We start from the raw sequence: 144,179 nt of genomic DNA, 5'->3' as shown, positions 1-144,179 counted from the left end.
ATAAGCTCTTAACATCTCCACTTGTGCTGCTTTACTCTGCCCAATGATCTATCTTTTGTTCTTTGTAGACTGTCTTTAATTGGAAAATTGTTTAATAAATCCTCACATTTTATCTCATCAAAGACAGACATAGCGTGTGTAAATATTCATTACCACTTCATGTTTAAAACCACTTTGATAAATTAACTTCATAACCTTTAGAGAACAGGAAGAGACAGGAAGCCTGGATGTAACTGAGATGGTGCATAAAAAAATGGAATAAAAAAAAGTAACTCAACACAGTCATTTGCAAATGTGTTTAGAAAGATTTTGATTGTGTCTATTAGTCAAAAGGAGATTCAAAATGAGCTCTCTTAGAGCAGAAGATGAATTATCTTCTTGAGCTGCCAATCTCACTCTCCTGTCTGTATATGTAGTTTCAGCCAGTCTTAATATAACTTAAAGGTCACTGTGAATCTAAATCTTGTGGATACTTAATAACTACAAACAATGTAATACTGTAGGATGTCTTAGTCCAAATTTTACAACAGTCTGGTCTCATGTAAAATGATGTTACAACAATTTTTTAAACTTCTTTCTTCAATCCTTTAAAGTATTTGTCCTTTTTCTGTATCTTTTCCCACATTTTTTATGTAGGGGCTGAACTGCTTGTTTTCACGATTTCTCCAGACCCTGCCTCCACCCTTCATATCCCCCTATTCACACCTGAGTCTTCACTATTCACTTCTTGTATCTTCAGCCACCTCTGAACTTTCTCTCCCCCTGCTCTTCATCCTGGGGAAAAGTTTCCTGTTACTATGTACACAACTACTTTATCGTATTTTTTCATTCCCTGCTTAAAACCCTCTTCTTTGGGGCCATAAATATTAGTGAGCAGCTGACAGCAATTATGATGTGCATGTACTTTGACCCCTATCAAGATGAGTGACCAATATCCTCTAATATTTTTCCCTTGTATTCCCCCATATGTCTGTATCTCTTGCCTCTTACCATACTTTAGGTACATCTCCATAATATTTATGGAACTAGCTGCAGAATAGAGAGAAAATATCTGAAATATCTTTAAATGAAATTATTTTATCATGTGCAGTAGTCTCCTGTACAGTATAGACATATCCTTAAATTGTAATCTTGCTGAAGCAGAGCCTGCTTTTTTGGCAGGAGTAGCATAATTTCAGCTTGTAAATAGATCTCATAAGTACCAAGGCAATGCAAATAATTACTAATAATGCCAACGAAAAACCATCCTGTAACCAGACAAGCTGATTATCAGATGAAGCAAAAGTAGAGGTCCTGTCTGCATGAAGTGTTGAGAAACAAGCGAATAAAATATCCTATATCACTTTGTACCAGCCCTCTTCAAGGTTTGCTTGTGCTAATACTTAACAGTATATGCACATCATGCAATTTCTTCTGCTTTAATTAGAGATCTGTGAGGAGTGAATTCTCTAGAGATAAAATTTCTGCTTATCCTATCCACTAATTATCTGCTTTTTCTTTGAAAAAAATATTTGATATTAGAATCTACTATTCTTGAGTAGGGAAAAAAGTTACTCTGACCTTTGATGTGACATAATGCATAGTAAATGAATATAGAGAATATGATGAAATGTAGTTAGATCGGTCTTTGGAGGAGTTAATATACAGCACATAAAAATAATTATATGAGGAATCTTGAGAGATTGCTGCCTTTTTTGCTAGCTTATTTTTTTTAAGTAGTAGTATCAATTTAATTACAAAACACTAGATTCTGTTATTCTGTTTATTGCTGAAAAAAATTGCCAACTGTTTTACAGTAGAGCAGGGCATTGTGCTTCCTTTCTATTTCAATATTGTACAAGAAATATTTCAGATGCTGATGTATCTTAAAAGAACTCTTACATAAGTTAAGAAGGTTGAAGGGCAAAAATAATTTTGGCAAAAGTAAAAAGAATGGTCAATATTAGAAAGAAGATGGTACTGGCACATTAACAATTATTAACAGCAGTTAGGTGTTACTGTTCAGATGGTATCTGTCAGTTTTGGAGATGTTAATATTTCCACATTTTTCTCTGCAATGCTACTGGGCGAATCAGGTTTGACTGTTGCTAAAGAAAATATATTTACAGGCGTTCTTGCTGGAGTAGGACAGTTGGGCAGTGGTGTTGTAGTATAAATTCTCCTTGTGAGGAAGGCAAAACAAGTTGGCAGTGCAAATCATGGCCAGCCACCACCCGCTAGCCACAGCCAGACCTCAGTGTTCAGTGCTGGCCCCAGAAGATGCGATGGCTTTGCCGCCAGCCGCACGCTGCTCAGGGGGGCAGGAGGAAGGAGACACCCCTTGGGCTCGGTGGCTGGAGCAGCTCCTGGAGCTGCTAATTTGATGCCCCCTCAGGCTGAAGAGAGCACGGTCCCCCTTCACTCTCCTCAGGGAGTGCCTCTAACCGCCAAGCTATTACATGTGGCTCCTCCTTTGGATTTGTTTTTGAAATAAAACAATGAGTTCTGCACAAAGAGCAATTGGTAAAGCTTCCTTCAGGAGAGCATTGGGGACTGAGGGTCCCAAGTGGAAAAGGAGTATCTGTCTGCTCACAGCTCAGATCAGAGAATCAAAATTCCAGAGGAAAGAGAAGGGATTGCAGACATGATTGGCATTTCCTATTAGCTAGACATAGGAGATTCCCAGCTCCTTAGGAAGCTTCCCTTCACTATATGATTTTGTTAAGGATATGTTTTAGTGGTGCCTAATTTGTCATGTAAATGGCTCTGAGAGGTTAGGTATCTAGCTCAGTTCTTGGGACTCCAGGTGAGGGGTTAGAGATGCCTGGCATGAGCAATAGTGGGAATAGTTGCAAGAGACTCATGCCTTGGGTCATACTCTCCATCTTCATTTTGATTTATTAATTACCTTGGATCTGATAAATTATGGCTCTTTCAAAGGGCTCAGGAAGAGGACATTAGGATACAGAGAAATTGTAGCTTTATTATCAGACAGTGTCAGGTTGCTCTCGCCCTGGTGACTGAACTCTTCATATGGCAGTCACTGACTTCATAAATTTTTGACCTCTCCTTAATGCACAGCACTTTTGTAAACCAGGAAGAGGACCACAACTGTAATTTCATATGTAAGAAATCTCCAGCCAGAAGCCTTGCACCAGTTTTAGGTCAGTTTGACTTCCTGAACTTCTGAAGTGTTACTCCTAATTAATACTGATCAGATGATGTCTAAACCAGCCCCACAATATTGCAGATTTTTCAGTGTACTACCCTCACCTCTTTGTATTCCAGTCCTTAAAATAATGTTATTGTATTTAAAAGAAAGACAGAAAAAATAATGTAAAAGTGCTGGATAATGATTTTTTTCCTTTAGATAAAGTATATACATATAAAACAAAACAAACGTGGTCACTTGAATAAATTTCACAATGCTTTCACAGAAGTCGGTGGATTTACTACAAAATTCCAGTGGATTTTCAATCCTCACTCTTTCTATATAAATGATTGTGCCCTTGGAAGTTAGATTTGCTTTTGCCTGTGCTGGGAACCAGGCAGGTTTTTAGAAGCACCCAGAGGCCAAACATTTTTCAGGGATGCTAGTATGCATCATTGGCACATACAGAAATCCTAGCTCCCAATGAATGGGAGGAGTTAATGACATTTGTACAGACAAGGCCACTTTGTCTGATAAAACATAGATACTTCAATTCAAAAGAAGGAGTCAGAGAGTCTACTTTCCATCACTGCCTAACTCTGATGGCCAGAATCAAAACAGATAAGTGGGACAGCAAATCCTTAGCTTATTGATTAAGGACTTTGGCACGGCGTATGTGAGATCTGGATTTTGATCTGTGTTCACTGGCCTATTTATGCCTTGTTACATTAAATGGTTTGGGTGAATAACAAACAAACAGAAAAAGGAGACCAGACTGTGAGAAAAAGCCCTTAACTTCTGCTCAGATAGGCACCATTGGAGACCACCAAGGGCCACCACTGCCTAGCAGAGCCAGACTGCAGCTATGGAAAGGCTGCCTGCCCCCAGCAACGCAGCACAGCTGCCCAGGTGTCTTCTGTGCTGCATGGAGTCTTGCTTCTGGAGATGAAAAACCTCTCAAAGACTGCTGAGGGAACTGAAACACAATTTCACTGACTTATAGGTGTGACTGTTAGAAAAAAGATAGGCTGTGCTATGACAAAGGAATAGACTTTTCAGTAATTTTGCCAGATAGGCGATTCTGAGGCCTGCTGTAACTCAGTTTGTTGTATAAGTAACCCAAACTTATAAACACATCTGCCTTTCTTCAGAAATGATACAGGGAGCTGGGCATCATAGAATCATAAAATGGTTTGGGTTGGAAGGAACTTTAAAGATCATCTAGTTCCAACCCCACTACCATGGGTAGGGACACCTTCCACCGGATCAGGTTGCTTAGAGGCCCATCCAACTTGACCTTGAACATTTCCAGGAATGGGACGTCAACAACTTCTCTGCACAGCCTATTCTGGTGCCTCACTACTCCCACAGAAAAGAATTTCTTCTTGATATCCAATCTTAATCTACTCTCAGTGCAGAGGATGCATGTGTGCTCTGGCTTACTCTCCTGGGGTGAGTGGAATATCTTCTTAGCCAATGAGATGCCTTATTTATCATTGTGGTTTTGAGTATCACTTGTTCAGCCTGAGAGTACCTCCACATTTCAGGTGGAGTCTAGAAAGCTAAGCTGTGCAATAACATTTTGTCATGCTGCTGGAAGAGGTATAGCCCACAACAGGTTTAGGTGAACTTATCTTCTCTAGTTTACCTGCTGTTTGAGCCAGATTGCCTTCAGGTGTATAAAGATATGTCTATATCTGTCAGATGTGTTTGCCACACAATGTGCTTAATTGTGGAATACTCCACAGATTTAACTAAGTCATACAGGGCAGATAAGATGAATCTTGAATGACTATTTTTGTAATAACATTTCTGATCAAAAAATTCAAATTTCACATTACCCTTTTTGATGCTACTCTTCATAAAAAAAACTTTGAAAGAGAATTAGAACTTTCAGAAGCAGAAAAATGTAAGAAAAGCATGACAGACAAAAAATGCTGAATCTTTGATATACTTGATTATAAATCCCGTAATTTAGAAAATTAACTCTACTACAGCCAAAACCAGCACAGGCATCTTGTTAGTTATCACATTCCTGGCAGCAATCACTGGGAATACATTTAAATATCTTTTTTTTTTTTTCTCTCAGACACTGTCATTCTTGGGTGTCTGTTCATGCATAATGTGATAGCCCTGGGGTGTATCTACAGAACTTAGTATGACAATGTCATGTGCTTAACTGAAGGTTGTATGATATTACCTTTAATGAGAAAAAAAAAGGAAATTAGCCAGGGACGCAAATGTATTAATTAACTTAATAATTTACTAATGAAGTTGGCTATGTTTTCTGATAATGCATTCTACTATTCTGTCACTATCCTAGCTGTTTTAAATCTTTGGACGACTGCCATGCAGGAAGGATGTCCAGTTCTGGGGAAGGATGGAGGGTAGATAATTCTCACAGAAAACTAAGCATGTTCACTGTTATGCTGCTTAACATAAGAAGTTGGTTTACGTTTCTTAAAAAGATGTGCAAGAGATATGGTATAATGTAGTTTAATACATGAAGTAGTAATAACAGCTGCCTGTGAAAACAAAGAAAACCCCTTTATCATTGCTAAAATTTCAAATTTTACTCTCTCAGCTTAAAAATGGTTTTATTATCTTTCTTTCGGTCACCAATGGCAGCAGAAAAGGTCTGATTCATTCAATCCAGAGGTTCTTTGCAAAACAGAAAAGTAAAATCACAAACAGAAAACTGATGCAAGGATGAATCTGTCTTTCTAGTTATGGAGAGTGTACAGTGGTCACGGCCATCTTTGAGAATCGTCCTTCCCAACGCAGAAGCTTCAGGTTCCTTGTTGCTATCCTGTAAAATAAGTTCTGTTGCACAATGTCCTTCTAGGTATGAGGTCTGCCTTTCTAGTAGTTTTCAAAATGTTTTACAAAAGGGTATTTAATATATTACTATTACTCTTTTCACTTCAGCAAGATGTTTTCCTCCGCAATCTTGTTGAGGGCACTAAAGAGAGACTGTCAGAACTTCTCACATTTTTCTAGGCTCAGGAAGTAACAGGAAGGTCCAGCCATACGAATTTATCTTCCTCTATTTTTCTTTCTCAAGACACAGGAGGAAACAGAGGTGGGTTACTTACAGTCCCAAGAAGACATGGTAGGACTTATCATCTCTTGTTCTTTTGGTTTATTGTAAGTAAAAAACCAATTATTTACAAGGGCATGGAAAGATATTAAAGAAAAGAGAAGAAAACAACTCAAGCTTTGTATTGAACTAGTGCAGATATTGTTAAAAATATAATTGAAATGAAAATTTTATTTATTTAAAAATTAATTAAGATTCAGTCATCTTTTGAAAGACTATGAACAAGTCATTGATATGAGACAAAGTAGTGGTACCTCTAACTCTACTTTTACTTCTTATTTTGAAATGATGAAACAATTATTGCACGGTTAGCGCTACTAAAGCTGTAATGGCCAGATGGAGCTCTTCACTTGTGTAAAATCTGAAATACAAAGACTTAAGTAAATAATATAGTAAAAGATTTTTAGTTTTCATTCTGTTAATCTACCCATCACATAACTAACACAGAAAAAGAATTCTCTTCTCAGCTTCTCAAGGAAGGATTTGATGTTTTAGTGTTACACTATGGTTTGAATCATTTGTTTTTTTAGTTAGTGATTTTGTTAGTTTTATGAGACCATTTACCATGGGTTAGCATTCTACTTATTATATGATGGTAGACAATATATTAATATTTTACTGTATCAAATTATATTACTATATATGGTTGGAAATTATATGTATGTTTATATATGTAATATTATTATAAACAATAGTTGTAGTTGGAATGCTAATTATTTTTTGATGTAATTGCTTCTTGGGTTTTAATATAATTAGTTCCCTGTCATTGAATGCAGGCATAATGTACTTAGAAACTTCTTTTCCTTCCCTATGAATCCCTATGCAGCTTTTATTAATCAAGTTGTTAGACCATAGAGATGAATAAGTATAGGTGTTAATGGTGACTAGTTTCTCTGCTTTCTTTTTTTCCTTCTTATGAGAAATATGGGAGGCCACTTAGGAACTGTGTTCCTATTGCTCTAAGCAGACACAGTAGGATGAGTAGCAGATGTAGGTAGCCAGCTGGATAAGAGCCAGCTGTGTGTCCAGGTAGCCAAGAAGGCCAGTGGCATCTTGGCCTGTATCAAAAATAGTGTGGCCAGCCGGACCAGGGCAGGGGTTGTCCTTCTGTTCTTGGCACTGGTGAGAGTGCATCTCAAATTCCCTTATCAGTTTTGGGTCTCTCACTTCAGAAAGAACAGTGAGTGTGTCCAGAGAAGAGCAATGGAGCTTGTGAAGGGTCCAGAAAGCCTCTCCTGTGAGGAGCGGCTGAAGGAGCTGCAGTTGTTTAGTCTGGAGAAAATGAGGCTTGGGGGGACCTCGTCGTTCTCTACAACTCTGTGAAAGAAGGTTGTAACCAGGTGGGGGTCGGTGTCTTCTGCCATGTCTCAAGGGAAAGGATGAGAGGAAATGTTGCACCAGGGGAAGTACAGATCAGTTTTTAGAAAAAAATTCTCTGAAAGAGTGATTAGACATTGGAACAGGTTGCCCAGGGAGGTGGTGGAGTCATTATGTCTGGAAGACTTCAAGTGTCTGGATGGGGCACTCAGAGATATTGTTTAGGGCTGATTATAGTGGTGCTGGGTTGAAGGTTAGACTAAATGACCTTTAGGATATCTTCCAAACCTTGATGGTTCTGTGATTCTGAGCCCTATCTAGCTATTATTGGTAACTTGAGGATATAGGGGAAATTTTCAAAATTAAAATGGAAACAACTTAGGTAATCTACTGAACCCTCATGGGTAGCTTTGGAAATTGTGCCATCAAAGTTTGGTAGTTTTTTGGTGATACAAGGACAACTGATTTACCTATATAAGATGTAGTTGGTGTACTGTTATAAAACTAATTATTATTGGCTTTAATCCAGGATATACTTCTTCCCATTCTAAAATATTTTGATAATTTTTATTAACAGAGCTTCCTCCAGGGGATAGATTCAAAGAGTTCAAATATTGGAAGTGGACTTGAGTCCTTTTGCATTTATTTGATTTTAGCTGATGATGTTAATGATTATTTTTAATAATTCAAATAATTTCAAGTGACATAAAATCTGAAATATAATTCTGGCTCTTCCATGTCAATTGCTCACTAAATCATTATAGTCAGTCTCTCTTTTTCTCAAGAATGACTAGTAGGGTAGTGAAAAAGTTTCATAATTATTCTTCCTGATGGCATCATAAAGCTAATTTTAAAATATCATACAGTGATTATACATTAGGTAAGAAATAGGTGGTTTTGTTCACTGTCCAGAAAAAGAAAACCTCTTCAATATGTCTACTTAAAATTGATGACAACAGGAGTATCTATTTAGTTTGGACTAAACTGTCTACATTTCCAATAAGAGTGATATTTGGAAGCACAAACAGAATATTCAGTGACATAGGGAAGAAATTTGATGAATTGCAGTGCATCTTGTGATGTAGTTCCAAATGCATAAGGCCAAAGAATATCAATAAATCTGAGTGGTCATCATCTCTCTAGAGAACCAGATGCTCCTGGCTTGCTCTTCCTTTGCTGGAGAAGCCATTGACAGACAATGGCAGTCTTATTTCCTACCACAGTTTACAGTAAAAGAGGTTGTGACAAGACAATTCAGTCTAAATGCCTGAGCCTCCACACTACTTGGGAAGAATTCCTACAATTTAGGTAGAAGATAGTGAAGAAAGCATGCCTACTGTTATCATGTTTACTGTGATCTAAATGTGATTGAAAAAAGGGGCTTGAACAAGTCCATTCTGTTATGTCAGCAAGGTGCTTTTTTTGTCATTACTGAATCAAAATTAGACCCCATCGGTTCCAGGATGGGAAAGGCCCTTCAAGGGCTCCATATGCAAATTTCATGCCAAATACTGTAGTGCTCTTAGGGATCTATTGAGCTCAAATTATATGCTGGCTTCTATGGATCTGGCTTTTGTACCTAGATGAGCCATTCATCAGGGGTACCAAATAGGGCAAAAATACATCTTTGTTGAAACAAGAAGGTGTCTCCCTGGCTGGGCTATCTGTGTGCATGTACACATACATGCATTCTGCCTTCTATCAGTGATCCAGCAACCAGAGAACTGCAGCAGAAATGCTTCTCCCAAATAACTATAGAGAACGTGACTTAATTTTGAAAAAATGAATCTTCTCCTTCAGCTAGTTTAATGATGGTATATTCCTTTAACCATTGGCACAGAAGCTCAGCACAGACACTCTCATTCCCACATACTTGGATGAGAGTCTGACCTATTGTACTCAAACGTGATGCACATACTGATTCTCAGCATGCCAACACTCATGACCATCTGCTAGGGTGGCAGTGTGCCCACCACAAAGGTGGGACACCATTCTCAAGAGGCCTAGGTGCCAATGGCCTATAGATTGAAAAGGATAGTTTAGACAATTCAAAAAGTGGCACTTTCTTTGTGGGTGTTCTTCCTGATGCCACAAACTAGCTCAAATATTGTTTGCCTGCGTCAGGCAAAATTTTGCTAATTCTGCCTGATAGCATGTATCACCACAAATATGGTCTTTGAAAAGATTCACAGACAAAATTCCAGACAGAAAAAAAATCTTTTAAATGTTGCTAGGCAGAGTCAGAAACCATGAGATAGAAACTCTTCTAAAGTTGTGCTGAAAGCACAGAAGCTAAGCAACAAGCATCTGGAGGAGTGGGGGGGACCTGACACACCCACTGCTGGGACATGGAGCTTCATACAGCTGTGTCTCTCCCTTCTCAGCGCTCCTTGCTTTATTTTGGAAAATGCAGTTTCTTTCAAATCAAAGTGGTTGCACACAAAGCTCAATATGCAATCAGTCAGATTTTCAAAAAGATTCTGTGTGTACCAAAACAAATGTCATATTCCTCTCCAGGGGAAATGAAAAAGAACAGGGATGGGGGAGGAATAAGATTCTCAGATCCTTTAAGCTTGTTTCACCTTTTTCTTTTGGCTTAGTCAGCTTTTAAGGACAGGAAATTTCAGTTTACTAAAATTTTTGGACATTGAAAGTCCTCTGAATCTTTCTAGAAGCAAACTCTATGCTCTGATACTGATGTCTGGATATTGATAAGTCTGCATCAGAACTACTTTTCTGCAGAAAACAAGGGAGTGATGGTAGTGGAAAATGATACAGGTTAAGGCCCTTCTGGAGGTATCACAACTGAACATGTTAAGGGTCACCAGAGAAGAAAAATCAGGGAAGTCAGCACTAGTAAAAGTGAGAGGAGGAAGAGTTAGATGAATCTTATTGCTGAGCTTGATCTATTTAACAACTCCTCCATTCTTCAAGTCACCATTCAGATCATTGCCTTATCCATTTCGGTGCTATTGGATTTAAGTCCCCAAAGCACGTCAGGTGTATTTGACTTCTCAGTCTGTCACATCTGAGAAAAGAGTGACATCCCACAGAGGGCCAGTGATTTTGAAGGGGTATTCCACTTCTTTGCAATGAATTTTTGTCAAATGTGTATGCTAAACTTTATGAAAGCAAGAAATGTTGTGATTCTTCATGGCTGAGCATTTTAAGTTAGGATTCAGTTTTCACATAGACACATACATGTCTGTACATATTTATTTTACAGTAGGCAACAAAAGGCAAAAAAAGAGCTTGTTTCTATGATATGGCTTTTAGAATAAGTGCTAAAAATCTTTGCACTGCATATTAACAGAACAATATCCTTAAAGCTTCTGTACCTTAAACTTTCACTCAAACCTATGCCAGGATGTGAAAGCAGAACCCCAAATGGCTGGTCTGTTAAGCTATACTGGCTACAACCTCAGTAAAGATGCGGAGGGTTCCCTTATTTCCATATAAAAGTCTTTCATTCATGCCGTACAAGAAGAGAGTACGTCTCACACATCTACACTAGCAGGGAAAAATGATTAAAATATTTTGTATCTTGCTGGGAACGTAAATCTGTTTAGAAAGTTTCTGGAAAAAGTCTAGATTTCGTTCCACTCTGTGTTGTATGCTTTCCATTTTGTGCCTTTGAAAATTATTAGATGTTTATGGAATGGTTGCCATGATCAGACATTAGCTCACTGTTGAATTTGATACAGATTTAACAGGGTGAATTGGCTTGTGTTTTACAAAGGTTGTACTAATATTCCCTTCTGGCCAACAAACTTTATGAATCTGATTTTCTCTGAAAGATTTTTGTCTCCTCAGAAGGTTATAAAATAAAATTACTGAAATCAGAAGCAAGATTGAAAAGAAACTGCTTACATCTCATTTCTGTTTCTGCAGTGTATCTTGGCCATAGCACGATCAAGATATGGAAAATAATCTGCACATTAAGCATGTATGCTTAGCTAATTTTACAAATAGCTTTGGGGTTATATTTGTTATGTCTGGCATACATCTAATGAATGGATTTATTTTCCTCTCTTTCTTCCTCTTTGTTTTCCTGCGAAGCAGAACCTGCGCAACTGGCCTACAACCCCAATCAATGGTGTCTGCACAATTAACTACTAGAAAAGAGCCAAGCCCACTAGGTAGCTGACAGCTGCTTGAATTTAGGCTGACACCTTTAAACAGGAATAGAGATAGCAAACGTAGCTGATGCTGGGTTGCATCCATGGGGAATACAGCAGATTAGCTAACTCAGGATGTAGCTTCTGTTGCATAAATACTAACTACTGAGCATTTTATGGGCCTGATCCTTTGAAGCACCAGGCTGGCAGCATCTCCAGATCGTACTGAATGTTCAGGCAAAGTGAAGATAGCTGTGTTATACATAAAATTTCCTTACCATTTTGTGGGTCAGGTCAATTATCTCTTAAGTCCATTCTAGGGAGCTAATAGAAGAGTCTTCGGCATGTTTAATTACACAGAGAAAGGAAGAAAAACAGACAATGGACAGAAAGAGCATAAGAATTGATTCATCATCTGACCACAGTGAAGTAGAATTGCAGGACCAAACTGAAGAGCAATTCTTCAGGACTGGATGAACTCCAGAAAGTACTCAGACAGCATGAAATAATTTAACTTTCAATAGGGCCTCCTCCCTTCCTTTCTTTCTTTACTCTCCTTAGTTGAGGAAAGAGTTCTAGAACTGAAACTTTAGGTATAAATGAAGATGGTGCTAGATGTATTTTTCATGTTAAAGATCTTTTCAGCACTTACTAAGAGATGTAGTTACAGACATTAAAGACAACACATTTCCATCTAAAAGGACTAGCCCAAGTCACTGTGTTGTCATTTTAACCTTTCTCATAATCCATTCAAATTAATCTTCTCAGGAGTTAACTACAATTTCCCAGTTTATGAATGTTGAGTTAGGAACCGAAACATGATTATTTATCTTACAACTGTGTATAACATATCCTACCAAAGATACAATGATTTGATACCGGAGAAGCAGTCTTTGCTGTAAGGGCTTTATACTCTCAAGGAACATGATAGTCAAAGTAAGAGAGAAAAAGAAGTATCAGCATCCCTGTCTGAGAGAATGAAGGAGATTTTCAGCATTCAGCACATGCAAAAGCAGGTGGCAGCTGTAGGATTTAACCTGGATCTCCTGACTTTCCATCCTATCCATTTCTATAATTATTCATTTAATCTGAAAAATATGCCAGCAGAAAAGTCTTGTGCTGCATCTGGTAGTAGACAGGATATAGAACTTTATACAAGAAGGTTTGCTATCTCTACTGGCATGCAACATTATTTCAGCAGAGCTGTGTTCTGAATTTTCTTTAAAATTCTTTTAAAGTGAAAGAATGGCATCCATTACTTACTGAAAATAATTTTTCACTGCCTCAGGATTCAAAGGCTGAATACATCAACCTTTCAATCCTTGTTTGCAGTAGGGGTTGTTTGGCTTGCCTTTTTTTTTCCTATGGTAAGAGTGCATAGGAGAATAACTCGAAAAAAATTGGTGATCAAGGGCATACCAAAAACATATATTATTGTCATCCTAGATGTTCTTGGCCTTGACCAACTTTGTTAGTCCTCATACATTTTGACACAAAATGGTCTTGAACTGATACTGATTAGACTGCCCTGGTTTTGGGCACACAAAACAAAGGGGTTTGTAATCAGTATTAAAAAATATTGTTCTAACCAGAACAGCTGCTCCAAATAATTTATTCTTTATTTAACCAATATGCATAATTTTTTCGGGTAGCTTACTCTTCTAAAATCTTTAATACGCGTATTTAAATTAAACCATCCTTTCTCCACAGTGTGAGGTTGCACCTGTACTTCGTAGGATATTTAGTTTAGAACAAATGATCACTCTGATGCCTATTGTGCTCTAAACCAGCTCCACTTTTGCTTTAAGTGAAATCTTCCAATCAACCAAATCAACTTCCAATGCTCTATATTTGTGTGGAAAGCAAGAGAATATTTTTAGAAGATGCCATTTTTTATAAACCAAAAAATATGTAGCAGAAAAAGCTGTGAAAGGATAAAAATATCTATGGAAAAAACCTGATTATTAAAATCATAATATATAGTTCTTTAAAGCAGTAAACCTGAAGATGCTGATAAAACAATAAAGATTAGTGAACAGGAAGACTCCATGGGAACCAGTGATGAGGAAATTAGCCTAGGACTCAGGAAAGCTGTGCTCAGATTCCTGCTCTGCTACTGACAGTTGGCATTGTGCTGGGCAAATTCATTGCCTTTCTGCCATCAGTATAGTATCATGATACAGGGCAACAGCACTTCCCAGCCTCACAGGAGCATTGTTTGGGTAAATTAATGAAAGATTGAGAAATTCAGGTGTCATGGTAATGGGGAAAGAAGAGAAGGAGGGAGAGGGTGTGAAAGAGAAAATCCTGGTGGCCATATATTCCAAACAAGCAACAGAAAAGCTCTTTTTCCCCCACTTCTTGAATACATTATCCCAGAGACACTACCACCATTGGTGATGGGCTCAGCCTTTGCCAATACTGGGTCTGTCTTGGAACCAGGTGGCTCAGTAGGACACGAGGGAAGCTTCTGTGGCTTGTCATAGAAGCCACTCCCTGTAGCCTCCCAACTGTCAAAACTTTGCCAGGCAAACCTATTACATGTGCAGATCCATTCCTGCAGCTGTGGCTTGGGATGGTATGGCAGGAAATACAGGGTGAATAATGTTGGCAGGGGACTGGGGGACAAGCTCCAGGCACTGTGGCATTGGGTGGGAGGGTGCAAAAATTGATAGGAATGGGGTTGAAAATGGGATTTGGAGAGATACTCAGACCATGTTTCTCCTTATTTGTTCTTACTGCAAAATTCAGGACCACATTTCAATTTTTGCTTTGGGAATGATTGTGGCTGGCTCTCAGATAATTACCAAAGTGAAAATAATAATTCTTATAATTGCCATCTTTTGTCAAGAAGAAAGTAATTTCCCTTTTATGCCCTCACGCCCATTAATTTCAACCTTAGCAGAGATGTCTTGCAGAGGTAGTAGTGGTGAGAAGTGCACTGCAGCTCTTTTCTAGAAGCTCTTTCTGAGACCTCAAGCAGTTTTCTGGGCTGTTGAACACTGCTTCTTCCCTGTCACCCTGTGAGGCTGGTTGTGGTTGCAGGGCACTTAGCCCCTGCATGGCTTGTGCACAGTGTGCTCTCCTGACCTAAATTGTTTGCTGAAGGACCAGCCACGTTTACTGGCGCCGTGCTGAGAAAAGCACAGGAAATGCTTCATCTCCATTCTCAGCACCAGTAAAAGGGAGGGCAGACCGGTAGTGGAGGAGGAGAGGAGCAGTGGTAGCCAAAGGGGACAAGGGTCTTGTCCCTCCATCCATGAATTGGTTTGTGTTGGAGCTGTAGATCAGTAGGGGTATAGCAGATTTGAAGGCTGCACGGGAAATTCTGCCTCTGTAGCCATGTGGAGACACTTGAATTAATTTTTAGATGAAGGAAACAGAGCATAGGGTATTAAAAGGCCATGGTTCTCCAGGTCAGATTTCTAAAGGTTTACATCCAAATCTGTTCTAAGTAAAGCAAGGAGAACTGTTACACCCTGAGTCACTGTTTTGTGCAAAAATTATGGTAGAAACACATGCCTTAAAATATCACAGGGAATAAATTTCCCTGTTAAGATATGTATGATAGGGGAAAAAAAAGCCCATGCTTTCCTTCTAGCATATATTTACAAAACAGAGATTTCTATCTTTTTGGTATTTAAGAGTCTTTAAAAATTTATATATCAAACCAAAACCATAGAAAACCTGCTTTTTGGATGTTTGAAAATAGTCATAATACCTAAATATAAAATTGCATGATGATTTCCATTGAAGAGCATATTCTATACTTTATGCCTCTTACGAATGCTGGAAGTGCATCTATATTTATCTTTCAAAACAGTAGTTAGGTGAACGAGGGAAAACCACTTTTTGGATAATTTTGTATTTTTGTCTGAATTCAGTTTTATGCTCCAAACTTTCCATGATGAATTTGAACCTTGTACTTACCGAAAGAGAACTGAACTTTTTCTTTGGTAACTGCAAGAAGATCTTCATAACCCTTTTGTTTTGTGTCTGAAACTAACTAAAAGATTTTGCACTGTCTTTTTGTCAGACTTTCCCAGTTTTCTATCTAAACTGATCTGTGCATTCACAGTAAAGCTTCATTAAAGATCAGGCCAAGCAGTCTTTAAAAAGTACAGGGCTTCAATGATAGACAGATGGTGGCTTTCATGATGTCAGGAAGTGTCAAATATTATGGTTGGCTGCAGAATGATGGCTACTTTCCAAACAGATTGAGAAACAGACAGAAAGAGCAAGAACACCATTTGTTGTATTTAGATACATTGTGAACAGAAGGAAGCAAGACAGAGCATACTTTTACACATCTTTTTTCCACTCCTTGTGAAAACAGTTTAGGATTTGTTACGTTATATTAGCCCTATCATTATGCAAAAACATGTGAAAGCCAGAAATGCTGAGACAGATAGATAGAGATATATATAGATTGATAGATAGATATGGATCTATAGATATAGATGTGTTGATATATATTGATATATATATATATATGTTTCCATTGTGACTTTCTGTGTCTTTATTTGCAGTTCTGTGGATATTTTTTTTTAATATTATAGGCAGATTTCATTTAATGTATTTATTTATTTATTGACTTATTTTAGGAACAAAGCTGTCCTATTTAGATAACTTGCAAAAATATTGCATTTTTTATTATTATTATTGTTATTAACCTATATGTTATTCTGAACCCCTGTTTGGGATAGTGCTCATTAAGGTACTTACATTTAGATAATTGCTTTGGTGTTGCATAGGGGTGAGGTTTTTTCAGTATTTGTGTTGGTGCTTCGGGAGCTGGGATAGTTTTGGTTCTTCAGAATGGGACAGTTTTGAAATATAATATGTGCCAACAGCTAAGTAGCAACTTTTTAATAAATATCCAGAAAGACAAAGGCCATGAAATGGTCTCTGTCTGGATGAGTGGCTTAAGCTGCACAGAGCCTGAGTGACATCAACAAGTCAAAGATTGTTAATGTCTGAGGGATGGGACAGATTTTGTGCCTGAGAACTAATTAAGAACTATAATTTTTTACTTGAATATTTTTTTGGCCAATGGAATTCAGAGTGAAGGGTGCTGAAATGCCTACCTTTATTGCATACCATTATATCACGGGTGTCTACATCAGGTCAGCATTTTGGTAGAGCAAGCTGACTGTTCCTGATGACTGTAATTTTGAAAAGTATATTCTACATGGGTTTTATGTGCCTGGCACAGTTACTGGAGAGTCTGTCTACCCTCATGGCTGTAAGGGAGAGGTGTCAGGTTTGCCTTTGCTTATTTAAGAACTTGTTTAGACTCCCCTGTCAGATGGCTAAGCAATGGCTGCTTTAAAGGTAAAGGAAGGAGCTGACCTTGGTCAGGAGGAGGAAAGAGGGAGAGAAAGCCTGTAGGAAAGAGATATCTGAGAAGCTGGGAACTAGGACAGCTGCCCTGTGTGTGTTCCTGCTTATTTTACTTATTTATGAGCTTTTCCATGATGTCATTCACTATCTGTGTATAATCACTCCTTTCCTCCCCAGTTCTCTCCCAGAAAATCTATCTGTTTCTCTAAAATATCAAAATACTTAGAGAGAAAATACATGCTTATATTTATGATAATTAAATCCCCGTAAAAATAAATGACCACATTTTGGAATATTCTTTTATTTTTTTTGCTTGTTCTCCATTCAACAGTGGACTAGCTGAATCCATGGTACCATCATGTGACAATAATTTTACACTTCCAAATTATACCAACATTTGCAAACAGCATAGCAATTATCGTCCACAAGGAACCTCCTTAACCAGAATCCTGTTGCTCTGTGGAAAGAAAACAAAAACTGTAGATTGGAGCTTATTCATGGCTTATTAAAGTGTGTTTTTTGATTAATGATGCAAAATTGAGTGATGGATTTTCCTGTTTCTCTGCTTTTGCCAAATTTGCTGTATGATTCAGCATTCCCCTCTTTGAATACTGGAAATATTTTTTTTAATATTTTTTGTTATTTTGGTATTTTTCTGTCTTTTGTAAGGATGTTTTAAGGACTGAAGGCCTTTTTTATCTAATTCATTCTTTGTAAATAAACAAACATGTCATGAATAATACAAAAAAAAAAATCCACAATTAATCATTACAATTCTTAAATTAATTCTCTTTACCCATAGTCAAACAGAATCCATTCGAATTTGCTTTTTGGTGAAAGAACAATCAACTGAGATTTAGGTTTAGCAGAAAGGTGTATAAAAAGAAATAATGCGAATTTTGTTTCCCACGAGCATTTATGGAAGTCTGATTTTGAGGAGGAACACACAACTCTGTGCACAGGAAGTAGTGTTCCTCACACTACTTCAGTTGGAGAGAACAAACAGTGTGACCTGATTTACCAATCCTAAATAAATGATGCAGCTTGAATTTCAAATATTTGCAATCTGTTTGCAGGGAAAAATTCAGACTTATTTGTTGAGTACGTTTAAATGAGAAAATCATGATCTGCTGATGGATATTCCATGAGAAGAAAAAGAGGCTAATTTAGTCGAAGAAATTACAGGCAGAGAATTACTCACTCAGCGCTACTGGCAAATAGTAAACGAGTGGCACCAAGGTTTCAATTCAAACACTTAACAAAGAAAGCAACTAATAGCGTCTTCCTTTTTCATCTGAAGTACTATAAAGAAGAGGGCTAGCCCTTCTGCCAAATTGCTTTTGCAGAAATGTGACTTCCGCCTTCGTTATTTTTACTCAAATTGCCTTAATTAAGAAACTAACTCTGCAGCCCTGACTTTGATCTTGTTTTCAGACTGGATGTGTCCAGGTTCATCTTTATGGACTTGCTGATTTTCTGCTGGATTCAGGTCAGAAGTCACAGTCTGCTGCAGAATATTCCTCCAAATGATACATGTCTAGGGGGAAAAATCCTTTTGATTTAATGCTTTTCTCAATATTTTAAGAAATTGAGAAGTTATGAAACAACCCCCCAGGTTGGGAGATACTGTTCATCCCAAGTTTTTTTCCCATTATACTGTAGAATTACACTACATTGGGCTAAATAACAATTTTAAAATATTGTATTCTTTTTCTTTGTTTTGGTGAGTCATGGTGGTGGTTTGGGTTTTTTTGGGCAGTTGTTTTTTTGTTTGTTTGTGTTTTGTTTTTTTCAATCTTCCATACCTGGGAGGTCTTGCATAGAGCTCTTCTTCTGGAGCCCAAAACTCCTTCTTAGGCAGAATTCTACTATGAACTGATCTACTATGAACTTTAGATCCTTTGCATAGTGACATTTCAGGTTCTTACCTTGGTTTCAAAGGGTTAGTAATGGAATGATTTGCATATGGCATCAATTCCAGATAAATACAGTACCACGATAATTGATAATACAAGTAGATTATTGTTGCCTGGGGAAGCACCATGATGTTTGGTTTAGGAAGGATTAAAAGGATGGTTTTAGCTCCAGCTGAGGTGCGTCTAGGCACTGTCAGAATATGGAAATTCCTGTGGGTATTCTATTAGCTTGCTTGAGTTTTGTTCCTTTCTGGGGCATATGGATTCTCATAGGGCCTCTCTTATTCTGTCTTCATTGTATTCCATGCCCAGAATAGTCTCTTTTCCTTGGGCAGGAAAAGGGAATGAAAGATGTTCTATATCTAGAAGTTTTTGCTAGCTGTACATTCAGTCCCCATCCTATTGCTTGGCTGGGTGATGTGTGCCTCCATCCATCTCCTGGGAGACATGGAGCAGGCTGTATGCATAAACATGGGATAGCCTCTCGTTACATAACCTGTCCCAGTTACTCACTTTCAAGACAAAGTGAGGTTCAGGGTGTAAAAAAAATCTTCATTTTATGAGCAGAAAGCCTATGGATCCTAATTGCTTATGACCAGAGGGCTACTGGGAGTAGGTTCTGGAAGCATGTTGATATCTAAAAAAATTACCTTTCTTTTGGACCTTTTGTGTTCTCCTGTATATCAGCAAGGTCCTCTAACCCTATAGCATCCAAAATGGCTGTACATAGCATAACATTACGGAACAGACTTAGGTACACTTGGAATCTCCTGCTTGGAGATTTCCCTAGACACTGAGTTCAGTCCTTCTGTGAAAGGTGCTCCATGGACCAGAGAAAAGCACTCCCACCTTAGGCCTCTTCCAGTCCTGTTGTCACGCAGAAAAAATTGTATCACTTTAAGGCAGAAGAAATATATAAGAAAAAAAAAGGGTGAAATTGCCTTGTAAAATAGGCAGGAATGGGAAGGGGCAGAAAAGAGAGTTACAATAAATAAGTGAATGTTGAGATTCCATAGGATATTTAATTTTCAATTGCTATTTTTATAATTCCTATATTTCTCTTTGTGGTAATTGGCTACACAAATAGAGCATAGCAGTAGATAACTTTCATGAGGTTTTTTGACACCGTTTTTTATATTATTTAGACAAGATATCATAATTTATTTAATTAACACAGAACAGTTGTAAAACTGAGTGATAAATACACTGAGAGAGTAGTTGTCAGATTTGGTGAAGGTATGTAAAGAATTGGTTCCTCAAAGGTCTATTTTGGTTATGAATGTGTTCGGTGTTTTCATTAATAGCCTGGATAAAAGACCAGAGCATACAGTTGATCTTTGCTCATAGCATCATGATGTGTAGCAGTGAGTTTACTGGGGTACAGTGTTACAAACCAAAGCAACCTTGACAAATGGAGAAGCAGCTTGGAAAAGAAAAATGTAAGAAATTAATCAAAACTAACTGCAAAATATTGCCCTTGGGCAAAAATAATCAACTGTGCAAACAAATGATGAGGAACTTGTTCAGCAACATTTCCAAAAAAGATCTGGGAGCAACACACTCAGCATTAATCAACAGTATCCTTCTTTTGAAAAAGGAAAAGAACACACCAGGCGGTATGTTGAGTTGTCTCTGGTATGCAGAATATGAGAAGTGAACTGTCCGCCATGGCTGGAATTGACAGAACTTCAGCTTTACCCATGCGCAGTAGGATTCAAATTGATAGGGGGTCCAAACAAGTCCAGACAATCTGGTTAGAAGATGAAAAATAAAACAGTGAAAAAGTTGAGTTTTTTGGTCTAAGAAAGCCTGGAGAGAAGGAGACGTTGGCAAAAATTTTCAAAATGATCCAGGGAAGAAAATAGTTTATCCTTAGGGAAGAAAATTTATCCTTAGGGACATTTGGACAAGAAGTAGGTTTGAACTTCAACAAGAAATGCTTAGTTTGAACAGGTTTTTCTAAGTGTCCAGTAAGGATGATAAATCCACACATGTTTCCTGGGGATGTGGTGGTAGCGGGTTAATCCTCACTCTTTGTGAATGTTGAAGGTACAAGTGCTTTCTGTCCAAGGAAGTGGGGTACAGTTTATGATCTCCTGAGATCCACTCAGACCCTACTTATTGCTGAGTTGTGATTACTGTCTTGATCCAGCTCAAACATACCAAAATATAACTGAATGTTGCAAAGTTTTGTTAAAAGGGACTATCTGCATAATAGATATTCAAGGTTGCTCATTTTCATGTTACCTAATTACGAAGAAAATACATTGATTAAACAAATTCTCAGGCTTTCAGTATATCAGCTGCTCTTTCTGAGAGCTTATTTCCTTGAAGCTATCAAGTTTGTACAAAATAGAAATAAAATATAAATGAATGGTTCTCCATGAAGATGGTGCCATTCTTTATGGAGCTGCATCAGTGATAGGTCAAATTTATATTGCTCTGCAGTATGATTTTAATATCATTCTGGCCTGGTTTAGGCATAATCAAGTCTTCTGTTGAAAGAGCTCTTGTAAGGAGCAATTAAACATTAGTACTTTAGCTAGACCCATATTAAATTATGCCTTGGAATTTAAGTATCTGGGAATCATCTTAAATCTCAGCTTGAATTTTAGGTTGTATTGTATCTGCAATTTATATTGAGGTATAAGACAATCTGTTTCCATCTTGATTTAGTATTTATAGCTTAAAATGTTATTTCATTATTAAGTGTTCTGTGCAACTGTTAGTAAGACCACTAATAGATTAAGGTACTATTATTTATGATTACAGCTTCTGCTTTTCAACAAGAAGAGAAGCTGAACATTCAGCAAGTGAATTTTAACATGCTTTTTGAAAGCCTTGTAATAAATCAAAGCTAGCTGGGTACCCTTCAGCAGCCATGAGTGGCAATTCCAGCCCTTGCAGTGAATACTTACAACACAGTGGAAGCAAAGGACTTTGAACTGCTGTAACACCAAGGGCTCAACAGAACACCTCTGTAGGGCAGGCGCAGGAGAATAGTATCTGGAAAAGATTTAATTTCACTTATCTCACTTTCTCTTTGCTGTGGACTGACAGGACTAGCACTCAGCATTCTCATGGACAAGCTGATATGTGACTCTGAGCCCTTTGAACCAGATTGTGACAGTATGAACAGTAATTGGGAGTTCCACTCACTCCAAAAGAGTCCTTGCCATAGGAAGTCATCAAGTATGTACAGTTTAGATTGACACATGGATGAAAGAGCAACAAATGGTACCTTGTATCTTGATCAAGGCAGATCACCATTCAACATTGTATTTGAAATCTTTGAAGCGTAGGAATAGCTTTAAGTATGTCACAGTAAGCTTGTCACATTAAATACATACATTTAATGGAAATTAAATATGTTCATTGTTTTAAATATATGTTCAGTTTATGTCAGTATTTTGATCACTGATGGTAGCTTACAGTTTAGTTCCCCTGTCAGCACAGAGATTTCTTAATGCATTAGGGAAATAAATGCTTCAAATCCAAAGGACTAAAGAAAAATAATTAATTTCATTTACATCATAAGAAAGACAGGTTCTCTGCATAAACCTTGTATTGAATACGTTCTTTATTTGGGCCAGAGTAGATGAGTATGAGCTGCATAATTTCCTTTTCACTCTCCATGTAAGACATAGTGTAATGGCTTGACAAAGAAAAAGCCGAGTTACACTTGCTGTACTATACAACTCCTTTGTTAACATAACCAGTAAAGAGAGATTATATAACATAATATTGCCTGAAGATCAGTTCTCTGGTTTAAAGAGCTAATTTCTTCATGCTGCCAGTCTGTTCTGCAAACTCTTTTGTGTTTTAAGATGGGAGACTTTCCCTTCTCCCAGTTCTGAGGAAGAAACAGAAATAGGGAAAATAAACTTGTTTCTATGTGTTGCTACATTACACAAACACTGATCCCCTAATATCTAGTTACATTTTTGACAATTTTGCAACTAGGTTGCAAATAAAAACTATTCACTTCTACTTCAGCAAGCTGTGTGAGAGCTATTGGTGGCTTGAAGACTTGCCTGAAGACAGCCACATTGCAGCCTGAGAAGTCTGTCCGACATACCTAAAGTTAGTTTTTAGGAGACTGAATGGAAACCATAGCCTTCATTTTTCTATGCACCTTACGCTTGCAAGTAAAACTCCTTGTTGTGTAATCAATGGACCTAAAGATCAAGCACAATAGTTATCAGATGACATCCTAAACATATGTATTAAGACTTTCTGATTTGGCAATATTTAATATCAGCTTTCCAGTAATTTGAAAGTTTATGTTAACATCTAATAAAACTTTGTCAAAAAATCAAGTGTTAACTACTTGATTTTGAAAAGTAGTGCAACCAAGCCTGTGACTAGAATATCATTCAAGGACAGGCTCAGAAGTCAATTCAACACAGGCATCAGTATTCAAGTTTGGAGTAGGAAAGACTGTCTGTCTTGCCTTTATATATTCAGTATATTTCTAGTATTTGAGCTATGTTATGTCACAACAATTGTTCTAGCGGCTATTCTAATTCTGTTATTTGGAATAATTTTTCTCCCATTCTATATATTCTTCTTCAGCTTTTCTTTCTGTCATCCTATTTCTCTTAAATCTATTAATTCTGATCTTTTACATTTTCAGTTAAGATACACCAACATTCTATTTATCTGGGGGCATGGGATTGAGAACAAGGTGGGAAAAAGTACATCTTCCTGGTGAATTTACTATTAGAAGAGCAGGAGAGAAACATAACTACTGCAGTCCCATCCAAGCTTAGCATTGCCACAAAACACCAATGTTGGCATTCATCTGAAATGCTCCTCTGTAGAGTTTCTTTGCTTTACTTTAATTCATAGCTGAGAGCTTAGCCTATAGCAACCTGAGCCATAGTTAATGAAAATTGAAAAGTTACATTATATATTGTCCTTCAGGGTAAAAATATTAAAACATCAACTTTATCTACAAAGACGGTTTCATTCCAGCTACTACATTTAGGGAGAGAAATGTACGCAAGGCATATACATTATCCAAATGTCTCTGTCCCCAAAGGGTGGATGAAAGAATGTTTTCTGGGCATGAGTCTCTAGGTTTTTTAGAAGTGTTACGATAATTTTTTTGTTTATAATAGACTACACCATAAGGAAGGTTTTACATGCAGTGTACAGACTGAGTGAGGAAGTCATTCACAAACTCTACTAGAAAGGCATAGATGGATGAAGTCTATTATTGAAGCAGTGCCTTATTTGAGTAAAATAAAAAAGGACAGTGTAACAGCAAACAATTTTACTGCCTGTGGGAGCCATCCCTGTCTTTTTTCAAGCAATAAGTTACCATGACTCTGGTTCCTCACTACATCTGATGTAGCAGATGCATCAGTAAACAGGGGTCCAGGAGTGAACTGTAACTTTCCGAAGCACTTCCATTTACAGAACAATCCTGCGTGGTTGGTCACCGGTCAGCTACTCTCTGTGCCATGAAGATAAATTCCTACATACTAAAGGAAGACAATATTTAGCTGAGCTACTCCAATATGAGTTTTTCTCTACTTGCTCTCCTCTTCAACAAACATTCCGTCCACAGTGTTGTGAATACAAAGTGGCAGCAGTAGCATTTGTTAAGTACCTCTTCCATAAGGTGCATGCAAAAGACCCGTTGTAGTCTGTGTGCAGCTCCTGGGAGTTCTCCTTAACCACCAAAACTCCCCAATGTCCCAGCCATAATTCCTACCAGGAAATCTCAGGCTTAAGTGCATGGTCTCAGGTGCACATATAAAGCAATGAGAGGGAGTTTAATGACCTGGAAAATAAAGTACATGAAGGTTTTTTATCATTTTTAGTATTATTGTATATCGCAGATCAGTTTTTCTTTGCTATGTGAAATGTGGCAGTTATGCCAGGGCTCCAAGGGTTGCTTTGCTGGCACCTCAGTTCAGCAGGAAGGACTCTGGCCTGTAGCGTACAGTAGATTTCCAGAGCCGGATGCTTGCAACATAGTATTTATACTATGATGCTTTTTAGTATGTCTTTTTTCTCCAATACACCTTCAAAGACTAGCAAGCAATTCCCTGGGAACAATCCCTACTGTGTTTCATGTTCTCCTGGATATCTTGATCAAAGTACAATTTACCTTGAACAGCAAGTAAACATTTCCTTATAAATCTTAAAGTCTTTTAGCATGAGCTTCAGAAAACACAACATTGTAAGAAAACAAATTTTAAAATGCTAGTAGATCAGACCTTTATACATCCCTAAGAATCCCTAAGTCAGAAGCTGACCACCAGATGGGGAGATCTGGTGTTCACATCAGTGAACTATCCTTCATATATTTTTATTGGTACAGCATATCTCCTTCTTCACCTTTCCCAGAGTGCTTTATCCTGTATCAGCTATATGCCTGTGGAACTGAGTTTTAGACTATATTTACAGATTGGTGTATACTAAGTGAAAATGTATGTTAATCAATATTGAGCCAGGTGTTTGTAGAAGAGGGGATATCCCATTTTTGGTTCACATACACAAATAAGCTGTACATGTTGTATGAAACTGTTCTTGACTGTTTTTCTCTGCATCTTCCATATCTAAAGACTATTTTGCCTGTAGGAGAACAGCTCTAAAAAATGTTACTGCTGGAACCACAAGAAATATATTGAATTCCAGACGTGCACTGTGAACACATTTCAAGAAATTGACGATACCTGCTATATTGCCAGCTGTAGGAACCCAGCATTACACATTATTAACAAAGAAGACAGGCCCAATTATGAATTATTCTATATGAATTATACTGCTGGGGTAAGAGCAATCTTTTCATCTTCTCATTTTTAGGGATTTGTGTGTCCTACCTTGTTTCTGCTCTCTTTTCATACTTCAGCCAAGATATCTTCCCATAAAAATAAGATGCATTTAGGATTTATTCCCTTGCAGTCCAATTTCTAAAACAAAACAAAAATCAGCAAATATGGAGACATAAGACATACTCAATTCCCATTAACATTTATCACATATAGTCAAGGTGTTCTTATGATTAAGGAAATGACCTGGTACTTGAGAGACCGAGATTTAAATTCTGTCGATAATTCTCTATTTATTTCTGCTGAAGAAAAACACTTAAACATGTGCTACAAATTAAGGACAAGCTTAAGTGGTTTTTGAGTCCCAGACTATAGACCTTGGGCAAACCACTTTGTCTCTTGGAGTCAGAATGTGAAATCTTTTATTCAGCTTGGTGAGCAGTTTCATGCACAACTAATGTCATTGATTTTAATATGGTTAGTCATGATTGTAACCACTTGCCAACCTCAGACTGGTACCTCAGCTCTTATTCTGTAGGAGGGGGTAAGTAAATTTCCATGCCTCCCAGAAATATTAGTGTATTACACACTAGGTAATTTAGGTAAATTTAAAAATCCCACTCTTTGGAACTGCTTGAAGTCTTTTCACCAAGATTCTGCATGCATGCTTTTGCTCAGATACAACATTTCTTTGTCTTTCATTTTCTTCACAGAAAAGTTGTGCAACAAGGAGCGTATTAGCATCCTTAAGAAAACTGAAGTGATATGATAAATTATTATATAAATAATTTCAGGGGAATATACTCATTGTCTTTACTATGACATTTTCAGAGAAAATATTCCCTGCCTGTCATCTTAATACTACCAAGACAATATGCTTTATATGCAATTTATATCAGAGCAAAGTTTGGAGGAAGCTTAAATGAAAATGAAATAGCCCACATTACTGCAATATTTGGGGTTTTGCCTTGTATCTCTTTTATCTATTATGATTTTTTAAAATAGCTACCGGTAGTGCTGAACCCACTGTGATATGCAAGATAAGCTACTCCGAGATCCTTCATGTTCCATAAACCAGGGTATGTTCTTGATTAGGCAATCACTGAAAGAGGAAACTCACAGGGCAATTGCACTTACATGTCAAAAGAATATTTATTAAGAGAAGAAAAGGAAATGTTGGAATCTGAATCAAAAGAGTTTAACATCACTTGGCCTAACCTTTTATATCTCAGTAGAAATCAATGGAAAAAGAAAATAATTAGCAAAGAAGCATGGATTTATATAGAGAGATATAGACATACATATGTATACATACATACATGCACTCACACACATATATATATCATATTTGAGTTTCATCTTCCACTATTTTAATCTCAAAACCAAAGGAGAATGTTTGATTGGAGATTTTCCTTTCAAATCCACCACAAATTCCTTCAGTACATTCAAAATAAAGGCTTTTTTTCTCCCCCTACTATTTCTGGTGGCCCACAGAAAGCAATTTTTGAATGTTGAAACTGTAGGAATAGAGTCAGTCATTAGTCTATCTAATTAGATGCTTTGGTCAAACACAGTAAGCACTTGAGTAAACCTGGACAATTATGTCATAGCAAGGCCGGAACTTTAGAGGACAGAAATACTCTGATTGCATAAAAAGTGTCAATTGTCATGGATATGTTTTTGTAGTAACCAAGTTACTTGTGAACTTGACCTATTCCACTAAGCTTTTAAAACTGTTGATCGTGAGGCTTATAATGAAATTTGTTCCACTGTGTGCAATCATGTGCAGTCCTTCAGCTCGAGTCAGCCAGGCTAGTAAGCTCCTTTGTCAGGCTGAGCTCCTCCTCTCTATTAACCTCCCAAACAGTGCCTAGCTCAACTTTACAGATCTTAATTCTATTTGTTCCACTTTGTGCAATTAGGCTTACTTCATGCACCCAGTCCACCAGCTCTCACGTGGGACTCCAGAATGTTTCAAGTCATGGATATTTACAAGAAAGGTATGAAAATCATGGAATCCCAAACTGCCCTGACAAACAGGGAGACAATGCCAGACCTCAATAACACAGTACTTAGCTCCACAGCATTCAGCAGTGAGGGATTTCGAGTGCAGAGAGAGAACAAAATAACTGAGGATATATGTATGTGTAGAGAGGAGGCTGTGAGAAAAGGTAATAGGAGTCATGGCTACTACCCCCATGTGTCACTATTCCTCTTTTACATTGGTTGTGTGGAGAACGAAAAATGTTACTTTTTTTTTATGCCAGCCATATGTACCAGCTTCATTAGACTCAGCTGACCTTTGCAAACACTTCTTATTATGTGCCCTGCCTCCTCTTATTTGAGATAAGTAAGAGACAGTTTGCATATTTCTTTATCTACAACATTCAGTACAGAAGTTGCTTTTGGAGATCAAGAAAGAAGTTTATTTTCTAACCATGTTGATATGGGATCTAATAAATTTCCAAGGATATGGTGCTAAGGAAAGATGAGATATGAAGCTACCTTGTCTCTGTGTATCTGCCTGTGGTTGTTCTCCCTCTGTCTTTAAAATTAATTTAATTTTAGTATAGTAGTATAGATCTCAACCCTGGTCAAAATCCTTTTCTTTTTTCAGGAAAGGAGAGGAGATAGAATCTAAGACTTGTCTAGGCAAAATCACAGCTGAATTAATCCTGAAAAAAAAAAAGTATAAAGAAATTTAAAATTAGTCATTAACCTGTTACTACTAGGAAGCTTCCAGGAAACTGCATTTCCACAGAAAATTTCTCTGTAAATGTAAATGTTATGTCATGAAAACTTTCCAGGCAAAACTCATTCAAGCTCTCCAGTGTCTTGAGTCTAGTTGTATCTGTTTACACCATGGATGATTTTGCCATATTCTATTTGTTGAAATTTTGCCTAATGAAGAACATAAAATATAAAATAGTAGGTATTCATCTAAAATGCAGGCAATACCTGTGAAAATGATAAGTAATATAGGCACTTGGTATTGCTCTTTCTTCATTTCAATGATTAAAACACCATTACTCAGATCCCCTTTCAGTTTAACAAGAATTTAGTGCATTCAGAGGGAATAAGGCAATATTTTTCTACATATTATCGGCTCCTTTGAACAACAGATTGTGAAAGCCAGAGTTCTTGTGCCGTTAGTTGAAATGGCAAAGCAACAGTCAAACCTCTGAGATGACACTCAGTGGTCATTTCTCCATGTTCATTCATCTGACAGAAGACTTTGGCTCTGTCATCTTTTTATCCATCCTTCATGCCACCAAAGAAGTGGCTGCAAAATATCTGTTTTTAAATAGCTTCTGAAAAGTAAGAATTTGCTAGAGTTTTTTTCCTAATCACTGAGAAAACATGTGAAACTCAGACCTTACAAGTCAACATGAAATGCCACTGAACAAAATATAAAGTATTTACTTATGATCCCATTTTTGTTGTGACAATATTCCCTATGGCAACAAATTAGATTTCAGTACAGCAGCACTGGCAGAAGTAATGACCTGTCACCAAAGCATATACTTTTAGTATTAAAAATAGTAAGTCTTGTGGGGGCTAACTCATAAGCTTGTCTGGTGTACCCTAGAGAATGAACCTCTGTGCATGCATCATCATTCTGTTGCCAGACAACTTTCACAGCCAGTGACATGACACGTCTGAAGTCTACGCCAGAAAGAAAGCTTAGAACATTTTTTTCAGGTTTATCTCCAGTACTTAATGGTGCAAGCTGTAACCACACAAATCTATTTTCTAAACTAAACTAAACTAAACTAAGAAATTATGAGCTGCATTAAAACTGCAGAGGGAAATCACGAGTCTGTATTCATGGCAGCATAACAAGACGAGGCACATTACCATGCTTTGTAGGTAAGGCAGTCATAAACCATTATTTTCTTTGGGTAAAAATCTTGGTTCCATCTTTTTCCTTTTAAAGAACAATTCAAAAGTCAATAGTTCTCAAAAACTTGTGATGACATTAATTTTTGCAATAAAATGACTTTCTGGATATATTTAAGTCTTTTAGGTAATGCATAGGAAATATCCAGGAGGCTGAAATTTAAAACTTCACAGTAACTCCACTGTATTCAGGGGCCTCAGATACACATCTTATCAACTGTTAGAATAATTTCAGTTTGAATCCCTTCCAGAGTCTGAAAATTTTGCTATTCTTGGATTTATCTGTGGTGCTAGTGCTATATCTGTGCCTAACTTTTTTTCTGAGTGCCGTGGGAACCTGTCCCACTCAACTGAAAGGAAATGTGATGAGTGCAACCCTTCAGACACCCACTCATGCCTATAGATGAGGCAGTTGGAAGTGCGGTAACTTTTCCTAGATGAGAACAAAGAAATGTAGTCTGAACTGATGGGAAATAGTCAGCATAGTAATAAGGTTTTCAAACTTCTCACCTGAAAGCCAATAACTCTCCCTCCACATGCTCATACTCTGCACTCACTGTTGGCAAGATCTACTCTCATGTTTTAGGACAGATGCACTGATGGATGGAAGTCTCTTCTTGAGGCCTTTTTTATTGTCTCTCAAACAGAGCTTTCCTTCTCATGTTCCTTCTCTGTTTCTCTTGTGCCAACTTTAAATTGGGATACCAATTTCTAAACCCCCATTTTTAGTAATTCCATTTCTTGCCACTTTTGGTGCTTATGCCCACAGATGTCTGCTGTGCTGATGACAGCTGTCTGTCATTAGTTTCATTCTTCTTACACCTTAAAACAAGGGTTCTTACCTTATATTCTCTGTGAATTCTGGTCTTTATTTACTGCTGTTCTGTGTCTGTACTTGCACTGTGTGCAGTTTTGCCTTAAGTATTTTAGGCAAAAATTTACCACATAATTTAGTCATCCAGTATGAAATATAAAATGAGCCAAATTAGATCATAAACATTCCTGAGAGTTATTTTAATGACTGCATATCAAGATAGAGTGTTTGATGGAAATGGTCTGGAAAGTAGTGACCTATTGAGAAGAGCTGGAGGACAGTATTACCTGCATTGGTGAATGAGCAAAACATTGTTGGACAGAAAAATCTGGGTAAGAATAATGAAATGCCTCACTGTCTGAGGACACCTTATATTCCTTCCTGCCAGTATGAGTGGAGAGACAGAGGAATGTTGCCGGACAAGACTACTCTAAGAAGTGAAGGCTGTATATCAGATTTTTAAATTATTTTTATTTTACAGCTGCTGCCAGGTGATGCTGCTCATATGTTATTCCATAGTGAATAAATAACACATATGCTATTTTCAAATATGTATATAAATATAATATAATATTCTGATGTTTAGGAATCAACTGTAGTAATAAGTACATCATCTTCAATATGTCTTTCTGTTACCATGTCAATAATTTATGTGGAGTAAACAAAAGCATCAGTTCTCCCTCAAGATTTCAATGAGAATTTTTCCAGTACTTAAAGTGTCTTTTGGTTCTTTGCAACCAATTTTAGCACTGTTGCCCTTAGGCATCAATATAAGCTTAAGCATGTAAGTATTTGTATAGGTAGTAATGGAGGAAAATAAGCCCTTTCAGAAGCAAATTTGCCTAAATTATTTCAGGCTAAAATTTCAGAAAAGATTGAAACTGCCTAAATGTATCATTATGAGAGGAAGTCCTGCCTTGTTTTCAGTTTTCTACCATCCTCTCTTTCATGTTGCTGCACGTAACTGTGGATAATATCAGGGAATTGATCTGGATAGATATAAGAAATATAAGAATATAAGAAATTTCATTCACTTTTTCTAGCAAATTTTGCATTGTGGTAACTGATTATTATCTGAGAGTTCCTCATCCTGTAGTACTTATCTTTCATTTAGAAATTAAGTATATTTCTAGACCTCATAATTGCACAGAAAAACCTGAAAAAGTGTTCTGAGTTCATTTGAGCTTATCAGATTCCTGAAATTCCTGAAAAGGAAGAAAGAAGACTTTAATTAAAGTTTTTTTGAATTTCAAAAGGTTCTTTACAAGTTAAGATTTATTATACTGAAGTGAGTATTACTTTTGGTTTTTAACCTTTAGAATATCAAAATCTTAATGCAGTAGTAGCCAAGGGCATTTTTTAAGGCTGAAGGAACACAGAAGGAGAATCACAGGATCATCTAAAAATTTAGGTTATAGGGAGATTTTGGAGGCCATCTGGTCCAGCCTTCTGCTTGGATCAGGGTTAATCTCAAACTGGATCATGTCACCCAGGGACCTGTCCAACGAAGTTTTGAAAAATCTCCAAGGACAGTTTCCCACAGTTCTTGAACAACCTGTTCCAGGGCTTTTTCATTCCCTTTGTGCATTGTTTTTTTCCTTAAGTCCAGTTGTAATTTTCTTTCTGTAAATTGTGACTGCGACTTCTTTCCTTTCACTGTGCACCCATGTGAAGCATCTGTTTGTGTTTTCTGTACTCCCCTTGAGGCAAACAGATACCTTCTCAGCCTTCAGACCCAGTTTCCTCAGCTTTAACCTGCATGTCAAGTACTCCAACTCCCTCCAAATCAGGGTTTCCATTCTCTGGACTCTGCAGCTTCTAAGTGTCTCTTTTGTGACAGTAAGCCCAAAACGGGACTGTGGACAAGCCTGCACTAGGACTGAGCAGGGAGGGATAATCACCTTCCTGGAGCTGCTGGCCATGCTCTGGTTCCTGCAGCTGTCTGCACTGAGCCTTCCTCACGGCATGGAGCTTGGCTGGCTCATAGTGTGTTGTTGGCCACAACCCACAGGGCTGCTAGGGTTAAAGTCACAGACAGACCAGAGGAAACCTTGGAACAACAGGTGAACAGCACTTCTACCTATGCATGATTAAATTAATTTAACTCAAAAAGCATTGAACTTTGATTGTTTATAGCTTTTTAGGACAAATATTGTAACCTGATAAAAAGAGATCCCTATTTGTTTTGGCTAAGGTGGTAAAATGCTTCTGATACCAGAGCAGCTATGCCAGGTCAGAATCTGACATGATATGCTGAATAACAAAGAGGCAAAAAAAAAGGTAATACATTATATATTAGAAAACATATACTGGAAACCATTATTCTATGCTTGGAAAGCTTTGGGCATTTTTTAAAACGATGAATATCTCTGCTGGTTTCAAAGATGATTTAAACCAAAGTTTAGTTGCAAGCTGTAACTTGAGACTGTTGTGAGTTATACCACTGTTTTATTATTCTTAATAGCATCAAGTCAATCCAGAGATATTTCATCCTGCAATTTTCTTCTGATATGAAAATGCATAATGTTAATCTTTGTAATACTTTATAAACTGACTATAAACCAATGTTTATGGTCAGTTAATCATTGTATTACTTTGCTTTAGGTAATTTAGTACATTACCATAATGTAACAATCTACTTAATATAAATTTTAAAGTGAGCACAGCACAAGTTTCAGGGCATTAATATATTACATTTTCTAACCAGAAATTCAGAACACAGCTGAAGTTTAGATGCAGATCAGATATTTTCTGCTTCAAGTGACTTAGTGTTTTGCCTAAGGAATATTCTGATTTTGTGAAAATCACTACTTTTTTTTTTATTATTATTATTATAGTGTGCCTTGCAGTCCATTTAGAAGTCCAAACAGGATTGGAGCAACCATTAAAATAATCATAACACAAGAACATCATATGAGGAAGTGTCCTAGAGCATCAGTTCAAGTGGATACATTGTAGGGTACTGTTTCCACCAACACTGAGGCATGTCAAATCCCACTGAATCCTGAGATTTAAAAGCTGTCATTAGTGGGAGTTCAAATGAAAGGCATTAATGCTAACACATGATTACATTATCGATTGTATGAAAAAATAATACAGTGAGTGGAGGATGATGCAAAAGTAATAACTACCTGTGATTTTGGAATTTAATTAATTTAATTAATGATTTTTTAAACATTCTGTATATTGTTAGATGGTGAGATTTCATTAAATATAATGAAAATTGGTGGGTCTCACCACTAGTAACTTGCATAGACTTGTAAGAGACAGCTCCTCAAAGGACAGCTGAAACTAAGGTAGATTCCAGACAAACCAAGAGACCTTCCACAGTCCAAAAAGGAAAGTAAGTCCTCCTAACATCACTTAAGAACTTCAGTAGTAGGAACAGTTATTTTTCATTGGGTATTGCACGATTAAAGCTCTGTGTACACACAGAGACTAATGTCTCCCTCCCTGAGAGAAGAAAAATATTGTCAGAAGAACACAGAGAACCTGGACAAGAGAAAAAGTAAAGTAATAAGATTAAGAATTTAATGAACTAAGTGATCTGGGTCAGATTACTACTATGATTAGGGATTGGGTAAGATTGTTTTTTCGCCATTTTCAACTCTTAGGCACCAAATTTTAGCTAAGTGCTCTCCTTTAAAGAAAGGACTGTATTATATATCTCAAGAATGCTCTTCCTCCTTTATGTAGCCAATTGAAACTAGTATTTTTTTGTTGTTGTTAATTGCTTCTATAACTTGCTCTATACATAATCTGATACATAGTGTGCTCACAAGTCTATGTTTTGGCTTGAGGTACCTTCATCACATTTCATGGTGACAGAAGTAATTTGCTCATCTGCAAAGCTAAGACTCTGCTGAAGGTTGAACTGTTTGCAATGAAAGAGAAAGACATGGCAGGAAACAGATCCAATCTCTGACTGCTGCATGGAAGGGAAAGACCTTTATGTATTGGGCTTAATTGATGAAGGCATGACACAACCAAAAGAATCATACTTAATTATGAAGGATAACACAATGGTATTAACTTAGTTGTTCAAAGAAATACCAATACTACACATAGAAATCAACCACTTTTCACAGAAATAATTACTGCAGGGTCCTGACTACTCTTGAGCCCTGAACAAAGCCAAGCATATTTTTGCATTGCCTTAAAGTAAACAGAGAGGCAAATTGTGGCTCAAAGAGACAATGAGTCTCCTGGCTTCCCCTTTCAGTGCCTGAGTTCTTACATGCTGGTGCAACTAGGTCATACAGTGCAAGATTCCCTATTGTGGTTATTCTTTTCATTCGCCTCTTACAGCTCCCCTGGGTATTAGCAATAAAGGAGTGTTTTATTCCTTTATTCTCCCTCCTATCCTGCATAGCCATGCAAACTGGGTCACAATTTGGACCATAATTTGTAAGACATCTGTGGATCCCTGCAACACTTTATAATCTACATATGTTCAACCTGCCCAGAACTGTATAAACTTTGCAAGCCTTTTATTTGGGAGTAGGGAGGGAGCAGTGCAAAGTGAATAGATAGTCCTTTTTTTCAATCCTGTAAGAGAACAAAAACCATAAATGGTTTCATTATAATCATATTTACTGCATTTGTGTCACTGCATAACAACATCAACAGGGCTGAGATAATCAGTATGATTTCATATTTTATTGTAATGAGATTACATTGAAGTTTAACCTCTGCTCTTATTTCCCAGATTTGTTATATTTTATCCTCTGTTATTTACATTATTTTGTAATGCATTTTTCCATGAGTTACTATATGTCTCCAGAATTTTAAGTTTAATTTAGTGTAGTTTTTCTTCAGAAACTTTTCCTGATTTGATTTTATTAATATGAAATAACATAGCTCTCTTGACTGTTTACAATGACAGTTTTGTCAGACATTTAATTGTACATATATCGTAGTCTCTAAAACAGTTATTTAAATTAGATTAAGAAAAAGAAAAAGTATGTTAAAAAATTAAATGCTTACATGGAAAATGTGTATTGTAGGCTAGGCACTGTTTTACATTTCTTATTTTTACTTTACAATGATCCATTTCTTCCTCCTCTGACCCTGGTTAGGCATATTAATAAATGACATAAAAGGAAAGACTTTGTGAGACTACTAAACAGAAGTGCAATTGGAATGGGACATAAGCCCTAACTTGGAATATGATTTTACATAGAGTCCAGTCATTCTAAGAGTGGCAGTAGAAATAGTTCTAATATATCACATGATCCATGTCAACGAGGATGGCTTCAAAACCCTGGACAAAAAGACTATGGTAAATGCACTTGATCATTCTTTTGCCTCTTCCTCTCACACATTCATGTCAACATAACTGAAGACATTGTCAGTCTTTAGCCGACTGCACTTGTACCAATAGGACTTTTTTTTCAGGAGGATCTGAATCCCTTTCTAGATTAACTGACCCATTTTACTGCTGCTTCTGAGCTGCTGGGCTTCCCTGTAGTGGCTACGGAGCCACTGCTTACTTATCTTTAACCCCTGGTGTGATGCTTCGGGGTCTACACATAGCAGAACTTACTGAGAGCTAAGAGAGGACTTGCCTGATATGCTTTGGGAAGACTGAAAATTTATCCCACCGACTCATGGTAACAAATCTGCTATTGATCAGGGCCAAATAAAATCCCACATGCCTGTGTAACTAGAGAGCATGGAAATGGAATTGGTTGAAAAAATATTTTGAAATTAAACAGATATAATTTGTACTATTAGAAATAGTACAGTTCCTCATGGGAAATGGAGATTTAATTCTTGGTTTAAAAAGAAATCCCCAAGTTTTCCAGCAAAAGAACAGTTTAGACAAAGTGCTGGAGACTAAACACCACAATGAACCAGGTTTAACCCAGTTCTCTGAGGAATTATTTGTGGTATGCTACAAAATACTACAAAATATTTGCATTACTCTTGAGAAGGTTGTGAAAGGCATTCTTGGAGACTAAGAATAAGTCTCCATTCAGAGAAAGTGGCTTAATCCTGCCATCTCCAGAACTTAAAAAAGGGCAAACGTTCCCCTACTTCCTGCACTTGCTGCTGCACTCTAGAAACAAAGCTGGCCTAATTCTGAGTTCAAGACAGTCAGATGACACGCATTTTTACGTACAATTACTGGCAATTAAAAAGAAACACTTCTACTGCAAAAGGAAACTCAAGACAGGTGACCTGGTCTGTCTGCTACATGCAGCTCATTAAATAGTTACATAAAAAATTTCATGAGAATTTGGTAGAACACTGTATATTGGCTTCAGATTCATTGTTAAAAAGATTAAATAATCAGGAGTCTTGTAAAGTAGAAGATACATTAAATAATAAATACAGGTTCTTTTCTCTGGAACATCCTATATTTACGAGATAAGAATTTTTTCATCCCTTTTTATATATATTTTTATTGATACAGGATTCTCCACACCATCCTGCCCCCACAAAAACTCTATCTATCTATCTATCTATCTATCTATCTATCTATCTATCCATCTGTCTATCCATTTCTGCTCTTTAAACATTTGATAAAACAAACCATATTCCTTTTCCAAAACATACTGGAGGAGCTGCAGTTGTTCCCTAGGAAGACTTGCCCAATGAGAGCACTGACTGTGGGGTAGTAGTCTCTTTTTCCATTTCTGATACCTCTCCCACTTCGACTGTCTTGTATAGCCTTATATTCGACACTGAGCCATGCCACATGTGCTTTGTGCTTGGTGATATATGTTTCTTTTTGTATTTGTTCCAAGTGTTTCAACTGAGCTTTCTGCTCTTGGTATTCTGTTTGTGGATAAAAATTTCAGCTGTAATAGTAATGCCTTTTCCAAAGCCAAGGTTTACAGAAACAAGGGTGAATTGTTCAAAACATGCAGATAAAAATTTAACATCAACCCATCTTGGAAAAGGCACTTAAAATTTCTGAGGAGTTGCAAAGGGCTGAGTGTTTTGTCAGCCACAGAGAATTTTTGTCCCAATGCATTGAAGTGTGAAACCAGAAAAAAAAAAAGTTTGTAGATGCTCAGTAGCAATTTGCTAGAGTTTGGCAGCAAAATTATCCTAATTTTCCAGTCACACTGATCCTCCCAACTTTTGTGTGGCAGACAGCTTGCACACCATCACAAAGCTGAGGCATTTTGTTACTGTCTTGGGGTGACAGTTACCCTAAAATGTATTACTTATTTTAAAACATTATCCCTAGAGACACGTGACATTTTACAAGACAAGGAAATGAGAACAACAGCAGCAAAATTAAGATAATTCTTTTTTTTTCCCCCCTCTTCTTCTAGCACATCTCTTAATGAAAATGATCAAATCCATGGTGCAATCCAACTATGCTCAACTGCATAAATGTATGGAACTGCATTTTTGGGTCCTGGGAGTAGGATGAACAGAATGAAACAAGCAATGTACTTCCAAATAAAAGCAGCAGCTCTATTGGAAGAATATCTCTCTAGTTCACTTGGCAAGATAAACCTTCCCACTTTAATACAGTAAGGCCTAAGTCCACTTTCTATATAATGCAATGAAAATAGACACAATTTAGTAAAAAGAGAATTTGTCTTAACTGTATTTCATAACTGCTACATATGTGTCTGTGTGTTTGTAAATACAATTTCTCAGTGTCCAAGAATTAAATCCTTGCCTCATAATGATAGTAATAATAATAATAATAGTGGTGTCCTTACATTCCATGGAAAATAAAGATGCTCTATTACTTTCATTAGGCACTGGTAAGGGAGTGTGCACAGGTCACAGTATGCAAGCTATTAAGATTGAAGGCATCTGCACAAACAGCCTTGACTGCTTTTTAAAGGCTAAGCTGCACAATTTGTCTTTCATTAAGAGCTGTTGTGCAGTTTTGTGATTTGTAGCCAGCTCAACTGAGCTTCCAGAGTGTGTACTTCTATTTTGAGATCTTGTCAATAAACAAATAAGACATATGCTTCAGTGAGTCATCTGAGCAGAGCAGACTATCGCAAGAATCAGTTGACCTGTACTTCCTTCCTGCTACTGAATCTTTCTCTACCTTTTCTTGTTAACACAAAGTGTGTCCCTGTACGCATCACAAAACAGAGAAGCCAGGGATGGGAAGACAAGGTCTCTTTCATCCATATGGGTTTATTTGTGTTCTGCTGGCACCGTTATAGTCATACAGTAACCAACATAAATTTTTAGTTTTATTATCACCTCTAAAAAGAGACAGAAATGTGAAAATTGAAGCCAGAAGGTTTGTATCACAGGATTAATTAGGCAGGGCCAAGTGGAGTCACACTTCTCCTGGCAGTGAGTGCCTCAAGAAGGTGCCTGCCTTCAATTATGGAGCGCACAAAGCAATTAAAAACCCTGTTTCTTTTTCCTCGGGTGTTACTTGTTGAGAAATCTTTTTTCTTTCTTTTTTATTTTTTTTTTCTTTTTAATTCTCTGGAGATCTGAACTGGTTTGAGGTGTAATCTGCTAGGGTAGATATTCATGAAAAATTGATTTAGCAGAAACCTAAGTGCAATAGGTTTAAAATAAACCTGAAAGGAATGAACAATGTGTTTCTTGGCCGAAATTTTATTGGCCATTTTTTAAATACAGACTCACATGCACAGAAGACCAGATAATTAAGGACCCAGACATTATGGATCTCCAGGAAAGAATTTTGTCACTGGGACACATGAATCAAATCAGCCAGCCACTCTATGCATTTCCTTAAGCCATACAGCACTCTTGATTAACCTTTTCCTCAGTCCTTTATACAGATATATGAAAGTTTCTGAGTGGCAGGGTCGTGCGTATGTGTCAGTTTTAAACGTATGTTTCAGGCAGCCATATTCCACGGTCCATTGGAAATTAGTACCCTGTTTCACCTGTACGTAGTTTACAGGACGCGATGGCCTTTCTCTGGATTTATGAGCCTCTTTGCTCTCCTGGTGTTACCAAGAACTTTACCACTGTCACTGACTCTGACCCTTTGTACCAGGACTCAACATCTGATTTTGTGCAGCTGGACCTGCACATTAATGCTTTTGCCACATTCCTTTCAAACACCCAGCTAACTCCTTCCTGTCCTGTTATTTCCCATGACAGATAAATAATTCAAAATATGATATAAAGTATGGTGTATATCTGGTTTGAATAGTGCTCTATCAAGACATGTTTCAGCTATAGCAATGACCTCATACTTCCTGTTGAGTAGGGAGAAGCAAAAAGATATTTAAATCAATAGAATAAGGGAGCCATAGCAGGGGATATTACAGTGCATGTGAGTTTTCTTCACAGGTATTATGTGACAAAAAATGTATGCTAGGACATTAAAAGGATGTAAATAATGACCACTGGTTTACTATTGTTTCTAACACTGGAATGCCTATATTCCCTGGCTTCCTCATTAATGTTGCCTAAGAAGTGATTATATTTTTAAACAAAAAAATAGTGGGTAATGGAGATTTTTTTCTCCCATTGTGCACTTCAATTTTATTATTTCCTAGTTTAAATATAGCTCACAGAAGAATGAGAAAATTCTTTATAAAGGTCATTAAATAAATGCTGCTGGAACAAATCTTTAAACAGCATCATCACTGAAACGGGAAGTTATGCATATGGAACACTTTTACTTGTAGTACAGATTAAACAGTTGGCAAAATAATGCTTTAGATTGCCAGACATTATGTGTCACTAGAAATCAATTCTGACAGATTTTATTGAGGCTTTTACCCATATTATTGCTGCTATATTTTTTTCAATTAAAAAAAAAAGAGGAAGAGGTTTGACTTTTTCATTACAGGTCAGCCCATTTGACAAAGGCTATCCTGTCACATGGCACACTTTTATACCCATTTTGATTTAGTGTGCATAGTATGTTTATCAGTGGGGAATGTCAAGATGACAATAGTTTCACATTTCTACACCATTGCTAGAAGAACTCTGGCACATTCTCTTATGACTATTTCAAGATATTTTAAAAAGTTTCAGCAATTCCACCATACACATAAAACAAAACACAACAAAGACTTTTTTCTTTCTTTTCCAAAGTTATTTTTCATTTGGTTCATGAGACTTAAATAACTATTTCTTAAAATTAACTGGCAACTAGAGTATAGCAGAGCAATATTCTTTCACTCTATTTAATGTCTTGTCACAGGTATAAAACCATAAATTTAGTGCCAGTGGATTTTGGAGTTAGCTAGCCATATTATCTATATGTTGTTTTCTTCAAAAGATCATATACATTTGTACATACAAGGTCCAGTATTTTTGTAAAAAGCCTTCAATTTTCACATCAATTAGGGGGTTACTGATGCAATTTACTCAAGGAGATATGTATACATGCATACATATGCACACACACACACCAGGACAGTCACTGGAGAAGTATATAAAATAATTCATTGTATTTGGATTGAAAATCCAATCCTGGTATTAACTGTCTTTTGTACTGCAAAGAGTAGATAGGATTCAGTTGCAATACTTTTAGAAATAATTAGGAAAGGTTATTATATTCTTAGTGTAGCTACCTTGGACCCTGCTGCCACATGATGTGTCTGAGGCCAGAAGTTTTGAGGTCTACAGAAAGAGTGAGAGTCACACTGTTAGCAGAAAAGACTTATAATAGACTGAAAAAACACCAAAGAATCAACAGCTTTATAGGTGTTTTAAGATATTCACCGGCAAATAACAAGCTGAAAAATAGGCTGTGGTTCCTCTCTTAGTAACTTTATTCACCACTGCAGGTGGGTCAAGAGTGAGCTGAATATGGTGTGTTTCAGCCACTAACATTGAAACTTGCCTTTATAAAATATCTCTGTACTGGGAACTGAGGCTTCATTGTGTGCAAAAGATCAGTCCTCCTGGCTTTAAGAAATAAGAAACACATTTTTTAGGCATCCTCCTTACTTTTGATTATCTTTCCTCCTCTCCTTAAATTTTCTTTATGTAGTCTTCAAGACAAGTTCAAAAGGCTCATTTGGTTAGATAGCAATAGAGGATAAGGATAAAATTGTTAAACTTCTGACTTTGCTTGGTCTATCTGGGCAAAGGCAAAGGCCTGAAGTCTCAAGTAGGCAAATATGTTGTCAAACTTCCTGTGAAGCCTCATAATAAAGAGATTATAAGGAAAATAATTAGGGACAAAAGCTTAATAATAAACCAAACAAAAAGTGAAACATTTTGCAACTCGGTTCCCATTTTGATTGAGGGTTCATGTTTATGTGTTGTGATTTTTTCTGGATGTTAAGATTACACACATGCTCTCCCTAGGCATTGCACAGGAACACCAGATTGCAGACTGACAGGGTGAGCCTTGCTGTGCTGGTGCAGAGCATTAACTTGAGCCTTGCTGTGGGCTGAACTCCCTTGTGAGAACCTTTGAGAGGAGCAGGGGAGGCATTGCTCGAGCCCCCTTACTGCTCCTTCCCGAGAGGCCAACACTCCTCCATTACTACATGTGTGTGTGTCTTTCTTTTATGCTTCATATTGCACTGTACAGCATTATACATTTACAACATGTGCATTTATCTACCTAAAGGGAAAGATATTTTTCTTTTGAATAACATTAACAAAATCATGTTTCATATACACATAGATGGTTAGGTTTGGTTTCATTTACAGACAGATGAACTTTACAAGATCTGTTGTGACACGAAATTTTTTTTAGGAACTTTTAGTACGTAGTGACTACGATGGTGTTGGGTTTAGCAGCTGTTATGTTTCAAGCAGGAGCTCTACATGTGGTTATTTGGGGAAAAGGGATACAAAGAGTAGAAATTTGAGGTGTGAGACTGTTCAATGGGAGATTCTCCCAAGTTCCTTTGTTACAAATATTGATAAATACAATTGAAATCCTTAATAATAAAAGAAAGATGCCATATTGGGAACAGAGACATTCAACTGGAATTTTGTTGAGATGTAAGGCAGGCAAAACTGCAAGATATTAAAAGAAGTAATCAATGTGTCCCTTGTCATTTTAGGAGCTATTTTAGAATAAAAATAATTGTGCTTGTAGCTTTCCTTTTCTTTCTTAATTTCAGTAGTTAATTTTTAATATAATTATTTTTTGAGGATAAAACTCAGTCTTGACTTGGGGTATCTATCATATGAATTAAAGGTCATTATGAACTAGGAATTCTCCTGTTTGTGTGTTAGTAACATCCAAAGTTGTGAATATTTCCAAAAATATTTTTCAGGACTTCATTGCATAATAACCTATTTTTCTGTTTTTTAAATTTTTTTTTCAGAAAGGAAAAGCAGCATTTTGAGAGCATATAAAACAGGTTTTATAAGAGTTTACACTAAGATACACACAGAGTCACCTAAGAAGTTATTTAATAAATAATTCATCAGATTAGATAATTTATTTCTAAAATAAGGGCAATTTCAGTAAATATTATCATTATCTTATTTCAGAAATATTTGCATTGAGACAATAAGATATGACATCTCTGCCCATCAGAAGAGTGGAGGGAGTCATCCTTAGTCAGTCAGTATGAGTATGAAAATACAAGGATTATTCAATTCTTTGATGGACAGGTGAGATATTTTTCAGTGTTTCCTGCTTTTGGTTTGTAAGATGAGTCAAATCACATAATTTGTCAATCATACACTTGTAGGACTGCCTCATTATTTTAAACTAAATGTAAAATGTAGACATGTCTTCTTGTCTGTAGAGTCCAATCAGAGTACAGGTTTCTTCCATCACCTACTCTAAGGATCATTTAGCAGTGCACTCAAAGGTGTTCACCTACTTCAACCATAGCTCATGATGTTAAGTGGTGCCTAACACCACATTTTAACTGCCCATTATCTGTTACCACCAATTTAAATTCTGGGAAAAGTTGCCTTATAAATGAACATCCTCCCTTGGCTTTTATATAAAATACTACTACTCTAATAATAATGCAAGTCCATCATCTTTAATAAATTAAACAGGACCTTCATTCTCCTTTAATAGCAATACAGGAAGCCTAAAACTTATTCTTAAGCCCTTAAATTTAGGGGAACACTAAAGTAGATGCAAATTCTCAAACATAATAGTATTTCTGGTCAGCTACATAGAAAATTTCACTAAATGGCCAAGGTAGAAGACCACAGTTTCTAACTAGATCCAAATAGGTCAACACTAGCTAATAAATTTTGATCGACTGGTTGTTCTTTGGTGGGGAATGAAGAACATGAAGGGCCATGAAAAAGACATATACAATAAACTAAAACTGCAGCATTGGTTTATTCTCATATAATGTCTGTGTGATGGATTAAAAAATAATAACAACTTTCTCCAAGGTTCTCATCAGAAAAATCAATTTGACTGAGACACAGGGGTTTATTATTACTATTTTTAAGCAAAAGCTTTATTGACAGGAATTTTTTTAATAAGAAAATACCATATAAAATTATACTTCACAAATAAATATCACAAAGTGAAGGAAAGCCTTGTATTACATATACTTCTCAAAAGGCAATTGCAAAATCCAGTCAAAATACACACAAAATGTCCATATTTTCTGGTTTCCACCAATAAAAAGTTTTAACAGAAAAAAATTAATGCCTTTACACAATAATAAAAATAAATTTCCAAGAGACACTACTTGCAACTCATCTGATACATGGATTTTTTTTTCATTTTTTTTAAAAAACAAAACACGCATTCAAAAAATCTCACCCCAAAACACAGCAACTCTAAGTTTTGTATATCTTGTAAGACAGAGCCACAATTTCCAGTGGACAGACAATGAGTTCTGTATTAAAGACTTCTATGCATTTATGTATTTTCTTGCAGCTATGAAAGCATAGTTATTATGAACCCACTGCTAAAATAATTAATGGGGGAAAAGAGGCAATCTTAGAACTGATTTTCACAAGTTGATTTGGGGGAATGTAGGATGATTATGTTTTTGAGGGTAAAATAATTATGCCAGTGAAGTAAATAAAAGTATTACTACTGATTTGAAAAGGACAGAGCTTTGAAATATTTTTCTGTGAACTAAATCATCTGTACACATTTTGATATCAAAGAAAATGGAGAGAGATAATGCAAATGCGTTTACGGGAGTTTCAAATGCAAAACCACTCCACTTCAAAGGCCCAGTAAGTGTTTCCATCCCTTATGCATTACCAAGGATTATGATTTCTGAGGCTGATACTTTGGAAGTCCATGTAAACAGAAGAGATTTAACCAATACGTACCTAAAACCTTTTTCCTATATGTGTTATCTGAAATTGCAATAGTGTGCCATAGGCATTGTAAACTGTGTTCATGAAGCCTTGGTTATTGCTCTTTTTAATAATGGTGTGACTGCAGTTATAAGTATTACAGATTTTTGTCTTACTTGATATGATGCAGAGAGATCTTGTCAGGGAGTTTTGTTTCTTATTCTCCAACTGACTCTTGACTGGGGTGAACAATCTGCCTCGAGAAGTGTCAGCTTCAACCAAGTTTTCCCTGCAGTGGCAATATTTGCTTTCTCCTTGGAGCACAGTTAATGCCTGGCTGCCCTTTCTGTCCCTCTGCCTGGAAAGGTACTAGCTGTGCTGCAGGAAAAGATCACAGGGCAGGGGACAGAAGCCAGCTCTAGCTCTTTCTCTTTTGACAGTTATACCCCTACTTTCAGTGTGAATTGGGTGCTCCTGGAGGTTTCTGCTCAGCAAACTCCTCTCCCATCTTGTGGCAGTTTTGCTGATGTGAGGCAGACAAAAGAATCGGGATCTCTTTTACAAGGCTGCATAGTGGAGGAATTACAGGGTAAGGAGCAACAGGTGTCCACACTGCTGCAATAGTGACATGCTCGACTTTAAGCACAGGCATAATGTCAGTTATTCACAAATAAGTGAATAATAGGAATGGACATTAGTGTTGTTTACGAGCTACGAGAGAAGGAGCTATTTTATTTGTGTTGCGTAATAGTTCTGCTTTATTTCAGAGGTTTTTTTCTTTTCATGACATTTCATCACTTCTCATTTCCCCCAAATTAGATTGTAAACCAAAGTGTTCATTCTCTATCCCAGTCTCACAGAAAAAAACAAAAGAACAACAAAACCCCTGTAAAATAAACATTGCTGGTATCTACATAATGCATAGATTACAGTGTACAGTTTATGCTTTTTAGTACCTAGTCATGATGCATTGGTAGAAATAAGCTCAGTAATGTTGAAAACAGAACAAGAATATTGTTTAATGTGTAAATAGATAAAGCTAGGTATAAAGTGTTTGAAAATAATTACAATTTTTTCAGATATAATTTAATTCCTTTATTTTTCATTTGCAGTAGGGAAAACTAAGGAAATTAAAAGTAGTAGAAGATGAAACAATCTTCTGAAGTGCTGGCATGACTTCATCATCGGTTGTTAAGACTTTAACTAAGAACTTGTTCCTAGTTTAGCTAAAACTTCACTGTACACCTTAATCTATGCCCCATAAGATTATTCTGCTGTGTGACACAGATGTCACTGAAGGCTTCCAGAATATGTGAGATTACTTTTGTTCTTTAGACAATTAACAAGATTTCTGTCTTACCCTCTGTAACAGTTATGGAAGTACTGAACTTATCAGAGACATAATAACGTAAACCTTCATACGTGAGCATGTGTAATCATTTAATCATGATGCTCTCAAACAGTAATATTTTTCTCTTCACTTGAGCAATTTCTCTTAGAATTGTTTAATGTCAATGCTTATATCAAGCAGAATAGAATAAATACCAGTATTCAGCAGTAAATCAGAGAAACAAAACAAACTAGCAAACAAAAATAAAACAAAACAAAACAAAAAAGTTGAAGTCAGCAACATATGGAAACATATTTCAGAATATTTCCAATTTTTAAGACCACTGGCACCTGGAATATAAAAGTCTCAATCTGCCATAACACAATTGGAAATTTCAGCAAAACAACATGGGGAAAGTGAAAGCAAAGGCACGGGACTATTGAGGTGCAAAATGAATAACGTATATATATAACTCTTATTAAACCCCCCCAATACAGTTCACAGAAATTGTAGTCTGAACCACCCGTGGTATTCTCTGAATGAATTAACCCTACCTTACCCTCTTGCACACTGTAAGAACCATGATACTGTAGGAATGTTAAGTTCAAAGTTATAATTCAGGAGTTTGAAACATGGATGTTTAGAGAGAAATAGTAACTACTTTTAGCTGAGAAAACTCTTCTGGAGCACTCTGCTGATTAACAAAGCTGTCTGTGAAATTCATGATGCCACCAGAAGATCAGAACAGAAGAGGATAAAATGTCCATTTGGAGATCAGAAAATTGATTTTGCTGGCTAAAAAAAGTCTTTACTGAATAAATGTATTGTGAGATTCATTAGAACTGAGTTATATTCTGCAAGCACACTCTTTTTTTTTTTTTTTTTTATACCAATTACTATTTCATTTTAATTGCACACCAGTATAACTCCTTGAGTAAGTGTATAAGCAGGCTTATGGAAAGCTAAGAGAGACACTAAAGATCATAACTTCTCTAAGAGACAGTGCTGTTGTTATTCAAGGGGTTTTTTGAGTCCTATGCAAAGTCCTCAAAAACTCGCAGAGTATTAGAAGCATCTGTCCTCTATCCTGCTTTTAAACACCTGTGGCTGAGACCATAATTAGAGATGGACAAAGAGATGTATCACATGCTTGTGATACAAAGCACTTGCTTCCCTGGCTCATTTGTTCTCCATCACAGATTAGCATCTTGTCAGTAGGGGCTATAAATATGTCTTTTGGAAAAGATCAAAAGGTTACTCAGTGATGAAATCTAGCACAAATATGGTATAGTTTCTTTTCTCGCTTACAAACCCTTTATGTTGAATTCAGCTTTTTAAGTTCTAGGCAAAGTTTATGAGCCACTCAAAGATAATTCTTGAAAACCAAAAAAATAAAAGCAGAACAGCCTGCTGTCAATAATATTGATAAGAATTGTGCCTGAAATTATAACTTGATTTCTTAGGCCTTAACTCATATAAACCATTATTGCTTGATATCTGAATTATATTTTTTTATTCAGCAAACTTATGTGCTGTAACAGACCTTGAAATAGTGCTGGAAAGTCTAGAAACAGTACAATGGAGACAACATTATGTGCACATATATGTTATTCATTCTGACACTGTTTGCCATTATACACTCCAATCCAGTCTATCATGAGCAGGGCTCTGCATCCAAGAGGACCAGTTCTATCCTGCTATAGCAAGACATCCCTTGTCCCAGACATGAGATGGGTGGGACTCATCTTTTGCTCCTTCATAATTAAATACCTGAGAGCCAACTCACTGCTGACAGAAATCCAGTGACAGACTACTGACTTCCAATGCCAAGAGAGGAGCCTAGGCAAACCTATGGCTCTGAAAAGTAATACACTTGTTTTTTTTTGTAAAAAATGTTATTTCATTACTGCAGCAAAACTACAAAGTCCTCTAACTCTACATCTCCTCTGGCACTGCGCTGTCCTGTGTGCTTTTTCGCTTTTGGAGCCAATTGTTTGTGAAGCTCTCCTAGTGACAACTACAAAATCTGGGTTTGGGGTTTTTTTTATATGTTGGAAGTTATAGAAGGCTCTCAATCCTGAAATGTGTCCTCCTATAAAATAGATATATTATTGGTTCCAATAAAAGCCTAAAGAGAAGCTACTTTCAAACCCTACAAAAGAACCTCAATTTAAAGTGCTAAAAAACTTTGAGAAGAGGTCTATGTATATGAAAATGGTGAAGGCTTGAACATAAATAGCAATTTGCTGCTTGGAGTCCTGAGTGATGGATTTTGGCTGAATGACTGACTAAATACAAATATTGCTGCATTTGCTGCTTTTAGTGCATAAGGACTCAGCTCAGAGACTAGTTAAAATATCCCACCAAGCTCAGGAAAGGAAATCCTGCTAGGATTCCACCTAGCAGGATCATAAGAAGGTCCAGGTGACCCAGTACCCCAAAGGTTTGTTTGGAGTTCTTCTTTTTCTGGGCTAGTGGTGCATCACCATGTAGTCGTTTAGAAAATGGGTAAAGTAATGAATGCAAACTTCGCAATATTCTGTAAGGTTCAAGATGTGTCCTAAATGAAAAATAAAAATAAAGCATTATTACTGTAAAAGAAATAAATATGTTCATCTGTAGGGATCTCCAAGAACCTTGCATAATAAAATGGTGGTAAAATGAACTAACTCTTGAGCACTATGGCTCATTCTTGGTTACAAACATGCAGAGTTTTATGTAAATAAATCTGCAAGAATTTTAATGACAGTGTCTGTTGTGGAGAATAGGATTTTTTAATTTTATTTGATCAATGTCGGAGAGAATAAAACATCAGAACTATTATTTTCTATTAACTGTATCTGGCATTGGCATAAGCAGTCTACTTTGCCAATGAGTTGAGTCGGTAAAGAAGGAAGAAAAAGAGAAAAAAGTTTGTCAAACTTAGTAAAAACTTTATAATCTATGTATAAAAGACCTCACTTACTTGCACCTTTTTGTTTGAAAATATTTTATAAAACCAAAATCCTGTTGATATTGTTCAGCTGAAAAAAATGATAAAATCTCACACATGTAAGAGCTTGAATGTCTGGCTCATCACAATTTTAATTGTAAATCCCAGGAAATGCAGAATATGAAAATTAAATTAGGAAGTGCTCAATGGATTGCAGAGTAGTAAATTTTATTAAATTTCTTTACAAAATAACATTTGGAAAATAATTTAATAAAAAGCTGTATGTGCCTTACTAAGAAACAGTGAAAAAGGTTCAAGCAGTTTTTAGTGTAGCTAGAATTTTTTTTGCAATGCCTGTGGTCTTGGGCAAACTGTGCCTCAAGAAAATGTGAATTGATCAAAATGTATGTGCCTTTAATCTAATATGTAATTTATGTATAGATTACTGAAAAGATAATTTATGACAAACAACAGCATGATTCTTTAAAGCTGTTTTTTATGGACCCTCTTCATGACAATATAGCGAATTGTTAACCAGTCTTGGAGAGCTGCAATCTAGTGTTTGTCACAGACAACACATTTAATTTCAAAATTAAAAAAAATGTGGTATTCCCGAACTGTATAGACGTATGTAGTATTCTTAGCAGAAGCCATAACCTGCTGTCCATATCTGTTCTGCCGTAAAAATCCACATTTTACAATACAGGCAAAACATTAAATTTTTATGTGCTTTTTTCATATCGATGTACATGTCTCTCACACCAAGAACATCTATTTTTCAAAAGGTTGGTTCTTGGAGAGACAAATCAGAAGTCTTCGTGTATTTTTGCTTCTGTAGCAGTACTATGAACTAGGTATGAAAAGAAAGAGAATTGGAAAAATTCACATTTTCTATGTACCTTGGAATAACTGCAACGTTAGATCTAATTGCTGAAATATATAGGACTTGTGCTATTTGGACAAATAGGATGAAGATTTCTGGTTTGACATGAAGACAATATTATACCTGAATTTAATCATGCTGGTCCAATCAATATTGCAGAATCATCTTTCCTATTGCAGTTTAATGAAAGACAATGATACCAATATATCGATCTTCCTCTCAGGATGGTTATCATTCTATAGAGCTGTTGCAATGTCCTTAGAGCAAGACCTCCAAATCCTCCTAACCCAAAATCTCTTCCACTACCAATCTGCGGCAATATTTTTCTAAGTCACCTTGTCATGGAAGCCTACTGAGTGAAGAGCACAACTAATTTGGACAAGAATTTTCCACCAGATGAAAAGAAAATTCCGATGTTAAGTAACAAAATCCCACTTTTTTTCTCCAGGACACTCTTCAGTACAAGCCAATCAGAGTCCTTCAGCTTTTGTTCATGAAACAGCTGGAACTTCTTATATTGATCCACTTGATTAACTTAATTAGTATGATTAATAATATTAATAGCAGAGAGTTGGTCATTACAACATTATTTACAACACTGTCATTGGATACACCCAGTTCATGAAATGTCTAAAAAAAAAAGACTAAATCATGTAAAATCTTGTTTTTAAGTCTTCTGACATTGCCATGAACAAGAATAGCAATTGACACATCTTGCAGATCTCATCACCATGAACTCAGAGTGATAGTTCTGGGACATTGATGTCATCAGCTCAGGAGAGTGTCTCACACAGCGGACTCACTCTTCACTCTCCTAGTGCCTTGCTTAATAGCCTGGATGCTTCTCTTTAATACAGAAGGTTGCCTTACATTCCTGAGGATCAGCAGATAGTGCAGGAAGGCTTTTATTTCATGCCTCATTTCTTCCAATATCCTTGGAATTATTTACCTCACTCACATTCTCCTGGCAGTTGTGGAAAAAGAAGAGTTGCAAATGAATTGTTATTTCCTGTATGTGTGTACACAGGTGTAAACATCACAGCACAAGGGATACAGAGCAAATTTTTAACAACAAATATTTCAGAAATGACAATGGTTACCTTAGCAGCCCTCAGTCCAATTGGGTGGAGTGGCCAAATGCCTGTTAATTAGCTGAGGGGGAGTTTTAGTCAGTACTAATGTGATTCAAAGAAAAATACTATTGATTTAATTAAGGTTAATTGGTGGCTCATCAAGGAGGAAGGTTGGCTGCCTTCTATGCCCCAGAAAGGCCAACATGCAACTCCTGTCTGAGAAACAGCTGAATTGCCTACATGTCACCCAACCAATATCTATGCGACATTTAACATCTAAGCACCAAAATGTTTTGAATATTCCCTTTGAATATATCCCCTTGTTCAAATGCAAAATGAAGGACATATGCACTAATCACATTTCTACTGTGGATCTGTCAAATCACAACATTTCTGTGAAAAATACAGGAGTTTTACAAGAGAATCAGTTGCTTGTCAGTGAAATATGCTTTGCCTTAATAGAGTCACATGGTAAATCCTAATCATGTGGAATTGAGTTTTATTCAATTTTCAGATTTTATTTTAAGAATTTAACCTGGAAACCAGGTAAAAGATACAGCGAGCCAGTAAAAAAATTGATAAAATAAATTAATCTATAACTTTCTGTAATATACAGTGTAATATTGATCAGTAAATAAATATAAACAATATAGGCACTGAAGAGTTTCACAATGAATTTAAATTAAGAAACTCACATCTTTTTAAAATAACTTTCAATCATAGTCTGTTCATCCCTCCATCAGTCCATCCCAGCTTTCCATTATAAATGGTGGACTATGGTACCTGAATTACATCTTTTGCACAGCAAATATTGCTTCAGTGCCAAGACTCCTCCTTTGTTGAAAAGCAGTTTCCCTTGGAAGATGGCACTCCTGTCAAGAATTTATGGTCAATTCAGTTCATTCAAAAAAGTGACAAACATGACAAAAGGGCCAAAAGTTGTTATACCTACTGGCTCTGCCATCCCTAGTGCTGCTAAGAGGTTGAATATGGTAACTGACAGTCACATTTTTTTCTTCAGGCAGATGTAAGTTCACTAAATACACACAAAGGTGAGCAGATGTGAGCCAGTGGTGTACATAAAACTGGAGAGCTGCAATTCATAGGAGGTTGCTCTTATAATACATGTTAGACTCGAACAAGAACATTCCAGTAATATTTAGTCAACAAGAATGGCAGGGCAATAGACAAGGGAGGTAGAGTAAAATTCGTTTTCCTACAGCAGCGTTGTGTGATACATCTAAAGTTAACTACAGTGTGGAACTTCAGCTCTTTTGCTTTGACTACAAAATCACAACTACCCTTAGAGAAAAACCTGTAAGGAAAGATTTAGAAGCAAGAAAGGAAAAAAAAAGGCAGAAAAAATTTAAAACAGAACCAGCCCTGTTTTTTCTTTGTCTCTTCAGTCTTCTGCATCCCTTTGTATTATGTGTTGAAACGAGAATCAACTATGCAGTATTTATAATGATGTTACTCTCCTGATAAAGTATTACACAGGCTGTGGCAACAATCTAGGGCTCAGCAGGGAAGCTGTGAGACAGCTATTTTTGTAATGTTTAAAATTATACTAAATTAATAAAAATAAAATCTCCTGCTGGGCTTCCAGTTTTAAATAGCACATTGTGGTGTAAATTATCAGAGCATCAGGGTTCTGCTAATTTAGTACATATTATAACACTGAAGACATTAAAAGATCATAGCATTTTTCATTTTAAAAACAACACTGTGAAGTGGCTTAATAATTTCAATAGTTTATGCTAAGAATGGTTAATATATGCTCCATGGGATAGAGGGAAATGGGAAAACTGCATATCATAACTTTTAGGGGCTTGAAGGCATAATTGTTCAGAACTCTGTCAGAGAGAATTCTGCCTGTTCCTCAGATTATGACAGTCTAACTTACTAAATTATCACCTTCTAAAATTAGAATGGTACTTGAAAACAATAACTATACATAATTTTGTATTAAAGCAAGATGACATATTTCCTAATTTAAAAAAAAAAAATATTGCTTTAGAATAAGAGAAATTCCATTGCCTCATACCTGTATGGAAAACTTCTGCAAAGCAGTGCGGAAAATCCTACCACAAAGCATATATTAGGTTAGATAGTCATCAAGCATAGACCTTTTTGAAATCATCCAGAAAGTATCCACTAACAGAGAATGAAAGAGCTGAAAACATTTAGTCAGATGTTGGGCAGCATGAAGTGCTAATGAGTGTGCAAGACCAAGACCTAAGCAAAGAGAAAGGTGATGACACATGTTGCCAGAGAAACGATGTTAGAAATAAAAAATGTCCACTTGACAGCACATATTGGTTCCTTAGATATTTTTCCCCGACTACTAGAAACTTCTTGTGGCCATTCATCCCTGGTAGAAAAGCATCAGAATAATGGCAAGAAAAAATGGGCTGCTGTAAACCAAACTGTCTGATACACTTTGGCAAGGTTAGGCAGATTGATAACAGCGTTAGTGCATTGCAAGTACTTATTGCTGCCACCCGTGGGTGGAGCTATGCCCAGAATAATGGCAGCAGGACATTAGTGGGGAAGGTTCAAGCAAGACAATGGGCTGAGACATCTCTTCCTCACACCAGTTTTTTCTCAGTCTGCTTTTAAAATGCTAGAAGCTGTGTTTGAAAGCATGGAAGACTTATGACTACTGCTAGCATTTGTGTTTGCTCATGCCAGACTATTTATTTTCAAAAGTACTGCTTGTTAAGTAAATAAAAGACAATATAATTTTGGCAATTACTATGTTTACAGGGAGCTGGAACAAGGTGAAAGTCACTGGCATTCTTGTTGAGCTAGCTGATAAAATGTGACCTGAAATAATGTGTTACTAGTGAAGTCATGCAAAAAAAATCCCTAGACCCAGTACACTGAGACCACATCCTCATTGTGAAGAGAGCAATATTCAGACTATGCTGTGGCAGTCTAATATGTGTGTATCATAAAATACTGAGCAAGCAAATAAAAGCAAGATAACTGCAACTTCTTGGGATGACTTTTGGACAGCAGTTTATCAAAATTTACATGCAAAGCAACTCACTTCTTTTAGAAACCTTGAGTCTGAAAAAAACCACTTTTCAAGCCTGATCAGGTACTGCTTTGCTGGCTCACTTGGGTTTTCATAAAGGGTGAATTGATTTAGAACACCATTGAATTAAATAGAAAATCATAAAACTGAATTTAGTGTTGCTGTTATAATGCAGAAAACTGACCAAAATACTTAAAATAATTTTATTTTTTAATCAGAAACTGAAAATTTTTCAAAACTGGAATTTTTAATACAAATTCTAATGATTGAATAAAAGTTTGGATAATGGGGAGTAACTGATTAGCAACATCTCCCTTTCTACCAATCTTGTGGCACATCAGAGGCCCACTTGGCACCTGGGAGAGCAGCAACTGAATATTTGGTTTTCAAAATTATTCTAAATTATTTGAATCTGGGTTTTCAATATTATATGTCAGTATCATGATCATTGTCTACACTGGATTCGGCAGCTGAGTATGTTAATCATGAGTATATGAAAGAGCTCAAACTGATTTTCATTTCTTACTAGGCTTCCAAATCAAACTTTTCTTTGTGATGTCAAATTCTGATTTACTAGCCAACATCAATGATAGAGTCAGAAAATTATATGAAATTCCCCAGTTTTTGGGGCTTCACCACTGTGACGAGATTTTTTTTTCTACCACTAGTTCTGTTTTCCCTCCCAGCTGCTCAAGTGGGGACAACACCTTTTCCCTCTTCCCCAGAGGACTTCAGAGAGGGCCAAGAGTTTTAGTTCATAAGATATCTCAGGAACAGAGGCTATAAAGGTGACATCTGTGGTATTATGAGCACTGGGAATAAGCCGTGACAGAGGCCAGCTTTGCTCCTTGCTCTCTGGAGTTGTGCTCAGCCTGTCTGCTGAGGGCAGACTCCTCAGATGGGAACTCACTCTGCAAGCCATACCATGTCAATATTGTGCCAGTGAGTGTGTTAATTATAATTCATATGATAAATACAGTGCCCAAGTTGAGCTTATATCCTGCCTTTGTGTAATTTGTTAGTACAGCAAACTTAGAAAAGAGAAACAGACAAGAAAGATGCAGGGAAAAGGACATGTAGATCCATATAGCTAGCTAGAGACATATCCTCTTGACTCATATATAATTTTTCTCAGGTTTCTGTTGAGGTTCTATGAAACCATATTTTACTGACCCTCTTCCAGAAAAATCCATGTCTAAATAAGTGACCTGCTAATTTATCTGGCTTTATTATTAAGAAAGAAGTATTCAGTACTAATAAATAATTAATATTTAGACAATGCTTGTTATACTTTGGGTACAGGTGGAATATAAATATTGCCCCTATGAACACACAGAAGGACAGTTTTGGGTTTTTTTTTTTCAACCACAAATGCTCAAATACTCACTGTCTTGGCAGGGAAAATGCACAGATACATGGAGGAAGATACTTGCACCTTACCTGACACACTGGAATAACCTGTGTGATAACATACTTTTATTTTTATGGAATCAAACATTGTTCTAAAAAGGCCTTTGGCTCAGACGTGTACCACAAAGCTTTGTGTTGGAGGCATCTCTTCTCCCCACAGGCTGGTTGTCTGGGTTTTCACCATTATTCTGAAGCACTTTTTATTCTCATTTCCAACCCTTTTTTTCTCCCTTCCTTGTGCTGGCATGTATTCATATGGATTTTTTTTAACTGTTATTAATTACAGATGATGTTTCTTCTTCACACTTGACCGCAAAACCAGACTGAAATGGACATTTATTGAATGGAGATGCAGTGTAGTGCACTACCAGTTCATGTGCTGCTCAGGCAGATTTTGAGGCCTTCCTTCCCCCTCTACTGATCCATAATTTATTAAGCTCAGTAGCTCTGTCAAAAAACTGAAACTACAGCTCAGCAGGACTAATTGCCACTTCCATCATTAAAACTGATTCATTTTCCCTTGATGCAACCTAACCAAGGAATAACATGACAAAGAAATCTTAAGCTCCCTAAGACAAGGAGTTACCACTCCTTACAAGATAACTCTTTCAAAAATTAAATAAATACAAAATTGTGAACAGCAGCAGAGGACATTGACATATCCCAGTGTTGTGAGTATGCCCATTTATTTAAAGGATGATGAAAGTATTGGGAGGAATAAGAAGGTTGCCACAATTTATAATTTAGAGAATTTTTTTCAAGACAACAGCTTTGTTGCAAGGAGCCTGAGATCAGATGAATGGTGGTAAGAAAGCATACAATATTCTGGATAGCTCATTGTCCTGGAGAAAAGGAGGAATAAGGTTTCAAAATGCATTTCCAGATGCTATGTTGAATCACAATCTCCATGGAGATAGACTCACATAAGACATTTGTGTGTACAAAATGAAGTACAGCAAAACACAGTCCATTTCTTTTGTCAAGTGAATAAGAGCTCATTTGTCAGGAACAAGTACAAAGCTCATAGGATTATTGCTGCTGTGACGCTAGAAGCAAGAGCAAAACATTTAGATAGAGCAGAGGTAGTAAAATGTTGTGGAAATTTGAGCTCATCCAAGTGCTCTAGAACCTGTTTGCAAAAACAGATGTTTGTAGAGATCTGGCCAAGACCCAGATGAACCAAAATTTTTGAGACACGGTGATAAAAATGAGTACTTGCTTCCTATATAGGCATATACAGGAGGGAAAATGTCTACTCTTCACCCAGCTTTCAAAAATAGGAAAGAGATGAAACAAACTGTAAAATTTAAAGAAGATTAAATCAGAATTCAATGCAAATAACATAACTTGAGTGAGGTGACATCATATTTTTGTCTTCTTTCCATGGAGGTTCAAATCCACAAAAGAAAAAACAGGAAGTGCAAGCACTGCAGAAGCAGAAATAATATTCGACTAGGTTATTAAAATAATAATTTGGAATACTCTGCTGATAGCATATATTCACAAAATAAATGCTTTTACCATTGGTTAGAAATGCATACGCATTCAAAGACAAATCTAAGTCCTTAACACGGATAAGAAAGATCTCATAGAGGATCTTGATTATGACAGTCATAACCAATTCTCTATCCAGCATAAAAGAAGGAACAATATTCCATTAGCAAAAAGGTGTTAGGTAAACCAACAAAGTTATCTTAAGGATACATCTCAAGTTACATATATCTTAGTTTATATCTCATAATTCTAGTGTGCAGATGTACACTGCTATTATGATTATCTTGCATGACTCCTAATATGACTACAATCTTCCTCAGTGATTTCTTAGGCTCCTTCTCATTTTCTTTCTCATGACTTTTAAAGATATCTTGAAACAAAGTCAATAAATTCAGACATTTTTGTGTCTTTATATTACTGCCTTTGGCCGTAACAATGAAAGCCTTCATTGCTCCGACTATTTACTCTAGTCCAATTTGCACTCCCTCACAATCATTCCCATGTTTCTCTTCTTTCTTTGAGTTTATATCCTTAGCCAGCATCTACTTTTACCAATTACTGATCTCTACTTCCAACCTATTTTATTTGATAAAGCAGACTACTTTGAATAAATAACGTATTCAAGTTCAGGCTTCCTGTGGTAGATTATCCATAAGGAAGGCAATTACAGCATTGTCTAATTTGTTTGGTTTTGAAAGTGTTCACTAATTTTGTGTGAGAAATTTCACCCCATGGCCCAGTCAGGAAAGAACTTTGTTGATATTTTGAATTAAGTCTGACGTTTATGCCATAAAGCCAAATGTAAGAGAGTGAACCAAAAGTATAGTAAAATGCTGTTTCATTTAAGCTAATGAGAAGCTCAAAGACCAAATTTATATTGTTTGTCCTCTCCAGAAACAGAAGAATCCATATTACTTTGTTAGGGTATGTAATGTGATCATAAAAACATGATGATTAAATAAAGCTGAGCACCCATTTCAACTCTTCTATAACCCTGAACAAAAAGAGAAAAAAGACACATAAATTAAACAATTTTATTTCCTTACCTGGTGTGGCCTCATTAAGAAATGGTATTGGTTCTGGAGTTAGAGCTGTTTGAGCTGGAGCTCAGGACTTTTCTCTTATGGTGAGATACCTAGAGAAGAATAAAAATATTTTCAACTTCAAATATCTAGATTTTCTGTTTATGTAAAGGAGAGTACTCTTTGGGATTGTTTTTGTTGTTGTTGTTTCGTGGGGGTTTTTTTCTTTTTTTTCTTTTTAAGTAGTTGAAAACTTGGGATTTCCAGAAAAGGCAGAAATAGCAAAAGCTTTATAAAGAAATCTCTGCCAAAATCTCTCTTTGATTACTTTGTCCTTGCATGGAAGGTCCTTTGTAGCTTTGTTTCAGTCAACTTGGTGGCCTTTTGATTTTGCCTCAAACTGCACAGTAGCCTCTGATCCCCAGGAACTTATGGTTTCTGGCATCTCTGAAGCCAGAGCTGTTTCGTCATTGATTCTCTCAGTGGTTTCCAACCCTCTTCTTGAGATGTAAAGCCTGTCTCTGTGCTGTGAGTCTGTTCTGCCTGCCACATCCTCTAATCCAGAAATTTCCATCCTGAGCAGACCCAGTTACTCCTAGGAACAGGAAGACTGTCTCCACCTAGCAAATCATATTTTTTCTTTCCTCCCCATGACTTACCCCAACTCAGCTTGCTTTACTTTCCCCAGAGACCACCCTCTGATGATGCCCTGGATCTGCCTCAGCTATCTGCCTCTTTCATAGCTTCCTGCTAACTTTCTCTGAGAGGTGCTGGAGCTATAAACATAGCTGCCTAAAGTACAGGGAAGCTTCCAGGAACTGAAGGAGGTGAAATTGCTGTAATTCTGCTTTCAGAATACTAAGATAGGGAAAAGACAGACAAGTGTCTAGAAAAGGAAAAAGGAAAGCTGAAATCATAGCCCTTTCACAGGGAGGACTAGCGAACACCCAGACCTTTACAAAAGTGGAAGACAAGCATAGTTTCATTAGTTTTGAATTATAGAGAGGAAAATAATCAGATACTGAAGTGTTAGACTTGGTTTTAAACAGCGCATGGACCAGAGCAAGATACTCACCATTTTTGTCCAGTAAGGGATTGCTCTCATAAAACAAGGAAGGAGCTTTGCATAGTCCTATTAAAACTTTCACAGACAGCTTTTGGTATAGTTACCAGCATTCAAATCTAAATATTGGAATACACTTAGACCAAATAAGACTTAGTTAGTGGATCCATATCCACAAAGCCCAAAATATTTTTTAGTCACAAGACATTTGAGACCAAACAAAATATCCTGCAGGTTACTCTTTTTCTGCATGAAAGCAGATTTCATGCTGCGGTTTGCATTCCTGCTCTGTGTGCCAGACTTGATGACCTCTGAGGGAATGCAAATCCATAAAGATGAGCCATATTTGCACCAAAAGAGATAATTAAAGAGAGGAAGGAAATTAAAAAAGAGAAAAATACACTGCAAATTTCAGAAAATCTACCTAATAGTGGAATAAGTGGATTGAGGGATAAATGGTCTCCCAAGAGATACAACAGAAAGGCTATCTGCTTGGATTAGTACTAAATGGAATGAACAAAACACTAGAAATTACATTGCAAGGAATAATATTGCACTGACAGGGGAATGGTCAGGATAATGTAATAGTACTGTTTATCTCCAACCCCCCCAAAACTGCAGGAGATAGTATCATGAACAACACCTTTTTGTTCTCTCACTTTGTCACTCCTCTATACTCAAACTCTTTCTTTTATCCTGCCAAGAACTGCTTTTGATATGATGTGAGGATGTGTCCAGCCTGAAAGGAAGTGAAAAGAAGGACAGTCCATGAAATATTTTGAGAGAAGCATGTGCTCACCATCCTCAGGATTTACAGCAGGTATAGTATTTCAGCAAGTGTGACTCTTCCAGCAGGTATGACTGTTCTAGTGGGGTGTCCGTATTTTCCTCCTTTGCCATTCAGCACCTTGAAGAGATACAGGAGAGGGCTACAGAAACCTTTGCTGCTTTGGAGCAGCTGTTCTGATTGCTCATCAAACAGCAGTGATAGTCCTAGAAAAGCTGCTGACAAATAGAGTGTAGGAGACTCACATTTATGGGTTTTGTTTCTGTTTTTCAAGGGAGCACTCCCCTTTGGAAACAGCCGTATGACAGCAGGCCAGAGGGGTGACATACGTGTGAACATATGTCACTGCCCCCCGTGGTAATGTACATGCAAACATATGGCATTGCCCTCCTGGTGCATATTAGTTGTCAACAGACACAGGAAGGACCTTGCCCTGGTTATGTTTTTTATCATCCATATGGTTTTCTATTACTCCTGATAGCAGTTAAATTACAGCTACTTCCAAAATCTCTGTCTAATAATAGTTTGTGTTTATTCCAAATATAGATGCTTTCTCTTCCTTTGATACTTCCACAGAATTCATTGAGAACCAAGCAACAGTTTTTCATTGCACTGCAGGACTCTGATGATTTGAAAACAGAAGAAAAAAAAAGAGAGGAGTCAGCACAGACACAGCCAACAAGATGAATATCTGGAAGTAAACATGCAACTTGACCCCTGTAACTTGGAAGGGACTCAGCCTCACAGGAAGGAAAAGCCTCACTGCCACATTGCATACACACCACTGTGGTCACCAGAGAAAATCAGGATAGTGGCCCAATATAAGGACACAGTGCTTCTGTATACAGTTTTACAAAATGACATGATTCTGTGAAAAACTCAGTTGGAAGATAGCAAAGTTAAATCAGTTAGCACAAGGACTCATATTTTTCTAAAGAGAAAGTAATCTGCTAGGCATTTTATAATGAAAACTCCACTGGCAAAAGCACAGACCATCTCTAGATGATGCTGAAGCTTTCAAAGTACTTTCAAAGACTAGTTACATGAACTGTGACAATAAGGAATCCAAAGAGCAGCTAGCAGTGGTTCTGCATTAGTTTACTGCCTTGTTGTCTATTCCAGACGCAATTCCAAACCTCTATGCAGCCACTTCAATGAGTTCAGTAATCAGTCCCTAAAATGGTCTAAACCACAAAGTGTACAAAATCAGTGTTTGTTTGAAAGCACTACTGTAAGTGACCCAAAGTCTAAAAGACAGGAAAATTACACAGCTGTCCTGCCCCCATATGTCAATCTCCTTGTCTGTTCCCTTTCACACCCCAACATCTCAGTCACACTACACATGTGGCAGCTGCCATTTGTTTGCTGTGCATCCAAGAACATGCTGCTTGGTTTAGTGTTTCTGTTGAGACAGAAGAAGACATATGCATTGCACTAAAACAAGCAATATTATTCTTGAAACTCAGGTCTTAGCATGCTGAAGCTCAGGTTTAAATATGTCAGGGCATATGTCAGACACCTGATCTGGCCTTTCCTGTTTGACTGGCAGAGGAATATCTTACCTATAAGATCAGTTGTGGTGCACATCGAGTTTGCAGAAGTACAAAACAATAAGGGCAATAGATCACAATATTTTTTCATTAAAAAAAAATATGCTGTGGGTTTGTGGTACTTCAGTTCAGCTTAGATGATCTTGCAGCACTGAGAAAATTCTTCCAACATCACGACAGTAAAATACTTTTGAATAGGTTTATGCCAAAGCTCTCAAAACAGTTTTAGATGGAGTGTACATAATACAATTGACATGAAAAATCTCAGCTAGCAAAGTACTCTGTGCTATCAAGAATCATAACATGGGTCCTTAGGATGATTTGGAAACCATTTTAGTGGATCAGAACTAGTGTTATTATTGTTAGATGTGTTTAGTATAGTAATTGCAAAGAATCAAAAGCAGAGAGTTGTATACAATAGCAAATGCTACAGGTAGATAAATATTTCTCACTTTCAGTAGTTACTGAAATGATTTGGTGGAGTCATGCTCAATGACTGTTCCAAACTACCTATATTTGTAATAGTCTAGGAATATTATAAAAATGAACAAATAACAAAAGTTTAGGACACATTGATGGGGTTGTCTTTATCTTTCAGGTAGAAAGAACTTTATGACAGGAAACAACAATAAGTTAATGTAAACAACTTATTTTGCCTGCCTTCATATTTCAATACAGTTGTTCAATATAACCACATTTCTCCAAAGACTCGTATTCTGTTATTGAAAGGTAATGGTGGAAACCAACTTAAGAACATGTAAAATGCAAGATTTTTTAATCAATGAGAAGCTATTAATTTAACCAAGCCTTCCTGTAATAATATTGAGACAGACTGTCTGCCTGGTTTTACATTATAGCTAGCTTTGCAATCTGTACAGAATCTAATGAGGTGTGTACATTTTGTGAATATATTGATTGAGAGTGGTCCTTAGGAATCCAATGCTGCCAAAAACTTGGTATCTCTCCGTGATTCCTGAGGGGTTGTTTGCTTTCTAGAACAACAAAGTTGTTATTTTAGTAGGAATTGTTGGCTCTTGCCTCTCACTACACATGAAACTCATTTAGTTCATCTTCACTAGATCACATTAAGCTCAGACCTCACTAAGTTCAGATTTGATGTGATCCAATGGATCAGTGATCTGACAGACTCCCATGTGAAACCACACTGATGCATCACTTGACAGGTTCATTAAAGTCATCACATTAAAGTCATTGTGCACATGTGTAGGATGCAGCAGGATTCCTCAAGTACCCAAACAACCTAAGCTGGTATTCTGAGCAGTTCTTGACCTGACACATTTGGAGTTGACTAAAAATTCAAGGCAAAAATTTGAGGTAGACAATCTACTTTTTAAGACTTACAGAAACCAAAAGGATCTTCTTAATCTAAAAACATGCCTTAGTTTAAGCATCTTTATCTCACCTTCATGATGTCTCATTGCTGATTTCAGCAGAATCATCCACAGCTGAAATCCAACAAAGAATTATGGTTTTTTATCAGCTGTGGCTTTATCATAGTCAGATTTTATTAAAAATTGTTATTAGCTTAGAAGACGCATAGGAAAGAGAATCAGTAGCTAAATATACCCAATTCATTGAAAAACTAAGAAGCTTTATGCTTGCTGATTTCTTTAACATTGTTTTATAGTTATTTGATATATTTTTTGTTCGTACTGACTTTTTGGTGGAGCATCTGAGTGTGTTCCATTAGCTCATTAAGCACTATGACTAATGTCTGAAATATGATACGTACTCTGGAAAAAATTTGCTTTGTGTATGGAAAAAGAAAACAAATGTACTGGCATGTGGAAAAAGTAGAATCAGTTATATTTCCTCCAGTGTTGAACACAGCTGGCTGGAAAACAGGTATTTTTGAAATGTCAAGGTTTTACAACTTGTGCTTATCCCACATTAGAACAAAGCTGGGAAAAAAAGAGAAAAACCACCTTGCAGGTAAGACAGTTTTGCACATTCCATTAGAAGCAGGAGACAAGGATGAAATGATGTCCTTGATTGTTGGGGGGGGCTTGGACTAGATGACCTTTAAAGGTCCTTTTCAACTCAAACCGTGTTTTGTCTCTGAACGATTCCATGACTGCAATTCCATGAATATTCTGTATAATGGCTACCAAAGCCACTAGAGGTCTTGCTGTGCAGTGTACATGCATCATCCCCAACAGTTTGCTGCTGCTTACATTTTAGTCTGAGAAATGGTTTTGGGAAACCATGATGGAATTGGGACAACCTGCCCTAGGTCGGTCTGCTCCAGAGGAGTTCATCTCCCTTCCCATGTGTCACCAACACAGAAAAAAACAGGAAAGAGCTCAGTAAATATTTAGAAAGGTCATGTGTTATACTGTCTAAAGATGGATCACATGTTAAATACTGGAACATAAGGATAGTAGAGACACATTGTTCAGCTGGTTTTCTGGTGCATTTCAATAACTTTTATCCTACACACCAGCTAGCTAACTGAAATACAATACAGAATAACTATAGTCTGATGTTTACATTTTCTAATGAAAATTTTAGCTATAAAGTAGTGTCTAATCTTGGAATATTTTTATTTATTTTTGACAGAAATAAAAGGAAAGCTTTGAGTTTCTAGTTAAAAGAAATTACTACTAAAACATTATGTTATTCCACATCCAAAGTGGAGCTAACGTTAACATGAAATGCTTTGAAAGTTGAGAGAATACTTAATCATGGGCTTGTAATCAAAGGAAAAATTACATCAAAATCAAAGGCCATTTTATTGATATCTTTTGGATCACAAATTTACTTTTTTATTTGAATGGGGCATCTTGGCTGTTAGAAGTTTATGGTTTTAAAGACTGATTAATCAGGATCCAGGTAGATCATTTTATCTCTCTCTAATCACAAAGATAAAATATTTCTTAAAAAGTCACTATAAGCTGATCTATATTCTGTTACCTGTATAATCTATACCCATTACTCGCAATCAATTTTAACTTAAAAATGGAGAAATAGTGGCTTTCTGTCTATAGTTCATGAAATTTTAAGTTATTTGACTGTCTTCTAAATGTCACTCTAATGCTTTTTAGGCTGCAAAAAAGTAATGCAGCAAATAAAACGTGTTGCCAAACTAGGCTACAGTTCAGGATAAAACTACTTCTACTGCACATTGTATAGGGGCCTGTAAATTTATTGAGGCTCAGACTTTAAATCTGTGTACTAACTCTTTCACATCAAAATGTATATATGATCTGAATCCAAGAAATCCCAAAATTAATTCAGTAACCTTCCTATTTTTTACTATGGACTATTATTTTTAAAAAAGAAAACACATATATATGTAGAACAATTCATTAATCAAAAATATTTGACAAATTTGGTGTAGTACAGACTTTTACAGTACTCCTTTAGTTAAAGTGTGAATCAAAATCCAAAGTAAAATAGGAGTTCAGTACTCACAATAGAAATAAGTACCAAATAAAAATACAGAAACTGTAAACCTAGGATAGTGTTTCATGGGGAAGGGAGACCTAAGGTGACTGGATATGGATATGTACCCACTAGCTAACAGTTTATGACAAATGAAACATATTTAAGTAGCCTAATTTTCTTTCTGATTTAATAGGATCCAATAAATGGAAACTGTATGGCCAGAATAATGAAAAGAGCACAAAATTTATCTCATTCTGTTGCGTCCTCTCTGTGTTCTTTTGTCCTTTGATTGCACTGGTGGATAATATTATTTTGTTCCCAAGGAAATATGTCCCTTTGATTAGGTTGCAGATATTCTCTCATTTGTCACTGTTCTATCAAGCTATGCCATGTAACAGCAGGAACCCTTGATTATTTAATTGCTTGTAAGAACTCATTAAATCTTACTATCAATCATTGGACATATGGCAAATATCACCCAATGGCAGGAGAGGTTTTAACAGTGATCTGTCACTGGGGCATACCCTTTCTTTAGTAGCATAGGCCCTTTGTTTAGTTCTCTGATCATAATAATTTTTAATTAATATTGATTTGTAAAAGAGTGTTCATGCAGTGGCCTTAATCTATGGGTATAAGGATAATCTTCTAACAGAAGCATTTGTAATTCCATATAAATATCCAGGAACCCCATCTAAGAGAGTTTAACCTTTTAACAATGTTTTGTAGATCATGTTAGTCTGATGATAACCTAATTTAGTCTTCAAAGTGGATACGGCTCATTAAGAAAAACATATAAGAAGTCACACAATAGGTTTTGCATCAACACCTTGATGGGATCCTATGAGCTATCTCTGATGATATGAATGCAAAAGACATTTTTCAAAATATAGAATATTAGCTATGGCTAATAGAGGTAGAGACTTGTTCAGCTACTTGTTTTGTCTATAACAAAAATCAAGTCAAGGGAGTGGGAAGAAATCTCACCAAATACTGCTTAACTGCATCACAGATCCTTAAGGTTTCGATATATATTTACACAGATGGATAGACCTAAAGTAATGAAATAATCTGATTATTGCAAAAAGTCCTGCCTGAGATATGTAGAGTTTAACATAAGAAGAATTTAGACTCAGCATTCTTTGCCATCAGAACTTTAGCTACAACTAATTTTACCTGAGGAGGTTCAAAATTAGCCATGCTCTAAAACTGAATAAACTTCCAAAGGTGAAAGTTCACAGCAGTTGGCAATAGAACTTTTTTGCAATCATAAAAAGAGTGATATTGACCGTTTTCTTGTGGTGACTACTCTTTCCTTCTACTGGACTCACAACCTTTTTATATGCTTTGTTCATTAGTACTACTTGGAAGTTGCAGGAAACAAGAGAAAAGTCCAACCACTCAACACTTTAATGATTAAATTCAACAAAAAACTTGCCTTCATCTTTCTTACTCTTGATATACTGCTATTTGGAGATAAAAAAAGTATCTAAGCTACTACTTTGTAATAACTTTCTCAAAAATCCCCTTTCTTTTGAAAATTTTGTGTCAAAAGTCTTTGAATAATTCATAAACAGAGAAAAGTGGAAACTGGAAGATTTCTGTCTCTGAGTCAGGCTTCTACTCATTCGTGCTACCTGTGCCATATTACACTCTTTATCTGAGGTGTGGTTGCCTTTGTAAGATGACATATATGCCTTGCCATAGCAACAGCTTAGGTTGGGGAAGGGTGGGTTAAATTCTAAAATTTGTATGTTCTTGGAACAAATTTTTGGATATGGATCACAGCTGGTGTCAATGCCAGTTTGTTTTGTGGTTTTGGTGCAGTGGGTGAGCTCTACAAAAGAAGTAGAGATTTGCATGTATAGAAACAGTAAAGAGCCACAAGCACCTTGTTTTTATACAGAGTGAAAGGACAGCTGTGAGAAGTAAAAAAGAACATCAGATTATTACATGAGATATGTATCTGCACTTTTAGGTATTGAAATTATTTAGAAAAGAGGCAGAAAAGAAAAAATAATTTTGAGGCTGGATTTCTCCATGTGTTAGTATTTCAGGTTATATTTTCTTTTTTTATGAACTTCTGCCTCTACATATTTCTGTGTATTCATCCCTTTTCTGTTAATAGTATTGTACCAGGCATCTATAATTTGTCTTATGTTATGTTGACTAAAGATCATATAATTTTTGCAAAAAAAATCTGCTTTATGCTTTCATGAGGACTTATGTTGACTCCCACATTTTGAAGCAGCTATACTGATTTTTAAATGTATAATAATTATTTTTAAACTTAGTTTCTGAATCTTTGGTTCTTCTCCAAAGAGGATTCACCTATGTCTAAATAGCAGTATGCATACATACAGCCTTGAGGACAGATTATTCAGGTGTTTCTCTGATAAAGTGAAATCTAATTCATTCCTGTAGAGGCAGAACTCAGTCCTATAACAAGGGGAAAACCTTCATGACAGATATTCAGCTACATCTAATATGTGTTTAACATTATTATAGCAGTATAAGGGATGTAAAAGAGTAATTTTCCTTTCCTGGAAAACACTGTAAGACTGTCTTGAGATTCCTCTAAGCAGTGCTGCCTATGAAAAACTATCCCAAGGATCAAATCAGATACCATGGCTCACGAGAGAGTCTTTTGGGAAATGTTTCGATGGATATATGCAATTTAATTATTGTTTTGTTTTGTAGTTTACATAAACTTAACAAAACATTACAGGTAGATAAATCACAAATTTCTGTGGTTTTCTAAGCATTTAGTTACTGGGCTTGGTCCTAATTCCTCATTTTTTTTCCATGTTGTGACATTGTTGGAGTCCTTTTTGTGCTTTTTGCGTCTCTTTTCCTGAAGCTTAATAATTGTAAAATGATAATAATAATGTGAGATGATAAAAAATTTTCATATTCTGTTTGAAATTCGCACGCAGGATACTCAGATTTGTTGGCATTTTAGCTGAGAGTTCAGTTCTTATTTCATTTATTGTACAGAAATGGGTCCATCTGATTTACTTCTGTGTAAGATAATGATAAAAATCTCTTTTGCCAACAGGCTTGAGACTATGAAGTACTTCATTAACCATTCAGAGATACTGGAAACACCTTGTTTTCCCAAGAAACTGTTTTAACTTAAGGACTTCACAGACAGCCTGTTAACAAGAACTGCAATACATTACAGTAACTTCATTACTTCCAAGGTAGGCTAGAGTGTCATTTCAGGAGTAATGAATGATGCTTTAAGGTATCAGGCAGATACCCTAAAGACACTGAGATTATGCCACAAAATACAGAAAGTCTTCCAGGAAGCAAATGAATAAGCTTTGCTAAGGGAGCGTAGAATAAAACCCATTAAAACCCATTAAAGGAACCCAAACTGTAGACAGAAGGTAAGGAAGGATTGATTTGTTGTAGCTGTAAAGGCAATAGAATGTCTATTTATTAATTAAAAGTACATTTTATGTATTGTGATATGATAAATTGTTGACTGTTTAGGCGAATTACCTCAGAAATGCACCTAAGGCTATTAACACTGATAAATTATGCACTACTACTTTTTAAATTTCTGAAACAGTCTTCACAAGTATGCTTGACTTTATTTTCAGTTTTAAGCAGCAGTTTTGTGTAACCATATTCAACACTTAACTATTGCCACTAAAACCTTCCTAGCCAGAAAGAAAGCCAAGCTTTCACAAACAGTTTTAACTCTACTATTTTCCCCTATTTTCCTCTTAAATATACATACATATGAAACACAAAGTTTTCTATATTGACAGAATCTGATGAAAAAAAGTAACATACTCTTAACTATATACTCCCTTGACTTTATATCCCCTTTAACTTGGGAGCATCAAAACAAGTAACCCCCACCTGAAAGAAATGTTTAAAATATGAAAATGACATTTTTGGGGGTATAAATAAACACAAAGAGAAAACTGAAGGTGTATATGTATAAATAAATCTATATATTCTCACACACCAAACTTCTGGGAAAATGTACTAATCTCTGGGGTTTTTTCTTCTAGGATACTAACTAAATCAGCTAGAGGTGAAAAACACTAAATAGTTTTCACAGGTGTTCTGTGTCTTTGAACATATAATGTTTTAAGTTCAATATCTATATTTTGTACTTATATATATAAAAAAATATAGTGTCTGTATTCTGATATAGAGATGTATTCTGTGTACTTACAACGGAGTTTATATCTGAAAATCAGGCATCCATCCAATATAAAGTTAAAAATTTCAACATTGTGTTTGCCATCTTCTATAAATTTGAATGTGTGATTGTGTATATATGAGAGTGAGTGTGCATGTGTGTGTGTGTCTGTCTTGAAAAATAGGCCTTTTTTGTCACTCTCTGATGGTGGTGACAGAGGGAGAATAATACCTTTGTCCCACTATAATTTCTAAAGGCATTTAAAGGGTTCATTGTTTCAAATCAAAGAGCTATTCATAAGTTCCAATAAAATGCAATCCATCACAATTTTACAGGAGCAGAAGCTTTCAGCTTGTGCATATTTTTCAGGAAGGCAATTTAAAGCTTATAAACACAAATCACATCTTTGGGTTTTAACCACAAAACATTTACACAGTACTGACCTACCACCTACCACATCTCAGTACAAAGCCAAGAAGTAGAGCACGCAGGACCAGGAAGCAAGGACCTGGAGACAGCATTTTAGAGTAGACCAGATGCTGGGGCATCAATTCAGGAATTCTCAAAAAGTTTAGAGAGAGAAAAGGATGTTCCCTTGTGCTTATATCCCTTATTAGAGTGTATATGACATAATAATTCAAATAGTTGTTTGAATGACAGACCTATCTGAAACAGGTTCTTATATCCAGGAAAAAGGACTCTGGAATAATTTTTTTGCCCTTTTTTTCCCCCACGTATTTGATGATTATGCTTGTGAGCTAATATGTACATTGACCAGATGCACAATTGCTATGATGCCATAGCATCTCTGATCAGTAACTGATTTAGCTCAGTCTGTTAAAAAACCTTTGATGCATAAGGGTGAATCACTCTTAGAAAAAAAATGTGAAGACATATTATTCATTCTATTTTACTGGAGGAGAATTGAAGCTTAGAAATGCTCTATTGTTTACCTAAGGTTACAATCATTTAAGTGACTTACTCAAAGAGCTGGAATCAACCAGCTCTGTCCTAGTCTGTCTTAATATGCAAACATTACTCTATTTTTATTTAGTGTTTCCTATTCTGGGAATCTTGAAAGTACAGTGCGGATTCATCTTCCTGGGGAACTGGTATTCATAGACTCATGAATCATAGGATAATCTTTGTTGGATGGGAGCTCTGTAGGCTATTTTGTCCAACCATCTGCCCAAATCAAGACTAACTCAGAAGCTAGACCAGATTAAATAGGGCATAGTCCAGTAAAATTTTGAAAGCCTTGCTGAAAGTCTTTCTTGACAGCCTGTTCAGCACTTAACCATTCTCATTGTGAGGAATTTTTTTCCTTAAGTCCCCTTGCAAGGTCTCATGATGTAACTTTTTATCACCATCATTTGTCATTTCGTTGTGAATCTTGGAGAAGAGACTACCTTACCTATGTTTCTCCATAACCACCCATTATGTACTTAGAGACAGAAAATAAATCACCTTTCAGTCTTCTTTTTGAAGGGTTAAATAAGTACATTCCTTCAGGGTGTTGTGCGCTCCAACTCCTGTCTATCCCAGACTTCTCTGGCTTTGCTCCAATTTGTCAGTACCTCTCTTATAGTGGGGAGCTGGACACTGTGGCACTACAGGTGTAAGAGGACACGCAAGTGGCTTAGTGGGAATAAACTCTTCCTGTGACCTGCTGGCCATGTGCTTGCTGATGCAGCTCAGTATGGACTTTGTTCACCTTTGGCCGTGCACGCTGTTGGCTCGTTCAACTTGCTGTGCACCAGAATCCTGGTGTCCTTCTCCACAGACCTGCTTTCCAGACAGCTGCACCCCAACTCACACAGATGCAAAAACAGCTCTTCCCCCCAAAAAAAAATACAATGACTTATTTTTTAGGAGAAGGAAGCTCTTCAATACCATCATAACATGGGAATGCAGTCTGACAATTGTTAAATATCCTGTGTTTCCCATTAAGATTAAGGAAGATTTTAGGCTCCAAACCCATTAGCTCTTAAAAAGGAATCAAGTGATCTACAGTAAACAAAAATCACTTTGTAAGAGAAAACTGTAGAAGTTGCTAGTCATTGTAATGCACACTGATATATTCTTTAACAGCAACATTGTTTTATTCCAAATAATCACACATCAGCAAATGAAAAATTTACTGTTATCTATAAACTGATTCTGTTACAACATCCCTGAGATTTATAACTCCCACACTGGATCTTTACCCCTTTCCTACTGCTAAACTGTTATCCTCTCAGCCTCTTTTTTTTTTTTTTTAATTAGGCCCATGTACTTTCAGCATTTCAAAAGGCTGTATATTTATTCTGGAACTGTTAGCTGCTACTGGATTGTTTGATTGTATCATGGTCCAATATCAATATTTTCTATTATAAAATGCTTTGTAGCATATTAAAAAGTCAACCAAAAATGAAAGGGAATGACTACTCTAAAATCTTTTTCTCATTTGATGCTAGCAGATTGTTTTAAAAATTCACATCTTCTTTTCTGTGCACAAACTACCTACAAAAATAGTGGCGGCAGTTGGATTGTTTTTAAAGCACATACAACTCTAACCTTTCTTAATCTAATTTACATTTTAAAATGCTTGCTGTTTCAATTCAATTTGTGCTGATCCTGCCGTGGAAAAGTGGGAGGACAACACTTAAAATAATGATAATTCTTGCCTCTTTCAGACAGCCAAGCATAGAAGAGAACAGTTCAGAGTAGGTTCGGAGAAGAAAGAAAACAGGCCTGGATTCACTTTGGTTAAAGTAGTGTCACATACAGAATCAGTATATTAACAATAGAGGTTTTGGAACAAGCCCACATGGCCTGATAAATAAAGGAAAGAAAGTAGTGAGAGAAAATCAAGCTACTTCTAAGTTGCAGAACGTAGCTGCAGAGGGAGGAGATGAAGAGACAGAGCCACTACTGCTGGAACAGAGACTTGTTGCCATGGGAGCAGGAATAAGGAAAGCTGGTACCCTGGAGGCAGTGACTGGGGATAAGAACAAAAAGGAGAGAGATAAGAACTTGGAACACTGCACATTCAGGGAACAGACTCATGCACACACCCCCTTTTATTTTAGGAAGCCCAAACTGCCTTATTTCCAACCTGTGTAATCACATGCATGATGGGGCCAAGGTCAGAAAGGCAAAATTTTGTAAGGAGAATATTAAGTACCTTTTACAGAAGTAGTTGGTTTTTTTAGCTCTCTCTTCCCTTTGAGCTCATTTTAAAATACACATCACATGTGACATACAAGGTGAATATCCATGCTTACAGGCTGATATCTTCGGGATCACTAAGGAAAAAACAAAGGCGTTTATCCATGGAAACAGAAGATTCACAGTTTCTTCCCCTATCAAGTCATATATTGTCTCATAGGAGTGCAATGACAATTCTAATATTATGAGGGTTTGGCTTATTGAGAAAGATAATTTTTAAAAACCTTGCTAAATATTTCTACTGACATTCTTCCATAAAATATAGCACAAAAATTCGAGCAATATCCTGATGTCATGAGACATTACCATGCAATAACTTGTTTTTATTAACATAAAACTTGCTGTAGAATTTAACCATGGCATTTTTAGTTTTGAAGTAAGTTACTTTAATTTAGGTTGCCATTTCCTGTACAAAAATCATGCATTGCAATTTCCCATTTTTCCAAACAGCAGGCATTTTATATGGAAAAATCAGCAAAGAAACTTTTCTCCTTTGCATTTTCCAGGCACAGAGGGTACAAATGGTTAAATATTTTTCTCATACTTACATATCGAAGTTTAAACCCTCTGCCCTGTGGTTTACCTGCATGATTTTATTCTCTTTCATCCCAAGTCTGCCTTGTACTTATGTTCTTTTATTCTACAGTATGAGCTGATTTTTCAAACTCTGTGACCAAACCAATCACTTTGTAACCTTTTCTGAAAGTATATATTAATAAAAACAAGCAGGAGTTGTCAGTGCAGCAAAAAAATAAAACTGCCTGTTATATGCAAAGCACATCTTTAATGATGTTTAAAAAGGAGCTAAACATCTCTATGGGAATTCTTAAAACACTTATCTCTTAGGCCCTTATTTAGTTTTGCAAGTCTTTGTTGTTTAACAAGCTGGAGAAATGGGTCATCTAATGTTATATTAATCAGTAAATTAATATTTTAATTTGATTTTCTTTATAGTTGAGATGCTTGCGGCATCTCCAGTGTTTTTTCTCTCTGTACACTGGTGTTAAGCAGTATCATTATCATAATGTACCTTGGGGTTGTGAGATAACAGGGTCCAGTGATAGCTCTATTCTTAGGAGAGTGGGAGGTTTATGATGACACTTATACATTTTAAATGGCACGTGGAGGCTCTCGTGCAATGAAATGTCTTACAGCTGAGTCATAGGCTTTTCTACATTGGGCTTTTTAGTTCGTACACTTGAAATCACATGCTTTCATGTCCAAGGAGGTGATACATTTTACCAATTTTTTGATAAGATCTTTACAGTGTGCTGGAGTAAAAATCTCAATGATTCAGTTTTTCATAACCAGTCCTATTTTGAAAATTTTTGATAAGTTGCAAGAGATATGACTATCAATAGATGAAAAGGAGAGAAAATGAAAATTAATTCTTTTTTCTGAAAAAAGTTCCAGCTAAGTAAGGTTTTTTTCAAATATTCAGTCAGTCAAATACAGAAGACTCATTGACGCAAGGAGAGACACAAACTTTTATTTGGTGTTATCAGCTCTAATTACCCTTCTCAAATGTGCTTGGAAACTCAGAAGTTTGATTAGATCAGGCAAGACGGTCCCTGTCCCTTGTGCATATTTACAAGAGCTGGCAAAGAAAGCTTTCTCCTTTTTGCTCTCTTATGCATGACCTTTAAACAGGTCAAAATAGTGCTAAGATGGAAATGGTTCACAGGTTACTGTTAGGTGAGTACAAAGGAAGAAACAGTCTTTGTTCCTTTTACCTCCTTAGACAGTCACAACCTGGCCTTCTCACCTTCTCCTTTCCCTCCAGACTCCGTAATTGAGGATATTTACTACATCAAAGATCCCATGCCTAGTACAGGCCCCCTCCCTCTGTTACAAATACACAAATCACACGTCCTAGTGCATGTTCGCTCTGGTCCAATGGTAAGTTACATGTCTGAGTGAAAATATATGTTTGGTGATACCCTCACGTACCAAGGTCAAAGCAAATCACATTCACACATTCCATATCACACTCAGTTTACTGGCCATACCTCAGCAGGTGCACCATAACCATATATGACTGTAAAACAGCCAATACTTTATTGTTTCTTGAGCTTCACTGGCTTTGTAACATAGTCGCTCACAAAAATGCATCCAAATGCAGGTTCCACTTATGCTTGCAATTGGGCAAGTGCAGTATTGGCTCAGGAGGAATGTAGGCACGGTGCCAGTTTCCTTCTCTCTCTCTCTCTCTCTTTTTTTTCTTTTTTTTTTTTTTCTTTTTTCTTTTATTTTTAAAATAACTTATTAATGTGAAATGGCATTTTAAACATTGCATAGCACAGGATTCTGGGTTTGGGGACTGAGTCATGTCTGGCAACCCTCACTTTCAGTCAGAAGCTTTTTTTCCTGTCTCAGAATAGTGGTACCAGCTTTTCAAAAGATAAATCTGCCTGGATTGAGTCAGCCTCGAGGCCAGAAATGTTGTGTGGGCTGTTGGCTGGATGACTGCACCAGAACGTTTTGAAGTTAGAATAAATGGGAAAATCTAAATGAACGTGCTTATTATTTTAGCATAATAATAGAGTTAATAGATAATCTTACATTATGAGATCCATGAAAATTTTTGTGATGGATCATTGAAAACTTGTGGGAATATTCACTTTGCTTTTGATCAGTACTAGTTTTCTCTGAGGAAAGTACGCATTTTTTACAAAAGCCTATAAATAGAATAACAAATGCCTGAATTAGTTTTGAATTAGAATGAAGTTTTGAGTCTAATTCAACGTGAAAATCCTTTTGAATTCAAGAGAAGACTTACCTCAGTTTTAATATGAAGGACTTTTCTAAAAGTTTGAAACTTCAGAGGTGTTTGGCTTCATTGTAAACATTTCACACATCTCTAGCTATCATGTTGCTAAAGTCAGCACTTGCCAGTGTCAACAGAATGAGCTTGTTACACATCACTGAATGTTGCAGGAGTAGGTTTGACGCCCTATATGATTTTTCAGTCTCATTTTTCGGAGTCTTTCCACAAAACGAATAACATCTGTCTTCAAAGAGAGTTTCATCAGCTCCAGAAGCAGGAAGTCAATAGACTACATAAGCAGGAATAGCAGAGGTGTCTTAAAAAGGTGGGTGCTCCAGAAGTGAATGTGCATTGAAAAAAGAGACAGTCTGCTTAAATTAAACCAAGTAACCTAAGGGGTCTGGCTACTCTCACATTTTTACAACACATGCAAAAAACAAGTTAGGAAGAAGTTTCTTCCTTTAGCAACTTAAAAAATAGATTGAAATTCCAATTCTTCTGTCCCAAAAGCACGGCAATATTTTCTCTCTCTATTGATTATCACTCCACTTTGGTTGAAACAGTCCTGACTAAGATCAAAATCGCCTTGAAAAGATGACTTTAAACCTGATGAAGTACCAGCACCACTGCACTATGCTATCAGATGGGTATTTTTGGAAAATGAAAGTAAATCAATATTAATAATATAAACCAGAAATTGATTGATTTTGCCATTAAAATATGTAATGGTGAAAGAGCCCATATCTAATGATTTCTGTTAAAGTCTTGTAAGTAACATATTAATTAAACTGGATACATGAAAATATTTGAAGACATTTGTAAGACTTACTTGGGTCAACCAATTTTTAAAAGCAAAAGTTCTACCATTAATAAACTGGAGAAAGATCATAGCTGTTAAGCAATAAGGATGAAAGTCACATGAAAAGATGACTATGAGAAATTTGAGAAAAAAAGAATTTGCAGTCTCCATCATTCTCTGTCTCTTACAGTCTAATAAGTTAACTTGTACTGACTGGTAAGAGAGGCAATAAAAACTGATAATTCTTTAAATGACACTAATTCCAGGATGTATGCAAAGCCTCACCAATGCCTTAGCATCTATCAAGGACATATTAAATAACTCAAGATAGTGGATTAATATTGTGTAACCATCTTCAGAAATACTAAACCATCCATTCCAACATCCTTACTGGCATTGATCATGAACCATTGAATCAGTACTTTATGTTCATTTCCTTTCATTTGCTTTATTTTACACTGGGGAATATTTGCATTCGTACTACATTCCTGTTTCACATCAAACACGCTCTAAAATTCCTACCTGCCTTAATACAATAGTAACTTTGGTAGCCAGTTATGGTCCTTGATAACTATGCTCATTCCCCACTCCGCCCAACAGAGAGACTGAAAGAGCGAAAAAAAAGGGAAAAAATGAAAAGGAAAATAAAGACCTAAAAGGCCAGTGATCTGATAACAAAACCGATAAGTTTGTTATTATAGTAATAACGAATTAGTAAATTTGGAAATTAACATCTAATGTATGTCAATAAAGCTCTAGTAATGGCTTTAAAAAAAGAGTTAACAAAAGCACCACCAACAAAATGAGGAATTAGAAAGCACATTAGAGCAATCAGTAAATCATTTTGAAAAAGAATCAAAATCACTATACAGAACTGAAAACCACTAAGTCAATCCTTATTGTCAAGCCTAATGTGATCCAAGGTACTGTAGTGAGGGAATAGGAAGGAAGTGTCTACACCACATGTTGAATTAAAGGGAATCAACCAGCCATTTACTTTCATTTATTTAGTAACCTTCGTGATGAGATCATCAAATATATTGCCTCCTCGGGAATCACAGAAGGCTGGTATCTTGCTCCCGTTCTTCTATCCCACCCTTTCCGACCTGATTTTTCCATCAAACTACTTGGCTATTTAAATGCATGGGATTTTTTTAGGGAAAAGTTGGTTTTGCTTTGTACCAGAAGAAAAACATATTGAGATATTATGCTAACAGATTAATTTTAAGTCACTCTGAAGGATTCACTAATGGACTTCTGAATATTACAGTATCATACTCTTAAGAAGTAGTGCACACAACAGGCTACGTTAACTGAGACCAATAGGAAATAATTTGACTGCAAATGATAAGTAAAAGGAAAAATGTTTCCTGCTCCACCAAAGCAAAATCAAACAAGAAAAACATACTGATGGCAGCACTTTACCTATAAATCTAGAGATCACTGCATTAAACAGAGACTACTTCTCTTGTCCCTTGTTTGGATAGGTAAGTCATCTGCTGTTGGAGTAATTTGTTGTCAAAGGTGTTTGAGATGAACTGGGTTCTTGTTTCCTCTATCCCACTTCCATGATGGGAACCTGAAACAACAGCCCTACCTGTAGATATTTATTCTGTAGAATGTCCAAAGAGAGGTGAAAAGGATCTCACAATGGGTAAGACTTCTATTTCCAAAGACAGTCAGTATAACCAAAAAATCCACAGAACATGAGCACCTGAGTGCCTCCATGGCTCACTGTTCACTGGGTTACAGGATCCCTTATCCATGCTACCTAGAAATTACTTGGTAAGTATGCAAGGGCATGCAGAAATCCTTTCTTTGGTCACTGTAGCCCCTTAGTACAATTCTCTGTCTAGGCAACACTGCCTCATTCTGGCTAGTTCAGAATTAATTTGAGTATTTCTATAGGGCTTCATATTGAGCCATATTTATATTTCGAGAGCAACAAAGCTTTTATCTTTGGAGTTTTCTTCACCTACTTCAAATCTGCTGGAGTTCATAAGTATTTAAAAGCCTGTAATTTTTTTTCCCAGCTGTAGAAGCTGGTCCAGTAGTAGATACTATCACACTTTACAAATCTTGACTCAATTATATCAGTACATTGTGGTAGGGAAATTGCTTCTGAGACAGTTTCCCTGCTTGTTTTTTTCCCTTGCTATGTTTTACTTGGTAGTAGTGCTGATTGTATATATCAACTGAGTTGAACTTGGAAAAATAAACTGTTTACAACTTCAATCTTTTATCAAAGAAGGTCAAAATATTATTCTTCTAAGTATAAAACTTCCAATTAGTGATAGCTGATGCATACGCTATCTAAAACGCTATATTACTTTTTTCTGTTCCAATTTGTCTGGTAAAGAATTTGAGGTCCTATGAATTTATTCCTTGTTTTCATTGTATATGTGAACAGTATATGTACCAAATTTCAGTACATAAGGAGATTTTTTGACAGTTTACTTTGGCAATTCACAATTTGTAGAGCATAGCTGCTAGCTAAATCATGTGGGTTTGCTTCTGCTCTCTAAACAGATCCTTTTTTTTTTTTTAAGTGGAAATAACAAATAATGTTTAGCCAGTAAAAATAAAAAAAAATAGTACTCTTTAGATGATTTCTGATTCCCTTCTTCCTCTCATATTCATGCAACAAAAGCTGTTTGAGTAAACACTCACAAATACTAAAATGAAAGGACATCGGCAGACAGGAAGAATGGCTTTTCAATTGGTTACTTAAAAGTCTTCCATTAGGTGTCAGCTGCTTACATTTCCAAACATTATATCCCACAATAATGAATAAAAGACTTCCTAATAAAATGAAGGCTTTTTAGTGTGAACATTATGAGTGCCTACTCAAGACTAAGGTTAATTTTGTGCCTTGCATGAGCACTTTGGCTTGCAGATAGAGAGTTTGATTTAGGAACGGGTCACACTCCACAGACATGAAATATCCATCTGTTGTGTGAAGAGTCACACTCTAGAGTGAATGGAATTCCTCAGATCAGAAGAAAGTAACTGAGTATTTTGTGATACCTGATCTCTCCTCCACCTGTGGAAACCTATTGAAGCAGCTCTACTTACAAGACATTTGTCAGAATGTTAATTGGAAAAATGACTTCATTGTGTGAGTCATACAGTCACCTCTGTGGACCTCATTAGGTTTAAATGAGCAGACTGAAGGCCAGAGCAATCATTCTGAGCACAGCCATATGTTGGCGAAGAAACTCTCTCAGAAACAGGCTCGTGGCCAACTGTGGGTACTTACAAATGACTAGATGGAAGATGGAGGTCTTGGTGGCAGGAAATACACTGGAAACACTGACATATGTAACATGTTCCCTTTCACAACAAAGGACAATTTAAACACAAATCTTTCAAAATAGCAGATTCACTAGCTTGTAGGTTTTTAAATGGCTTGCAGCTTTTGGATTGGGACAATGATAATTTTAGGTGGCTGTAGATCATGCTTGCATGTAGCTGTGGGGTTCTTTGCACGACACACCATAGCCCTGGTTTGAAATCCTTAGGAACACAAAACTTTTTGCTGGGAAATGAAGTCATTCCATCTTGACTTCAAAAATAAGAAAGACAATCAAAATAAACTATTGGTTGAGTTTGTGACTTTCTGTGAGAATATAAGCTGCATTTGTGGAGCTGCTTTTTACCTACTTTTGAGAATTAGGTAGATCTGGATGAGGGCTTTAGTAGAAAATGAAAACAACTCTGTCTCCCACAACGGCTAAGAAGTAATCTCCAGCAGCAGCAGTAGTATAAAGAGAATGACATATTCTACCATTCATTTAATTTTTTTTAGCTTGAAAGATTCTGCTGTTGGGATATCCAGACTCAGAAGTGCCGAGAAAAACATTGTTGGAAGATATCTCATAGTAAGGAGTCTTGTCAGGACAAGTAAATGGAAGGAACATGAGATAGCATTCTTCTTCTAATGTCATCTAAATATAATACAAATTTGCAATGAGGCTTAAGGTGACTTACAAAGCTTGAGGGAATTAAACTCTGTAAACTTTTTCAGAGGATAAAAGTAAGCAATATAGTCATTAATATCTATGGAATAACCTCACCCAAACCAGTATTACTGAAATACAAGACTTCTATAATTACATATTTGTCTTACCTTAAGTATATCTATTTTGAAGCTATAGATTAAAGTACTTTCACGGGTGTGAAACTCTCAATAGTCTGACCTTTATGAAATTTATTTCAACTACTCATATATGTCTGAACTTCAGAAAAGTACACATTTTGCTTCTTTTTCTCAGTTGCTGTGCACACAGTCCTTTTTCTATCTGACCTCAAAATAAACAAGAATGAAAAAAATATTTTTAAAAACTGACAGCTCACTACAAATAAGCAGAAATAAAACAAGAAGCTTTTAAAAACCAACAAGCTACCAAAAAGAAGACTGAAAATCTTGACATTGTCATCATCACTTGAGAGACTGAATTGTTATCTACTCAACTCCACCTTCCCACATGATGAAAGAAATCTAAGACATGGCCTTGAGGTATCAAGCCGTCCAAAACTCTGCCCATGCAAGTTGTGTTCTTCCAACAGGTATATTTCTATTAGATTTAGTCTCATAATTGGAAACACAGAGATGAACAGCATTTCACAAAAATGGCCATAAAATCTTATGCTCCCATACAAAAAGCAACCAAGTCAAAACTTGTTTGTAGCAAAACAAGAGGATAAAAACTAGGAATTAAAACACATTGGTCATTAGGAAAGTTCTCACATCCAAAAAACACATGGTGCTTTTCCCACATACTCACCCAAGAGACAGAAAATATGTCCCTAAAACACAGAAGTCAGTTTGAAAGACATGCAGTAACCTGGGTATCTGCATGAAAACACTTAAAATTTAGAGGTTCCTGCCCTGGATTCATTAATAGATTTGGGATTCACAGGGGTCACCTAGTTTTTATTTTATTTAAGTCCTATTCAGAAATTTTAAGCATCTATCAATTTACGTATAACTTCTAAGGATACTTCCTATTCCTGTGGTTGGATGTAAATATAGATACTGCTGTGTCATCAGTATGACTAATCATTATTACCCAGCCAGGTACACCTTTCTAGTCATATTCATCTTTAAAGAAGTAGCACAACCAAATCTTCAAAGCAAAAAGTTGTCATCTGAAAATTCTTTCTTCCTTTCTTTGAAGTCCCTTTGCACTTAGAGGTGCTGCCTATGGAATATAATCTGGCTTGCCCAGCTGCTTTCACTCCCAATGTTTCCAATTTTGAGCTTTTTCTAGAAATCCAGCCAAGGAACAAACAGCACTGAAGTTTATGTGAACCAATTACTCTCTATGTCAGCACTACAACGTTATGATGATATAATTCACTTAACCACAGCCTATGCAATCCCTGTGGATAAAAAAACTCTTTGTCCTTGGTGTACCCACAAATTCCTTGTTCTTCCTCCCAGCATCTGACTTCATGCCCATCCTTGAATTATTAACTCCCAGAGCAATGTCTCCTTCTCTGAAAATAATAAAACTATCTGCCAATTGTTGTTACCATGTAAAAAATTAATTTTTCATAATCACAGTAAAGAAAAATGTAAATATCTGCATGGTAAAATTCTGCTATTATTAATTAAACACTTTTATTTAAAAACAGTACTGCCTTTCTCTAGAAATTAATATCCACATTTAATTTTAATATTTAACAGTTCCTTTAAGTAAACAGCAGAATTCATGGAAAAAACTTGTTTGATTGTCTACACACAATTGATTGCTGGTATGGCTTGTAGTTTATTTAGTTCCATAAAAAGGAACTGTGGTTTGAGCATTTTAAAACACAGGTTCATATGTGTTCAATATTTTGTTCAGTTATACTCTTTGCCAGTATTTCCTCCAATTGCAGCAACACATTCCAACAGCCTTTTCATAAAGCCATCTTTCCCATTTGTCTTTTTTGTCCGCTTGGCAAGAAATATCCATAATGATGACTGTTTTCCTAACCTTTTATGATCAGAGGGGATAAAAAGCAACATCAACCACAGGCTTCTCTGAGGTACTGCTTAAAGTTATTTGTTCCCCAGCCTGTGTCACAGATAACAATGCAGAAGGTACTTTTTAGTTTACTGATTAGACTACTGTTAAATTTGCATTTTTCTGAATAAGCCTCTGCTCAGTGCTTCTGTACTTCCAGCTGTCTATACTTCCAACGCTCCATTCCAACAACACTCCCTTGTTCAAAGCTTCCATTCCATGGAGCAGTAAGGTTTCCCACAAAGTAGATCAACTGTTATAGACCAGCCTTTACAAATATTTGGGCAAGTCTTGCACTGCATCAGATATAGAGAACAATACACATACGCAACAGTGAACTCTTGTTCTGGAGGTTTTTTCCAGCCTGATCACTGTTTCTACCAAATTTAAACAAATAAGGATGTAAGGAGCTAGAAAGATATGCACCATTGAGAAAATTAAACAATTCTTCCTGAACTAATTTTTTTCATATAACATATACTCTTTTAATTCATTATTAGTTATGCTGTTAAATTGACTGGAAATATATCATTACACCTTAATAACCCTATTGTAAGTACAAAGTACATCTTTAACTGGGACCTTATTAGTGATGCTTCCATAATGCAATACTGACATAGGTTAGAGACTTGTGTATTTCAAGTGTTCATAGCATTTATAAATGTCTGCAAATTAAGAATTGATAAAATAAGATTTTGATAAATAAAATGTAATTCTTTTTACTGTTTCACATACTGTATGCCAGATAAGGTTCTTCTGCATAACCTGGGCCACATGCTTACAAGCATGAGTTAATTCTCCCCTCTCAATAACTATTTTGAGTCTGGTAGTGCGACCTACTTCCCTAATTGTGAATTTCTTCATGGCACACAAATGCTACTACTAATATTGATGTATATTTTTTCCTCTTCTCTGTCTGCCTGCTGCCTACAGAAGAGCCATACAACACATATGCAAATTAATCCGTGGGAGATAATCCCAGTCCCTCGGTTCACCCACTTTAACATCAAGAAATAAAGAAGCTCAGTACTGAAAGCTCCATAGCACTAGGGCTTACGGAGCATTGCCACGCAACATATTTTTCTGCATGTATTGTTTAACTGTTATTTTGGACTAATTTGTAGTTACGTTTAATTGCATAATAATAACTGTATTTACATATCAATATAGATTACAAAAATCCTGTAAAAAGCTTGCTGTACTTACTAAAAAGTGTTTTGCAACATTCCCTTGCTCTGTTTTATGGTTTCCACATTACGGAAGTGCACCAAATCCATATCCATTTCTTTTGCTAGTGTCAGCTGGTGCACATCCAGGCCTGTGGTGGAGGCGGTTTTGTCCCGTTCCCCAGCTGGCTGCTAAAACCTGTTCTTTGCAACTCCTCTCCCCACAACTCACTCCTTTGCCCAGCTGCTGTGTTCTTCCTGAGGGCTGCTGTGGCAATTCCCAGTTCTGGGCATATCTTCTCAACCACCCACCCAAGCCTGGCCCCTGGTGCCAGTGCACTGCCCCTTTATCCTCAGCCCCCAACAGAAGCCATCAGTAATTCTTTGGCAGAGCAAGGCTTAGCAAGCGCTGGGCTCTGGAGCTGGAGCACAGGGCTGGGGCTAGCCTTATCAGGCTGTGAAATTCCACTGAAACCAAGGGGATTTCTTCTGTTGAGAGGAAAGCATGCAGAAGGGCTGTCGGGATTGGGATCTTATGTACTACTCATGAGTGGAAGGAAAATGGAAATCTTTTCAATGAGCCTGTTTGCTTTGTAATATAAAACTATGTAATAAAAGAACATTCACATCATTGTAATTTTCCAATGTTTTATACTTTAGTCATATTTTTCATAGCAGTTTCTCTGATTTATCCATTTCAATTTTTTATGATACTTCTTTTTTTTTTGTTGTTGTTGTTGCCTGTTTATTATTGGCATATATTTTTAGTATTTTTCCTTTGGATTTTTTTTTTTAAATTGACAGGATTTCATCTCTGTTTGTTAAAGAGAACCAGCTGTTTTCTTCAAAGATAATTTTCTGAAGCTGTTGTGTGCCATAATTACACTGCAATTACACAGCAATATCCATAAAAGCAGATGAGGATTCTATGTGTCCTTCTGACTCATTAGAAGTTGCAAAAATGATGGATGCAGTCTTTCCTAGCTTGACTATTGCCCTCTGTTGGCAAACCCAAGTCCTGTCCTATCGTGAAAGAACTAAGGCAAGGAATAAAAAAACCTTTGCAAGAAGATCAGTTTCAGTTTTGGTAATGGGAACACTGAGATGATGCTGAAGCTGGGAAGTATTTTCTAGGTGCATTTGATGGATAACACTTTGAGGGGTTTTTTTAATGTTTGCAATAAATCAGTATTTTATACATTTTGCACACTTTCTGATAAATTATTTCTTTTCTCAAATAGTCAAATTACTTGAGCAATTATTCTCTTTGCAGTTCAGTCTGACATTCACATAATTTCCTTGCAAAATCCTTCAAAAAATTTCTTGTTTTGAAAGAGATGGTCAAATTCTATTCAGTTTTGTTTCTTCAGATGTTCTGACATGAACAAGTTGAAAGAACTCAAAATATGCTTATATGGCTTTGGAATACCTTAGATCTTCATGTTCTGACTATGGAGAAGAAAAAAATCAGAGAGCTACTATTTTCACTCAAATCAAAGCAGACAAAATCAAATTCCTTCTGAATCAACAGACAAAAAATATTTTCACTCTGGAAGGAGTTCTCAAATATTTAAGGTGACAAAAGAGATCAATTAGGATGGGAAGGGTGAGAATTGGATGGTGAGATTTTGAGGAGGTGTGGGGGCAGGAGGGTTTATTTGGGTCTTTTTGCATTAAATATTGAATCAGGTGAGCTATTTAGTTTTGTTCATCCATTTCTGGCTAGGGTTTGGCATGGTCACTTCATAATGAGCCTAAGCTAAGGTACAGAATCAGTGAGGCTACTGGGACTGATTTTCAATGGACTCTTCTGCACTCTTGTCAGAGCAGCCACTAAAGTCTAGATTTGTAAAAGATTGTGGATAGGGCAGAACTTCAGAAAAATTAATTTCGTTAAAATCCTACAAAGTTTAAAGTGAGTTGAAAATCAGGAGAGACCTATCAGTGCATGGATTTCTCCTGGGTCTTTGCTAGATCCTGATACAGTTTCGAAACATTTACTTTGGTATGGGCAATAGTTTTGTAGTCAACTGGTCAACTAAAGCATACAAGGTGATTATTAGTCCTCTAGTGACTTTCACAAACGGACCATATTTAAACAGCAGAGTTAAACAGAACTCAGTTTAGAGAGTCTATTCTGGAAATAAATGGCTGTGAGAAATGAACTAGTTTTATTTTCAGTTGTCTTTCTAGCTGTCAGAGCATCTATAATGTATATCTCAGCTTGCAGAATTTTTAGATGCTCAGAATTTGAGTGTTTCCTTTACTGCCAGACAAGGACCAGATTTTGTTAAGGCTAACACAAGGACTGGAATAAATTTTCTAATGTTCACATTTCTTTCAGTATTGATAGCTAAGGCAACTTGAATGAAGCTTCAAAGGTCAATGACTTCTTGTTTAGCATCACCGGGTTGACTGAAAATTATTTTATATTTTCTTTTCCCTCTCTTTTCAGAAACAATTCATTGATATGTCCAAGATTTTTTTTCTCCATGAAATTAGACTTGCACACCAAGACACTGTGAATGCAATAAAAACCTACACCAGGGAAAATGGAAATATGGATAAGCACCATTTGTAAAGTGAGGAACCAGTTGTCTGTCCACTGCAAATGCACTATCAATTTTCAGTTTCTGTGTAGGACAGTAGTTCTTTCAATAGATAAGACAATTGCATAATTGCAGGACTTCCAGTTTTTCTTCCATTCAGTGATTGCTGACTGAACTGTGTTGATTAGCTTTCAGTACAAGGCTTGACAGTGGCTCTGCAATCATTCTGCACAGCTCATACCAAGCAGTATTTTAATTTGTTATGAGAAATACCTGATGAAGTGTATTGTTGGAGTCACGGCTTTTATCCTGCTGGGCTTGTAGAAGACACCACTTTTGATGCCAAGTATATATTTTCCAAAGTTCCTTTGCATTTTTCTTCCACTATCACTTTTCATTCAATATTTAGAGATTTTTTTCTTTAACTCAATTATTTACAGCAATGAAATAAAAAACCCCTCCACAATTACCCCTGTTTTGTTAAATCGTGAAACAGTACATTTAGCAATTCTGTCAAATCTCTAGTAGTGAAAGTCAGCTCTTTACCATCTTGGTTTATATATTTTTGCTACTATATGTACTTAAAATATCAATAGATAGGAAATTAGAATTCAGCTACCAAAGAAAAGTTTTTAAATATTGCAGAGACCACAAGCACAAAACCCACTGAAAAGGCATATTTTTGCATATATAACTAAGACAAAATATGCAGCAGTTAAAGCTCATACTATTCACTTTTCTCCACATGTACAGAATCTCTACATTTTTTGAGGCATAAAATTCTGATGGTGAAATTGTGACTGCATGAACTGCATAGAATTAAAACATTATTTTTATCTATCCACATTCATTAAAATGTAGAGAGGAAAGAGGTAGACCCTAAAGTCCAATTAATCATCAGTCTCTGAAAATTATGATGTTATAGTTTGATGCACTCATTAAAAAAAAAATCTGATCTGTGTTTACTGGCTTCTAAATTTTCCTAAATGCTCATTTTATTTGTGTTGTCAAATCAAAGATTGCATATGTCTCACTGCAGGAAATATAAGAAAAACTGACTGGGAGATAAATACTCTGGTTATTGCATGGAGGAATTGAAAAGGTCTTTGCTTAGACACATCAGAACATACTGTCCTGTTGTAAATATAATGGTTATCAGGGTGTGAAAATTTAGGCTCACTACCACAGTAGAGGATAGCTTTTTTCCCTCCTTTGGTGGTTGTTCTGAGATTAATACACAAGCAGTGCAAAGTTTTTGAAAATGCTTTTTTACCCCTTTTAGAAGATTGTTTTAGTGGTACTAGCAATGGCACTTTCAGATGTACAGTAATCTGGATGCCATTCAACTGTTCAAGCTATTCTCTTTTAAATATTTCATTTTTCTTTTTGAAAGCATATAACTCACATCAAATCTTTTATTAAACTCTGCTGTCAGATTATTTTTGGTTTATTTTTTAACTTTCATACTGGTGTTATGTACTCAATGATGAGATATGTATGTACAGTACATTCTCACAGACACTATTAGCTTCATTATTTGTGATTTAAGATTAAGATTTGTCTTTCAAATCCACAGTTTCTGTCAACTGCAATCATTTTCTGCTTGCCTTTACACATAAGATCAATGCTGTTAGAGTTCAGGTTTCTGTGACTGTCATCCTGAAGTTGATGGTATTTCTGGTTCTTTATTGCCTTCTGACATATCACTACACTTAAGTACAATTTTTCTCCAGTGCCTGAGGCTGAGTTGAATGAAGTGGTCCTTCAGTCGCATTCTGTCATCTGTGTGTTGACCACGACCTTCATGGTTAATTTATGATTAGGAGGTTATGTCTTTCCCTACTCTAGCAACAGTATTTCAGCAAAGTTCTTTATAAATTTCTTAGTTCTGCAAATACCTTGCAATTTTGCAGGCTTGCTCTCTGCAGTATTCTTCAATAAATAATAGGAAGCTAGCCTGCACTTTTAGAGAAACTTTTCTATGTACCTTGCTAGTGCCTGCTTAGATTGTTTCTCACACTGTCTGTTGTCCTGCAGAGCCAGACGAATAATGAACAATCTCTGCCATCTCTGGATTGTACCACCGTGAGTTCTTAGATGACATTTTACTGTGAGGTCTTTAATGATCTGGTAAGGGATCTACTTGATTATATATCATCTACCTGGGAGGAAATGTGTCTGGTAGACAATGAAACGAATTAAGCATGAACAGTTTATGGCAGGATGAGACCTTTATAAGCTTTGAATTTCAACAGTTGATAAAATATGAACTAGACATCATTAGTGTTTCAGAGTACATATAGTGTTAATTGAATTTGGAATTTTGCTTGGGATTACTGTTACTGTTTAAACTTACCCTATAAATTGAGGGATGATACTTCCTTGTGCAAAATCCCTCAGTGAAGTCTTCTACAGCTCACCAGTAAGCAGAAGGATTGCTGCCAATCCTCTTACACAACTTTTGTGAATGTGAATACAGTTTTCTGAGAATGAAGGCCATGAATTTTTTTGAGAATCAACTTCCTCATAACATAGGTTCTCTTTCAGGAATCCCAGGTACACAAAAGTTTAATCCAGCTCATAGGTTTTACACTACATCTGAATAAATTCATCACTGGTCAAGTGTCTGGAATCAGTATTAGGAAAGATCTGTTTATCTATTTGGTGGATGTGATTAGTAATTCTGAATTAACCTCTCAGATTGTACAGACTGAAGATATAAAAAACCCCAAACAACAACCCAACAAAAGTGCAGAATCAGTTGATCTTGACACAGACAGATGGAAATGGCAGGAGGAGTCCAGTAATGAGTGCCATAGTCCAAAGTACAAAATCACAGCTAATTTGTAAAACTGTTAACACACATAACATTTACCCTTCTATTTAAAAATCTGCATTATTCAAAAGGTTTAAAGGAAAAGAAGCCAATAATACTTGATGATTCATTAGTTTGAGAGGCATACATGCTCTTGCTAAGACAATTAATACTTTGGTCACAAATCCTTTGGTTTTATTGATTTGGCAGAAATCATAACCCTGGCTCATTTTGTACTTAACACTGAAGAGTTCTGAACAAGGGGAAGATAGGTTAAGCAATTGTTCTGTGATATTTGCATTGAACTGATCCTGCAGTTTCTGAACACAGATCATTGACCAAATGCTGTACTATGATGTAATGTGGCTACAGCAAGAGCCATTCATCCTGCACGAAAGGCAAATAGAAGGCTTCTGTATTAGTGTGTTGAAAATTTGATAGGATAAAATGTCCAATAATTTTTTGCAGGCTCCTCAGAGAAAAGCCTTATATGTATAGATGCTCTGATATATTATCTAAATAGTACCCTTTCATAGATGGAGCTGTTACTTACAGAAGGTGCGGCTTTACTTTCTTTCTAAACACCCTTTCAAACATACTGTTTAAATCTGCCTTGCATTCAGTAGATTTTCCTTATGAAAGAGTTCTATATTTTAACTTCTTTAAGCCCTCTGCTCCATACTGGATACATGAAAACCTTTTATCAGAGACGTAACGCTCAGAAGACAGATTTCAGAACCATCATGGACAATTCTCTATAAGCATCAGCTCAAAGTCCCACAGATGCCACTAAGCAAAACCAACAATAAAATGCTGGCCATCATCAAGAATATAACTGAGGATGAACATGAAATGTAATACTGTCACTATCAACTGCATGCAGCACTCTTCATATCTACAGGATATAGCAGAGTTAGAAAAAGCAAGAGAAGAGCAAATAAAATTAATAAGGACTTGGTGCTGGTGTCCTGGCAGAGAGACAGACTAACTACCTAGACCGAGGGTTACCTGCTGAAACTCATATCAACTTGGACTAAAACAAGAAAGTTCTTTTTTATGCAAAGGATAGTGATTGTGTATCTTCCTGCCAAAGACAGAGTTGGAGGAAAAAACATGTTCAAGAAGAGATTAAACAAAACAATGGACAACCATATCCAAAAGTAGATACTAAAGGGGGGGCAGGTGGGGATGTACCCTCTATTGTCCTTCACCTGGTAATTGTGGATGTTAGGGCAGCAAACCACAGCTAGTGACCAAGCTTGAGGCCTTCTTCTGTTGCAAGTGCTAGACAGGGAGCAAGATGGACCTACAGATGAGTTCTGTTCAAAGAACATGATTCTTTGAGCTGTTTTACAGGTAAGGCAGGGAACGTATTACTGCCATGAATAGTCTTTCTAACTATGGAAATTTTATTTGTGTATATATATATATGTTTATATATATAGTAAAGATGAGTTTAAGCCACGCATAAGCAGACTTCAAAGATATTTTGGGTTTTTCAAACATTAAAATGACGAACAGATTAATGAATAGTGAAATGTATATAAAAATATATTGTAAACAATTTAATGTATCCTCTTTTTCAACTTATATTGTCCTTTAATATTAATTTTCCATCTTTTACGTTCACAATATGTTAAATATGACTGTCAATTTAAAATGTTTTAAACAAACATCATGGAATATTTCCTGAAGTTTATCTGAGATTCATCATTTCAAATTTTTTCTCTAGAAGCCTGCTTTTAAAGATTATGTTCAGAACACCAAAAAACACAATAGTGTTGTCAAATTAAGATAATCTGAATGTCTTAAGTTAATTTGAAATGTTTTTTAAAAATATTAATTCTTTTTATTAGTACAAAATATTTGGATAAAAGCAGAAAACAGTATTCAGGACACAGATGATGCTCTAAACCAGTTAACATTATCATTTTATTCCCAAATGTATTTGTCATGGATTATGAAACTAGTTCTAAACTTCTTGTGTTAAAAGAGTTCTGAATAAAGGAAACTGGCACGGTTCAAAATATTTGTCATTAGAGGTAGGACCTTCTTAATTTTACTTTACAACTACAATTATTCTCCACACAAGTTAGGATCTTTACTAACTCAAGAACTAAAATTCCGTTTTACCTAAAACTTCCCACACTACTCAGCTCCAAAATTTTAAAACACTAACATATGGTAAGCAGTTTGTTATAAAAAGGGGGATACTGAAAAATTTAAAACAAAATGTGTAAAGGAAAAGGCTTCTCTTCCCTACTTGTCTGTAATGTCACTGTAAATCTGTCTCAGTTTGAGCTTATTTAATTCTTGTTGCAGGATGCACCAATCTTTTGATGCCCTCAAATAATCCTAGTTTGGGAGACTAGCTGGAACCCTTACAGAAATGTCCACAGAAAGAGCCTTGACTTAGTAATTAGCCTAATGTTTGATGTGTTGGCATCTCATGAGATGTCGTAGTGATGAGTAATAGGATCACACTAACTCACAGCTTCATTCACATTCTGCAAGAAAATACAAAACTGTGTGCCTGTAAGGTTCACAGATAAAAATAATTTGTGAAGTCTGGATCATGCCAAATATCACAGATATTATATGAAGTTTAGACACCTTTTAGAGAAGCAATTAAAAACTAAATCTTAGACAGACTGGCAGTATTTTAATCATAGCATTAATCAAGTTGGATATTGTGTTAGAGCTTCATTCATGTGATCAAGTTTTCTTCTAAACACACGTCTTGCAGAAACAGTTTTACAGGCAGCTGGTGATGTGTGACAAACTGGTGAGCAATTGGGAAATGTGCCTGCAGCTGAAAGTACTAGTCTTCATGGTGGATGGTACTTCGGGGTTTGCTTTTCCTATGCTGCAGAAGGATGAAGACTCAACCATTCTGAACTTTCCTATACATACATAAAGCATGTGCAAAAAGCCTGAAATCCTGGCTTTTCCACTCTGTCACTCCCTCAGCAAGACAAAATCAGTGACCACTTAGAATTAAGCCTCTTTCCATCTTCTGATAGAGATCTGCATGACAGTTTTCTGGTGATGGTACTCAGGCCACTACTGGTCTTTCAAATGTTGCATGAAAGATGAAATCACTTGGCTAAAGAACAGGTTGTCCTCTAGGCCTCATATACATAATAAAACTCTCCAACAGAGGCAACTGAGAGAGTCTCAGAATAGCCATTAGTCAAGATACTTTGGTTTAAGAGTCCACAAACACAGGTTCACAGGTTAGACTTGGTCAGTGTAGGAACTTGTGATAAATGTTGTTGCCACTGGTGACTAACTAATAGCTGTCAGAAAGGCAGAAACTTCTAACATCAGCAAAATTTTCAAAATCACAATTCTAAAAAATTTCATTTGGCCTTTAAAACCAGCTCTAAACATACTACTATAAGAAGTGATATATCAAATGCAAAAAGCACATGTCTGGCATAACTTACAGCAGGAATAAAGCAGAATTATTTGCAAAAATCAAGAAAAAAGTATTATGTGAATAGAAATAATACATCAAGGTAAGCAGGTAACATGCACACAAAAGGCATTTGGGGAGTTACTTTTAATATGAGGGGGGTTGTGTGCACTTTGGAGGAAGCAGTACCACTTGTTAAAATGTACACTTTAGGTTAGTCTTCTCTTAGGAGTTAATAGGGAATTAATCATCTGTACACCAGGGGAGAGTGGTTTGATCAATACTGAAACTATAACCTTCACTGAGGCAACATATCTAATAAGTACATCTTGAATAAAATTCCTTCATGCACTGACTCATTTTTCTTAAAACACGAAACCAATAAGCATTAGAATCCTTTTGGAGTGAGGGTGATCTCAGCAACACTTCTGACTGGTCTAACCAAAGTGTACCCATCTATACATCCACAGATAGGCAATAAGCACATCTAATACATTATTAACACAGAGTAAAAATAATAATGGATCAAGAATTAAACTTTCATGAGCAATATGAAGGTCTGGTGCTGTGCCTATAAAAGAAAAAAAACAAACCCAAACCCCATATTTATCTAAATTAACAAGGAGAGTTAGAGATTTCCTTCTCAAGCAAATAACTAGGGTGAAAAAGATCATTATACAATTTGAAACTTTTCATTGTGAGAGTAAATGCAGTAAAGAGTTCTGAATAGTTACGATTTTTACAGGAATATATTAACTGAAGCATTCTAAGAGAAGTATTAGATCTAAAAATATTATATAAGCCCAAACATCTCTTTTGATTCATTGTGCCTTTTGCATATTTCTTTTATTTTTAATGGCTGAACAGAGTGTTAAATTGCAGTAAAAGATTGGCAAGAAAAAAACACGCTGTATTTACTATATCCTGATGAACTTTACAAATATATAGGTAAATTATTCCCTGAGTTATCTGTCCAGTAGTCAGAGGACTTAACTTATTGATTTACTTACTGCCTGCAACTTACTCTAATAACCTAATAAACTCTAATAAACCTTCTGATGCACCTCTTATATTATGTAATGAGCAAGGAAAAAGAGAGTTGAAAGTTAGAGGTTTGCAAATCAGAAACACAATAAAGCTGTGAGATTTTTAAGCAACTCCCCTGCTTTCACACCTTTGCAAAATTATTTCAGCTAATGCGGATTGCTTTGGTGGGACTGAGGTAGTGTAGGCAGCTGATTTGCTCTGTATTTTTTAAAGGAATAAGTAGAGGAACAGAAATAACCAAGAAGTAATGCTTCTCCTAATTCAGAACAAGCATTTGGTATCTACTTGGTTTATCGTACCAGTGATACAGTTTAAAAATACTGCTTTTTGTACAATTAACTAAAAAGCTCACTATTTTTGCCAGACCTCTGGCACCAACCACTAGCCAACTATTTCCAAGTGCTTACCAAGAAATACACCACTGGGAATAATGACTTTTACACAACTGTGGCTCTTGCTCCTGTCTGAACACTCTTTCTCTTTTGCAAGGACAGGTGAAGGGCTCTTTTGACAGCAAAACAGCAGAAATTGAGGCCTGTGTCTTAAATCAAACAATGAAAATGTTAATTGAACTGAACTGTAAATTGTGGTGATTTACCTGCTTCTATATTAACAGCTAAGATAAGCCAGGAAAATAGTGTAGAGTAGACAATCAACAAAAGGAATCACTATGACTATCTGAAAAAGAAAGCTGGTCATAGCCAGTCAGTGCCTGTAGGGAATGGAGACAAAGACTGCCCTCACACCACCTCAGGCAATTCAGAGTTACTATACAAACCAAAAGAGTTTTATGCCAGAGAAAAGAATGTCTGGAGTATGTGTGGAGAAGGAAAATAAATCCAGTACTATTGAAGTTTAAGAAGATATACTTTTACCGAAGTGTAACGGGTAAAAATGGACTTGAAACCCAAATTTTTGAGTCACAGTTTACCATTTCAGAGAAATACGTGTATCAGAACCATATTACTTCAATGCCTTTTTGTATTTTATTGAAAATTTTATTACATAATTTTCAAATTCTCTCTGTGGTAGTGCTGTTTGGGAAAGGGGTGAACAGAGATTTTAGAAAGACACTCACAGTATATGTAAAACTAAGATGACTACTGCCAGCATCTAAGCAGAACTCCTTGGGTGGGTGATTTGCTCTTATGAGACAAATGCCACTAGGCCATATATGCTCCCATTCTTCAAACATTTATATTCATGATTTAAACATTTATATTCTGTAGTAGTTCTTAAATGTCCAGTTGTCCCAAACCGGTTTCTTTAACACACTCGTGAGAAGGGCTGTGGCAGATTGCACAGGTGGGACTTGCCCAGACAGCAAGACAAATCAGCTGCAATTCATGAGCAATTCAGATCAGTTTCAGTCATAGAATAATTTGGGACTATCACAGACATCTTCACCTACATCAGGCTGCTCAGAGTCCTGTCCAACCTGACCTCAGAGGTTTCCAGGCATGAGGCGTCTACCACCTGGGAAATCTGTTCCAGTATTTTGCCTCTCTCATTGTAAAATTATAACTAATCTAAGTCATGGGGCTGTGTTACAGGACAGGCAAAGAGGTCATGCTGCAATAGCAAATGCTGCCTAAACTGGTCAGCCAGGAAGAAAAGGGCACTCCCACTGGTTCTTTCAGGTACACAGACACTTGCCGTGGCTCAAAGGCCTGGGAAAAGCAGAGCTTTCTACAGTGAGGAAGATAGCTGAACTGAGCCATGTTAATCTATTACTTAAGTAAGAAAAGTAGAAAGTAAAAAATTAAATGGAGGGAAAAAAATAACAGTGACCAAAATGGCTATATTTTTAAATATTTGAGCTAAAACTAGTAATAAAGAGGAAAAGGAAAAAGAAAACTAAATGTCAAAAGATTATTATCCTGACAGTGTCCCATCTAGCAGTGTTTTCAAGCCCATGATTAGCTTCAATATCTTGTATTGTGAAGAGCTTGGCTTGAAAGTTGAGGTTAATAAGTGCAATAAGAGATGCAATGCCCTAACTGCTCCTGTTTTCTCAGCAAACAGATGATAAAGAGTAATTATCATTCACTGATAACTCTCTTTTTAGATCTTATATTCTCCGTAAACTGATTTTGTACTTAGAACAGAATTTTCAAGAATTCAGTCTGTCAACATAATATGGTCTTGTTATTGCAATACTCTGGCTTGTAAACAACTTTTCTACTTTTTCCCTATTTTAGATTGACTGAATTATGTAAGAAATGTCACATTTATGATTAACAGTGAGCTATTTACACAGGGACTTAACCTCTGTTGGAAAGCTACAGACACTTAAAATTCAAGATCACTTTTTGGAAAGATACAGAAACTGTTATGTCTTTTAAAAATGGGACTGAAGTAATTTATCAACTGTAATACAATGAAGGCAAGAAAAAAACCAAAATGAAATCATCTGTAATTCATCATTTCAGTGTTTACTGAACAGGTACAATTTAGTATTTAAAACCAGAAAATCCTGATATCTGGAGGTGGAATTTCACTTTGGCCTTATCAGGGGCAAATGTCACTCAGAAGCTGGAAGACTGCACAGGAAGAGAGGATGGAGATTTTCAATAACTGCCAGCAGCATGTGCATTATAGGAGAGATCAGGGTCCTGACCAAGTGTTCACTATAAATTCAATTCTCAGCAGTTTTGAGAATACTTAGACCATGTTTCTCTCCTCCACTTGAGGAATGAACTAAATACCCTCTACTGCTTAGAAGGGTAAGAGTGTTGAAAAATGTATTAATTTACACTCAAAAAGTTTATTTTTTCTTTTTTTTTTTCATCCACAAGTTCAAAAACTTCAGTTTCTTTCAACTGCTTTTTTAAACCTTTGAAGCTTGCCAATGAGATGAATGCACTTAAGAAAAACACTAAAATGTTAAATCTGCTGTTTCAAAGAGGGCCATTTTGATGCTGATTAGAATTTCTTTAAATACAAGTCCAAAACCTGCAGAAAATTAGTCAACATTATTCACTGGCAGAAAGCAGTTGAAGACCCCTCATTGCCAGCATTACAACTTTCTTAATTTATTTCAATCACAATATGTAATGACATCCCAAGACATCTGTTTGAAACTTACTCTCCTAATTTTGCAAAATGTATATGCCTGAATACATAGAAGCGATGCATGGAACACGATCAAAAGGCCATTCCAAAGATGTATGCTTCCACCAAGGAAATATTAGGGTGGAATAAAAGTACATCCCCCACGCCCTCCAAGTCTCCCCTTAATAAAGGGCTAGCATTTAATCTCAGTTTACACTTGGATCTGAACATTCTTCAACAGTGTAGTTCCACACAACTTAGAAGAGTTACTTAGAACAGAGTCTGGTTACAGACCTTAAGGTAAAACATCCTCTGTTCACAGAGATTTAACCCTGAGTGTGCCAGTTATTCCACTCTCCGACGGCCTATGAGCCGGCTTGTTCACCTTGTAGCTGCTCACCACAATTCCTTCCTTCCAAAGCTGTGCCACTGTGGAGGATGAAAGGAAGAGTGATACCAAATCAAGTGATACCAAGAGTGATTTACAAGGCATAACTTTTGTGCCTTTTAACCAATAACAAGATGATGTGAAAGACTGGAATACAACTTTGGGGGTGGGCTCAAGGTTTTATTAAGCCCAATACCCTGACTACTGGGTTATAGAATCAGATATATTTTTAGTCCATTCCTACGGTCTAACACATCATTGATTATCTTTGTCAGAGAAGAGATTTGAGCATATGATCTATTCTCTAGGATTTTCTCTAAAAGAGAATGGTACCAACATGTTACCAGTGTTTGATTAAAAGAAAGGTATGAGCTTTACTCCATTACTTCATTTTCAAGAACAAAGTGCAGATAGTCCCTTTCAAAGAAAGGTTTCTGATGCTTCTGGTCCTTAGTTACCATTGCCTTGGAAAGGCATCATTTGACATGCAACATTTTCAAATTGCCGTACCACTTTTATCTTTATCCCCACCACTCCCTATCCCTCCACTGCACTCCCCCCCTCCCCCAGATATATGAAGCCCCAGACAGCAAATTCTTTATTCTTAGGGCCAGGTGGTTATAAATTTGGCATTGCTGTAGCTGATGCAGCACATGCCTCACTCACATACTAGGGTGACATGGCAATAACACTCAGTTATAAACTGACATGCGTGTATGCATAATACTTCTCAAAAGGTTTTCGTGGCTCACCTTTGTTCAGTTCACCCATCTTCAGTCAGCTCTGTACAGGCTTACAGGTGATACTTTCCAGAACCATTTAAATCCTGAGATTAAGAAGCAACAGTTTCTGTCTTTGTCCATTATTACTGCATTATTTTACAGTATAAAAATCAGAGCCTGGCTTTATTAGATTCTCTCCTTTGCCTCCCATCCCTCCTTCACAGTGGGAGTGAGAGAGAGAAAGACAGTAATTAAAAAAAAATACCCTAGAAATCAAAAGTATAACATTTCCCACTGTTAACTTCATGAAGTTAGATCTTGCCAAGCAGAAAAATACATATTAAAACACAGCCAACATTTGTAATCTTAACTCTAGTTTTGACTTAATTTTGCTTAAAAGTTCTAACTGCAGGTGTTTGGGGGATTTTTCCCTCTCCAGTTTAAGACTGCATGCTTGTTGCATCAGATAACTTTGCTGAGCTACTGAGTTCCATTACACACACACACACAAAAGTACAGTATCACCTCCTAAAACACTTCCAGCTTCATCATCTGAGTAAAGATATGACAAGGCTGTTTATCAGTAGGTAATAAGACAGATAATTTAACTGTACAAGCTCTAATTGGTCTAATTCACTAACTGACCTCTCACCACTTGATTCACTAGTACAATTGAGCTCTGATAAAGCCTTTAATTGTAAATTGCACACAGCTGTGAGCTGCTTCTCACGCTGGCACAAAAACACTATCATCGACTGTTTCATCTCTGCGACCTGCTAATTTGGAGCATATGTAACTGTTTTTAATGCTGAAGGCTTGACATACCACAAACAGCAGATGTTGCAGCTGCCCCTGAGACGCTTTATTTAATTCAATTACGTCTTTTGGAGATATGTAAAAAAGCTAGGCGAGATGAGAGAGGGCAGGAGAATGTTAAAAATGGAGCCCCTGGTTGAGGCCCAGGTGGCTCGATAGGCAAATGATTGGGTGAATGTCTAAATGATCTTTTTAATTGAGTAGACTGACGGCTAATCAGGGTCATGAAGTGTTATCACACTGATGAGCTGAGTGGAGCCCTGGGCTGCTCTGCAATTAATGCTGCTTTTGTGAAAAGAGAAAAAAGGAAGATAATGTATACCATCTGGCAATTGTTTATGATAAAAGCAGCAGTTTGCTACAAATTCAAGTTAAATGCTATTCATAACATTATTTCTTCTGCTGCTGCAGAGGGCAAGGACATAGAGCCCAGGCCTTTGTCTGACTTTCTCATTCTCTTTCAACAAGCAAAACATTCATTTGCTTCCACATGTGTTATTATTAATTATTTGCCTGCTTGCTAATGTATGGCCCAAATGATGCTCTCTTTGAAATGTCATGAATAAGTCCAGCAATCTAGATTTTGGATGCTTCATGCCAAAGCATCCAGTGAGAGATAAACAAAACTAAGTTCTCAACTTGTAGCTAAAAGCCAGAGAAAACAAGTTAGTTGTTTTGGTAGTGGTGGGTACCCATCCCCCTGCCTCCTTCCCCTGCCCTGTTCCATTTTAAAGAGCTTGAATCTTTGAAAGACACACTTAAAGGTTCAGAAAAAAGCATGATTTTGAGAAGGAGGGGGGAAACTGAAGGTGGTGAATGTCTTTGTGAAGGAGTTTCACTGGGTCTAAGAAGGCTTGGCTTCACAGAAGAGAAATACAATTAACCAGCAAGTCATGGGTGTTCTTGGGCCTTGGCTTTCTAGTAAGGCAAGGAGAAATAGGAACTGGTGATGGCATAACACTGAGCTAAAAGCTAGCATCCCTGTAAGTAGAATATTATTCTACTACACGGCAGAAGGACATGACAAGTGGGGAAAAAAGTAATCCTGCCAATTCTTCTTAGGTTTTAAACCAGTTGTGAATTGGAGGTAATACTGCTGGGGCCCTCCTTAAAGAGGACAACCAGCAGTCAAGTTAGGGAAAATTTAACAATATATAGTGTCACTTCTGACAAGAAGATGAAGCCTTGGCTTAAAACTTAGATATCAAGAGCTTATTTATTGCTTACAGATTAGTTCTGAAAATCAGGTCATTCCAACTCCTGGCTGTGTCACAAATATATTGCATGTCCTTAAGAGAGTCACTTAACTTGCATATGCTTTGTCTAACAGAGAATCTAATCCTTTTTTTTTTTTTAAACCAACACTCAAGTCAAAGTTGATCAAAATTAACAAATATCTGTTTTGACTCCTCTTTAAAACTTAAAGGCTGGAAACAGAGACTGTCCCTCTGCCAGAAAAGTTGGAAAGAACTGGACTTTGTAAAATCTCTTTAATTCTTGGGGTGCTGGAAGCACGTTTTATGTATCAGTCCTGTCATTGTGTCTTATACTTTTTTACTTTGGAACTATATTTAAGCATCATGTATATCTTCAAAGCACGATATTGCTGGACAGTACTCTAGAAAAAAGAGGAATAGCCTTAAAAGCAAGGCATAAGCCTCAATCTTAGATCTTACATGTTTTTGTCTTAACCCCTTGTTAGTTTTTCAGTTCTGTGGACTATAGATGGATACAAGAACTATTACCTGTCATCACTTGTTTTTTTCAGTCCTTACTAACCACTGTGCACTGAAGATGAAATATCAGTAATGTTTACAGAGACCATGTGTTTGCAACATAGAGAAGGATATACTTCTTTAAGGGTTTCACTCAGCAATTCTCATGCTTAAACCATGCTTTGAGTCAAACTTCTAGCTGTGATTAACAGACCCTTGTTATAAATATACACTGCAGACTCCTTAGCAATTTCCTACATTTTCCCTCCTCTTCCAGATACTGTCATGTTCAGAAGTGCCTGGGAGACGGTTTTCTCATCCAAGGGAAGTTTTACAAGATTCCTTAAGTTTTCTTGCTATTAAGAGCAAGAAACTTTTTTAACCAGGTTGACAACAACCACAACCAAAACAATACAAAAAAACCCCAGCAAGAATTCAAAAGAAAGAAAGAAAGAAAGAAAAGAAAAAGAGTGAGGAGTAGGAAAATAAAATTAACAGGAAGTCATAGTCTGCAGGAGGACTTTGAAGAAGCTGAGAGATCCTCAGCTATAGCTGCCCTAGCTGACGTGGTGCAGGGTACAGTGGCACTACCCCAAAGTAGTGTAGGCAGCAAAGAGCAGCACTGCTGGTATCAGTGCAGTGGCCAGCACAGGTAAACCATGCTGGTCCAGCAGCAGGCTGACACAACCACACTGCTTTGAGATTCTGCTTAGTCCATGCTGCTTTCTAGGCTGGCAATGCTGTGTCCACTCTACATGAAGATATGTAGAAGACCTCCTGGAGTCATCCATTAAACTCTGACTTATAAATACAAGTTGAAATGGTTCTACAATACTTCATGAAATAAAGGCATATCAAATGTTGATCTGTTCCCAGGCTCATCTCATGAACTTAAATACCCTAAATGGGCCAGATGAGTAGTGGGTCAGTGCATCTACTTCTCGCTGATCAGAAATACTTGCCTTATTAAAACAGGTATATACCATCTTGGAAAAAAATGTTTCAGTTCCAAGGAGCAAGTGTATTCTGAGAAAAACATTTCTTAAGAAAATTCCCAACTGTATCTCTTCAACAACAGCCATTCACAAGGCTACTGTAACATCATGGTAGTGAGACATACAAAAGGGTTTTTGTACTGAACAATTGAAGTAGAACATTACCCTACTTTATGTTTTAATAAGGGCAGAAAAACAAAATACTAGGAAAAAATGTCGTGATAAGAGTATGTTGTGAGTTGTTTTGGGAAGAAGTGCCTGCTGAGGGTGTTTTGAGAGTACAGGTAGTTATCAGACATTGTAGCAGGCAGCAGCTCTTGTTAAGACTATGGAGTTAGACAGAAATGTTGATATTTAACACCATGCTTTAGAAGACAGCTTAAAATAATACTCAAGATAGTCTTTGTGGCACTTTGAAATCATGGCATTAAGCTCTCAATTACGGATGAATGCTGCTTTATTTTAGTTTAATAAAGGTATCTCACACTTTCTCTCAGACTAGTATTAGACACAATAAAAAAGAAACATTCTTTCCAAGATTTAATATGCTATTTGAATTCTCTTCTGTGATCACAGTTTCCTATTATCTTTCTGATTTTTTAGCTCCAGACTAATGTAAAATCTTCACACATAAAAAGGAATTTGTGGCGACACTTCTAGTTATTTCTGGAAGAGTTTAGGAATCTTGTATTTTATATACTTTTAATGAGACAGCATATTAATTCTATTGCTTTAATTTCATGATGGTGTGGCAGAACTTTTTCCAGGATGACTGGGACTACATGAATAGCTGAACTTTCATTTTGATGCCTGGACCTAAAAACAGTATAATTTTTAAAAAACTAGGTATTTTTTTTCAGCTCAAACAAAGAAAGAAAACTTAGAGTAACTCTACATTGGCAGTCTGAGAAGTCCTCTGGAAGTGTAAACCTGAATTAAAGGCCCTGAATCCAGGAATATTTGAATAATTTGTAGGACTATTCCAAAAGAAGAGATTAAGAGAGAACTATCTAAAAAATATACTCTCCCAAATATTTGGTTCACAGTCCTATCTCTGTGCAAATAAAGAGAAGGAAGAAATCCTCCTTCCTTCATCTCAGCTCTATGACAAATATTTGAACTATTGGACCCTAAAAACTTTTAACATTAAAAAAAAATATTTACTTCTTACTCAGAATAATATAACAGTTTAAAGTGAGCTTAAGATGTCGTTCTGCTATATAGACTCACCTTTACCATGCTACAAGTATGTCTGTTGAAGAGGAGTGCAAAAATCTCACCTGGGCAATTAAATCACTATGCATTTTATCTGTAAAATTATGAATACAGATTTATGTGATTTTAGCATTTCGCATTGATAACCATTCAAGTAGCTCCTAATGTTGTTTCTTTGAAGGAAAGTACCTTAAATTTTTTAAAAATCGCAGGTTGGCACAATGCCTTACAGACTCTCTGAAGTAAAAAGGATCTAAAAAGTAATGCAGCTTTGCCTTCAGAATTCAATATAGAGTCCATGCTGCTCCTTTCCCAGAACTCCCATACTTTGGATATGGCTGGGGAAGAGACCGAGGTATAATTTACAACTCACACAACTGTCCCATGTGTTCACAAAATCCACTGCTGCTGCCCAAGGACAGGAGAAAAACAAAAATCTTCTGGGAAGAACAGTTCCTTTGGTTCCACTGTTACCAACAGCCACATGATCTTCCTGAGCAGTGGTATAGGCAGAATTTTAATCCTAAAACTACTCCTGCATTTGGCTATAGGCAGTGCCAGAGCACTACATGAGCAAGGCATTTCAGCTCCATCATAATTTTATCCAGGGGACTGAATTCCAGAGGCACAGCAATATATGTGTGAGAACCTGCTAAATACAGTATCTTCCCTAGATAAAAGCACAGGCAGGGAAACATAAGGTAGATTTACACTGCTACCCCTCTGAACATAATAAGACAAGATTTTTTCTAAGTTTTCTTCCAAATTTACCTAGAAATGCCAGCATTCAAAGTGAATAGTTATGCTAAATAGTGAAGAAATCTTTATGTAAAGTGTTTTCATTCATCTAACTTCTGTGAATAATATTCTGGAAATGCCTCTGTCCCTCTGTTTGGTGTAAACTCCTAACTTTAGCCTACCTTAGGTTTCTAACAAGGATGTTATTCAGAGCAACTACATTAGATTACATGAGTATTTCCCATGGGGTCAAAATCCAAAAGACAACTTTAAAAAACGTTGGTTGCTAAGTTTGTATATTCATCAAATGAATTTTAATTAGGTGGAGTAAGGCCAATTATGTTTTGCAATGCAGTGTACAATCCTAAAATAAACCTGTGAATGAAAATATTCAAATGCAAACGCACACTGAAATAACTCAGAACATCCTAATTGCTGTTGGAAACATGAGTCTCATAGAGTACATACAAACTGTGTCATCTTGACAAAAAGCACTCCTGGATCCTGGAGTTTTCTACTGAGTTTGTTTTAAGTTTATGCTATAATAAAAAGGAACTATTTTCAAGGGCACAACAGACAGTTAGATGTCCAACTCAAGGCAAAGTCAACACCTGAGACAGTATATTATACTAAAATCTTGGGAAGATTTCCAAAGCCGCTAAAAAGAGATAGGCAGAATTCAACCACTGATAGCTAAGTGCAGTTTTGTAACCTATGTAAGACAATTCAAGATTGTTCTTCTGCCAAAAAGGCTATTCCTGACTTCCCACTACCTCATGGCCATATATCTTATTGTATCTTTCTTGAACTGGAATGAGGAAAAGCACAAAGTTTTTACTTTCTTTTGTGGGATTATTTTTCACTTTGTCTGAGGTAAAGAGGGAGTCTGTGGAGTAAGGTGGGAGTACTGTAACATTAAATTACTTATAAAGTTGAATAGGACGAAGCAGAAGATGCAAATTGTAGTGGCAGCTTACACTGAGAGATCAAAATTCCTATGCCTCTTCAGCCTAGTTAGCTCTTCAGAGGTGTTATTAAGTATATGTTAGATATACTAATTAGATACTAAGCAAAGATAGTATCTGTTAGATATACTCAAAGCTTTCTAGCTATTTTAAGACAATGCAGACACAGCTATGTAAATACTTGGAATTTAATCCTTAGAAATCCATGTTCTCTACACAGACATATGGCATTTGCTAAAATTCAAAGAAAATGTGTTTTCCAAGTAACTTAGAAAAAGGAGAGAGCAGACAGAATGATCTAAATTACTCATCGATGCCTACTGAGAAATTCCATGCTGCTTCTGTGTCTATCCTCAATTCTCGGGTACACTGATAGTTTCTCCAAAGTGTCTACTTATATTTTTGTGTGTCATATTTTTGAAAATTTATAATTTTGGGGATTAAACCCAAACCAATGGAGAAAAACAAAAAAACCCACCCCACAATTGTTAAAATTTTTCCTTTTTATTTTTACCCTATTCTGCAAGGCATGACAATACTCAGATTATTATCTTACAAGATATCTCTCTCTTAGTAATGCAAATTAAATTGAAAAGTATCTCCTCATTATTTTCAAAACAAGCATATTAATTTTCAGTTCAAACTGTCCTGAATTTCAGTCTCTTTCCATAATAATTTTAAAGGTGTATTTCAAAGGGAAAAAAAAATCAAACAAACAAACCAAAGAAATATAAAATAATAATATTTTATTTAACTCCAAACAATATTTTTGCTCCCCCACACACCTCACTCAAAACTGCAAGCTCACCAGAGCAAGAGAACAACCTCTTTTCTCATGAAACTTCAGCCTAAGGTCAGTAGCATGGAATACAGTATTTCAAACAATGAACCACAGTTCAGACAGTTCAGTAACAGACTGAGGAAATTGGGACTGTTGAGCCTGGAGAACAGAAGGGTGCATGGAGACCTCATAGCAACCTCCCAGTATCTGAAGGGGAAGCCAGAAAAGGACACTTTGCCAGGAAGTGTAGTGATAGGACAAGGAGTAATGGGTACAAACTGAAAGAGGGAAAATTTAGGTATTTAGGAATATTTAATAGGAATTTATAGGAATAATTTAGATATTAGGAATAAATTCTTTATTGTGAGGGTCCTGAAGCGTTGGAACAGGTTGGCCAGAGAGCCTGTGGATGCTCCAACCCTGGCAACGTTCAAATCCAGGCTGGATAAGGCCTTGAGCAACTTGATCTGGTGGAAGGTGTCCCTGCCCATGGCAGGGGGCATTGGGACTAGATGATCTTTAAGGTGCCTTAACATTCTATGAATATATAATTCTATGATTCTAAAAAGATAACCAAATTTTATTAAGTTTTCTTAATAAAATAAATGGTTCACAAGTCTTCCTTCTCTGAAGAAGTTTGAAGTGACTGCTGTTTCAAGTACTTCTGTCCTGCTTGCTAGCCTATGACACCTGCCTAATTTAATATCTAAAACTCCATTTCATATAGCTTAGAAGAAGCTCAGGTACAGATTACTTTCTTATAGCTTACTGGACAGCCTGGGAAATTTTTATTAATAATGACTAGAAATTAAATTTTAATGTAAAAACCATTACAGTGTATAAATAGAGTGTATTCACTGCTAACAAAATTATAAAGTAGCTCTTATAAACAACTTATATTTTCAGAAAGAAGCGGGAAGAAAGCAAAAAAAAGCTTGCTTCTGGTTTATCCTAATGTACAAGACCCCCAGTGATATCTATTTTCTTTCCAGGAAGGTGGACATTGGATTACAGCAGCAGAGCAGAATCAACTCAGTCTGATGCTCCTTGAAAAACGAGTATAATAAGGATCTCTGGGAATGCAGTTTTCATGATTCACTTCCAGAACGGACACTGCTGGAGATTACACAAGATGAGTTTCAGCAGCATCCAGTGTGCATACACCAATATTTGCAGGGGGGAATCAAGACCAGAGCCTGCTCTTGTACTGTGGTATTTCTTGGCCAGAAGAAACCACAAAATACTCACACTCACATATGGATTTGTTTCCAGACCACAGAAGTTTAAATAACATTTGAAAAATACTTTGAAGGAAAACAAGTGAACTTTTAATGATAAACAACTTCTGTGAGACTCTCTATATTTATTCTGCTCTGTTCCATGCAGAGCTAACAACAAAGGGCTTGAACAGTCTGCAGTGTTCCATGGCCTACCACCCTGCAAAGGGCACAGTAGGAGCCCAGCTCTGCTCTGTGCCTCCACCAACCACTTGGCAAGGTTTTGGCTGGCCTCCCTCCCTCTACCCTTAGTCATCCTGCAGTCTATGGATGCTTGTTCTGGGTGGTGAGAGAGCAAGCTCATGTTAATGAACCCTCCTTATCATGCAGCTCTTATGCGTAATTCATCAGGCCCTTTGGAGAGCGATCAACTCATCAACAGCCACACGGTGAATGCTTTAGCTCAAGGCTGGTGTATGCTCTCTTTGGGTGCACAACTGTGGTTAAAGAGGCTGAGTAGATAAGTATATGTTGAGAGATGAAATGTTACCAAAATCTGTCCTTACTTACTCACTGCCTACTGGACTCCTTTTCCAATATTAACAAAATTAAAGCAAAACAAAGTGAAAACAAGAAAATCAAACAAAAACAACAAACAGGAGATTTGAAATAATTTCATGTCCTAAGTAGAATATTTTAGAAAATATACTATCTCTTTAGATATATATATATATATATATTTCAATGCATTTAAGACAATGAGAGATATCCGGAAGTCTTTCTTACTTTTCTGAAAGGTTCTGAGTACACTACCCTTGTGATTGCATGTGCAGATATCCAATGCCTCCTGCCTATCCTATTCTTCTTTCTACCCAGTATCTGCCAGTTTGCTGTCTGCTATGCCTTTCTCAGGGTTTCTTTGTAAAGAAACTCTCACCACCAGCAACAGGCTGAGGGTGCTGCCAAATGCAGGTACACATGTGCACAGAAAGAGAACAAAACTTTTCTCACTTCACTTACTGGCTTTAGACCTTGCTGAGCACTACAGTATAGCAGCCCTTGAATCTTCACATTGAATTTTGGAGGTTTAAACTCTTCATTTGGTGATGCAGTCTCTTTCCTGTCAGGAATAGAAAACTTTAGTTAAGTGTTCATTAGAAAAAAAAAAAAACTTTAAAGTAAAAAATGGGCAATCTATATTGTAAATCTGTATTAGGAAACGAGTCTGATTGGGAGTGAAAACAATCTCTGCCTAGAAACAGAAGAAAAAATTATACCAGTTGTATGTCCTGAAGATTCTCCAATGACTCTTTGAACTGCAGTAGAAAGCTTTGGATTTACATTTGGCTTCTGCAGTTCAACAAAAGTCTTATTAAAAATAAGTGAACAAAACCAGGCCAAATCTTATAAAATAATATCCCTGTCCTGCAAAAAATAGAAAGAACCACCTCCAGTCTTCACAAAGCAACACCAACTTTATTTATATGAATTTCATTAGGTCTTTGATTCCTAACTTTTTCTTGAAATGCTTATATTCCTTAATAGATTAATATATCCTTTGTTGATGTTGTGGCTTTCTAGCACAGTATGGCCACAGCTTTTCTGGGGAGAAACTTAAGGACGCACACTTCTGTCAGGGTGCAGAGAAACCTCTGATGTTCATAATTTAGCTGTTTAGCACCGATGGACAAGGGAAGGTTCGAGGTCAAAACTACTCCTAGCTTACTGTTCCTCCTCAGTAGGAAAATGGATTTGTAAAGTGCTTATCCTCAGATGGACCGGAGTTTTTGAACCTTCCAGTCCTGTTTGAGTATGTAAGGTAGTTACACATAAAATGTACATATATGTGTGATTTATGATTTCCTATGTGAAAATATTTTAACATCTTTCTGGCAGTGCAATAATTTCAAATTTTTAGTTTGCTAAAGCACCCAAAGACCAACCTGACAGGGAATAGGATCCCAGTGCTGAGTCATGATCCAATTTGGATTTCTAAAAATGGATGACATGATCAGGGATGTTCATTGCCCTTACAGAACTTCACTCAGGCTACTTTGGGGTCTTGATATCCAACATGACCAGCCTATTTTTTCCACTTGTTGAACAGTGCTTGACCTTTCACTGTGTCTGAAATCTACTGGGGAGGCATGAAGATTTAATTGATAGCTTTGCAGAAAATTTCCCTGAAGTCAAAGGAATGGCACCCTTTGGTTAGCTCTAGATGTCTGAAATAAAAAACAAAAACACATACCCATAGCCCTTTGAAAACTGAAGATTCATAGTCCAGTTTCATTTTGAAAGGGTTTGGATTTGGGACACTAAAAACTGAAGTGGTTTTCAAGCCATTATCTGTGCAAAATTAAATAACTGGTTTATGACAGATTTTAATTTGAACCTTTCTTTATTGTTCAGCAGGACCTAGTAACTACTGACCTATAAGAATTTTCTTTGTTATCTTTCTTTGTTTCACTGTGAAGTTTACATCATTCTGTGTTCTCTGTAGTTTAAAAACCTTGATCATAATTATAAGTACAGGAATCTTCAGGAAGGTATTTCTGAAGAAATACAAGGATATAAGGGCCTAAAAAGAAAATCTTTTACTAGATTTGTGTCTCATAGGCCTCTCTCAATATGGTCTTTAAAACCTGAAATAACTTTATATAAATATGTCTGCAGAAGATCCAAGCAGAAGCACAACTGTTTGCAAAAGTTGAGGAAAAACATTTAAGTCTACTTGGCATCATTTCAGTTCTTTACAAATCTATTACATGAAAAAAATCTTAGCTCCAGGGAGCCAAGCTATTGTACCTGAACTGGAAGGTCTGACCCAGATATGGATTGCACCTATTATGTAGAGACCATCAATTGACAAACATTTGAAAGTGTTCCGAGTACCAACACGAATAATATAAAAAAAAATCCATTGGCACAAAAACATATCATAAAACACCTGAGGTACAACAAAGAAGCTAGTGCTTGTTCATTGTGAACAGACATTTTCAAGTGTTTCGCAGTTTTTGCTTTGTTTTGTAACAAGTTTAGTGGAATTTAAAAAAAACTCAAAAACCACCTGGCTTTCGGAAAAATGTTTCTTTTAAAGAAAGCCTAAAAAGTTACACAATGATTCTGGGCATGTGATCTGGGAACTCGGAGTATCCACAGCACTCATCAGAATCTGGGGGAGAGGAACAGGATTTCTTTATTCTTTTTAAGTTGTAAGTGATTCAGCTTGAGTGGGTTTCAGAAAACGGTGCCCAGTGAAACCAGATCTACAGGAAAATTGGACAGAGTGTCAAGGAGATCTTGGAGATGTGGGCTAAGGAGGAAGAACCAATGTCTTCTTCTTTGACAATCAGATTTTGAAAATGGAGTTCAACCTGCAAGTGAAGTTGATTGATTGGTTTTACATGCGTAAACGAGAAGCTCACATCATTATCAGAAACCACATGCTCTGATCCCTGTGCCAGAACAAACCAGGTGATCTGCCTCATACATGGACCTATTGTTAGCTGCATGCCTTGTGACTACTTTGAACTTTGTGCAACAATCAGCTGGGGTCATACTAAAATGAAATATTCTTCTTCATTTCTTTCAATTCAGGGTGGAGCTAAATGAATCAGAGGAGTTTTTCCATTGATTTCTGTAGGGTTGTGTTTAACATCTTCTAAAATACCCCAGATTTTTTCTGTGGTCTATAAAGCAACTTAAGGTAAAAAATACCCCTTTTTGATGGTACTAGAGCCATTCTTAAAAATAATAGAAGAAAATGAAATTTCAGTAAAAAAATACCTCTGAATTTTCTCCTGTGTAGCATCCTTGGCTGCAGTCTAGAGCAGAGCAAGAGCTGTGGGCTTTCTATGTGAGTGCAATATCAAGCACTACAAATGTTCAGCTTAGAACTGTCAAGCCACACATAAAATATTGATACGTCACATTGGCAGGGTTAATACAGTGTTATTTTAATTGCAAACACACTGTGGGTGATTAGTCAAACTTGGTGCGTCTTGAATTCTAAGATAAAAATGCCTTCTGGCTGGACCTCCTATGCAATTAGCACTATGACCCTCATGTGCTCTTCTCTGTTATTAATATGATTGGTCTAATATGAGTATTAGACATCATTCATTAACCTGTTGTGAACCATCTTAAAAACCATCCCTGAATAATAGACTACATTCCTTTTTCTAAATCCATTTACTAGTAAGGAAAGTGAAAAGGATGAAGATGAGCTTTCTCTGTTACATTGACTGGTACAGTGTTAAGCAATATGTACTGTATGAAATTACGAAAGAGCAAATTAAATAACAGGGCATATCTGGCTTATTAGTAATGGATGATCAGGTGCTCATTATGTTGAATTTCCATCCTGTTCTGAAGATGAATGCACATGCCAGAACAGAAATATGTTAACTGACCCTGTCTAAATGTAAACTAATGCACATCTGGAAGTTCCAGCTCACTTTATGCTGGATTTCTCTCTTTCTTTATTCTTTTTTCTTTTTTTCTCTTCTCATCTTCCTTTCCTTTCCTTTCCTTTCCTTTCCTTTCCTTTCCTTTCCTTTCCTTTCCTTTCCTTTCCTTTCCTTTCCTTTCCTTTCCTTTCCTTTCCTTTCCTTTCCTTTCCTTTCCTTTCCTTTCCTTTCCTTTCCTTTCCTTTCCTTTCCTTTCCTTTCCTTTCCTTTCCTTTCCTTTCCTTTCCTTTCCTTTCCTTTCCTTTCCTTTCCTTTCCTTTCCTTTCCTTTCCTTTCCTTTCCTTTCCTTTCCTTTCCTTTCCTTTCCTTTCCTTTCCTTTCCTTTCCTTTCCTTTCCTTTCCTTTCCTTTCCTTTCCTTTCCTTTCCTTTCCTTTCCTTTCTTTCCCTTCCCTTCCCTTCCCTTCCCTTCCCTTCCCTTCCCTTCCCTTCCCTTCCCTTCCCTTCCCTTCCCTTCCCTTCCCTTCCCTTCCCTTCCCTTCCCTTCCCTTCCCTTCCCTTCCCTTCCCTTCCCTTCCCTTCCCTTCCCTTCCCTTCCCTTCCCTTCCCTTCCCTTCCCTTCCCTTCCCTTCCCTTCCCTTCCCTTCCCTTCCCTTCCCTTCCCTTCCCTTCCCTTCCCTTCCCTTCCCTTCCCTTCCCTTCCCTTCCCTCTCCCTCTCCCTCTCCCTCTCCCTCTCCCTCTCCCTCTCCCTCTCCCTCTCCCTCTCCCTCTCCCTCTCCCTCTCCCTCTCCCTCTCCCTCTCCCTCTCCCTCTCCCTCTCCCTCTCCCTCTCCCTCTCCCTCTCCCTCTCCCTCTCCCTCTCCCTCTCCCTCTCCCTCTCCTCATCTTTTACTTCTTATTAAAAGTGCATTTGCCTACACACCTATTAAAAAATTATTATGAAGAATTGTAATTAAATAGTTAATTGCTAAAAAATAGTTATTAAAAAATTGAAGATTACTATTAGCAGTAAGTTAATAAAAGAAAAGAAAGGGTGTGTATTTTGGAAGGGAAGTGCTCTCTTCTGTGGGGACAGGTATTCAGTTAAGATAAATCAAGTACTCCACTGGCTTCAATGGAGTTTTATTTTTTACATCTGCTGAGGAAAAAAGCCCAGTAAAAGAATATTATCTACAATAAACAAGACTGGATTGCTGACAGGAACTGACTATAGATTAGAAAAGTTTCCTGGATCACTATTTTACCTAATAGCGCTCTGAACTGAGTATTGCTGTTTTGTTCCTATGTGAAAGCTTGGTCACTTCAAATTTTTACCCATCTCATATGCCTGATCCTGTCACTGTTCCTGGCTTACGATGTGTGAGGCACCCCTTCTCTGGTCTGAAGAAAAGATCACACCAGTGGCGAGATGCTTGCCCAAGAAGGGTGTTGAGATTTACTTTATCTAATGGGTAAGGCAAGCCCCACCACGGACGACAGGATTTAAAGCACTGCAAGAGGCAGAGAGGAGGTAAGATGAAGGATGTTCGCTGGTCTCTGCACTTCATTAGGAAGCACACACTCCCAGTTTTGTAAAACTCCATGTGCTTCCTTCTACTTGATGAGCAAGAAGTCAGCTCTACTCTCTCTGCTTGTGTGGGCAAAACTAGGGCCTGGGGCCTGGGATACTGCCCTGCAAATGTGTGAGGTGTAGGCACGACAGCAGCAGAAGGATTTTCTTAGAGATCCAGCTCATACTGCCTGAGACTTGGCAGGACGTACAAGTAAAATAATTTTCTGTAAAGAAGAAGTCAGTGTCCGTGTTTCATACCCTTTATTGGAGTAGGATTCCAAGGGTGAGTCCCCACTGACACAGGACTGAATTTTATATGTTTATAATGGGGTTAAGCCTTAGTGAGTGTATAATTATTCTAGATATTCCTATTGGAAAGGATAAGAGGCAGAAGATTTGCTGATTTTCCTCTCTGATGTTTAGCATGCTATTTCATTAAGGTATCATCTTTTAAATCAAACTCCTGAATTACTTGATAAATAGTAGTTCAGTGATTGCTTTTGACAAGTGGGCATGAAATACTTGTTAAAGAACTGTGTGCTGCCGTCAAATGAGTATTGTGCTGTTTTCACAGAGATTTCCAGGGCCTTTTAGAAAGTCATACCTAATGCTTAAATTAAACATTGAATCATATGACTTCAGCAGAAGTCAGCTACTAATAACATAATTCTTACTGATCTGCTAACAACCTGGAGATCAGTTCAATTGTTAAGAATTCTAGCAATACCAAAATTACCACTGTGTTGAATTATTAATGGTTTGTATCAAAGAATGAGCTTAAATTGCTTTGGTCTTGTGTAAAAATTCCTCTGATCTTTGGCAATCATTATTTATTTACAGCTCCCATACGTTCTCCCTCTTTCACAAAGAAATAGGGTTTCTTAAGTATGGCCAGGAGGCACTGAATTTTCATATGTAGTACTGTCTCTCAGTTAGAAAGACAGAGAAGAACTGCTGGCTTGGAGGTTCAGCAGCCAGCTTTTTCGTGTGAAAGGCAGGTTATCTAAACATTTTCTTCCCCTGAGAGAGATATTCATAATATTTATTCTAAAATACAAATATTAGGGCTCTTTGCTACATGTGAATTATCCTTAGGTATAGTAAATACGGTTCAGGTTAAAATAAAATCAGGGCATAGCAACAGCTAGTGTTTACATTTATAAAAAGTACATGCGGAGATTATTGCAGGAAAATGTTCCAGAATTTATTAAAAACCCCCTTTTTAGTTGGATAAAGAGCATTTTAACATTTAGACTTGAACCCAAGTTGGCTGTAACTGTAAAATGTGGCTTCCATAGAGTATCTCTCTGCTTAATGTGGACATTTTCCCCTAAGTTGGTTCATTTTGCAGAAGGCAGATTAATACCAAATGTCCTGATTTATAAATTACACGGGACTGGATATTTAATTTTTTTTCTTTAAATTCAGCTTCGATCTATCAACTAACGTCTTGACAATCCTTTAAAGAGAGATAGGATCACCCATTTATCACTATTACTTGTCTGTGTCAGACATATAATTACTTGAAGCATCTGGTCAGATCCAATGAAAACGGAATAGAGAAATAAAGAACGTATTTGAGCTACCATTGCAGTTTGTACTTAAAACTACAACACAGTTTCAAATGGTGCGTGGTACTGCTTTAAAAAGAAAAGTATATAGAAGAAACCCCTAATTTTTTGTTTTGAAAATAATTGATCCCATTTGTTCTTTGAACTGATGTTCTTCTGCTGATAATCTGCTAACGTTCACAACATATATGTGGAATTGATTTTCTTCAGAAACAGGATATAGTAAATGTTCCAAGGAAATGCCTTTCAAATTTTCATACATCAGTTCTCAGTTCTGGCAGCTTTTATTTAAAATTGCTTCTACATAAGCAAATTAAAGGAATATGATTTTTAATTGCTGTTCCTTTCACTCTCTAGAGATCAAACTAGCTGAGAGTGGACTATAAATCCTCAAAATGTGCTTGCTAGTTTTGTAAGGTTTAACTGAAGATGGGCTCAGATTGTTGATAGGGTTTGATGGTTCCAGCACCATGAAAGGAAGAAGCATTAGAAGGCTCACCAGCTCGTTAGTGTATGTCGCTATCAAACCAGGGTAATATAAAACAGCATCAGACTCGTCCTTTTCCTAAAATGCTCATTCCCGTATTAAAGTTCTACTTTCCCTCTATGGTAGATACTCCTACTGAGTTCCACACTCATACAGGAGGGCTGGTCTTAATTACAATCTCTATAGCAATGTCCCTGGCCTGCTTATTTTCACTCTATAATACTCTTTGGGAATAGAGTAATTTTGGGAATCAAATAAAAACACACTGTTTGCTCTCTCTCTGAAGCAATCTTGCTTATGATAAGTCAGCTCTGAAAAGGTTCACCTGGTTCTTGGAGCAGAAATCCACTTCTCCAAATATATGTTCCACTGAATCACCAAATCCTGGCACAGACACACAGGAAAGGCACATCATTAACAGCAAAAGACATTGCCTGCTGATAACTCCAGATAACCCATAGCACGCATCTCTATAACCTACCCTCACAGTGAATTTCTTTCCAAAATGTTCAGTGCTAACCCAGAGTTATCACAACTGAAATAGCAGCAATTAAATTTCCATTGCAAAGAAAATATGAACAAAGCTGAACACTCTTGTAAAAAACCACACCGTTCAGATGGGGAAAGCAGCTTTGAATAGCTGAGAACTCTGTCAAATGAACATCAGTTCTCATCAGACCACTCCAAGGTACTTCTCTTTGCAATAACATAATGCATTTCAATTTCTGCCACTATCAGTTTTCCATGCTTAGACAAACAATGCTACATGATTACTTTATATCTCTAAAGACAGTGATTTTTCCCTCAAACTGTCCCAAATAAAATCTAGCAACATTAAATGTATATAATAGCAAAATTAAAACAGAGTACTAAACAAAAAGAAAACAGCAAGGAAAGATGTAGGGAGATTACATCTAAAAACATCCCCCCTAAATTAAAGAGTTCAGAATGCTAAGAGTGAAAACTCAAGGTTAGAATGAAAGCACTTTTGAAAAGCTATCTGCAATGGTTATTACTCTGTCCTACAATTCTCAGTTGCAAACTCACTTATACAATTCCCTATATTAAAGTTGCCTTATATATATATGTATATATATTTAAATCATTTTGTTCATATATGCAAGAAGTAAAAAGATTTTTTTTAAAATCCTTGCAGGAATATGACCTTCAGGAAGGTAATTCCCTCAGATGCTGAAAGAAAATAGAACACCTCTTTCTATTTATTAAAATATTCAGTTAAGTTCAGGGAATTTTTTCCTTTGTTCCCAAGAAATACAATTTTTAATATATGCTGTTATATGATTCCATGCAAAGAAGCATATTTTATTTTACAATATGCAAATATGCTGCATTTATCAAAAGCAATCCTCATCAAGTTTTCTTTCTATTGGGAAAATTAAAACACATATTTTGTGGCTAACTGTGCAATATTATTGCATCTAATATGATTTTAGCTGAGGGAAACCAGTAAATACAAGTTTAGTTGAAAGATTTTGAAAAATGTCCCCTCTCATATTTAGCCCAACACTTTGTCTAACAATCAAGGAAAGTATTCTGTTTAACTGAGAATGAAATCCAAGGTTCTCTGTCCCTTCAATTAGGATAACCTGGCTCACAGTTTTTATTTAAACAGCCCATACATTTGAGGTATTGGATCTGTTTCAAAGATGATGAAATAAATATTAGATCTCTGGAAATCAGTACAACACAAAACCCCCCACTAATTGGCATTACAGGAAAAGTAATCATGATGCAACTCTCCACTCACACAAAAAATTTTATTATCTTTTACAGTTTATCAGACATCACTTGTACAATCAATCTTTTGTGGGATGCTTTGCACTTGGATAGTGGTGAATTGTAGTGGACTGTCATTTCTATTTGAAGTAAAAATTATTGTCTTTTCTGAACCTCTGAGATAATTTTTTGTCGTTTTTTTATATGCATATACCAGTATTTGACTATAAAATAATGTGTTCACATTGGCATACGAGAGATTATGTGAAGTTAGTCAATTACCCATGATAGGAAAGGGACTGGCATGCAGATTATGGTGAGGAAATACTTTTAATCTTAAATCTCAGTTCTGTGAGCCAGCCATCTTAATTTCTGCCAATCTGAGAAAAAATATTTCAAAACTGGTTCCTAATATGTGTTTCAGTCTGACCTCAATTATGACCAATTTATACCGCAATATTTATATACAATTTTATAAAATTGTTTTCACACAATTTATGGGGGAAAACTTTGCACTACATCTTTTTTAACCTTACCCTTTGAGGATATCCTTTAAGACTATCTTTGCATCATGATGTATTTGCCATCACCATATTACTGCCATCCCATTTTGCTGAAATCAGAACAGTTACAAGTAGAGTCTGGCATTCTTAGACTTTTTCTCTGGAGTGTAGGAACTGAGAGCGGTTTTATTAATTTTCCTTAAACTGGCCCAAGTAGATTACAATCAGCATTAAAGTTTTATCACTTAGGAAAATTAACAAACAAAATTTCCAATTTTTTTATTTATAGATTAAGCCGTGTCCTGGAAGCTCGCCAAACACAAAGAAGCCTTATTTTCCCCCCAGATGTCTTTTCTCCAGTGGATTTTTTGTGCTTTAGTTCGTAAGTGTACAGGAGTGCACTTGGACATCATCAAGTAGAGATTCAGTAGTCATTGATTATTACTGATATGTAATAATCTCAATACAAATGACTTCTGCATTGGAAGACTCACAACTGTCAGAATTACAGGAATGGATGTTTTCAAAGTCTGCTGAATATGGTCTTATGAACTTTTCCTGCTATTGTAATTTCTGTGGAAAACTTTTATTCATCCATTAAATTAAATGAGCAGGAAGGAAGTTCAAAATACCAGTCTATACCAGTACTTGTCACATTAATCAGAAATTCCAGGAACCAAAACAAAACGATAAAAACAACCTAAGCAAAAAAAAAAAAAAAAAAAAAAAAAAAAAAATCCAAGCTTTTGATCATTCTTCAGCTATCCCTCTTGGGACTTGGCTTTACCAACACATCTCTTCAGTAGTTACACTGCAAGGCAATATAGCATTACATTTATGACAACAAAGTAAATTATTCAATAAAGAAATTCAGGTTTCAGTAATGCCTTTTTCCCTCCTAAATTTATGTAGCAGTGTATATTTGCACATTGCTATTTATCTGTCTAGTGAGTTTTTTAGTATATGAGGGCCTCCTAATGAGTAAATAACCAAAATCACACTAGGGTGATGGTATATCTTTCCTTCTACTTAACAGTTGATTTAACCTCTTCTTTTCCTTCTTCCTGCATCTACCCAACAATTCTTTCTTTCCACTCTCTTTCTAAATAAATTCACTTATACATTCTTCTTACCCCCTTATTCTTAATTTTAGTTACTTTCCAGGGAACTGTAAAACAGAAACTGGAAATAGCATTTTTCTTTAATTTTAAAACCAGTCATATTCATGATGGTATAGATTTCCTATGTCAGTAGGCTTCTAATACTTGTTGCTGCCCTCTTCACAAATTAGACTTCTGCACTTTACTAAAATATATGAAAATTCAACTGTTCAAATGGAAACCAGAATCTAAAGGTCACAGCATCCAAAAATGGAGAAGAATCACTCTAAAACTAATGACTTGTCTCTTTTTTGGCAAGGTTTAAAACAATAATGCAAAGATTTGTGAATTTAATTGAGAAAAATAACAATCAAGTATTTTCTTTACTTTGTTATTATTTTATTTCAGAAAAAAAAAAAATCTTTCTTTTACCCCTGCCTAAATTCCAAGCTTCTGGTCCCTGTTTTTTATTTAACCTCCCAGGAGAAAGGGAGTGATGAAATCTCCTTTTTCTTACCTGTTTCTCATTAGTAAATAGAGATACTTAAAATAAAAGGTAAAGGAAATAAAATTTCATCTGAAACTTATAACTTAAAATATGGCATAAATTTTATTTGGAAATCAAAGAATGACTAATCTTACTTCTTGTGATTTATTTTTAATAAATTTCAGCTTTTTTTCCCATTTTTCCACTGAATAAAGAAACATTACATTGCAGAAAAGAGCCTTTAAAGTCTTCTGGGTTCAAAAACGGCTTATTAATGAGTCTTATAGTGCAAGATAATAAACTTTTTTAATTTCAGTTCTTACCAGGTTATAAAGCAGACAGATATATTCTTATTGAGAGTTGATAACTAAAAACATTTTGGTTTCTTGACTCAAAATAATCTGAAGCCACAAAAACGTTATTTTAAAAATCGTATCTTGTTTTTCAATGTGGTTGTCATTGGACATAGAATGGTGCTAATCCAGGTTGAAGTTCATCCTCCAAAAAATTGATTAGTTGAAGTAATTAGTCCAAAAGTTATGTAATTTCATTTGCTATAACTGACATGCAGAATTGTAACTTGCCCTTGTTTCTGTACAAGACATGAAAGAATTTTCTGCCTTTTTGGGTGTCAAGCAATATATGTAATCTATGTATTCAATTTCTGACCTTTTTTTTTTTCTAATCACCTCTTGTTTCCAAAGATCAGATGTTCCTTTTATGACCTTAAGATCTTGAGGAAATATTCACAAGAAAGGAATTCCCTTCTTTCTCTTGTTTTTCTGTTTCATTTTAGAAAAAAAGAAACAAAACACAGTCATGCTGTTACTCTTTATTAAGTAATTTCTTAACCTACAAAGAGACAAGAAATTCACTGGTTTAAAATAGTCTGAGTCTCTGCATAAACCAACTGGAACCATTAGAAAATCCAACCAGCTGAGTAGCTCAGGAAGCAGAACTTGTAGGAAAATCTTTTTATATTAATTATTTGTTCCATATTATATATTATCTAACAAAAATTTCATTCCATCTATCACATTGTTCTAAACTATGAAGAATTCAAAAGGTTTACAGCCCAAGAAACATACCTTTAATTCTGAAACTTCTATTGTTTTCATTTTCCATTTGGAATGAATTCCCATCTCAAAATACGTTATTGACTCAAAAGGAACACTCACAATGTTAAATGGCATATAAGAAAAAACGAATGTGAGGGTGCAGAGAGAAGGGAGATATTTATTTGTTTTTGTAGTGCTAGGTGTGAATGCTCAGTTCTGTCTTGCTTCTTCTACAACTCAAAAAGAGCAAAAAGAACATTTATAGGGTAAAAAGCATTAGTGGCAATACCACTAAATAATCAACTATATGCTTTTGGATACTTTTTATGACAGCACCATACTACACTCTTATCAGGGAATGGCCTAGCTGGCTGTTAACTTTTTAAAATTTCTTGAGATTTATTTTTCTAGCCTTAATTTTATTCTGATACAAGCTTTTGAGCACCACTTTAGTTTAAAATTCAAGTATATGCTATTGAGTCACAAAGAAATAAGACATAAACGCACAGGATGAAGCTCAGTGTAAAATAGTTTTTCAGCTTATCCAAAAGACTTCCTCACTGACATGTCCCTGGACTGTGGGGAAGCAGATACCTGACACAGTTTGGGCTTTTTAAACATTTTTTTATGATGTTGCTGTTAATGTAGACACTCTCCTGATTCATTGGCAGCATTGCTTGTGATGGAGAGTGTAATTCCTGCACTGTTAGGTTCTGGGAAACTTCCATTTACCTCAGCAGAGCAGTACGGAACATCGATGCAGCTACATGGTACCTGGCAGAGTTCATCTAGAAGGTCTGGAGGAAAATCACTACTTGGAATCATATTTTCTTATCTACCAATATGTAGCAAAAGACCAGCAGTTCAAACATATGCTCGTGACATAACTTACTTCAGGTAGGCAAAAAGACAAAGACATTTTAAGTACATTTTAAGTTGTTTATTCAGAAAAGATCATTCGCTTACAATAATTAGCTTTGCTAGTAAGAATTCAAGAATTTCCTTTTTTAATATAAATATTTGGCTAATAGATATAAAAGGTATTTATTTTCTCTTCAGTTGGCTTTCTTTCCTAGGATTAGTATAGCATGACAGATGGCTGATGTCATCTTTACTTGGAAGAACTCAGCTGGCAATAATAGCATGGTACATTTCTGGGGATTTGCGGTACTGTATGTCATGAAGTCGTTTTCAACCAAAAAGAGTCCAAAAGGGAATTCCCAGAAGTAAATATCTGCTTATGATATCCTACTGTGTCTTGTTGATGCATCACAAACAGAAGGAAGCATAGAGTCTTTATAAAACTCCATAAATATTTACTATATTGTTGAAAATACATTGGAAATGCTACAGATTGCAAATGGTATGGGCCCCCTTGGCACTGTAACTTCGATTTTGCTGTTGAGTGAGAATAACAAAAACTGGTGATTTATATATATCAGAATCTGTTATGTATACATTTAAAGTTCAGTGATTTTTGTCACATTTGACATTCATGTGTAATAGAGTGAAAGCATTAATATTAGTAGAATGTAGATATGCTAGTTGATTGTTTTTCATTTTGCTAATGATTGCTGTGATGAGTAGAATAATGTCAGGGTCGGAGGGTTAAAGTTAATGAGAGCTTTCCATTGCACCATTGATTAATGGTGGATACTGTAGTGAGAGATTTTCACATTCCTCCCATATAGGAACAATAAAGGTAGAAATGATGCCAATTTAAACACTTTTACTTTGACTACCTACCAAAATGTTTCTAAACCTGTCATAATGATGTCTAGGCTTGACAAAAACTGTGAGAAATTCCATAAAAATACATAAATTGTATCAGATGCTTGTAGTGGTATAAATCAAAGCTTGCTTTTTAAATCCACACTTTCTCTATTTGCACTAGGTTAAACTGTAAGAGATTTTAAATTCCTCTCCTAAATTCATGTTGGAGAGTACACTTTCTAAAGGCAGAATAATAGAATATATTGTAGCATAATATATGTTTTAATATTAGAATATGATTCTTTCAATAGCTGATTTAATAATTAAAATTTAGATATGTTGACTCCAGTTGATACCTGATCCCGCTTTATCCAAGAACAGACTTTACTGACTGGATTTCAAAGATAGAGGGCTAACTTTCATAAAGCTCCAACTCTTCTTGAAGAACATAGATACAAATGCAATAAAGCAGACCAATGTCCATAAGAAACTAAGCAAATATTTTTGACAATTATTTTCCACTTCAATGCTTTTTACTAGTCTGTGTCACAACGAGAAAGAGAAGAGAAACTGCAAGGTAATGAAAAAAAGCATCTTAAAAAACAAAAAGACCAATCAGCTCCAAAATCTAACCTTACTTTCAAAAGTGTCATCTTGTCAAATGAAAAATGATTTTTAAAATTTCTAGTAAGAGCTTTCCAAAAGATATACCTTTTTAGCAAAGAATGTAAGAGATAGTGTATGAGAGAGTTTAATGACTTAAGACAAATGTCTCTGCTTGTCGTATTAACCTATCTTTATATACCTAAGAAATGCACAAATAAAATATGACCATGACATTTATATGAGTATTTTTATTCCTTTTCCATTTTTTATTAGGAAATAAAATTAAATGGCTGCATGTACCATGGTTAAGAGAAGTTAAATCTTGATCCATCACCTAAACATTATGGACAATGAATGATAATTGACCTGTGCTACCTATTAGTACCAACATAGGCTTTATCCATTATATGAACACATTTGAAAAAGGCTGGCCTTATAATAAAGCAGTATAAAGCTGTCATGTTCCATGGTAGCTATGTTGATGGTGCACTGAAGCGACCATCATATACTGCAACGTGGAAAATAGTAGGCTGGTAGGATTTTAATGTTTTTCTTTTGTAGTACAGTGTACTTCTTTCCTAAGTATGATTAAATAATCATAAGAACTCCTCTAAGGGCTAATCTGCGTTATTTCCCAGATTTTCACCTTGGGGACATATTGTCCCTTGTCACTGAAACCTCAGGGACAGAAGGGTACGCTACAGGGTGGCACAGCAGGAAGCTGAGATACTGATGAAACAGTGTTCAGTTAATGAAGGCATGGCCCATGGCTTCTGCTGGTATGCCATATGTTTGAAGAAATGCTAATGACTACAATTCAAATACCTTTTTCATCTTAACTATATGTAAATGTGTTTATAAATGCTCTCTTATAAATATACTATCACATTTTTAAAAGCTAAGTGCTAATGTTGCTTTCAACATCTATAATACACAATAATTAAAACTTTAGCAATTCTGTTTAATTATACCTTATGGGAAACTGTACAGTAATTTATAGAAATTAAGCAGAAAAACAAAGATCAACAGAAATAAAGCAGCAGTCTAAGAACTGAATAATAAATAATTTAGATCATTATTTTGCAAAAACAAGATCATTGTGAATAGACAACTTAGGGCCCGGTTCTCAAACAGCTGAAATTTGCAAGGGGAAGATCAGTTAAAAAACTCATGGCATTCTATTAAAAAACTCCTTCAGCAAGTTGAACTAATTGTGAATTTTTTGTGCAGTCAGATAATTTAACAAAACTCAAAAACTAGAACTACTGATTTAAGATCAAAAACTGGGGAGATCTTAATTGGGCCGTGGCTTTTTTCTCTTTGCTTTACCTTTGTGAAAACCCTGTAGCACTGCAGGTGATCATTAGCCACAAATGGCATTTTGCAGTGAATCATCTTCTCCACAAGTGGCCAAAACAACATCTCCATTGCAAGAGCAGAAGTGGCATTCAGGAAGAGCAGTTGGTGACCAGGTTAGCCTACATGGGACACTGCTATTTTTGCTGCAAGACAGAACACCCTGTTGCAGTCATAACTATTCCAAAGAAACTCCCTCAAGATCCAGGTTAAAGCATGGTGGTATTGCTAATCTGGGAATCTACTACTCACTTTTGTTTTCCTCTTAACAGAACTGAATCACTCATATGCAAATTTTGCATAATACGTACCACAGAATTTGAATAAATTTAAGATGAAGAAGGGTTAAATATTTTAAAATCTCAGAGAAAGTCTACTTAAATTGCATCTCACACAGGCAAAGCCATGAAATTTAACCACGAATTAACTCAATTTTCAATTCATTGAAATTTCAATGAGATTCAAAAATCCAGTCCAAGCAAGAAGGAAAATAAAATATAAAATGTGGCAGCTGACTAAGCATTCTTCAGGACACTATGAGTATTAAAGTAAAACACCTGTACCATGCCACTTTTACTGATTCCTTTCTTTCACCTGATCCTTGAGAATTAGGACAGAATGAATTGCATGAATAAGCTTTACTTGTCCAGTTTCAGACAGAACTGTCCTACACAAGTGCTACACTGTCAGGGGAAGACTTTTTTCTGCTTTGTTCTCACCAAAAAGGATCACAAATTTGACCTTAAAGAATGAAGAGGAGAACTGGAAAACAATTCTGATTTGTGATGATCTTACTTAAAAATTAGGCAATCGTTTGAGAAAAATAATTTCTGACTAACCATATATTGTGGAGTACTCTGTGGGAACACAAACCAGGCTTGTGAGTGTAGTTTACAAGATGAAACATTGAAATCTATTTTATAGTCAAGGAAATGAATGTTTCAAATTCTGTTAGAGAGAATGTGAAAGTATGCTGCACAGAGGAGGATACCTTGAAGGGAAAAAAATAATAAATAGAAAATCACAGTTTCTCAATATCTTAATGGAAGGTCCTTCAGGCTGGGTAAACAACCTCTTTATCAATTCTGCCATCTCTTCAAGCAGAATTCATCTTCGTCTGCCTCAGCCAAAAGCAGCTTTCTGCCCTGTGTGCCCTCTTCAGCCAGGCAAGACTGACAGTCAGGGTCAAGAATTTTGCCCTACATATTTGACACATAGGCTCTGAATGTCTCATTTTTTAACCATTAGCACTGACTGGTCTGTTGAGGTGTCACTCTCCTCTATAGAGCTGGTGAGGCATGGGCCTTTTGTTGGCCTTTCATACAGAAGAAAATTTCACACTTTGACTGTACATTATTTTTTATTGACAAAAATGTAAAATATGGAGGACTATGGAGGACAAAGTAATGGACTAGAGAGTGTGTCCTTCAGTTTAGCAAGTCAGCTCCAGCTTGGAAAGCAGAGAAGTATTTTTGCACTTGGCACTTGCTTACTGACCTCTGTGGAGAATATGAGTAAAATGATTTTAGGTACCTTCAATTACCACAGTTAACAAACTCCAGCTTAAAAAAAAAAAAAAACCAAAAAGGAAAAGGTGCTCTTTTATTCCCATTTTACATGTAAGGACATAAGACAGAAAAAGTAAATGTTTACATTTCAGAAAAGTAGAGGCAATCAGCCCAGTGATTTTGACATGAATCAGGAAATTTTCAATAGCTGATACCCTCGGGTTCAGGCCGAGTACATACTTAAATATCAAAAATGGGATTTATGTAGGGTTGTTTTGGTTTAGTTCTTTTATCAAATGAATATATAATTTATGTAGGCTACAGAAATGCAGAAAGGGAATGGCAGTGACAGAGAAAGACTTCTGGAATGCAGTTCTCATTAATGGTATTATCTCACTCCTACAAAGCACAGAAACAGTTTTGAGGGAAAAGGGTTGACATCAGATCTTCTATTTTACAAGCTGTTGCTCAGCTACAGAGCTAAACCCCATCTTCTTCCCTTTCTCTCATGCTCAGAAAATCTTCAACTGTCTTCTGCAGAACATTTGAGCTTTATGAGTCATATTTGAACATGCTCTGAAGAAGATAATGGTTAAGACCTGGGTAAGGTGAGCTTGGAAGTCTCAGGCAGGTCCTCTGTTCGCAATTTAATTAACTATTCACTTGAGAAGTGCATGCACACGGGACAATGCTGCTCTTCACCCTCTTGTTGCATTTTAACAGGCATGAGTGAGCACATATCAGGTACCTCAAAATAGACCTTACATGATCTATAGGAGGGGATTTTGTGCCTCAGAAGTCATGAAGCTCTGTAAACTTTGGTGATTTGTCCTGTCCATTCATTAATTCCTCAGCTGCAGGCAGCCTCACACATCTTACACTCTATTTCAGTTTCTGGGATGTCTCACTCCACTGTACCCTGTGGAAGGAACCTGGCTGCCCAACCAGGGATTCTGCCATGGGGAGTTTAATTTGGCTACACACTTGCTTTATAGTTATTTGCAGAGAGGGGGAAACCTTGAAAAGCCATATTCCTTGCTACAAAAGAGTGATCCTTGGAATGCCTGTAGGATCCTCAGTCAAGCATCTGGATATTAAGAAACAATTCCTTTCTGTTTGCTTGTTTTGGAAAAGTAGGCTATTCACCAGAGTGTTATTACTTTGTCTCTCCAGGTAAGAAATTGATTATGTGTCCCTCCTCCATCACTTACAGGCCATGTCTTCAGTTCCTCTCTGATGGTATATCTTGAATTTTCAATGCTTTTTGGACTTGTCTGTGCCTATATGTCTTCATTTTTTCCACACTAGACCTTCAGAAACCTAGTAAAGCTCCTTTTGAGCAATGGTGGCTAGTAAAGCTAAAGATTGACTACCAAATCAGATGGGTAATACAATCCCTGGAAAAGATAACTGCATAAAAATCCACAAAACTGGTGGGAGCTTTTCAATTTGATCAATGTGATTTAAGACATGTGCAGGCTTACATCTTTGCACAATCAGTGTAGCTATACCAACTGTTTATATTTCAGAAAAAGTGTTAAGGGAGTTTATTAAATCTAGAATTCAAAAACTGGCCTTTCAGAAAAACATTTGACCACATAGAATCAAAATAATGTTTCTTACAAAACTGTTTTTTGGTGGGGGAGAATGTATTTAAAGTTCAATAGAAATAAGGTCAAAATGTTTCAAAAAGACTTCAGTTCTTGGGTATAAATTATATCATAGTTACCAGTGAACCTCAAAATGAAAAATAATTTTGAAACAAACAGCAACATTATATTCCAATAAATGTAGAGAAAGCTGTGAGCCTATTGAACTGCTTTGTTTCAAATTAGAAAACACCTTTCAAGCAAATTTAATCAAAATTGATACTTTCCTTTAACAAGTTCAATTTTGTCAAAATCCTGTTTCCTGACAGCTGCAGTTATAACTTATATTTAGAAGCTTCCAAAACATTTTAATTTTGAGGTTATTATACAGATACTTCCAGTGCTAAAAGAGAATATTGTAAACACTGAAGGCTTAGAATAGCCTTTTCAAAGCAGGATCAAAAGCTTTAAAATGTTGCACATGGATATGGCTGGGGAATTATTTCAAGAGACAAAAAACATTTGGAGAATGTTTGGAAAACATTGCTTTCCATAAATCTGTACAACGAACTGAAGCCTCAAGCTTTTGCTAAGGAAAAATATCATATCACATCCTCCTGATTATCCAGTTGTGATGTATTTTATCTGTTTACTCACAGCTAGCATATGAGACATGAACTCTGGGACAGAGGTGAGCAGATTTCAGTAAAGGAGGCTGGTGCCTGCTGAACACCCTTTATTTACACTAGAAGAGCTGCCAAAAGAGGAAAGAACACAAAAGATAGGGAGCAAAAGCAATCCTGATAGCAAGAAATAAAAAAATGAGGACTTCTTTATCTCTCTCTTTCTTTTGATTTTAGTTTTTAATGTAAAAGACACCTAACCTATTTTTAAAGGCATTTTCATGCCACCCTTCCTTGGAGTAGTGGAACACACAGTACCCACCATTGCTAAGGCAGAGTTCATATCACTAAAGGTATCCAGAAAGCTAATTATCTCCTGAGAACTTGCTATAATTTTAAGGTTATGCAAAAGATGTTAACTAATCACACAGCTCCCAGATATTTGTAACACACAGTGTGACTCTGAGGTTGCATTTAAATGAGAGACAGGCATGACTACTGATGTATTGTTTGTTAGTGCTGCACAGCAAGCAAAATGCTACATTGCACAGTGCCAAATTCACAATACTTCATTGGTTATGCTTCAGAGATAACAGAAAGCATACAACACTTAATCAGTGTTCAGTGTTCCACAGGCTATATTAAATAATAATAATAATAATAAACTGAGAAGTACTCCAGGAAAAAATAGACTACAAAATTAATTACAAATTGCAAATATGGTGCAATGCAAATGAATGCAAACAAGAAAAGCAAAATGTTTATTTTTTTACCGAACACTGATCCGATTTGGAAAATTCAGGCTTCCTGATAAATTAAAAGTCACAGTTCAGGCCTTATATTATCTGTATTGGCTCAAAATTACACAAATTTGAGGACGTTCAAATATGAAACATAGAACTCAGAACATATTCTCAATTTAGAATTGTTACTTTTTAATATACTGAAACCAAAACTGCTGCAGACAAGTACCAGACTTTCTGCCTATTTTCAGAAGTGGGTGGACAAAGAAAATAGAGCTTATTGAATCTGAAAACAATAGCTTTGACTTCTTTGGAAACAATGTTGTTGAGTGGCTTTTTTCCCTTGTGAATAGTTGTAAAAACAATCAGCTTGTTGTTTTATGACAAAACCTCACTTTCTAAAGTTGGAATTTAATGCAATGAATCAATAGCAAACATGAATCTATATGTAATATATATATACATTTATATCTGTACTATATATAAAGACAACAAAAAATAATTAGAAAATAATATTATACCTCTCCTGCAAGAGTTAACATTTATGCCTTGTCATTCAATTTGAACAAAATTACAATAGATAAGAATGACAGATAATTGTTATCTCTAAACATCTGATGTGAATTATTTAATTAATTGTTCCCATTTTATGCTTCAACACTAAGCATATTGAAGCAGGCCCATACATATTTCAATAGGTGCATGATTTAAATTTAGGGCTATGTCATCACCAGACTATATTAGAGACTAGATAATTAATATTTAACTTCTATTAAAGCATCTAAAAATGTATGGTCTTAACCACCACCCTTCATTTAAGACAGCCAGATGAAAATCTATTTGTGAATTTCCACTTAATTTTAAAGCAAATGAAACATGAATACAACTTGAGAGTTACATAAATGGCAAAATTCAAAAGAATCTAGGGTTTAGAAACCCAGGGAAAGCATGTTGCAGAGTTTATGTCCTTTTGATCAGAGAGTTGAGGGGGAAAAGAGGGAAGCTCAGACAAACTAGAAGAAAACCTATGGAGGTTTATTTACAGAGCATATCTAAAAACTGATGTGGATTTCCAGTTTAAGCTTAGTGAAAAGAAAGAAAGAAAAAAACGGCAAAAACATTCCTTGAAGTTGTGGTATTTGCCATAGAAATCGAATCTTGCTTTGAAGCAAGAAGCAGCTGTTACTGAGAAATATGGAAATAATTTACCATAAGAGGCAAAGATGTGAAGAAAATAGGTTCTAATCTGGTTCATAATGTTATTGAATCATTATTTTAAAAGTAAAAAAAAAAAAAAAAAACAGAAATGAGCTAAATTGCAAGCTGTCAGAGAAAAATGCTGACACTATGGGAAAAAAACATTAGAAGATCACTTAGTTAACTAAAAGGCCACAGTGCAGAGTCTCAGGTGTTCAATGAAACCTGCCTTCCAGCTCAGAGGGAGTCTGGTTTAAAGCAGAGAAAGGAAAGTCACAGACATGAAGAATGAAAAAGCTGTTTACACTCAAATATAAAAGTACAGATCAGAAATGCTGAAGAGACTAAAAAGTCTGGGATCAAAAGCAGAATCCCATAATTAGCTATTCCTATTTAGGAATTGTGCCTACTTAACCCAGATTTCTAATCTGTCTTTGAAAAGTGAACTGGAGAAGATCAGGTAGCCAAAATAAAAAATATGAGCTAATCAGCAGCTTATATTTCATTGTGGACAAGAAATGTATCCCATCCCAGGAAAAGGACTTTAACTTTCAGTGTCTTAGACACTAGACCAAAAAAAAAAAAAAAAAAAAAAAAAAAAAAAAAAAAAAAAAAAAAAAAAAAATTGCACAGAAATAAAGCCTTATTCAATGGCAATATTTTTGCCAGCTCTAGTACTCAGTTGGAAAAAGTCATTTGGGGGAATAATTAACTTTAAACCCGCCTCTCCCCAAAACAGAGATTTTCAGTATGTTATTTAAAGTCTACAGGCCAAATTGTCTATCAATTAACTCTGACTTCAGAGAATCAGCAAAAATGCAGCTGCAAGCAGTAGAACTTTGCTAGGATGAAAATGTCTTTCCAACTACATAGTTTTGAAAAAGCCTAGCCTTTCAAGGTCCTATTTTTGAGAAAAGACAACGATTAACTCTTCATTTCTGCTACTAACCAGTCTACCCTACTTTGATGCTAAGTATTTGTTAAAACTAACTTACATCATTGATATTTAAGTACAGTTAAATAATTACATGAATAAGGACCTATATATGCATACAATAGATTTTTACACTTTTTTGTGATGACTTCACAATCCATTTTCTAACTTTTATATATGTGCAGCCACAAAGTTCAAGAGAAAAAAATACTAAACAAGCCACAACAACAGTACTTGCTTAATATTTGTGTTTCTGAGTAAGCCTGTAATTTTTGCTTCCACACAAATTTTTCCTGACCTTTTTCAGAAATTTAATTTAGGTCATCACATCATGTCTGAGCCTTCCTGTATCATACATAATTTGCCTGAAAACCTTTGGTTTATGATGCCTTCAGTTCTGGATTATATATTTTTATTTCTGCATTCCTTTTGATATGTCATCTCAGCTCTCTGTATATATTAAAATAACAGCTGATGCACATATGAATTTGAATGCCATCCTAAAATGAGTATAGAAGAGGTGGTAAAACAGAGATTAACAACGTATATGCAAGAGATGAGACTGGAAAGGTTCAGTGGGACTGTTCTGTGTGTGAAAGATGCTCAGAATTTTGGATGATTACCTAAATTTTATTCTGAAAACATTTAGATCTCATTTTCAGAAAGAGCTCAAGCTCAGCAAGACCCCTAATGGGATTATCACTTCCTAAAGCCCTCAAAAACTTTAGAGCTGAGTTAAAATTAAATTGTGGGTGACTGTTAACTGTGGGTTCAAATGTGTAATTTTCATGTGGGATGTCTACAGAAATTTAAATAAATGATCACACTAGTGATCACTCAAAGGCTTAACTGGTATCTTAACTGGTATCTTAACTGGTATCAATGAAGTAAAGTTGATGTCCACTAAAAAACTCCTTTAACAGCATTGGGAGAAGAAGCTTAAAATAACAAAAAAAGCAGAGCAACTGACTGATAAAGGGTATCCACGTTTGTTAGATTCCTGAAAAGAATGGTAGGGACTAATAAGGAACATAAAGAAAAAACATATGACAAGGTTGAGTGACATTCCACATTGGGGTGGCTAAAGAACAAAGCTGTAAGGAAAACAAAGTGATTGCCTGGAGTGCAAAGATCCTGTCAACACGAAAACAAGTTAAACAAACAATTTTACTCTTTTAATTCATATTGAAGACTGTGTCACTGTGATGTAACTGAACTCTTTAAAATCAAATCAATCATTCTCTGTAGCACTTTGTGGAAGAGCAAGAAGCAGAAAATAGAAACTTGACAGCCCTATGTACCTTTGCCCTGATGTTAACTTGTCAACACTTATAAGCCCAGAAGGAGAAATCAGACAATAGACAATATATAAATTATTCTTAACAGCAGTGACAGCTGCTGTCCTTTTTCTCTCAATGCATGCAAAACTCACTGGCTTAGTTTCATTATTCTTAATATTTGTTACTTCTGATATTATTATTATTATTGTTGTTGTTGTTATTATTATTATTATTATTATTATTACCACTACTACTATAACTACTTTTTAAAAAATGTCTCCCTAACTTAATCTTTGAGAGATGGATAAAACTGCTGTAAATCCAAAAGAAAAACAACTACTGTTTTGAATCTTTCATTCTACCACCAGCAGGTAAACAAAAATATTCTCATTAGCAAAAATGGCCGGGAGTGGAAGCAAAATCCCACTCTGCTGGGTCCCAGAGCTTCCAAGAACTGTGATTACAACTGCATAGAAATGACATCCCATGCACTGAAATGCACTTCTGGACTATGGACACTTCAGAAGAACCTCAAAAACAGAGATAAACCTCTCCCCTATTCAAGGCAGGAGCAATGCTGCTTACAGTTCTGCTTCAGATGTGATGTCCTTCCTGGGCACTGCTCATTGGAAGAGACATGAAACAAATTAAACTGTCCTTTGTTCCCTTTCCAGAACTCATCAAACACTAACAACAAATGTAAAAAGTTCACTTATTTTGATAAAACAAAAGCTTTCTGTAACTCTTGATGAATTCTGCTGTGTTGAAAAGTCAAGAGTTAACCAGAAAACCCACAAACACTGCTTGGCCTGCTGGGGTATGAATGAAGGATGGAGCTGAGAGTCTTCCAGCATTGTTGAATTGGTAGGCTGAAGCTTGAAAAGCAAGAAAGTTGATCAATTCCCAAAAGAGATTAGGGCCTTTCAGATCTTTCAGGACCTTTCAAGTCGTCTGGGAGCTCAGTAAAACCTGAAACATTTGCTTAATTTCTCTTCCTGAAAGATTGCAGTTGTGGGTGTGAAGGTTTTGGGCACTTCAGACTGCTTTGTGGGTTTGTTTTCATTTTGGTGAGTTGCTGTTGTGAACAAAAGCTTTGCAGTTTGGTTGGTGGTAGTCTTTTAAAGGGGTCTTTTACTGAACCTCAGAAAAAGCATTATGAATTAGACTATTACATTTTTATAGGTGAAAAGAGCTAAAGCAATTTGAGGAGAGGGAGTCTAGGCATGTTAAAGAGCTGTATAACTTGGAAGCAGGACCAGCATTTTACAATGTCTAAACAGTTTGTTGACTAGGCTGGTAAAAAGTGTGAAAAGAGACAAATTTGGAAGGATAATTAGAGAGGATCAAGATGAAATACTAGCTGTCAGGAAGCAGAAAGTATTTTAAACTAGTTTTAGCAGATGCCTCAAGTATTACTCTTCACAGACAAAAGAGAAATGTGTGTGGAGATAATCCCAACTCATGAGAATGTAAAAGGGATAGAGTGATAGGAAATATAAAATACACTGATTATTGTTGTAGTTCTTTTCTTCTCTCTTTGCAGAAGACAGAAATGAAAGCTGTATGAGTCCTTGCAGGTAAAAGGTTATGTAATTATCCAAACATACCTGAATTGTTAGTCTAGAAAGTACACTGAATGTCTAATCTAGGAATTGTCATTTGGTTTCCAGTAGGAGAACAATGTATTTCCTTAGTGGCAGTTAGTTTCTTAGTGACTGCTTCCCCCTCTGCACCCTGTACCTTTCAATTAAATCCCAGGCTGTGTCTAGAAAATGGAGGTAAAATGAAACAGCAGTCATTCAATGGTTAGAAATAATATGCTTGCCTTTATCTACACACTCAATGGGCAAAAAGATATGATAAATGCTCTTGCACCCACATAGGTATCATATTGTTCTCATAGCATGGGACAAGCAGAAGGCAGCATGACCCATTGCGTAGCAGAGATGGGGCAAACCAGGTGGATCTGAGGTCACACACAGCAGACAGCTTTGCTGTCTGGAACTGTCACTATTTAAGTCTCCTACTCCAACTCACCATTTTCTGTAATGCACATGTAATGCCTCTGTCTCTTTCAGTCCTTCAGAGGTAAGAGGTTATCTGAGAGTATATTTGGGGGAAAATAGCAAATATGAACATCTGCATTCCAAATGGTCACAATATTCTGCAGGGTAACACTCGCAAATTCCTTTTATTGCTTACTTTCAAACAAAAGGAAGCAATCCAGTAGTAAATATCTGACAGAACAAGGAAGAAAACAAATACACAAAAATTCTTGATATAGGACCAGACAAATGAAAAGATGCAAATGTATGTGATCCATTTTTCAGAGCAAAACATTTCTGTATGATGTCTGGTATAACTAAAATTGTGAAAACTTGAAGATCTTTTATATATTTTATACACATTACATATTTTCAGCTAATCAGAACTGCTTCTTTATTGGCTATTTTATGTGAATGCTGAATAGCAGTCCCTTTTTGGTGCTTTTTTTTCCTACAGCAACTACAGAAGTCTTCATTTACACTGCACAAATTATCCTTAACAGCAGGTAGGAAGCAATCAGCAAGGTGTAGCTGGCAATAGGTCTATTTTCATTACAAGATGGAGAGAGCCAGGGGACATGACATTTGTCCAACATAGTCAGGGAGGACTCTTTTAGGAAAATCAGCTCTGGATAATTGTAGTCTTGCTGAGGAGAAATTGAAAGGGGGAATGTGGGAAAGTGTGTGGTTGTTTTGTTTGGATTTTTCTTACTTTTTCTCATTAAGGTAAGAAAAAGACAGAAGTAAGAAATAATTCAAATCCTTTAAAAACTTCCTACAGTGTCATAAAATACATATAATTCTCCTGCTCTTGAGTACACTGAGCGTTTCAGAGCACGTCTGTGAAATGATTTCACAGTGACTCATTAGTAGAACTGTTAGTAATAAATTTGGAGGAGGAGAGCATGAGGATTTTGGAGATGAAAGAGAGCCACAGCTAGTGCAGTTATATCACACTGGATAAATTTTTCAAACAATAGTAAAATAAGACAGAGGTAAGACAGAAATGGGCTAAATCATAATGACCCAACTTTACATGCAAAATTGAGACACACAAATTCAGAAACCAAATGTGTCCCAGGGTGTCCCTTGAAGGTGATTTCGGTCCTCCAAAGTTCTTAATTATCTTTTGAAGGAGACCATTTTCTCTTGAACTACAGTGGTAGGAATTTTCCCCATTATATGTTATTTCTTGTTTCAGTTCTCCTTTGAGTAATCTCTCTGTTGCCTCCCTTCAGTAAGCAGGAAAGTTGTATGCTTTTAAGTATTTACTGAATGGTTTACAAGGAAATATTTTTTCTAGGACTGTAAATACAAAGAACTCCTCTAAGCAAAGGAATGCCCAGCAGGCTGTATTTTCTTTCCTTTTTAAATAATACATTTGCTTGCTACTGGCCTTGGAAATAAACTTCCTCCTTTACCATGGAATAAACGTATCTTGTTAAGTTCCAGAGTAATAACTCTTTTGTTTTTTCAAACATAGTCAAGAAAAATTCCTAATATCGTGAACACTGTAAACTCAGACTTGAATAAAGGCTACCATCTTTAGCTAAAATTACTAAATATAGAGGCATCTAGATAATTCTTATATCTAAGTATACCTTAAATGTAATCTTCTTAAGAACATTGATATTTGCAATTTTTTACCTGAATAAAATCCCTATAATAGAGATGAACTGATGCCTTTGTCAGGGATGGTGAAATGAAATATCACTGCTTGCTCCAGAAGTCTGCAGCACAGCAGGACATTGAACCCTTCTCTTCCGAGTCCTAGGTTAGCACTTGAACCACGGGAGAAACTTTCCTCCATCTTCAGGGGATTATACCTGTAAATGAAAATGGAAAGGAAAACACAGTCCACATCAGTCCACATCTCTTCACACATCATTCACCTCTCAGAACCTGAGGAAAAGGACACTGTCAAGCTTTCTCAAGGAAATTGTCTCTTTTGACTTTTTTCTGGGATGTAGAATCCCAGGTCTTTCCCAAGTACCTAACAGTTAACTGAGACATATGAAGCAAATGAACATTGGATGGGCAAGTTAAGTTGTTGCAAAATAATTTTTCTAAGGATTTGAATTTATGTTTAAAGTCTAAATGCTAGGATATGTAATGGCTATATCTTAAACAAATGCATAAAATATTAACATCACTTCAGAAAACTCGAATGGAGTACTTCTCCCCATAGAAGACACAGTATACCTTCAAGTTCCATAGAGTAAGAGGCATGGAGAAGAGTTGTAAATCTGGGTGAGGGTAGAGGGAAGAAAACAAATAGAGAAGAATAGAGCCAACCCCTGTCTTATCTCCATGGAAAATCTCCAAGTTGCCCTGAAACTGTTGGCCCTAAATGCTGGTTCACTCCTGATTTTAGAAAATGATTATTCTCAGATCAACACTTTTTGTTGTTTCGTACTGGATGACACACTAGGGTGAATACCCTTTTAGGCTCTTTCAAATGCCTCAATGCCAACTGGGCATTGCAGAAATTCATTCTGTCCAATATTGGACAATTAAAACTCAAAAAATGAAACAGGCCTCAGTCTCACTGTCTCCATGTCAATTCTGAACAACGGGGAGAACTCAAGTTCCAGATTCACTTTTTTTAGTTGATTAATTTATCGATATATTTTCCTTTAATTTTTCTGCATCACAATCTCACTGCCTAAGGCTTTTCATGGTATTAAAAACAACCAAGTATCACTCACCTCACTTGGCAAAGAAGATTAAGCAAGGACGGTGCGCTTCTAACCCTTGATCCTCAGTGTGATCATATCTCCAGACTACACTATCTCTGTGGTTCTATAGAGATACTTCATCAGCATGAAATTGTTACACAATAAAGCTTCTTGCTGCAAATATACACCAAAACATTCCTTCACATGTTCCCATGAAAACAGTTGGTATTTCACAGGCTAAATTTCTCAGATCTAGAAATCTCAGTCAAAATCCTTGAAAATAAAGATATTGAGCATGGTTATTTTGAAATTAGGTGGTTTTCAAAATTGCTGTAGTCACAGACAAAGATTATGTTAGGAAACTTCAGCGGCTTCATTCACCGAGGAATGTATGTTCTGATCTGGGCTCTCCCAACCTCAAATACTCTTTAATACAGGGTGTGTGTTCTCTTCTGTGCTCTCTTTGTCACACAAAACAAGGAACATTTAAGAAAACAGTGAAGAGAAAAAAAGGGTTTGAGTTGAACACTGAACTTTCCAGTTAATTATTTTCTTGTAGCACTGTATTAACTTAATTCTATGAAATGAACCAATGGCAGAAGACATAGCTATAGCTAAATCTGTTAACTTTAATTTCTATTTAATTTCCAGGTGAAAAGAATTTTGTTCTCACTCCTTGCCAACTGACCTAGGTTAAAAGCTTCTTTATGTACTTGAGTTGGTACAGCAAATTTAACTCTTTATTTTCATACTTGTTGTGATGTACATCTCTTGCTGCACTACAATATACCCTTTGTTGTACCAGTTTAAATATCATCCATACATGAAAGGCAATGAAATTCTATCAGCAAGTTTTTTTTCTGAAAGCAGGCTGTGTTGGAACAAAATCAAAGAAGAAAATAAACCCATCCTGCTCCTCTCCAGCTTTCTAAAACTTTCTCAAGTTCTGGAAGATGGGAGAGAAATGCAATTAAAACAATCCATTAAGTGCTTTATTTGCCACCTGCCATTCATTGAATACCTGCTGATAAAAGTGAGTTTTTTAACTTGCAGATTTGTCCTGATAGACTGGAATTATGAAAGTTCACAAGTGCTCCAGGAGACACATGAGGATAAATATAGATTCAATCAAATCAAATCAAATTTGGCAATAAAGAAGTAAGAAGTGAATTACTTTTAGCTTGCCCCAAGTTGTTTAACAGAACCAGGACACTTTATGAAGGCAGTTTTGTTTAAAAAACACAGAAATCCTTGTACTGTTCAATGCTTCTGTTACTCTGTTAGCTGTACAATTCACAAACTGTTGCATTTTTCAATAGGTATTTTATCCAAAACTTGTCATATGTTCAGAGGTGCTTACATAATGTTATTTTAATTAAACTTTTTAACTGTCACTTTTCATGCTATAGTATACTTGTGACGTAGCTACATTAAATATTCCTATCCTTATATCAACATACTCACTGGCCAATTTCAGTGAAGGTGTGTGTCTGTACTAGCGTTTTATTTTAGATATTCCCTGCTCTCCTGAAGTGAATGTCCCAGCTGTTCCACTTTACGTTTCTGTGGGTTGCACAAGATTTGGTTCCTTCTGAACAAAACTGGCTCAGAGTTGAAGGTACAGGAGTGCTATCACCTCATGGCACTGGGCAAGAGCAAGCCTGAGGCAGCCAATCTCCCTACATCCCACTCCATTGTTTGTAGTGTGAGTGTGATCATCAGGTACTCAAGACAGGTAATTTTCCTCATATATTTATTTTTGGTGAGTTTTACTAATAGTGTAGCTTTCTACATGTTTGTGAAGAGAGAATCTTGTATTACACAGCACTGAAAATGCTGAAAAAAAGGTCTCTTGTTGGATGTCAAAAAAAAGGTTGAGGAGGGGGGAAAAGAAATGTTTTCCATTAGTGTTATTGCTTAGAGATCTTCATGTGAAGAATCGCTTGGTGCACTAGTGAGGTGATATGGATGTGCAAATCCAAGGTAGCTGGGAATGCAAGATTAGAACACTGAGTCCAACTGTTATTGTTAGTACCAGTAATTAAATGTGGCATCAAAATTTTCTTCCTTTTTACATATATCTTTTTCCTCCTTGCTGGTTGCCTCTTACTGTAACTAGAGAAAAAGGATATGTCTTCAAAATGTGAGTATTTTTCTTTTAATTAGACAGCTTTTATAACTGATTCTTGCACTGTTTACTAAAATGCACTTCATCCTACTGATTAAAGATGCTGGAAAAGCTGTTATCTGCAACATATCTCTATGTCACAAATCCATATGATCAGATAGAGCAGACCAGAAACGCTCTGCTAATGCTAAAGTTTGTGTATAACTGACAGTGACTATTCGTCTGACCTTATATGTTAGATCATGGAATTCATTAAAATTCAGAAGTCAAATACATAATGTAAGTTCGAGAATGTAAGGTAGTCACAGCCTCAAAACTTAGTTATATAAAAAAAGGGCAATTAAAATTCAGTAGTCAATTTTCATTGCATGTGCACTTATGAAACCATAGTGTCCTCTTGGTATACACAGACCTCCCTCATCTTTTGAGGATATTAAACACAGGCATCTTGTGCAGACAGTCATATTGATTCTGATTTTATTTTAATGTTCACCTGAATATTTTCCAATTTTAAGATGATAAATACCTGAGGTCAAACAGGTATTTTGTTATAGCGACAACAGATTCTCAGCACCATTGACAAACTGGGATAGTTTGTAAAAAAGCTAGAATTACCCAAATAAAGTTTATAAAGTGATTTATTTTGTATTAGTGTCCTTATGAAGGCATTTACTCAGATTATAATGTCAGCATTTACAACACAAATAAAAATAGGGCTTTATACTACAACAGGCAGTGTTTCATTTTAGTAGATCAGGCAGGTGCAGCATTTTCATTTCAGCAAGTCTTTCTGAAAACGAGGTCACTGTAAAATCATTCCTTGAACAGATGATTGGGAGGGAAATCTAAAATGACCCTTTAAGAATTTTAACTGGCATGTGGTAAAGACATTGTTAGGTTCTCAAGTACAATAATTTTGAGTGAAACTAAAAAGTAGTAATTTCTCTAGTTAAATGCTTCAGGTCTGTGATTGACTCAGTTTCTTAATCTTTCATAACGGATGTTAAACAAAAACTAAAATAAAGACAGAGTTATTGTTAATCCACCAATATGATGTTAATTGTTTTTACATGGACCATGCCAAGGATATTTATATATATATAAAAAAAAAAAAGAAAGCAAAATAATTAATGCTAAAAGTTTCTTTTAAGCTAAAAAAACCCCATGAAACCTATGTAAAAAGTTGCTGTTTTTTTCCCTCTAATGAAATGAGCTCTTTACATATAAATTATATTGTAATAACAGAGCTCCCTGGTGGAAAAGATTTCCTTCTCCTGCTGGCAAAAATTAAGATAATCACAGATGGCTAATGATCAAAAATACTGACTGACAGCTCTGAAGTACAAGGCATAGATAATATTCTCAGAGCTACAGTTTATTTATACTCAGAACTGGCTTTAGGCACCCACAAAACGTGCATTTGTGATGTTCTATTATAAAGGAGATCTTTTAGCCACCAGTTCCTGTTGCCAAGGTTTTTCCTTAAGACTAAACTGATCTCCATTATTATTTCACCAAAATACTTGTGTTTAAGAGCACCACTTATTTGAAACAATCTGTAACTAGCTGAATTTCCTTAAGCATGGAGACTATTATTTTTAGTAGCATTATAACTAAAATATGTATTTTGAGTTCTTAGAAATACTGTACTATACTTCAGGGTTTATACACTGCAGAAGTCAGTGAGGGCAAAGAAAGGGTACTGAAACTCGTTAGTTTCTTGTATTTGAATGATGGTGTACAAAGTGTCTGGTTTCTTTGGTAGTGCTCAAAAACCTGTAAGGAGTTTGGTCTTGCTCCCACTTAATGTTAGTTGAAATGTTTACCTGATTCAGCCAGGGTGGATGAGCTTATAGGTAATTCTAGTTTTCTCAAATGTTTCTTATTTATCACTTTATGGCTCCCCTAAAAACTTTGCTAAACATTTTGTAGAGTAGAAACCTATCTTTGATTTTAAAGCACTACTGTGCTTTAGGCTTGGGATTGTTATAACCTTTCAGAACATCTAACATGCAACATCAAATGTTTTCTAATAGAATGTCTGCCTTATTGAAATATAATTTCTAGCTCCTGTAATGTAAATGAAAAGCTGGAAACATATTCCAGACCTATTTAAAAGGTTTGATAATAGGAATGCCAGTTTTAAATATCCTAAAGTATTACCGATTGTGTATGAGCAACATTTCCTATGAAATATGGATATCTGAAAAAGTTTCTGCTTCTTTATCTGTTTAACTTTCAGGTACATATTGAAAAGATGGTGCAAAAAAGGGCAAAGTTCTTTGAACTTTGCTATTGATTTTCTCTGAACTTCAGCAACCAGGAGAGAGGGAGAGAGGAGGAGAGAGAGTGAGAGATACTACTTATGGAAAGTCTATACAAAATTACACCTCACTGGACACCTGTGAATGCTGAAGGGAATTTTCAAAAACCGAAAACTGTAGGAGAACTTACTGCTGGAATTGGCACTTGCTTAGACTATGCAGTTCATCTCCACAAGCAGCATAAACCAGGCTTCATTAATCACAGAGCACATTAATACTCGCTTAATAAACCTTTTGATTTTCAATGAAGTATGATTTTTTGGGCATAGGCTAATGATTTTTGTGCTGACAGAAATAACCTTGCTGATATGTTGCGTGGTCTCAGACTTCAATATAGGTTCACATTCTTTTCATTCAAATGTCTGATTGGACCCATGCTATATGAGCTGGAAGCTTTGAATATAAGGAGCACCCATATATCAACACAGCTCCCGTTGTGCCAGAACAGTGTAAATTTTACAATGGCAGGCATGGAGCTGGAGTAATAATTAATGCAAACTTTTCCCCATGCACACAATATTTTTGTAGCTATGTTAAACTTCATCCTAACTGAAATTATTTCAGCAGTAAGTTATTTCATCTAAACATGTGCAATTTATAAGTAAGTCTGTGACTTACTAACATTCTAGCCGTAACAAATTTATCAAAAATGACTTCTTAGAGTAAAACCTGATATACGTTAACAACTCAGAAGTCAGTCATAAAAAAGGGGGAAGGGGAGAGAGAGAAAGGTAGAGAAAGATTGAGAGAAAGAACTTTTTTTTCATAAAGGAGGTTTTAGGAGCTATAGTGGCTTCACAAACCATCACTTTTTAAGAGCATGTTAAGAGCATTCCACCTCTTTTGAAACCCAGTTACAGCTAAGTGAACTATCACAACTAAACTATTTCACTGATCTGAACAACAATAAACCAAAATGAGTAGAAGTACTAAAAGCATGCCTGAGGCAACAGAAACTTTGGTGTTAATTTCCATCTCTTTCAAGTGCATTTGATGAATGATGTGACAAAAGAATCCTAATTAAAGTCGAAATCCTGAATACTAAATAAATTAGAAGTGCCACTACATTCATCTTCTACAATGATAATACTGCCACTTCTACTCCTTCTCTGTGCCCCTTTGCTTACATCTGTGGCAGTAACTCAGCAAAGGGCACTGCCAGCACAGATGGGAAAATGGATACTCTTCCCCAAACAGAGAGATAATAGGACAGGCCTCTTTGTTTCCCTTCACTGCCTTCAATTTACACAAAGAAAGCCTACCAGGGGCATTCAAATTATTTGTAGGTATATATTTTTCCTCTCAAATTAAAACTTGACAAGTGACACTATGCTATCTGGTCTTTACTAGCCCTAGAAAAGTTGCTGTGTTTATGGCCATTAAATTTTTATTTCTTTTATTACTGGAGAATCATTAAGTATATATATACTTGGAGTAACATATAATACTAATGGGTTGGAAAGCAACACTGAAGGGATGAAATTCTATGGCTTGTGTCACACAAGGCAGAGAAGACAATCATAAATGACCTTAAAATCTATGAATCTTTCAAGGAGCTGCCCCATTCAATAAGCAGAGTGGAACATGAATTATGACTCCCGAGAGACATCCTTTCCCTGCTCCCCTTTTGTTCCAGGGAGCAACTCTGAAATACTTCAGGAGAAGTTTATATCCCCAGTATGCCCAAGCAGTAGGCTTGTCTTTTTCCATTCTCTTTCCACTCCTTAGAGAAAGAGGGCTGTCAAGGGAGGAGGCCCTTCTATTCCCACCACAACTACAAAATCTGCCAATGCAAACAAAAGGGGTGCTTCAGTGACTCCAAATCCCATTTGTACTGTCTGAGGCCTGTGACAAGAGAAGGCCTAAAAGGCTGTAGTTAATCAGGAACTCAAAGGGAGCCATGTAGTCCAATATCTCAGCCACTGACTATTAGTCAGTGACTAATAGTGCCTGCCTGTTAAAAAAAATGTAAAAACATAATAAACACGTAGTGATACTTCTCCAAATTTTTCTCCCAGCTCATAGCAGTTTATAGTAAATTCTGATTCAGAGTTCATAACTTTGTATTTAATGTCTCATGAGGTACTGCACATGCACAGAACACACATGACTTGACTGACATGGTTAAACACTGCAACTGCATAGGTCACACCAAGTGTCTTCTTTAATTTTCTTGCAATGATATTACAGTTCTTGGCTCCTTCTAAACAATGTAGTTTCCTTTGTATTTTCTAAATTATAAAAAACCCCACTTTCATTTGAGGTTTTAAGCAAGTTTTCAGATTTGTTGTACGAAACTTTTTTTTTTTAGAGGAAATGGAAGAGAGAATTATCTTAACAAAAAAGATAGATTGTCTGCTTGTATCTGTCTGATATATTTTAAGACCTGATTTTACACCTAATCTAGCTCATGACATTATAATGGGCTACATTTTTTGAAAGTACTGTGAATGAAAACAAAGTTTGTGTACATGTGGTATATAATTTCCAGAATTCTTGTCAGTAGGTGAACTTTGCAGCCCTAATTTTCTCCTATGAATTTTGGACTGATGTTTTAGAAAGGACATTTTTTGATCTTAACTGTGATAGTGATCATTTCAGTGATCAGAGTGGATCATTGGGCTAATTATTCTATATAGGTAACTATAGATAGGTTTAATAAATTGCCTAAATAGTAGAGACATGCTGAGACACATATAGTGTGATATCATTTATTGAAGTGCCTATTTTGCACAAGAACAATTGAATATTTGCAGCACCAGCTCTTGAATTTTAACTTTGCATTCATCTACCAACAATAAAATATTTTATTTCCAATATCACTACAGGTAAAGAAAATTTTCAACCCATCTTTAAAAACACAGAGGATAACTAATTATCGTACTAATTCTCTCTCATACAAACACCCTGTGATACAAGTATGCAACTTGGATTTTCCTCTGTGCTTAAAAACCACAGTTTGACAGTCAAATATCAGACTTCCAAATTTTCCTGGTTTTTGAATGACTTCATAAGACTCATATGTCTTGAGGTGACAGTCAAGGATAAAGAAGGGAAGCAAGAGATGCTTGAAAAAATAAATCGTTGGAACTTGAGAGCTTAGTAATTCACATTTCTGCTTTGTAACAAAAACATTAACTGAAGCAGGATGGACTTCTCTAAACTAAGGCAAGAAAAGGACTTGGAAATTTAACTTGCTCTTTTTCATGTACAGTACTACAGAGTTAAACAAAGTCACTGCAAGCTTTCCCTTCTTAGGGATAGACTAGATTGTATTTGGTCTTCACCATCACGTTGACTTCATTATCAGTGACCTTGATCCTTTCTGCCACTGTCTGCTGTGATCCCTGGGGATTAAATGCTCAAAGGTTATAGACTTACATACGTGTATATGAGTTGTCATCTCCGGATTCTTAATAATTGATTGTCAAAGCACTTTTGCACCATGCACCTTGCTTGTTTTGGCAGAACAAGTGCCCTTTCTCAGCTTGATGTTCAGCTACTCTTCTTTAGGGTCTGTGAGTGTCAATTGGTGCGATAAAGCGTAAAAATACAAGCTTGTCAGTAATGACCCAGTTGGTAGCCATCAGAATACTTGGCTAAAAAGTCAGAGAAAGCTTTTCAAGTTCTTGTGCTGGTTTTCTGTGTTTGTTTTTTGGTTTTTGTCTTTTTCCCTGGGACTACTGAAAAATGTAGCAGAAACCATTTTCATTAAGAGCAGTCTAGATTTGACAGAGAAATTCAAAGGAAAGTATCCTCTTCAAGAGCTAGAGAAGAAAAATGTATTCTGGTCAATATTTCCAAACATGAAAGTGATCTTCAACAAGTTGTAAAACTACTACTGAGCCAAAAAAAATATACAATTTAAAAAGAAAAAATTATGTCTGGTCTGAGATTTAGGTACGCTATGAACATATAAGTATAGGTTGCTAGGGTTTTTTAAAGTTTGTTCGTTAAAACTTTTTGTTAATTTTGGTTAGGTTTGTTGGTTGGGTTTGGGAATTTTTTTTTAATTTTTAAACTGTCCTATTTTCTGTCCTATTTTCAGTGGTTTTATTGAAGATTGTTCATGCTAGTGAAGACCAAATTACATAAAACTAGTGGCCTTTTATGTTGATTAAGCTTAGAAAGCAAGGTTAACTGAACACAATAATTTGTTAAATTTGTTGCACACACTAGGCAGGTAACAATAGGTTTTATAACACAAGTATTTTTTTCAAGAGGTTTAGTCTCAGAGACACAGAGGAGCATCCTTTTGTTAGCAGACAATGTTTTCTGGAGTTGTAGTGTGCTATTGTCACCATAAGATAAATCAGTAATGTATTGGACAGAGTAAACTGTTCCTGTTGTGTAATGCTTCCCTATCTCTCTAAAGACTTAGAACATCTTTTATCACAACAGGGGGAAATTTGGATCTTTTATCAACTTGTTCAAAAAGCATTCCATTTAAATAATGTGTCTGGAACTGTAGTCTATGGCGATAATCAGTAGCTTATTAAGCTTAATCATAACAACACATTATCACTATTTGGTTTCATGTTGACTAATTTGCTGAACAATGGGGAAAAGCACACTCGGCCCATAAGACTGTTCCTAGTTCTTGGCACTGTATAAATATAGTGACCCTCACTTGAAATGTCAGAGACTTGAGAAAAAGCTGTATCATATGATGAAGGAAGAGAGTCAGGGAAAAGAGGATCATGTAATCAGAGAGTTAGTTAAAAAGTAAACACTTGTTAAACCTCTGGACAAAGTGAGACCATCATCAAACAGATACCTAGAGAACAGAATAAAGGTCAGTTACCTTTTATCATGTTTGTGTAGCTTCAGTTAAACTAACAAGCAGCAGCATGTGCTTAGGGTCATAGTTAAACACTTTTGCCTTGATAAATGAGCTGTGTATTAGGTGCTTCCCTTTCAAGAACATGGCCATATTGGAACTCTGATCTACAAAAAAAAAGACATCAGAAAAGGAAGCAATTTACCTGGGGGCAGAAATCAGTCATTTCAGGTGGTAGAAGGAAATAGTAACATGTAAAATAATAAAATAATAAGTCAAAACAACTAAAATGAAGCAGAGAAACCTCAAAAATAAAACCCATCACTTCAATTTTGGGGAGTGAAATTGCAGAATCCTTTTATTTCCGGATTTCTCAAAATCGCCAAATATTCTTTGTCTTGAACTATTTCAGTGTTAATGGTATATTTCCTCATAATTGCACACTTCTTATGAAAATTCTAGTTCTTGATCCTGATGATTTTACTATTTCATAGGAGCCACACATAAACCTACTGCTAACGAAGAAATAAAACCATAAACCTTACAAGTGATTTAGACGTCACCATCCTCAGAGGAGGGAAGGTAGATGAATAAACAGCACTTTCTAAAAACATGCTATATGGTGTATAGACCATGCTATATAAAAACTTTCACTGAGCTCATTCAAAAAA

Source organism: Coloeus monedula (assembly GCF_965178545.1).
Source record: "Coloeus monedula genome assembly, chromosome: 1".
Taxonomy (NCBI): Eukaryota; Metazoa; Chordata; class Aves; order Passeriformes; family Corvidae; genus Coloeus; species Coloeus monedula.
The sequence above is the reverse complement of the archived record's forward strand: the minus strand, read 5'-3'. Positions refer to the sequence as shown.